At 42.1% G+C, this 113288-nt stretch overlaps 1 protein-coding gene across 5 annotated transcripts; it reads right to left on the bottom strand.

Annotated features, from left to right (window-relative positions):
- Positions 1-3419: 3419 nt before the first annotated feature.
- Positions 3420-112918, bottom strand: SETD7 (SET domain containing 7, histone lysine methyltransferase). Of its 5 annotated transcripts, XR_012332164.1 has the most exons (11): positions 112797-112911; positions 111976-112108; positions 103298-103427; positions 92147-92348; positions 88047-88236; positions 81659-81740; positions 79313-79430; positions 74486-74643; positions 42670-42848; positions 4077-4247; positions 3420-3730 (listed from the first exon to the last, which is right to left on the bottom strand). XR_012332164.1 is itself a non-coding variant. In XM_073805555.1 (9 exons), the coding sequence occupies exons 1-9, from the start codon at positions 112824-112826 to the stop codon at positions 60133-60135; spliced, it is 1074 nt and encodes a 357-aa protein (XP_073661656.1). In that variant the 5' UTR covers positions 112827-112909; the 3' UTR covers positions 59887-60132. The 5 variants fall into 5 exon arrangements, 4 of the variants coding, with proteins under 4 accessions (XP_073661656.1, XP_073661657.1, XP_073661654.1 ...); XM_073805555.1 differs by lacking the exons at positions 3420-3730; positions 4077-4247; positions 42670-42848 and adding an exon at positions 59887-60163 and having other exon boundaries at positions 112797-112909; XM_073805556.1 differs by lacking the exons at positions 3420-3730; positions 4077-4247; positions 42670-42848 and adding an exon at positions 63712-69404 and having other exon boundaries at positions 112898-112918.
- Positions 112919-113288: the final 370 nt, after the last annotated feature.

Here is a 113288-nt window from a genome sequence, read left to right as displayed (position 1 = left end):
TCACCAATAAAGTCATCTGGTCCTTGAGTTTTCTGTGTTGGGAATTTTTTGATTGCTGATTCAATCCCTTGTTATTGGTCTGTTCAGATTTTCTATTTCTTCCTGATTCAGTCTTTGTAGGTAGTGAATTTCTAGGAAGTATCAGTTTCTTCCTGAGTATCTAATTTGCTGGCATACAATCGTTCATAATAGTCTCTTGTGATCCTATGTATTTCTGTAGTATCAGTTGTAGTGTCTGCTCTTTCATTTCTAATTTTGTGTCTTCTATTTTCCTAGTCTAGCTAAAAGTTTGTGAATTTTATATTTTTGAAAATCCAGCTTTTAGTTTGTTGATCCTTTCTATTGATTTTCTTGTATATGTTTTATTTATTTCCACTCTAGTCTTTATGATATCCTTCCCTCTGCCAACTTGGGAATAAATTTCTTCTTTTTCTGCTTCCTTGAGGTGTAGAGTTAGATGTTTGAGAGCTTTCTAATTTCTTGTTGTATGCACTTATCACTATAAACTTTCCTCGATGAACTGCTTTTGCAGCATCTAATAGGTTTTGGTATGTTGTTTCCATTTTCGTTGGTTCTGAGATTTAAAAAAAATTTCCTTTGGCTTTCTTTTTTGACCTACTTAATTTTTTGGAAGTGTGCTGTTTAATTTTCACATATTTATAGATTTTCCAGATGTCGTCTTGTTGATTTCTAGTTTTCTATCACTGTGTTCAGATAGTTGGTATAATTTTGATCTTCTTAAATTTGCTAAGTCATGTTTGTGTCCTATCATATGATCTATCCTGGAGTATGTTCCATGTGCACTTGAGCATAAGTTTTTGGATGTAATGTTCTACATATGCCTGTGAAGTCCATTTGGTGTAGTATATAGACCAGGGTTTTCTTGTTGATTTACTATATGCATGATCTATCCATTGCTGAGAGTGGAGTATTGAAGTCCCCTACTATTAATATATTGTCTATTTTTCCCTTCAGATCTGTATTTGCTTAATATATTTAGTTACTCTGATGTTGGCTGTGTATATTTATAGCTTCTTGATTTATTGACCCTTGTATCATTATATAATGACCTTCTTTGTGTCTTGACGTTGCTTTTGGCTTAAAGTCTGTTTTGTCTGATATAAGTATGGCTACCTCCACATTATTTGGCTTCTACTTGCATGGAATATAATCATCCATCTCTTTACCCTGAGCCTATGTGTGTCTTTAAAGCTGAAATTAATGTCTTATATAAAGAACATAATTGGGTCTTATACATTTTTATCCAGCCAGCCACTCTATAGCTTTGATTTGTGAATTCAACCATTTACATTTAGAGTGATTTTTGATATGTAAGGACTTATTACTGCTTTATTAATTGCTTTCTGATTGTTTTATAACGCCATTGTTTCCTTTTCCCCTCTGTGTCTACCTTTGTAAGTTGGTGCTTTACCATGTTGCTGTGTTTCCTTTCTTTTTTTTTTCTTTTTTTTTTTTTTTGCGGTACACGGGCCTCTCACTGTTGTGGCCTCTCCCGTTGCGGAGCACAGGCTCCGGACGCGCAGGCTCAGCGGCCATGGCTCACGGGCCCAGCCGCTCCGCGGCATGTGGGATCCTCCCAGACCAGGGCACGAACCGGCGTCCCCTGCATCGGCAGGAGGACTCCCAACCACTGCGCCACCAGGGAAGCCCTCCAATGATTTTTAATAACCAAAATTTACAAGATAAAGACCATATTCTCCATTATGGTTTTAAGTAGGACTCTCCCTCATAGACAAAACTTCTAGTTTCAGGAAAGCCTCAGCTTAAAAAATGCAGACCTTTTCATCCCTACATAGGTGTCTATTTATCCAGTTTCCCAAATTCCAGTCACTTGCACACTGAAGACAAGTAAATGTTAATTAATTAATAGCTTCCTACTGACATTATAACTTAATATTTTCCTATGTGTTGACTCGGTTTCTTATTAATTTACCAATATTTTCCTTTATTTTTCTTTCAGTTCTATTGAGATATTATTGACTTACAGTACTGTAGAAATGGTGGGCGTACAGCATAATGACATATGTTGTAAAAGGATCAGCAAACAATTTAAATTTAAAAAAAATTACTAAATACTTCATATGACAGTTTGGTAGCCTCCATTTAAAACATAAGTTAAATTTACACAATTCATAACATTACATGAGATGGGCTGTGCATTTCTCAATATTATCTGGTGTTCTGAAATTTGTACGTAAACCACAGCTGGGGAAGTGCTAATTCATGAGACAAATTCTGCTCCTTTCTTCTTTCTTTTACTCCAGTAGTCGCCTCTGAGCCCTGTTAGCCTGGAGGCTGAATCTTCCGTGCCTTGGGGCAGGGCGGGTCACTCCCCTCAGAGGAGACCAGAAGGTCCTCCTGGAGAACATGGACTGGGATATGGGTCAGTATCACCCAGGTTCCCCTAAGAGGTGAAACATCTGACTTGTAGGAGAAGGCTTCTTAGGAGGATGAAATGAAAGGTGTTCTGAACCTGGAGCCCTCCCCGCATCCCTTGTCCCATCATGAAGACAATTCTGAGGGGTTGGTCTGGAACATGCGTAGATGGTGGAGGTTGGGGGACAGTGCAGGCCTGGATTGGGCTCAGGTGAGGTGAGTTGGGTAGAGGCTGGGAGTCAATGCTTAGCATTGGGGCAGGTGTCCTTATGGTCATTTGGTGTGCCTGTGTGAATCCAAGTCCAGTTGTACTGGGAAGAGGATAATTATCTGTGGATAATTCCACAGATCAGGTCTCTGAGTATCCTCAGAGGATAAAAGGAACCTGAGTCTTACATTTTTGTGAGGAGGGGTTAGGTAGGAGGGGAAGATCTAGCAAAACAGGATGGAGACCCAGGCAGATCTCTTGCCTGCTGCCTGAGTTTGGAGTCCTGATCACATTTATGTTTGACATTCTCTGGTCTGCATATTGAGTCTACACTTCAGTGCTCTGTGGTTGGTGACATGGTCCAGACCAGATGTCTTGGTGGCAAGCTGGGGAACGTCATAGGAGAAGCTCCCAGGCCTGTTGGCAATGATGTTTGAGGACTGACCAATGTGCTTCGCTGTAGGTTGTGAGGTTTAACGATATCCTCATCCTTTAACTGGTCCACAAGTTGAGAGCAAAGAGCTCAGTACAGAGCTCTTGATGTAAGGCTGTGCATGGCAGATGGCCCTCATATCAAGTGTCTTGAGTGATGGATGACCTGTGACAACAAGTTCCTTGACAAATTTTTTTAGTGACTGTGTGCACAGTAATTGGCTTGGAAGGATGTGGGAGAAGACACCACAAATATAAAGTATATTTGAATTGCCTCTCAATCAAGAGAAAAAATAGAAGCAACCAAATAAAAATATTTGGAACCTATGAAATTAAATTTCACAGTAAAAGAAAAATGATCATTTTATATATGAAGAGGTACGCAACCTCAGTGATGGTCAGGGGGAAATAAATTACAAAGCCAATGTAATCATTTTTCTTCTCTTATATAGAAAACGTAAAGTGCCTTTGTAGCGTCTCTTGTCAACATCAGTGGAAACAAGCCCTTTGATGTACTCTTGCAGGGAGTATACATGACTAATATCCCTTTTGAGGCAGTTTGTCCCCTCGTTTGCTTCTACACGTTCTGGACTTTTGGGGTTCTGTGGTGCTGATGTCTGTGTGATGATCTGGAAATTTGCTATGTCCTTCCACCTCTGGTCAATCTCCTTCAGGCATTGATAACTTGATTTCCTGAAGTAGAAGAAAAAAGGCAAAAAAAATCATATACACATTGAGACAAGACAGTGGAATAGAAGGACGTGGAGTTCAAAAAGAAAAAGAAAACCAAACCACCAAATAGTTCTGTCTCATTACTTCAACCTCACGTTTCGCCCCCAGATAAATCCCAACTCCTGGAAAACCACTCTGCAGAGGGAGCTGTCCTCTGGAGGTGGGGAGACTGTAAAGGAGGAGGCTAGAGGTGGGAAACTTACCAGCAGGAGACCTGGCGACCAGGTAACTTTTCAGAGCTCTTCCAGCCCAGAGAGTCCACCGTCCTTTGGGGGGATGGGGCTTCGTTAGGGGTAGGAGTGCCCACCTGGATCTGGAGACTGTGGTCCCACGCAGATGCGACCAGGCACTACAGGTCCGAGGAGGGCTCAGTTGCTGCACCATCCTTCCCAGGTCCCTCTGTCCCAGGTCAGTCCAGCCTTGGGACCCAAGCCGGCTCATATTCTAGGGGTGGCACGGCAGCCCGGGTCACTGAGGCCTGAGGGGAACACACGAGGCATTGTTTTAAATTTAATTTTTATTTTATATTGCAGTTTACTTGATTTATCATATTGTGTTGTTTTAGGTGTTCAGCAGGTTGATTCAGTTGCACATAGACATATATATGTTCTTTATTCCTATTCTTCTCAATATAGGTTATTAAAGAGTGTTGGGTAGAGTTCCCTGTGCTGAACAGTAGGTCCTTGTTGATGATCAATTTATACATATTCCGGCATATATGCTAATCCCACCTTCTCATTTGTCCCTTCCTGCTACCTTTCCCCTTTGGTGAACACATGTTTGTTTTCTAAGTCTATGAGCCGGATATTGTTTTATAAATTGATTCCTTTGTATCAGGGTTTGAATTAGACCTATAAGTGATATCATGTGAGATTTCTCTTTCCTTTCTGACTTACTTCACTTAGTATGATCACTTCTAAGTCCATCCGTGTTGCTGCAAGTGGCATTATTTCCATTTTTATGGCTGAGCAGTATTCCATTGTCTATATGTACTCCCTCTTCTTTGTCCATTCATTGGTCTGTGAACATTTTCTTTGCTTCCATGTCTTGGCCATTGAACATACGGATGCTACGGCCGTTGGGGTACGCAGGTGTTTTCGAATGCTGATTTTCTCTGGATATCTCCAAAGGAGTGGGACTGCTGGATCATCTGGTCTCTTTATTATTAATTTTTTAAGGAACCTCCATACTGTTGTTTATCGTGGCAGTTACCAGGTTCCATTTCCACCAGCAGCGTAGGCACGTTCCCTTTTCTCCACGCTCTCGCCGGCTCTTACTGTTTGTAGACATTTTGATGATGGCCATTGTGACTGGTCCGAGGTGATACCTCCTTGTAGTTTTTTTTTTGTTTTTTTTTGCGGTACGCGGGCCTCTCACTACTGCGGCCTCTCCCGTTGCGGAGCACAGGCTCCGGACGCGCAGGCTCAGCGGCCATGGCTCACGGGCCCAGCTGCTCCACGGCATGTGGGATCTTCCCGGACCGGGGCACGAACCCGTGTCCCCTGCATCGGCAGGCGGACTCTCAACCACTGCGCCACCAGGGAAGCCCCCTCCCTTGTAGTTTTGATATCCGTTTCTCTGATAGGTAGGGCTGCTGAGCACCTTGAGTTTTGCTTTTTTTTTTTTCTTTTATTCGTGTGTGTAGAAGTTACCTCTTTAAATTGGCTTCTTCACGGTCGTCAGAGTTTTAAATTCTTTTTTCCATTTCCTACCCAAGGACATTTCTTGAGGGCAGGTGTCATTTACAGCCCCCCAGGCTTTGTGAATATGAAGTGCTCATAAGCACTGGTTTTAAAGCTGTTGTTGCGGTATCGGCCACAAGGTGGCAGGATTTCTTCATCCCCAAAGCTGGTTATTCTTGCCACAAGAACCTGAGAGAAAGTTGTATTTCTGGGTGTAAATTCTAGTGGTATGGGGCTGAAAAATCAACCAAGGAGACTTCCCTGGCGGTCCAGTGGTTAACACTCTGATCTTCCAGTATAGGGGCTCGGGTTCAATTTCTGGTCTGGGAAATTGGATTGCCCATGCCACGTGGCCAAAAAAAAAAAAAAAAAAAAAAGAGGAAGAAAAAAAGAGAAAGAAAAACAACCTAAGGGGTTGCGTCTCATTAATTCTTTGCCCTTACACTTCACCCCCGGGCAAATTCCAACCCCTGGGACACCATACTGCAGAGAGAGCTGTTCTCTGGAGGTGGGGAGACTGTAAGGGAGGAGGCTAGAGGCGGGAAACTCACCAGCAGGAGACCTGGAGACCAGCTGACTTTTCAGAGCTCTTCCAGCCCAGAGAGTCCACCGTCCTCTGGGTGCACTGGGCTTGGTTCAGGGGTAGGAGTGCCCACCTGGATCTGGAGACTGTGGTCCCATGCAGTCGGGACCAGGCACTACAGGTCCAAGGAGGGCTAATTTGCTGCACCATCCTTCCCAGGTCCCTCTGTCCCAGGTCAGTCCATCCTTGGGACCCATGCCGGAGATGTGACACAAGCACAGGTCACCGAGGGCTGAGAGGGACGTAGGAGGCATTTCGTTTTTGAATTTGTTTTATTTTATATTGGAGTAGATTGTTTAACAATGTTGTATTGTTTTAGGTGTTCAGCAAGTTGATTCAGTTTTACGTAGAAATATATCTGGTTTTTTTCTGATTCTTTCCCCATATAGTTTATTAAAGAGTGTTGGGTAGAGTTCCCTGTGGCATACACAGGTCTTTGTTGATTATCGATTTCACATATATTATGGGGAACATGCTATACCTCATTTGTCCCTTTCCACCACCTTTCCACTTTGGTATCCATACTTTTGTTTTCTAGGTCTGTGAGGCTGTTTATGTTTTGTAAATTGGTTCCTTTGTATTAATGTCTGGTTTCCACCTTTAAGTCACATCATGTAATATTTCTCTTTCCTTTCTGACTTACTTCACTTAGTATGATCACCCCTAAGTCCGCCCGTGTTGCTTCAATGGGCATTATTTCATTTTTTTTTTAACGGCTGAGTAACATTCCATGGTCCTGGGTGTATAAACAGCAAAAAACAGAATTTGAAAAACTTTCACCCCAACATTCACTGTAGCACTATTTACAATAGCCAAGACATGGAATCAACCGAAATGTCCATCAACAGATGAATGGATAGAGAAGAACTGGTACATAGACACAACAGAATATTATTCAGCCATAAAAAGGAAGGAAATCATGCCATCTGCAGCAATACGGAGGGAATCTCAGACGATCATACTAAGTGAAGTAAGTCAGACAGAGCAAGACAAATATCATATGATAACCCTTATAGGTGGACTCTAGAAAGTGATACCAGTAAACTAATTTCAAGAGAGAAACAGACTCAAAGTTAGTTATTAGAGACGTGCAAATCAAAACTACAAAGAGGTATCACCTTGCACCAGTTAGAATGGCCATCACCAAAAAGTCTACAAACTGTAAATGCTAGCAAGGGAGTGGAGAAAAGGGAACCTTCCTACACTGTTGGTGAGAATGTAAACAGGTCACAGCCACTAGGGAGAACAGTAGGGCGGTTCCTTAACAAGCTAAAAATAGAGCTACCATATGATCCGGCAGTCCCACTCCTGGGCGTGTATCAGGAGAAAACCAGAATTTGAAAAACATGCACCCCAACATTCACTGCCACACTAGTTACAACAGCCAAGGCATGGAAGCAACCAAAATGTCCATCAACAGATGAATCAATAAAGAAGAAGTGGTACATCGAGACAAATGAATATTATTCGCCATAAAAAAAGACTGAAATAATGCCATTAGCAGCAACATGGATAGACCTAGAGATGATCACACTAAGTGAAGCAAGTCATATAGAGACAAAAAAATATCATATGATATCACTTAGTGGTGGAATCAAATAAGTGATACCAAGGAACTAATTTGTAAAAGAGACACAGATTTAGAAAAACAACTTATGGTTACCAAAGGAGAACGTTGGGGGGAAGGGATAAATTAGGAGGTTGAGATGTACGTAAACACACTAATACAAACGAAACAGCTAATCAACAGGGACCAACTGTATAGTTCAGGGAACTCTACTCGACACTCTTTAATAATCTATTGGGAACAGAGTCCGAAAAAGAATAGATAAATGTATATGTATAACTGAATCAACTTGCTGTACACCTACAAATCACAACATTGTAATTAAACTTTACTCCAGGAAAACAACAAAAATTAAATTAAAAAAAAACAAGAAGCGATTATCACAGGCATTTGGGTGTATGTTCTGGTTAATTCCCCTGTAATTTACAACACACAGAGGAGTGCAACTAAGGCTCTGGTTGCCCCAGTAACCAGTGTTGGGCATGAAGAAATCCTTCCACCACCCTGTGGTCATTTTCTTTAACAGCAAGTTACAAACCAGGTCATTTGGGCACTTCATATTCACAAGCACTCCTGGGCTATGAATGACACGTACCCTCAAGAAATGTCCTGGGGTAGGTAATTGAAAAAGAAGTCAAAGACGGCAGCCTTTCAAGATGCCAATTTCAATAGGTAAATTTTACTCTCACCATTTAAAAAAAAAAAAAAGCACGTGAAAATTTGTTCAACATAGCTAGCTAATTATTAGAGACACGCAAATCGAAATCTCAACGAGGTATCACCTCGCGCCAGCCAGAATTTACAGTCTACGAACTGTAAATGCTGGCAAGGGTGTGGAGAAAAGGCAAGCCTCCTACACTGTTGGTGGGACTGTAAACTGGTCACAGCCACTGGAGAACAGTATGAAGGTTCCTTAACAAGCTAAAAATAGAGCTAGCATATGATCCGGCAGTCCCACTCCTGGGCGTATACCTGGAGAAAACCAGAATTCGAAAAACATGCACCCCAACGTTCACTGCCACACTAGTTACAACAGCCAAGGCATGGAAGCAACCAAAACGTCCATCGACAGATGAATCAATAAAGAAGTGGTACATAGAGACTACTGAATATTACTCAACCATAAAATAGACTGAAATAATGCCATTTGCAGCAGCATAGTATAATCATCCCTAGGTCCATCTGTGTGAAGTAAGTCAGATAGAGAAAGACAAATATCATATGATATCACTTGTAGGTGGAATCTAAAAATTAATACCAATGAGCTGATTTACAAAAGACAGATCACAGACTTGGAAAACATATTTATGTTTACCAAAGAGGAAAGGTGGGGTAAAGGGATAAATTAGGCGGTTGGGATTAAATATACATACTAAGACATATAAAATAGGTGATCAAAAAGAACTACTGTAGCACAGGGAACTCTGCTCAACATTCTGTAATAATCTATGTGGGATAAGAATTCAAAAATGAATAGACATATGTATATGTAGAACTGAAGAAGTTGATGTTGACCTACAAAGGAACACAACACTGTAAATCAACATTACTCCAACAAAAAATAAAAATTAAATTAAAATTAAAATATAGGTAATGAGACGCAAGCTTTTGGGTGTTTGTTCTGGTATAGTTGACGCTAATTTACAGCCCAGGAACGTGAATCCCACTAAAGCTCTGGTTGCCTGAGTAACCAGAGTTGGTCATGAAGAAATGCTGCCGCCTTGTGGCCGTTTTCCATAACAGCAAGTTAAAAACCAGCGCTTCTGGGCATGTAACACTCACAGGTACTGTGGGGCTGTAAATGAACTTGCCCGGAAGAAATGTCTTGGGGTAGGCAATCAAAAATGAATTCAAAAGAGGACAGACTTTGAAAAAGCCAATTTCAACAGGTAAATATTACTCACACTGTTAAAAAAAAACACGTGCAAAGATGCTAAACATCACTAATTATGAGAGACATGTAAGTCAAAACTACAAGGAGGTATCACATTGCACCTGTCAGAATGGCCATCATCAAAAAGTTTGCAAACAATAAATGCTAGATAGGGAACCTCCTATGCTGTTGATGGGAATGTAAAGTGGTCACAGCCACTATGGAGGTTCCTTACCAAGCTAAAAATTGAGCTACCTATGATCCGGCAGTCCCACTCCTGGGCATATAGCCAGAGAAAACCAGAATTTGAAAAGACACTTGCTCCCCGACTTTCACTGCAACACTATTTACAATAGCCAAGACATGGAAGCAACCAAAATGTTCATCAACAGATGAATGGCTAAAGAAGAAGTGGCGCATGGGCACAATAGAATATTATTCAGCCATAAAAAAAATAATGAAATACTGCCATTTGCAGCAACACGGGTCAACCTAGAGATGATCATACTAAGTGAAGTAAGTCAGAGAAAGACAAATATCATATGATATCACTTATAGGTGGAATCTAGTAAGTGATAAAAAATGAACTAATTTGTAAAAGAGAAGCAGACTTAAAGACTTAGAAAACAAACTTACAGTTAACAAAGCTGACTGGTGGGGGGAAGGAATAAATTAGGAGGTTGGGATTAACATATACACACTAATACAAATCAAATAGATAATCACCAGGGACTAACTGTATAGACCAGGGAACTCTGCCCAACACTCTGTAATATCCTATATGGGTACACAATCTGAAAAAGAATGGATATATGTATATGTATAACTGAATCAACTTGCTGTACACCTACAAAACACAGCATTGTAAATAAACTTTACTCCAATAAAAATAAAAACTAAATACACTGTGGTTCTTGTGCCCCAGGAACCAGAGCTGGGTATGAAGAAATCCTTCCACCTTGTGGCCATTCACTGTAACAGCAAGTTTAAAACCAGTGCTTTTGGGTCCTTTAATAGTCACAAAGACTTCAGGGTTGTAAACGACAGGCGCCCCCAATAAATGTCCTGGGGTAGGTAATGGAAAAACAATTCAAAACAGGGCAGACTTTCAAGAGGCCAATTTCATGAGGTAAATTTTACTCACACTGTCTCTTTTCAAAAAAAGCACATGAAAAGATGCTTAATATCACTAATTATTAGAGACATACAAATCAAAACTACAATGAGTTATCACCTCCCACCCGTCAGAATGGCCATCATCAAAAAGTCTACAAACAATAAATGCTGCAGAGGACCTGGAGAAAAGGGTACCTTCCTATGCTGTTAGTGGAATGTAACCTGGTAACAGCCACTATCAAGAAGAATATGAAGGTTCCTTAAAAAACTAAAAATAGAGCTAGTATATGATCTGGTAGCCCACTCCTGGGCGTATATCGGGAGAAAACCAGAATTCGAAAAGACACATGGTCCCCAACGTTCACTGCAGCACTATTTACAATAGCCAAGACATGGAATCAACCAAAATGTCCATTGACAGATGAATGGCTAAAGAAGTGGTACATACAGACAGCTGAATATTACTCAGCCATAAAGAAAGAATGAAATAATGCCATTTGCAGTAACGTGGATGGAACTAGAGATGATAATACTAAGTAAGTCAGACAGAGAAAGACAAATATCATACGATATCACTTTTATGTGGCATCTAAAAAAATGATAGAAATGAACTAATTTACAAAACAGAAAGAGACTCACAGACTTCAAATATCCTTTAGGGAGAAAATTTTAAAAATCTATTACAGGTCATTAAATGTCAACCTGAAAAAAATAAGCAATAATTAACATTGTAAAGGTATTTATTCTCCTCCAATGAATCTGTACCAGGCATTAGCACACTAAACCTGCAGATCACATCCAGCCCACCATCTTCTTTTGTAAACAAAATTTTATTGAATGGCAAAAAAAGAAACCCACGAGACATCACGTCACACCTGTCAAAATGGCTATTATCCAAAAGTCTACAAATAACAAATGTTATTGAGGATATGGAGAAAAGGGAACCCTAGTACGCTGTTGGTAGGATTGTAAATTGGTACACCCACTATGAAAACAATACGGAGGTCCTGAAAAAACTAAAAGTAGAACTATCATATTTGCCAACAATTACACCGCTGGGTATTTGTCCAAAGAAAATGAAAACACCAATTTGACAGGATACATGCACCCCAATGTTCATAGTAGCATTATCTCCAATTGCCACAATATGGAAGCAAACTAAATGTCTATCAACAGATGAATGGGTAAAGAAGATGTATACACAATAGACTATTACTCAGCCATTAAATAGAATCAAATTCTGCCACTTGCAACAACATGGATGGGCCTAGAATGTATTATATCTAGTGAAATAAGTTAGAGACAAATGCTCTATGTTCTCCCTTGTATGTGGAATCTAAGAAATGCAAGAAAGGAATGTATACAACAAAATAGGAATAGACTCAGAGAATAAATTAGTGGTTACTGGTGGGGAGAGTGAAGGGGGGAGGGAATGATGGTAGTTTGTTTCTCTTAATCCAATACCCCTATGTAGAAAATAAACAAATTAGGATGTATTGTACAACCCAGGGAAACATAGCCGTTATTTTGTAATATCTTTAAATGGAGCATAATCTATACAAATATTAAGTCAATATGTTGTACCCCTGAGACTAATGTAATATTGTAAATCAACTATACTTCAATTTAAAAAATCCATACAGTGGCTGAGTGGATTAAAAAAAGATCAACTATATACTGGGTACAAGAGATTCGTGTGAACTTTAAGGCCATATGTAGGATAAAACTGAATGACTGGAAAAAAGATATTTCATGCAAATGATAATTACTTGACTAGTCTATTATCAGGCAAAAAAGACTTTAAGTCAAACCTCTCACAGAAACAAAGGCTATCATATAATGATAAAGTGATTAATTCATCAAGAAATTATGACAATTATAAATATGTATGTATCCAGCATTGGAGCCTCTAAACATATAAAGAAAATATTAACACATATAAAGGGGAAAACGTGCAGAAATGAAATAATGGTAAGAAATGTCAATACCCAACTTTCAACACGATAGATCATCCGGACAGATTATCAATCAGAAACTTGAACACACACTTGATATCAAGGGAGCCTAACAGACATATATAATACATGCCACTCAACAGCAGCAAAATTTCCATTCTTCTTAAGTACACACAGAACATTTCCTAGGATAGATCAAATGTTAAGCCACAAAAGAAGTCTTCAAAAATCCAAGAAGATTGAAATCGTGTCAAGTAACTCTTCCAGCCACAACGGTATGAAGCTGAAATTCAATATTAAGAAGAAGAATTGAAAATTCAAGAACACTTGGAAATTGCACATCAAGCTTCTGAAGAGCCAATGCATACAAGAATAAATGAAAAGGGGAATAAAAGACATAAAGCAAACAAAATTGGAAACAAGAATAAATCAAAAGGGAAATAAAAGACATAAAGCAAACAAAATTGGAAACACAAAGTACATAAACTTATGGAATACAGAAAAATCAATTCCGTTCAAAGAGTTGTATTTACAGTTATAAATGCATATATTTTAAAAAAAGTTCTTGACAGGGGATCAAGATGATAGAGTAGGAAGATACTGAGCTCCCCTCCTCCCACAGACACACCCAAATTACAACTTACACAGAAATTACCTCTGTCATGACCTGAAGACTAGCAGAGAAAATTTTCCACAACTAAAGATATAAAGAGGGAGAAACCACAAGGCGGGTAGGAGGATTGGCAACACAGTCTAGTTAGAGCCCACACCTGCAGCACAGTGACCCACAGTTGAAGATCTCACAACTGCATAGGTCCTCCACAAGGAGGGCAAGGTCTGAGCCCTCCACTAGGCTGCTCAGCCCAGGGTTCCTGCATTGGGAAGGAAAGAACACAGCGGGTCTGGCTTTGAAAACCTGCAGGGCTTACTTTCAGGACAGCTGGAGGCGAAAGGAAACCGAGACTTTGCTCTCATAGGGCACACACAAAATCTCACGTGTTCTCAGTCCCTGGGCAGTGCTGGTGGTTTGAAAGACTCCTGGGTCAGACCTACCTGCTCATCTCGGAGAGCTTCTTGGAAAGGCAAGAGGCAGCTGGGACTCTTGCTAGGGACTGAGACATTGGCAGGCAACATTTTAGAGTCTTCCCTCTAACTGATTAGTATCAAAGGCCTGCCCCATCAACCACCATGCCTACAGCACTTCTGCATCACCAGGCCTCACAACCAGACACACTGGGGGCCTACCCTATCTACCTGTGCACCTGGAGCGCCACACAGCCACCCATAATGCAGGTGTGCCTTTCCTACCAGCACCCACGGCAATCACATAATGCTGGGCCTCACGTCAGTTTAGGTCAGTGTCCAACACCGCCTCCCAGCTTGTCCACAGTAGTTGGCTCTGCCAGAAGAGAAAGGTGTATGAAGCCCAGAGAGGGGACACCCCTGGAACATCTGGCTCTGCTGGCCACAGGAGAATGTGCTGCTGGGCCCTATAGGCCATCTCCTGTATAAGGCCACTTCTCCAAGACCAGGAAAGGTAATGAACTGGAGCTAATGACTAGAAATGCACAGAGAATTGGGAAACATAAGGAAAGAGAGGAGTATGTGACAAATGAAGTAACAAGACACAACATCAGAAAAAGAACTAGATAAAACAGAGATAAGCATTCTACCCCCTCCTCACACACACCAAGAAAAGTGTTCAAGGTAGTGATTCTAAACATGCTCACTCAAGTCAGGAGAAGAATAGATGCACATGGTGAAAACTTCAACAAAGAGTAATAAAATATCAAAAAAACCCAAACACCTGAAAAATACAATAACTGAGATTAAAACACACACACACACACACACACACACACACACACACACACACACACTCACTGTAGAAGGAAGCAACACTATATAATACAGAAGAAAAGATCAGTGATCTGGAAGACAGAGTAGTGAAAATCACCCAAGCTGAGTAGCAAGAAGAAAAAAGAATTAAGACAATAGGTAATGGGACCTCTGAGGCAACATCAAGAATGTTAACATGAGCATTATAGGGGTCCCAGAAAGAAAAGAAGAGAGAAAGGGGCAGAGAACTTATTAGAGGATATAATAACTGATAACTTTCCTAACTGGGGGAAGGAAACAGACATCCAGGTCCAGGAAACACAGAGTCCCAAACACGATGAAGACAAACAAGTCCACATCAAGACACGTTATAGTTAAAGTATTAGAAATTAAAGATAAAGAGAGATCATAGAAGCAGTGAAATAAAAGCAACTAGTTATGTGCAAGGTATTCCTGTAAGACTATCTGCTGACTTTTCAGCACACTTTGCAGACCAGGAAGGAATGACAGGATATATTCAATGGGCTAAAAGGAAAAAAGCCTACAAAAAGAATACTCTACCAGCAAGATTACAATTCAGAATTGAAGGAGAGATCACGAGTTTCCTATACCTGGGACTTCCCTGGTGGCGCAGTGGTTAAGAATCCACCTGCCAATGCAGGGGACACAGGTTTGATCCCTGGTCCTGGAAGATTCCACATGCCACGGAGCAACTAAGCCAGTGCGCCACAACTACTGAGCCTGTACTCTAGAGCCCACGAGCCACAACTACTGAGGCTGTGCACCACAACTACTGATGCCTGCGTGCCACAACTACTGAAGCCCACGCGCCTAGGACCTGTGCTCCACAACAAAAGAAGCCAGCGCAATGAGAAGCTCGTGCACCGCAACGAAGAGTAACCACACTCGCTGCAACTAGAGAAAGCCCGCGCACAGCAGCGAAGAACCAAGGCAGCCATAACTAACTATTTTTTTAAAAAAAGGTTTCCCAGACTAGCAAAAGCTAAATGAGTTCATCACTAATAAAGCAGCCTTATAAGAAATGTTGAAGGAATTTACTTAGGCTTAAAAGAAGTGTCACTAATTAGTAACAAGAAAACACACAAAAGTAAAAATCTCACTGAAAACGTATACATATAGTAAGGGTAGTAGATCAAACACTTATTAAGCTTCTGTAAAGAATAAAAGACAAAAGTAGTATTTTTTTTTAAAGAGAGAGGGTCCAAATAAATCAGCAATGAAAGAGATGAAGTTACAAGAGACAACACAGAAATACAAAGTATCTGAGATTACTACAAACAATTATACACCAATGAATTGGACAACCTAGAAGAAGTGGATAAATTCCCAGAAACATCAATCTTCCAAGACTGAATCAGGAATAAATAAAAAATCTAAACATAGCAATTACTAGAAATGAAATTGAATCAGTAATCGAAAAACTCCCAATAAACAGAAGTGCAGGACCAGGTGGCTTCACTCATAAATTCTACCAAACATTCAAAGGAAAGTTGACATCTATCCTTCTCAAACTATCCCCCATAATTGAAGAAGTATTGTTTCCAAACTTATGGATGAAAACCAGATAAAGACACTACCAAAAAAAGTAAATTACAGGTGAAAAGCCCTGACGAACATAGATGCAAAAATCCTCAACAAAATATTAGTAAACTGAATTCAACAATATATTAAAAGAACCATACACCATGATCTAATGGGATTTATCTTGCCAATGCAGGAATGATTCAATATATGCAAATCATTTAAGTGACAGACCAGATTAGCAGAACAAAGGATAAAATCATATCACCATCTTCATACCTCCAGCAAAAGCAGATGGCAAAATTCAACAAAATTCAAATTTTGATTTATGATAAAAACTCTCAACAAAGTGGGTATAAAGGCAACATACATTTCTATAATAAAGGGCATGTATGACAAAATCAGAGCTAACATCATACTCAATGGTTAAAAGCTGAGAGAATTTCCTCTAAGAACAGGAGCGTGACAAGGATCCCTACTCTCATCACTTTTATTCAACACAGTATTAATAGTCCTAGCCACAGCAAAAAGACAAAATAAAAATAAAAACTGGGGGCTTCCCTGGTGGCACAGTGGTTGAGAGTCCGCCTGCCGATGCAGGGGACACGGGTTCATGCCCCGGTCCGGGAAGATCCCACATGCCATGGAGTGGCTGGGCCCGTGAGCCATGGCTGCTGAGCCTGCGCGTCCAGAGCCTGTGCTCTGCAACGGGAGAGGCCACAACAGTGAGAGGCCCCCGTACCGCAAAAAAAAAAAAAAGGGATCTAATTTGTAAAGGCCATAAAACTGTCACTGTTTGCAGATGACTTGATAATATGTAAAGAAAACCCTAAAGATTTCACCAACAAATTAGGATAAATTCAGTAAATTTGAAGTATATACAATTAATATACAGAAATCCGTTATTTTTCCCTGCACTGATAACAAACTATCAGAGAAATTAAGGCAAAAACATTTATGATTATATTAAAAATAATAAAATGCCTAGGCATAAATTTAACCATGGAGGTGAAAGATTTATATACTGAAAATTATAAGACATTGATGAAGGAAATTGAAGATGACATAAATAAATGAAAAGATAGCCCATGCTCTTGGATTGGAAGAATTAATCTTTTTAAAATAGCCATATTACTCAAAGCAACCTACAGAGTTTAAGCAATCCCTATCAAAATACCCATGACATTTTTCACAGAACTAGAACAGATAAGCCTAAAATAAATATAGAACCACAAAATACCCACATTGTCAAAGCAATCCTGAGAAAAAAGACCAAAGCTGGAGATAGCATGCTCCCTGACTACAAAGCTACAATAACCAGTCTTACAGACAGAGTTAAAAAATTGGTGGTTGCTAGAGGGGAGGTGAGTGGGTGTTGGACAAGACAGGTGAAGGGGCATAAGAAGTACAAAATTCCAGTTATAAAATAAAAATTGACAAGAATTTAATATACAGAATAAAGAATATGGTTCATGATATTGCAATAACTGTGGATGGGGACAGTTGGTTACTAAACTCATCATGGTGATTATTTTGTAATAAACTTAATTGCTGAATCATTATGTTGTACATCCGAAACTAACATACTACTGTATGTCAACTATTCTTCAATTAAAAAAAAAAAGAAAAGGAATGCATGCCTGACAGCATTTTAACTGAGCCATTTCTTGAGAGTGTGTTTGTAACAAACAGCCTTGAGGAGTGAGGTAATGTGTCTCCCTCAGACAAGCAGTAAGCTTGCTAAGCTCTCATTTTAAAAGCAATGGAGTCCTCAAACTCAGTGGAGTTCATCAATGTAACACAACTGAGTACACATAACACTCAACTGGATCTCTGTGTCATCCCTGTTGTAACTGGTGGGGGAGGGAGACCCAATACAATATTATGCTCATGTTTGCTGTGCCATAAGTAATAAAATCTTTTGTCTCTGAAAAAAAATCTCAAATAAAGAACCTAACTTTACAACAAAAGGAACTATAAAAAGAACAAACTAAGCCCAATATTGGCAGAATGAAATAAATAAGGATTAGCAGTTATAAAAGTAATAGAAGGACCTACTGCATAGCACAGGGAACTCTACTCATTATTCTGTAATGACCTATATGGGAAAAGAATATTAAAAAGAGTATATATATATATATATATATATGTGTGTGTGTGTATAACTGATTCACTTTACTGTACACATGGAACTAACACAACATTGTAAATCAACTAGACTCCAATAAATTTTTTTTAAAAAGTAATAAAGGGCTTCCCTGGTGGCGCAGTGGTTGAGAGTCCGCCTGCCGATGCAGGGGAGATGGGTTCGTGCCCCTGTCCGGGAAGATCCCACATGCCGCGGAGCGCCTGGGTCCGTGAGCCGTGGCCGCTGAGCCTGCGCATCCGGAGCCTGTGCTCCGCAACGGGAGAGGCCACAACAGTGAGAGGCCCGCGTACAGCAAAAAAAAAAAAAAAAAAAGAAAAAAAGAAAAAGAAAGTAATAGAGACCACATATATAGTAGAAAGATAATATTAAGGAGGTTTTTTGGAAAAAGATAAAATTGACAAACAGAATAACTAAGAAAAAGCGAGTATATATACATACATTTTATATTTTTATATATATATATATATATATATAAAGCCATTACACTGATGCCACAGAAATACAAAGGACAATAAAAGACTACTAAGTATTATGCAAACAACTTGAATTACATAGAAAAAAATGGACAAACTCCTAGAAACATACAACCTATCAAGACTAAGTAGTTAAGAAATAGAACATCTGAACAGACCAGTAATGAGTAAAGAGAATGAAACAGTACTGAAAAACCTCTCAATAAATAAAATCCCAGGACCAGGTGGTTTTACTGGTGAATTATGCCAAATATTTAAAGAGAAATTAAAGCTAAGACTTCTTAAATACTTCCAAAAATTTAAAGAGAAGGGAACACTTTCAAACCATCTTATGAGGCATTACTCCAATATCAAAACCAGATGAGGGCACTAGGAGAAAAGTACAGATCAATATCCCTGAAAAACATAGATGAAATATACTCAAAACACTGGCAAACTAAGTTCAACAGCACATTAAAAGGATCATTCACCATGATCAAGTGGGATTTATGCCTGGATGCAGGATGGTTCAATATATGCAAATCAATAAATGTGTCACATCACATTAAGAGAATAAAGGGAAAATATGGTCATATTAATAGATACAGAAAAATTATTTGACAAAATCCAACTTCATTTCATGAAAATTACTGTCAAGAAATTAGTTATAGAAGGAATATACCTCAACACATTAAAAGTCATATGACAAGCCAAAACTAACAGTATATTGAATTATGAATCATGAAAGCATTTCTTCTAACTTTTGGACCAAGACATGGTTACCTATTCTTGCCTCTTCTATTCAACATAGTACTGGAATTCCTAACCAGAACAAGTAGGCAAGAAAAGTAAATCTTAATCATAAAATTAAAGCTAAATTTTCTCTGTTTGCAGATGACATGATTTTATATCTACAAAACCCTAAACATGCCACCTCCAAAAACTGTTCAAACTAATAAATAAATAAAGCTGCAGGATACAAAATCAACATACAAAAATCATTTGTGGCTCTATACACTAACAACAGAAACTATCAGAAAAGGTTAAACAAGTCCCATTTACAGTAGCACCCAAAAGAATAAAATACTTATGAATAAAGTTAACCAAGAATGTGAAAGACCCATACACTGAAAACTATAAAATATTGATGAAAGAATTTGAAGACACAAAAAAATGGAAAGATCACCCATGTTAATGGATTGAATAAATTAATACTGTTAAAATGTCCATACTGTCCAAAGCAATCTACAGAGTTAATGCAATTCATGTCAAAATTCTGAAGACATTTTCCCCAGAAAATAGAAAAAGAAATCTTAAAATTCATATGGAACCTTAAAAGACCCAAAATATCCAAAGCAATCTTGAGCACAAAGAGCAAAGCTGAAGACATCATGTTTCATAATTTCAAACCATACTACAAAGCATAGTCATCAAAGCAGTATGGTAGTAGTATAGAAACAGACATATAGAACAACAGAACGAAATACAGACCTCAGAACTAAATCCACATATTTCCAATCCATTGATCTTTGACAAAAGTGCTGGGAATATACAATTAGGAAATGATCCTCTCTTCAGTAATTTAGTGGGAAACTGAATATTCACAAGCATAGGGAAGAAATTAGACCCATATCTCACACTATATACAAAAATTAATTCAAAGTGGTTTAGAGAATTAAATATAAGATCTGAAACTGTAAAATTAATAGAAGAAGATATAGGGAAAAAAAAAACTTCTTTACAGTGGTATGTATGGGCAATGTATTTTTGGATATGACCCCCAAAACACAGGAAACAAAAACAAAAACAAAAAAAATTGAAAAATAGATTGCTATAAAGGTTTGGACTTCCCTGGTTGCTCAGTGGTTAAGAATCCGCCTGCCACATAGAAGCAACCTAAGTGTCCACCGAGAGATGACTGGATGAAGAAGATGTGAACATATATACAATGGAATATTACTCAGCCATAAAAAGAAAGGAAATTGAGTTATTTGCAGTGAGGTGGATGGACCTAGAGTCTGTCATACAGAGTGAAGTAAGTCAGAAAGAGAAAAACAAATACCGTATGCTAACATATATATATGGAAACTAAAAAAACAAAAAAAAGGTTCTGAAGAACAATAGGGGCAGGACAGGAGTAAAGATGCAGACGTAGAGAATGGACTTGAGGACATGGGGAGGGGGAAGGGTAAGCTGGGACGAAGTGAGAGAGTGGCATGGACTTATATATACACTACCAAATATAAAATAGATAGCTAGTGGGAAGCAGCTCATAGCACAGGGAGATCAGCTCGGTGCTTTGTGTCCACCTAGAGGGGTGAGATAGGGTGGGTGGGAGGGAGACGCAAGAGGGAGGAGATATGGGGATATATATATATATATATATATATATATATATAGCTGATTCACTTTGTTATAAAGCAGAAACTAACACACCACTGTAAAGCAATTATACTCCAATAAAGATGTTAAAAAAAAAATCCACCTGCCAATGCAGAGGACACGGGTTCGAGCACTGGGCTGGGAAGATCCTACATGCTACAGAGCAACTAAGCCCGTGCGCCACAACTACTGAGCCTGTGCTCTAGAGCCCACGAGCCACAACTCCTGAGCCCACACACCGCAGCTACTGAAGCCCGTGTGCCTAGAGCCGGTGCTCTGCAACAAGAGAAGCCACCGCAGTGAGAAGCCCCTGCTCGCCGCAACTAGAGAAAGCCCATGCCCAGCAACGAAGACCCAATGCAGCCAAAAATAAATAAAATAAAATAAATTAATTAAAAAAAAAAGATTGCATAGTTTCCAGGGAAATTATTTTTAAAAAACTATAAAGGTTTGAACAGCAAAGGAAACAATTTACAGAGAGAAGAGTGTACCTACAAAATGGGAAGAAACATTTGAAAAACATATCTAATATATAAAATACATAATATGCTCAAACAACTGAGTAGGAAAAAAACAACAAATAACCTGATTTTATTTTCAATGACACTTTGCTTTGCTTTAATATTTGTCTTTTTCTGCCTTTGAAGTGAGCTCTTGATTACAAAGTATCAAATGACAGTCAAAAATGCCAGCCACTGGCACAGGATGGAGAAGCCCACAAGTAAGGACATATAGCAGCAGGTGGCAAGAGGTGGGAAGTGATTGAAGCAGTGGTTACAAATGTTCACAAGAAGCTAAAACTATCCAACAGATTGTGCCCTAATGTTAGTACAGGTTAGACTAGTCACTACCTTGGTGCGTGACCTCAGTATTTTTGGCTTCAGATGGTACATGGCAATACAATTTCTTCCAGTTAAGAGTTCCTGGCTTGCACCAATGACGGTAGCTGGAGGGCACCGGACCAGTCTATTAGTTTTTCAAAACGCTGTTGTAGACCTGAAAGATGTACTGGGAGACGTCAGGAGCTCTGCACTTAGTGACAGCATGGAACTGGGGTTTCCTGGCTGGTCTACAGAGCTTGGCCAAAATCCAAATGCCATTAGTGAGCTTCAGGGATTGATACAGAACGTCCTGCTCTTCCACATTCGTCTTGGCAATAGTATCAACATTGTTGTTTTGCAACTTGCTGAAAACAGTGTCAGCATTTAAATGACATCCCTTAATCTGAAACTGAAGTTCATTTTCATTGGGAATATCCTTCCATGTTGCAAGGAAGACCTGGTACTCCATTTTGCTGTCTTCTACAAAAAAGCACGTTGAGTGGGATGAGGCAGCTGAAGTAGAAGACATCAGTGTTGTTTTTCACAGCCACCTGCAGGTTGTTCAGAGGTTCTATCTTCATGAATGGGCCAAGATGCTGAGAGGCAGGGAGCCATCAACGCTCTGGTTTGGCATCAGTGGTGTAGGGATGGCTAGAGGAGTGCTGGGGATGACACCAAACCTATTATTGTTAAACTGAATTGCAAAGTCTGTCATGTGCTGCAGAGCTTTGTTGGTGAAGGTCATTTCCATACAGATGTGCCCTTGGCGGTGAGTAAATATTCCCGAAATCTCCTTTAGCCTTTACTGCAGGCAGCCAGACAGCCTTTGAAGCCACATATCCACCAGGTGCCATGCCTACCCTCATGGAGAGGTCAAATAGGTCATTCAGACCACTGCTGACCACAGCAAGAGTAGGTGAAGGAGCAGAGGTTGCAGGCACTGATGATGGGATGAAGGATTGTCCCACCAGACTATCAGCCCTTCACCCAGGACATCCATCTTTTCGAATTATAGTTTTCTCCAGATATATGCCCAGGAGAGGGATGGCTGGATCATATGGCAACTATACTTTTAGTTTTTTGAGGAACCTCTATACTGTTTTCCATAGTGGCTGCACCAATTTACATTCCCACCAACTGTAGAAGGGTTCCCTTTTCTCCACACCCTCTTCAGCATTTATTATTTGTAGACTTTTTTAATGATGGCCATTCTGACCCGTTTAAGGTGATACCTCATTGCAGTTTTGATTTGCATTTATCTAATAATTAGTGATGGTGAGCATCTTTCCATGTGCCTTTTGGCCATCTGTATGTCTTCTTTGGAGAAATGTTTATTTAGGTCTTCTGCCCATTTTTTAAATTATTTTTGTGTGTGTGTGATTGAGTTGTATGAGCTGTTTGTATATTTTGGAAATTAAGCCCTTGTTGGTTGCATCATCTGCAAATAGTTTCTCCCATTCAGTAGGTTGTCTTTTCATTTTTTTTTACGGTTTCCTTTGTTGTGCAAAAACTTGTAAGTTTGAATAGGCCCCATTTGTTTACTTTTGCTTTTATTTCTATTGCCTTAGGAGACTGACATAAGAAAATGTTAGTACGATTTATGTCAGAGAATGTTTTGCCTATGTTCTCTTCTACAAGTTTATGGTGTTATGTGTTATATTTAAGTCTTTAAGCCCTTTTGAGTTTATTTTTGTGCATGGTGTGAGGATGTGTTCTAACTTCAATGATTTACATGCAGCTGTTCAACATTCCCAACACCACTTACTGAAGAGACTGTCTTTTCTCCATTGTATATTCTTGCCTCCTTTGTCGAAGATTAATTGACCATTGGTGTGTGGGTTTATTTCTGGGCTCTGTTTCATTGATTCATATGTCTGTTTCTGTGCTAATGCCATGCTGTTTTGATTACTGTAGCTTTTGTAGTATTGTCTGAAGTCTGGAAGGGTTATGCCTCCTGGTTTGTTCTTTTTCCTCAGGATTGCTTTCGCAACTCTGGTTCATTTGTAGTTCCATATAAATTTTAAAATTATTCTAGTTCTGTGGAAAATGTCATGGGTGATTTGATAGGGTTGGCATTAAATCTGTAGATTGCTTTGGGTACTATGGCCATTTTATCAATATTAATAATTCCAGTCCAATGGGATATCTTTCCATTTCTTTGAGTCATCTTCACTTTCCTTTATTAATGTTTTATAGTTCTCAGCATACAAGTCTTTCACTATCTTTGTCAGGTTTATTCCTAAGTATTTTAGTTTTTTGGATGCAATTTTAAAAGGGATTTTTTTCCATTTCCTTTCTGATATTTCATTTTTAATGTAAACACATGCAACTGATTTCTGTACATTAATCTTGTATGCTGCTACCTTGCTGAATCTGTTTATCAGTTCTAGTAGCTCGTATGGAGTCTTTAGGGTTTTCTATATATAGTATCATGTCATCTGCATATAATGACAATTTTACCTCTTCCCTCCCAATTTGCATACATTTTCTTTCTCTTTCTTATCTGATTGGTATGGATATACTTCCAATATTATGTTGACTTAAAGTGGTGAGAGTGGGCATCCTTGTCTGTGTTCCAGAGGCTAAGTGCTTTTCACCATTATGTATCACATAGGCTGTAGGTTTGTCAGAAACGGCTTTTAGTATGTTGAGATATGTTCCCTCAATAGCCACTTTTGTAAGAGTTGCTTGTGAGCTCCCAGAGCTCATAGAGGTGGCACCAAGAAGGAGGCTGCTATGGCAGCTCTGCCCCTCCCTTCACCCACCCCTCAACAACGGTGTTTTGCTTCTATGGCCGGCCTGTGCTTCTTCTGCATACACCCAGATTGCGCCGGTACCACACTCCAGCCCCTTCAGCCTGTCTCCATGCAGCCAACCCCAGTCCTCTCCCCTGGTTTTTCCTCTGAAGCCCCAGTTTTAACACCCAGCCCCACCCCACATACCAGTAGGCACACTTCTTGGGCTGGGGACTGCACAAGGTAGCACAGATCCTCTGTGCAGGTCTCTGTTTTGTCTGCTGCAAACTTGCTGCTGGGCTCTCCTCCAACCCTCTGAAGCTCCTTTTCTGCCCCAGCTGATCTCCTCACTGGTGAAGGGGCTTCCCAGGGTGAGGTAACCTTTCCTCTTTCACAGCTTCCTCCCAGGGGTGCAGGTATTCTTCTTTTTTTCTTTCATCCTATCTCATTACATGGAGACCTTTCTTGCACTTCTGGGTGTCTGAGATCTTCTGCTAGCGTTCGGTAGGTATTCTGTGAGGACTGTTCCACATGTAGATTTTTTTCTGACATATTCATGGGAGGAGATGAACACCGTGTCCTTCTATTCTGCCATCTTGATCAATCTCTATATGATTTTTTTGCCTTTTTTCTTCTACTTCAGGAAATCAAGTGATCAATGCCTGAAGGAGACTACCAGAGGTCCAAGGACACAAGAAATATCAAGGTCATCACACAAACTTCAGCCCCACAGCACCCCTAAAACCAAGAACCTGAGGAAGCAAAAGAGGGGACAAACTGACTTAAAGAGGACATTAGTCATGTATACCACATGCAAGAGTATATCAAGGGGCTTGTTTCCACTGATGTTGACAAGAGACGCTACAAAGGCACTTTAAGTTTCCAATACAATGGGGAGGAAAAAATTATTACAACATTGGCATTGTAATGTATTTTTCCCTGACCATCATTGAGGTTGTGTCCTCTTCATATGTAAAATGATCGTTTTTATTTCTTTTACTGTGAAATTTAATTTCATAGGTTCCAAATATTTTTATTTGGTTGCTTCTATTTTTTCTCTTGATTGAGAGGCACTTCAAATATACCTTATAGTTGTGGTGTCTTCTCCCACATCCTTCCAAGCCAATTACTGTGCACACAGTCACTAAAAAATTTGTCAAGGAACTTGTTGTCACAGGTCATCCATCACTCAAGACACTTGATATAAGGGCCATCTGCCATGCACAGCCTTACATCAAGAGCTCTGTACTGAGCTCTTTGCTCTCAACTTGTGGACCAGTTAAAGGACAGGATGAGGATATCGTTAAACCTCACAACCTACAGCGAAGCACATTGGTCAATCCTCAAACATCATTGCCAAGCTGACAGACAACAGGCCTGGGAGCTTCTCCTATGATGTTCCCCAGCTTGCCACCAAGACATCTGGTCTGGACCATGTCACCAACCACAGAGCACTGAAGTGTAGACTCAATGTGCAGACCAGAGAATGTCAAACATAAATGTGATCAGGATCCAAACTCAGGCAGCAGGCAAGAGATCTGCCTGGGTCTCCATCCTGTTTTGCTAGATCTTCCCCTCCTACCTACCCCCTCCTCACAAAAATGTAAGACTCAGGTCCCTTTCATCCTCTGAGGATACTCAGAGACCTGATCCGTGGAATTATCCACAGCCTTTATCCTCTTCCCAGTACAACTGGACTTGGATTCACACAGGCACACCAAATGACCATAAGGACACCTGCCCCAATGCTAAGCATTGACTCCCAGCCTCTACCCAACTCACCTCACCTGAGCCCAATCCAGGCCTGCACTGTCCCCCAACCTCCACCATCTACGCATGTTCCAGACCAACCCCTCAGAATTGTCTTCATGATGGGACAAGGGATGCGGGGAGGGCTCCAGGTTCAGAACACCTTTCATTTCATCCTCCTAAGAAGCCTTCTCCTACAAGTCAGATGTTTCACCTCTTAGGGGAACCTGGGTGATACTGACCCATATCCCAGTCCATGTTCTCCAGGAGGACCTTCTGGTCTCCTCTGAGGGGAGTGACCCGCCCTGCCCCAAGGCACGGAAGATTCAGCCTCCAGGCTAACAGGGCTCAGAGGCGACTACTGGAGTAAAAGAAAGAAGAAAGGAGCAGAATTTGTCTCATGAATTAGCACTTCCCCAGCTGTGGTTTATGTACAAATTTCAGAACACCAGATAATATTGAGAATTGCACAACCCATTTCATGTAATGTTATGAATTGTGTAAATTTAACTTATGTTTTAAATGGAGGCTACCAAACTGTCATATGAAGTATTTAGTAATTTTTTTAAAATTTAAATTGTTTGCTGATCCTTTTACAACATATGTCATTATGCTGTACGCCCACCATTTCTACAGTACTGTAAGTCAATAATATCTCAATAGAACTGAAAGAAAAATAAAGGAAAATATTGGTAAATTAATAAGAAACCGAGTCAACTCATAGGAAAATATTAAGTTATAATGTCAGTAGGAAGCTATTAATTAATTAACATTTACTTGTCTTCAGTGTGCAAGTGACTGGAATTTGGGAAACAGGATAAAATAGACACCTATGGGGATGAAAATTTCTGTGTTTTTTAAGCTGAGCCTTTCCTGAACCTAGAATTTTTGTCTCTGAGAGAGAGTTCTACCGAAAACCATAATAGAGGATATTGTCTTCATCTTATAAATTTTGGTTATAAAAATTCACTAGAAATGGTATTTGGTTAGTTTCTTCATGATAATGAGATCCTCTCAATGTTACATCTTATACAGATACTTTCACTTCCAGCCATCTCTTGTATGGTTTTTTGGTTTTGTTTTGTCACCAAGTTTTATTTACTTGAGTGTAAAAGAGGATGTTAGTAGTCTCAGTCCCTAAATTGTGTCAGATTCAAACTCTCAGGCACAACTCACGTCTCCTGGAACAAAAACTGCATTTTAACAATATTTTCAGGTGACTCACATGCACAATTTTTACTAAGTAGGGAAAGTATACTTATTCGCACTTTGACAGCAAATTTGAATAACATGGTGATCTTTTAAAAATACTGATGCCCAGAAATACTATTTTACTGAATCATTTTCAGTCCTGGGCATGGGAATTTTTTAATGTTTTCCAAGTAATAATGATGTGAGGCAAAGTCTGAGAATTCCTGTAGGTGAAGAGCAAGGGAAACAGTTCCCTGACTTGTTCTGGTCTTTATCCAGCATGGGAAGAAACTCTGACCTGGGTCAAGAAAGTGTGGGTGGTTTTTTTAGAGAATGGGATTGTATTAGGAAGGGCAAAGAGCCTAATCATTTTTCCATGTGAGAATCTGTCTCAGGGAAGCTTCTCTCTCTCTCTCTCTCTCTAGCATTTCTTCCCTTAGTGAGGAAGACTCCAGACGGCCTCCTGATTGAGGTCTCAAGACCAAAGAAAAGATAAAAGCAAAGTAAAGGAAGCTCAGGTTGAGTTACTCAATTTGACTTGAATATATTTCAGGGAGTAGTTCCATCAGCATTAAGTTTGAAGAACATGTGCTTCATGTACCCCTTCAACAACAACAACAACTTGGCTTCATTCACAGACAAGTGTCTTTGTGGGAGGTGTAGTATACAGCACCATACATCAAAGGGACCAGGAGGAATCTCACCCATCTGTGCACAGGGTAATAGGCATAGAGACCTCAGTCCCAGCTCTGGACTTGGCAGTCATCTGTTAACTGGCTTCTCTTGGATAAAGCCCAGGGGCACCTGGAAAATACTATTTTAATCCATCACTCATGAATAAAAGAGGCTTTGAGGATATCCAGGTTTCTAGTAGAGAAGTGCTAGCACAATGTTGGAGGGGGAAAAAAAAAAAAAAATATATATATATATATATATATATATATATATGAGTTTGGATACATTGGACAAAGTAAAGGGAATAGTTTCACTTTACCAACATCACACCCCCACCAAGATTGCACAATTTAGGGCCAAGAGAGATCTTCCTGGCCCATGATTTCCCCTGCAGGGGCAAGTGAGCGCATGTGAGTGAGCATGAAGCCTCTCCAACTGTGTGGGATGCTGCCAAAAAGGCCTGTTATTTTCTGGCCCCTTCCAGAGTGCTGAATCATGAGCTGCATGACTGGGGGTGGGGAAGACGTAGCAGATAGGATTCTGGTAAGGCATTAATGTGCTGCAGAGTCTACTAGCTGTATTACAGACTCCATCAAGAAGCCCATCCATGAGCCAACAGGGAGGCCTCACCCATAGATCCTCCCAAATGGCCAATGGGCACCCTTGGTCCTCTGTAAATTGTACCAACACAAATCCTCACACTGTGGTCAGTTCAGCATGTGTGCTCCCAACCAAGCCACTGAGGGAGATTTGGCACACAGCTTGAGAACACACACAGGTAGACGGCTCACATCTGCAGGCCAGAGACAGACCATAAATTTCTGCATTAGCACCACCCTTAGGAGAAGAAAAGAGGGGCTGTCAGTACCCAGCCTATTGTGTTGCAAGATCAAAAGACAGCATATAAGCTCAAGAATTCTGCCAAAGATGTGATAGGAACCGTGAAACAGGTTTATCCATAAAGGTCTGAGAAAGCTTCAGAATCTCTAGAGGGCTGACAGAAGGTGTTTCTCTCCTGAAGACAATTAGTAAATGCTAGAGGAGGTGGCTACTACTTCAGAAGTGAAAACAGCAGCAGAAAACCCCAAGAATATTTTTTAAAAATCGAAGTAATCTAATGACATTAAAGGATTGCCAGTCTTTCATTTATCAATCCCAAAGACTTAGAAATCTACAATCTACCTAATAAATAATGAAAAAACACTGCTATAAGAAAGCTCAGTGAGCTACAAGGAAAGACAGAAAGACAATTCAATGGAATCAGAAAAAACATGAAGAAAAGAAAAATACAACAGACAAAAATTGTAAAAAAGAACCAAAAAAAAATTTGGAGCTGAAATGAATGAAATGAAAAAATTAATAGAAAAATTTATAGCTATGATAGTGTTTTAACAAATATGCAGATAAAATGAAGTACCTCATGACATAAAAATATGAAAGGAGAAGAATAAAAGAATGAAAAACTTATAGGCATACAAAGATAAGTTGCTATTAGCAGAAAATGTACTGTTTTAACTATGAGATGTTTTATGTGTGTCTCATGGTAACTACAGAGCAAAGATCTTTAGTAGAATCACAAACATTAAAAAATTAAACACAGCATATTGACACGGTAAACCACCAACTCACAAAGGTAGATAGACACGGAGGGGAAAAAGAAACAATGGAGTTACAAAACAATCAGGAAGTAATTAATAAGATGGCAGTAATAAGTCCTTACATATCAAAAATCACTTTAAATGTAAATGGATTGAATTCACAAATCAAAGCCATAGAGTGGCTGGCTGGATAAAAAAATATAAGGCCCAATTATATTTTGCATATAAGACACTCATTTCAACTTTTTTTAAAAAAATTATTTGTTTATTTTTTGGCTGCGTTGGGTCTTCGTTGCTGCGTGGCTTTCTCTAGTTGTGGTGAGTGGGGGCTACTCTTCATTGCAGTGTACAGGCTTCTCATTGCAGTGGCTTCTCTTGTTGCAGAGCACGGGCTCTAGGGCTTTAATAGTTGTGGCGTACGGGCTTAGTTGCTCTGCGGCATGTGGGATCTTCCTGGACCAGGGCTCAAACCCATGTCCCCTGCATTGGCAGACGGATTCTTAACCACTTCACCACCAGGGAAATCCCCTCATTTCCAGGGGAAGTCCCCTAAGCTTTAAAGACACGCTTAGGGTCAAGGTAAAGACATGGATGATTATATTCCATGCAAGTGGAAGCCAAATAATGTGGAGGTAGCCATACTTATATCAGACAAAACAGACTTTAAGCCAAAAACCATAATAAGACACAAGGCAGGTCATTATATAATGACACAAGGGTCGATACATCAAGAAGATATAACAATTGTAAATATATACACACCCAACATCAAAGCACCTAAATATATTAAGCAAACACAGATCTGAAGAAAGAAATAGACAATACAGTAATAGTAGGGGACTTCAATACTCCCTTCTCAGCAATGGATAGATCATCCGTAGAGTAAATCAACAAGAAAACACTGGTCTATACCTTACATCAAATGGACTTAACAGGCATATATAGAACATTCTATCCAACAACTTGTTCTCAGGTGCACATGAAACATACTCCAGGAAAGATCATATGATAGGACACAAACATGTCTTAGCAAATTTAAGAAGATCAAAATTATACCAAATATCTGAACACAATTATATAAAACTAGAAATCAACAAGAGCATAAATGGAAAATCTAAAAATATGTGGAAACTAAACAGTACACTTCAGTGGGTCAAAAAGGAAAGCCAAAGAGAATTTTTTTTAAAAAAAATCTCAAAACCAATGAAAATGGAAACACAACATACCAAAACTTATTGGATGCTGCAAAAGAAGTTCAAAGAGGAAAGTTTATAGTGATGAATGCATACGACAAGAAATTAGAAAGCTCTCAATCTAACTCTACACCTCAAGGAAGTAGAAAAAGAAATTTATTCCAAAGTTGGCAGAGGTTAGGATATCATAAAGACTAGAGTGGAAATAAATAAATAAAACATATACAAGAAAGGATCAATAAACTAAAGGCTGGATTTTCAAAAATATAAAATTTTCAAACTTTTAGCTAGACTAGGAAAATAGAAGACTCAAAATTAGGAATGAGAGAGGAGACATTACAACTCATACTACAGAAATACATAGGATAAGAGACTACTTTGAACAATTGTATGCCAACAAATTAGATACTCAGGAAGAAACTGATACTTCCTAGAAACTCACTACCTACAAAGACTGAATCAGGAAGAAATAGAAAATCTGAATAACAATGTAAAGCTATTATACTCCAGTAAAGATGTTAAAAAAAAAAAAAAGAAAATCTGAACAGACCAATGATAAGGGATCGAATCAGTAATCAAAAAAGCTCCCAACACAGAAAACTCAAGGACTAGATGAATTTATTGGTGAATTCTACCAAAGCTATGAAGAATTAACACCAGTAATTCTCAAACTCTTCCAAAAAATGAAAGACTAAGGAATACTTCCAAACTTGTTCTATGAGAGGAGGATTTCCGGGACACCAAAGCCAGATAAAGACTCTACAAGAAAAGAAAACTGGAGGCCAATAAAACTGATTAATATAGATGCAAAAGTTCTGAACAAAATATGAGCAAATCAAATTCAACAATATCTGAAAGGGATTATCCACTGGGACCAAATGGGATTTATCACTGGGATTTAAGAATAGTTCAATGGTACACAAACAAATATGTGGGATACACCATATTAATAGAGTAAAAATAAAAATCACATGATCATTTCAGTAGATGCTGAAAAAGCACTGGACAAAATGCAATTCTTTTATGATTAAAAACTCTGAACAGATTGAGTATAGGGGGAACATACCTCCACATAATTAAGTCCATACATAACAAGCCCACAGCTAACATCATACTTGATGGTAATAAGGTAAAAGCTATTCTGCCAAGAACAAGAACAAGACAGTGATGTCCACTGAATCACTCTTATTCAGTATAGTACTGGAAGTATTAGCTGGGGAAATCAGGAAACACAAAGAAAGGCACCCAAATCAGAAAGGAAGAAAATTCTCATTGAAGATGGTATGATTCTGTATACAAAAAATCCAAAAGAGTCCCAAAATGTTGTAACTAATCAACAAAGTAGGTAAAATTGCAGTATATAAAATCAACATACATCATCAGTTGTATTTCTACACACAAGTAGTAAAACATCTGAAAAAATAAACTATCTAATTTACAATAGCATCAAAAATAATATGATACTTAGGAATAAATTTAGTAAAGTTGGTGAAAAGTCTCTACATTGAACACTACTAACTAATTTTTGACAAGGTAACCAAGAACAACCATGGGGAAATAATAGTGTCTTCCATAGATGGTGTTGGAAAACCTGGATAAATGTAAGCAAAAATAAAATTGGACCCCTATATAAAACAACTCACAATAATTAACTCAGGATGGATCAAAGACTTGAACCTAAGACTTGATACCATAAAAGTCCTAAAAGAAAATGTAAGAAACTCCTCCACATTGGTTTTGATGATGTGACTTTTTTTTTTTTTTTTGGATATGACACTAAAAGCACAAACAAAAGCAGAAATCAACAACTGAGAATAAATCAAACTTAAAAGCGTCTGTGCAACAAAATAAACAATCAACAAAATGAAAAGTTAACCTACCAAATGGGAAAAAATGCAAATTATATATTCAATAAAGGGGCATACAATCAAAGTACATTAAAAAAAACCTCATAAAATGCCACAAGATACCAACTAATCCAATGTACAGATGGGTAAAGGAAATGGTTTTTGTTTTTCCAAAAAAGACATACAAATGGCCAATAGACATATGAAAATGTGCTCAACATGAGTAATCATCAGTACAATGCAAATCAAAACCACAATAAGACATTATCTCACACCCGTTAGAATGGCTATCATCAAAAAGACAAGAGATAAGCATTGGTGAGGATGTGGACAAAAGGGAACACGGGAACTGTTAGTGGGGATATAATTTTTGCAGCCACTATGAAAAACAATATGAAGGTTTCTCAAAAAAGTAAAAATAGATCTATTATATGATTCAGCAATTCCAATTTCTGGTATTTATTCAAAGAAAATAAAAGCACTAACTTAAAAAGATATATGCACTCCCATATTTACAGCAACATTACCCACAATAGCCAAGATATGGAATCAACCTAGGTTCTTATCAACAGATGAATGGATAAGAAAGATGTGATATTTATATCTATATATTTATCTACATATACATACACACAATGAATATTATTAAGCCATTAGAAAGAAGAAAATTCTACCATTTTCCACCATTGATGGCCTTGGGTACATTATGCTGAGATAAATCAAAAAGAGAAAGACAAATACTACCTGATATCACTTATATGTAAAATCCAAAAAAAAAAAAAAAAGCCAAACTCACAAGAATGTTGGTTATCAGGGGGGCTGAGATGTGGGGAATAAGAGAGATGTTTAAGGGTACAAACTTTTAACTAATAGTAAATAATTCCTAAAGATCGATGCACAGTATAGTGAATATAAACAATGGTATTGTATTATAATCAAACTTACTAATAGACTAGATCTTAATTTTTCCAACCACAATAATGAAACAATGATTAGAAAATTGAAATAGTATCAAGCATCTTTTGTGCCCACAACACTATGAGATTAGAAATCTATTTCAGGAAAAAAAAAAAACTATAATAAACAAAACAGGTGGAGGCTAAACAATATGCTACTAAATAACCAAGAGATCACTGAAGAAATCAAAGAGGAAATCAGAAAATACCTAGAAACAAATGACAATGAAAACATGATGACCCAAAATCTATGGGATGCAGCAAAAGCAGTTCTAAGAAGGAAGTGTATAGCAATACAATCCTACCTCAAGAAACAAGATAAATCTCAAATAAACAGCCTAACCTTACACCAAAAGCAACTAGAGAAAGAAGAACAAACAAAAACCCAAAGCTAGTAGAAGGAAAGAAATCATAAAAATCAGAACAGAAATAAATGAAACAGAAACAAAGAAAGCAGTAGCAAAGATCAATGAAACTAAAAGCTGGTTCTTGAGAAGATAAATAAAATTGATAAACCTGTAGCCAGACTCATCAAGAAAAAATGGGAGAGGACTCAAATCAATAAAATTAGAAATGAAAAATAAGTTACAACTGACACTGCAGAAATACAAAGGATCACAAGAGACTACTATAAGCAACTATATGCCAATAAAATGGACAACCTGGAAGAAATGAACAAATTCTTAGAAAGGTACAAACTTCCAAGACTGAACCAGGAAGAATAGAAAATATGAACAGACCAATCACAAGTAATGAAATTCAAACTGTAATTTAAAATCTTCCAGCAAACAAAAGTCCAGGACCAGATGGCTTCACAGGCGAATTCTATCAAACACTTAGAGAAGAGCTAACACGCATCTTTCTCAAACTCATACAAAAAATTGCAGAGGGAGGAACACTACCAAGCTCATTCTACTAGGCCACCATCACCCTGATACCAAAACCAGACAAAGATACTACAAAAAAAGAAAATTACAGAGCGATGTCACTGATGAACACAAATGCAAAAATCCTCAACAAAATACTAGCAAACAGAATCCAACAACACATTAAAAGGATCATATACCACAATCAAGTGGTATTTATCCCAGGGATGCAAGGATTCTTCAATATATGCAAATCAATCAATCTATGTGATACACCATATTAACAAACTGAAGAATAAAAACCATATGATCATCTCAATAGATGCAGAAAAAGCTTTTGACAAAATTCAACACCCATTTATGATAAAAACTCTCCAGAAAGTGGGCACAGAGGGAAGCTACCTCAACATAATAAAGGCCATATATGACAAACCCACAGCAAACATCATTCTCAATGGTGAAACACTGAAAGCATTTCCTCTAAGACCAGGAATAAGACAAGGATGTGTATTCTCTGCTATTATTCAACATAGTTTTGGGAGTCCTAGCAATCAGAGAAGAAAAAGAAATAAAAGGAATCCAAATTGGAAAGGAAGAAGTAAAACTGTCACTGTTTGCAGATGACATACTATACATAGAAAATCCTAAAGATGCCACCAGAAAACTAGTAGAGCTCATCAATGAATTTGGTAAAGTTGCAGGATACAAAATCAATACACAGAAATCTCTTGCATTCCTATACACTAACAATGAAAGATCAGAAACAGAAATTAAGGAAACAATCCCATTTACCATTGCAACAAAAAGAATAAAATACCTAGGAATAAACCTACCTGAGGAGGCAAAAGACCTGTACTAAGAAAACTATAATATACTGATGAAAGAAATCAAAGATGACAAAAATAGATGGAGATATATACCATGTTCTTGGATTGGAAGAATCAATATTGTGAAAATGACTATACCACCCAAAGCAATCTACAGATTCAATGTAATCCTTATCAAATTACCAATGGCATTTTCCACAGAATCAGAACAAAAAATTTTACAATTTGTATGGAAACACAAAAGACCCCAAATAGCCAAAGCAATCTTTTCTTTTAATTAATTAATTTATTTATTTTTGGCTGTGTCGGGTCTTCATTGCTGCGTGTGGGCTTTTTCTAGTTGTGGCAAGCGGGGGCTACTCTTCATTGTGGTGTGCAGGCTTCTCATTGCGGTGGCTTCTCCTGTTGTGGAGCACAGGTTCTATGCACTCAGGCTTCAGCAGTTGCGGCTCAGGGGCTCTAGAGAGCAGGCTCAGTAGTTGTGGCACATGGGCTTAGTTGCTCCTCAGCATGTGGGATCTTCCCAGACCAGGGCTCGAACCCGTATCCCCTGCACTGGCAGGTGGATTCTTTTTTTGTTTTTTTGCAGTACGTGGGCCTCTCACTGTTGTGGCCTCTCCTGTTGCGGAGCACAGGCTCTGGACATGCAGGCTCAGAGGCCATAGCTCACGGGCCTAGCCGCTCCATGGCATGTGGGATCTTCCCGGACTGGGGCATGAACCCGTGTCCTGTGCATCGGCAGGTGGACTCTCAACCACTGCGCCACCAGGGAAGCCCTGGCAGGTGGATTCTTAACCACTGTGCCACCAGGGAAGTCCCCACCGAAGCAATCTTGAGAAAGAAAAATGGAGCTGAAGGAATCAGGCTCCCTGACTTCAGATTATACTACAAAGCTACAGTAATCAAGACAGTATGGTACAGGCACAAAAACAGAAATATAGATCAATGGAACAGGATAGACAGCCCAGAGGTAAACCCACACACCTATGGTCACCTAATCTATGATAAAGCAGGCAAGAATATACAATGGAGATGATAGCCTCTTCAATAAGGAGTGCTGGAAAAACTGGACAGCTACATGTAAAATAATGAAATTAGAACGCTCCCTAACACCATACACAAAAATAAACTCAAAACGGATTAAAGACCTAAATGTAGGGGACTTCCCTGGTGGTCCAGTGGTTAAGACCCTGCATTTCCAATACAGGGGCCCTGGGTTCGATTACTGGTCAAGGAACTAGATCCTGCATGCCGCAACTAAGAGACCGAATGTCGCAACTAAAGATCCCACATGCTGCAACTAAATATCCCGCATGTCGCAACTAAAGATCCCATATGCCGCAATGAAGATCCCTCATGCCGTAATGAAGATCCCGCATGCAGCAATTAAGACCCAGTGCAGCCAAATTAAAAAAAAAAAAAAAAAAAGTAAAGTCCTAAATGTAAGGTCAGACACTATAAAACTCTCAGAGGAAAACATTGGCAGAACACTCTTTGACATAAATTGCAGCAAGATCTTTTTTGACCCACCTCATAGAGTAATGAAAATAAAAACAAAAATTAAAAAAATGGGACCTAATGAAAATTAAAAGCTTTTGCACAGCAAAGGAAACCATAAACAAGACCAAAAGACAACCCTCAGAATGGGAGAAAATATTTGCAAACGAAGCAACTGACAAGGGATTAATCTCCAAAATATACAAACAGCTCATGCAGCTCAATAGCAAAAAAACTAACAATTCAATTAAAAAATAAAAAATGGACGGAAGACCTAAATAGATATTTCTCCAAAGACATACAGATGGCCAAGAGGCACATGAAAAGATGCTCAACATCACTAATTATTAGAGAAATGAAAATCAAAACTACAATGAGGTATTACCTCACACCGGTCAGAACGGCCATCATCAAAAAATCTACAAACAGGGACTTCCCTGGTGGTTCGGTGGTTAAGACTCCATGCTCCCAATGCAGGGGGCCGGCTTCAATCCCTGGTCGAGGAACTAAGATCCCACATACCACAGCTAAGCCCACACAGCACAACTACTGAGCGCTCCTGCTCTAGAGCAGCAGTCCCCAACCTTTTTGGCACAAGGGAGTGGTTTTGTGGAAGACAATTTTTTCATGGATGGGGGAGGGGGGAATGGTTCCGGTGGGAATGCGAGTGATGGGGAACAATGGGGAGTGGCAGATGAAGCTTTGCTTGCTTGCCCACTGCTCACCTCCTGCTGTGCAGCCTGGTTCCTAATAGATCAGTGCAGCCTGGGGGTTGGGGACCCCTGCTCTAGAGCCCGCATGCTACAACTAGAGAGCCCATTCGCCGCAAAGAAGAGCCCACATGCCGCAAGGAAGACCCAGCACAGCCAAAACAAACAAACAAAATCTACAAACAATAAACGCTGGAGAGGGTGTGGAGAAAAGAGAACCCTCTCACACTGTTGGTGGAAATGTAAATTGATACAGCCACTATGGAGAAGAGTATGGAGGTTCCTTAAAAAACTAAAAATAGAACTACCGTATGACATAGTAATCCCACTCCTGGGCATATACCCAGAGAAAACTATAATTAAAAAAGATACATGCACTCCAATGTTCATTGCAGCACTATTTAAAGTAGCCAGGACATGGAAGCAACCTAAATGTCCATCAACAGAGGAATAGATAAAGAAGGCCTGGTACATATATACAATGGAATATTACTCAGCCATAAGACGGAATGAAATTGTGCCATTTGCAGAGACGTGAATGGACCCAGAGACAGTCATACAGAGTGAAGTAAGTCAGAAAGAGAAAAACAAATATGGTATATTAACACATATATGTGGAACCTAGAAAAATGGTACAGATGAACGAATTTGCAAAGCAGAAATGGAGACACACACTTGGAGAACAAATGTATGGACACTACGGGGGAAAAAGGGGGGGTGGGATGAATTGGGAGATTGGGATTGACATATCTACAGTACTGTGTATAAAATAGATAACTAATGAGAACCTACTGTATAGCACAGGGAACTCTACTCAATGCTCTGTGGTGACCTAAATGGGAAAGAAACCCAAAAAGGAGGGGATATACGTATACGTATAGCTGATTCATTTTGCTGTACAGCAGAAACTAACACAACATTGTAAAGCAACTATACTCCAATAAAAATTTTAAGAAAGGAAATAATGATTATGTGACATGATAGAGGTGATAAATATTGCTACAATGGCAATCATAGTATAATATGTAAATGTATCAAATCACCATGCTGTATGCCTTAAATTCAAATAATATTATGTGTTCAATATATTACAAGAAAAAAATGCAATAAGCATCATCAATATCAAAACAGATCAAGCAGAAGAAATTTTCCATGAGTTAGCAGACAGTAAGTTGAAAGTATACACTCAGAGGAGAGCAAAGATAAAGAGTGAAGAATGACTATGTGATCTATAGATACCATCAAAAGAAACATCCTATAAATTATGGAGTCTTAGAAGGAAAAGATATAGACAGAAGGCTTATTTAAATAAATAGTGGCTGAGAACTTTCCACGTCAGGGAATAGATCTGGATATCCAAGTTCATGAAGTTCATAGGGTACCAGACAAACTTAACTCAAAATAAAAAAAATTCTTCTCCAAAACACATTATAGTAAAATTGTCAACTATCAAAAACAAAGAATCTTAAAAGCATCAGGAGGAGAGAGGCTTATAACTTACAAGAGAACCTTCATAAGATTAAAATTTGATTTCTCAGCAGAAACCTCACAGACCAGGAGAGAGTGGGACGATATTTTCAAATTGCTCAATTAAAAAAACAAACAACAAAAAAACCCCTGCCAACCAAGAATATTCTATCCATCATAACTATCCTTCTTAAATGAAGAGATTAAAAACTCTTTTCAAAAAACAAAAGCTGAGGGAGTTCATCATCACTAGATCTGTCTTAGAAGAAATTGTAACAGTTCCTCAAGCTAAAATAGAAGGACACTAAATAGGACCATGAAAACATATGAGGATACACAATAGACTTGTAAGTATATAGTTAGGTAAGAATACTTTAATAGTGTGATATGGTGGCGGGTTAAACAGTTAAATTTAGTATATAAAGATTAAAGAATTAGATTATTAAAAATAACTGCAGCTATAATAATTTTAACGTGTAAACAGTATACAAAGAGGTAAATTGTAACACCATATACAAAAATTCACGGATGGGAGTAAAAGAGTAGATTTTTTGTATCTGATGGAAGTTAAATTGTTATCAACATAAAATAGACTGTTGTATCTACAAGACATTTTCCATGAGCCTCATGGAACCACAAAGCAAAAACCTACAGTAGATTCAGAAAATATAAAGAGAAGGAAGTCATCACATACCACTACAGAGTATCACTAATTCACAAAGAAAGGCAGCAAAAGAGGAAAAAAGGAACAAGAAACAACAAAACATCCAGGAAACAATAAGATGGCCTTGGTAAGTCCTTACCTATCAATAATTACTATAAACATAGATATATTAAATTCTCTAGTCAAAAGTCATAGAGTGGCTAGATAGTTAAAACTACAAGATCAAACTGTATGCTGCCTACCAGAGATTCACTTCAGGGTTAAAAACACAAATTGGCTCAAAGTGAAGTTTAGAAGAAGGTATTCCATACATGTGGAAACCAAAAGAAAGCAGTGGTAGCTAGAGTTACACCAGACAAAATACCAGACAAAATAGACTTTAAGGCAAAAGCTGCAAGAAGAAAAAATTTAAGGTCATTATATAATGATTATGTTGTCAATTCGTCAAGAAGACAACACTCAAATAAATATGCACCCAACAGTGGAGGACCTTAATGTATTAAACAAATACTAACAGATTGAAGAGAGAACTAGACAATACAAAAAAAGTGTAGGGGTCCTTAATACCCACCATTCAACAATGAATAGATCATCCAGAAAGAAAATCAATACGGAAGTATTGAATTTGAATAATACATTAAGACCAAATGGACTTAACAGACAAAAACAGAACAGTCCATCCAACAGCAGCAGAATACATGTTCTTCTCTACTGCACATTGAACATTCTCTAGGACAGATCATGTGATGGGTCACTAAACAAGTCTTAGCAAATTTAAGAAGACTAATATCATACGAAGTATTTTTTTAGTGATTCAGTTACATATATATATATATATATATATATATACACACACACACACATACACATTCTTAATATTTTTAATATTCTTTTCCATTATGGTTTACCATATAATATTGAATATAGTTCTCTGTGCTATACAGTTGGACCTTGTTGTTTTATCTATTCTATATATAAAATCTTACATCTGCTAAATCCAACTCCCACTCCACTGTCCCATAAACCCCTCCCCCTTGGCAACCACCAGTCAGTTCTCTATGCCCGTGCTTCTGTTTCTGTTTCATAGGTAGGTTCATTTGTGTCATATTTTAGATTCCACATAAGAGATAACATATGATATGTCTTTCTCTTTCTGATTTACTTCATTTACTAAGTATTTTTTCAACCACAATGGTAAGAAACCAGAAATGAACAACAGGACAGAGTCTGGAAAATATACAAATATGTGGAAATTAAACAACACGATCCTAAGGAATCAATGGGCCAAAGAAAGAGTTAAAAAATACAAAATAGGGCTTCCCTGGTGGCGCAGTGGTTGAGAGTCCGCCTGCCGATGCAGGGGACACGGGTTCGTGCCCCGGTCTGGGAAGATCCCGCATGCCGCGGAGCGGCTGGGCCCGTGAGCCATGGCCGCTGAGCCTGCGCGTCCGGAGCCTGTGCTCCGCAACGGGAGAGGCCACAACAGTGAGAGGCCCGCGTACCGCAAAAAAAATAAATAAATAAAATAAAAAATAAAAAGACTGAATCATGAAAAAATAAAACAATCGCAAACTGACAAAATTACTATTAAGGACATTGAATCAGTTCTCAAAAACCTCCCAACAAAAAAATACCAGGACTAGATGGCTTCACTGGTGAATCCTACCAGACTTTTAAAGAAGAATTAATACTAATTATTTTTAACTGGATAAATCTTACGAAGCTATTTGTGGATGATACACTTTGCATTTTATAAATTCACTTGGGGAGACACACACTCAACGATATACAATAAGTTAGAGCTATTGGTTCTGAATCTTTGATGTCTGAAAATATTTATCATTTGAGTTGGGCTATATTTCAGAAATTTAACACAATTGAGCATACATTAATAAAATGATTCTTGTAAACTTTTTTCAAAATACAAAGAAGTGAAAAAGAACCATATGTCTGTTGCATGAGTGTGGAGTATAATGGAAACTTACAAGAGCAAGGCTTGACTGACTACAGACTCCACTTGAAAAGCCAATGTCTTTAATAAACAAAGGTGACAATGTTTATTTTTCAAAGCAAACTACAAGCAAAGGAAAACTAAGAAGAAATTCGAGTTTCCAGATCTACCGTGATGGCTTATGCACATTTCTCAGCGAATCACACCAAATCCTTACTAAAGATACAAGAAATATATGAGCTCATAGCAAAGGAATCTTGCAGAAAGCACCTGAACCAGTGAACAGCAGGAGTAATGGGACAAATGATTATCAGGTGACTGAAGCACACAAGACACATTATCACTGCTGTGGGATTCTAGGTGAAACACATAAGAAAAACATAATCTGAAACTAACATGAGAAAATGTCAATTTTATACAAATTTCAGTCCACATATATCTCCCATGTTCTCTGACTCTAATGCTGTATTTAAATAGTTTTTCTTTTCAATATACAGAGCAAGTCTCTCCTAATTACTTTTTTTTTCAGAACTTTGAGTTATCTGGACCACTAATGCCATCCCATTTAAAAGTGCATTTTCTTAATCCTGTTGTGATAAGTTGATGTTGCATTCAGATGTACATTAATCATTCCATTTCCCCTTCTTCACTAATATCTCAACACCTGAAAGTATCCCATAGGGAAGTTTGGATACTAATGCCTTCCCGTGTTGATCTTTCACAAAAGGAATAGGAATTTCGATAGTTGAAGGTCATTAATTCATGGTGAGAATTCTCCGTGCTCTATAGGGAGCCTGGATGCAGACAATGGGGAAAAGGCTCTGGAACACAGGGGAGAAATATTCTGAAGAGCTGACTATGACTATCATAAGAAGGAAAAAAACAAGTAGTTGAAAACAACCTTGCTAGGGAGGAACGTCAGAATTAGAAAATGAAAGGTTTGCAGGTTCTCAATCCATGACGTTTCAGGAGGAAAAGCAGACACAGCCTCTGACCCAGGACAGGACGTTTACCTGAGAAACTGCCATTTCGTCCTCTTCTACCTCCTGCTCTTGATCATTTTCTCATTGACATCATGTTGAGGAATCACATCAGCATCTTGAGAATATGCCTTCAACGGCAACAGCACAGCTCCTTCACCTGTTCCCACCATACCCACAGGCAAAAGGCCTTGAAACGCTGAAATGCCAACCTTCAGAAAAAGAGAAATTCAGGATCAATGAGCTCCTGCGTGGAGACCAACCTGTGAGCTTTTTCTTTCCTGTCTACACGTGCTCTGCCCTCACACAGATGTCCAGAAACTCTGCTACAGCATAGAGCAAGTGGGCTGCACCGCCCTGCCCCTTCCAATCCCACGTAGAGCAGACACCGATACCTCCCCAGAGGCAAAAGGACCAAAGACTGGAAGCAACTCTCATCAAGGTACCCAAGCAGCCCTCGTGCTTAAACCGGGCCTAACCTTTGAATCACCTGGAGTTAAAACAACGCAGATGCTCCCACCCAGATCAAGAGACTCTGTGGGGAGGGCACAGGTGATGTTATTGCTAAATACTCATCGTGTAATACTAATGAGAAACTGCATGGGAGCCACGTAGCAAACATTTCTTCCAAAGCTTTAAAGTGCTTACAAATCTGGGGGGAACCCAGGCCCCACTCTTAATTATGATTCTCCTGTGAGGCTCATGAAATGACATCTTTAACAAGCTTTTTGTTGGTGCCGATGTTACTCTGTCAGGCCCGTATTCAGTAGCACTGAGCTAGAGCTATATGGCAGAGGGCACCTGAGACCACTGAGTAGCGTGAAGGTTTGGGGTAAGAACTTCCAGAAGTGCAGGTTCCCTGGGCCTGATTCGTAGGGGCTGAGCTCCTTCCGGAATAGGTATGGCCTTGCTGTTGCCTAGGGGACATGCTGCTGGGTTGGTGGGAATCACATGCTGGGTTTAGGGTTGTGTGAGGGTGGCCCTTAGAAATCTACCCAAAGATACCCTTAGTCCTCAGGTCCTTCAGCCCCCTCTCCTCTCAGGGCCCACTTGACTAGCAGGAGTACTCGGGAGGAGGGCATGACCACCCGTCCTCAGGGGAGCTGAGACCCCATACCCCAAAAGATTCAGAGCACGGAGTTGTTTGCATCACAGATTTGTCTGAAAGTAAATCAAAGGCAGCAGTGGAGGGTGGATTAACACTTGTGTTGGGAATGGACAGAAGCCTTTGAAAAGGATGCCATGACTGCACATTTGATGATTCACAAAGGAAGTCATGATCTATATTAATAAAGCACATTATAACTGAATCAACAAATCAGAATTTTTTGTTGATTGCGTGTGTGTCTATGTGTGTGTGTTATAAATTGTGTTGCCACAGTTTGTTCTCCCCCCACCGTCACGTATTTATACTTTCTCACATCTTTAAAGTGCATTCATTACGGTAAAAATTAGAGAAATGCATATCTACTTTTCGAATATTCTTTGAGAATATTGAATCTTTTGAAAATTTTATTTAAAAAATGTTTTCAATTTTTAAGATAATTTTTAAAGGTTAGTTTCCATTTACATTCATTATAAAATATTGGCTATTTTCCCCATGCTGTACAATATATCCTTGAGCCTGTCCTACACCCAAGAGTTTCTACCTCCCTCTCCCCAACCTCTACAGTGCCCCTCCCACCTCCCCACTGGTCTGTTTGTTCTCCATACCTGTGAACTTACTTCTTTTTTGTTATATTCACTAGTTTGTTGTATTTTTTAGATTCCACATATAAATGATATCATACAGTATTTTCCTTTCTCTGACTTATTTCACTTAGCATAATGTCCTCCAAGTCCATCCATGTTGCTGCAAATGGCAAAATTTTATTTTTTCATAGCTGAGTAGCATGGTGTTGTATATATAGTTAAGCCCCTACATACAAACGAATTCTGTTCCGAGAGCACGTTCGTAAGTCCAATTTGTAAGTCCAGCAAAGTTAGCCTAGGTACACAACTAACACAAGAGCTATATAGTACTGTACTGTGATAGGTTTATAATACTTTTCACACAAACACATAAAATAAAACATTTTTAATCTTACAGTACAGTATCTTGGAAAGTACAGCAGTACAGTAAAACAGCTGGCATACAGGGGTTGGCATCGAGTGAACAGGCAAGAAGAGTTACTGACTGGAGGAGGGAGAGGAGGTGGGAGATGGTAGAGCTGAAGGATCGTCAGCAATAGGAGATGGAGGGCAAGTTGCAATTTCACTCGCTCCTGACGTTGATGGCACAGGTTCTGGTTCCTTTCTGAAACCAGATGCACGTTCGCATCTTTGAAACTTGATGGTTTGTATGTAGGGGACTTACTGTGTGTACGTATGTGTATATATACATATATATATATATATATATACATGTATATATATACATACATACATACACACACCACATCTTCTTTATCCATTCATCTGTTCATGGACACTGAGGTTGCTCTTATATTATGGCAATTGTAAATAGTGCTGCTATGAACATTGGGGTACATCTTTTTGAAACAGTGTTTTGCAGGTATTTTTGGATATACACCCAGGAGTGGAATCACTGGGTAATATGGTAGTTCCATTTTTCGTTTTTCAAATCTTTTAGTATACCCCAATAAGTGTTTCAGGCTCCACATACCAATGTCTTCAAGATTTTAGTGGTTTTTAAAAGAGCCTTTTTTCTTTTTTCTTTTTTTTTTTTTGGCTGCAAAGCTTCTGGGATCTTAGTTCCCCGACCAGGGATTGAACCCAGGCTTCGGCAGTGAAAGCCAAGTCCTAACCACTGGGCCACTAGGGAACTCCCAGACAAATTAGATTTAAAATAAGGACTGTTACAAGAGATAAAGAAGGACACTACATAATGATCAAGTGATCAATCCAAGAAGAAGATATAAAAACTAAGTATTTATGCACCCAATATAGGAGCACATGAACACATAAAGCAAATATTAACTGACATAAAGAGAGAAATTGACAGTAACAAAATAAAAATAGGGAACTTTAAAACCCCACTTATAACAATGAACAGGTCATCCAGACAGAAAATCAATAAGGAAACTCTGGCTTTAAATGACACATTAGACCAGATGGATGGATATATACATATATGGCATATTTCCTCCAAAAGCAGCAGAATACAGTTCCTTTTCAAGTGTACATGGAACTTTCTCCAGGACAGATCACATGCTAGGCCTCAAAACAACCCTCAGTAAATTTAAGAAAACTGAAATCATATCAAGTATATTTTCCAAACACAGTGCTATGAAACTACAAACTGACTATAAGAAAATAACTGAAAAAAAACCCAAAACACATGGAGGCTAAACAATATGCTACTAAACAACCAATGGATCACTGAAGAAATCAAAGAGAAAAAAAAAATACCTAGAGACAAATGAAAGTGAAAACACAACAGTCCAAATCTACAGGATGCAAAAAAAGCAGTTCTAAAGGAGAAGTTTACAGTGATACAAACTTATCATAGGAAACAAGAAAAATCTGAAATGTACAACTTAACCTTCCACCCGGAGGAGCTAGAAAAAGAAGAACAAAGCTCAGTTAGTAAAAATTCTTTTAAAAATCATAAAGATTAGAACAGAAATAAGTAAAATAGAGAGTAAAAATCAATAGAGGGCTTCCCTGGTGGTGCAGTGGTTAAAAATCCGCCTGCCAGTGCAGGAGACACAGATTCGAGCCCTGGTCTGGGAAGATCCCACATGCCACAGAGCAACTAAGCCCGTGCACCACAACTATCGAGCCTGCGCTCTAGAGCCCACGAGCCACAACTACTGAAGCCCGCGCACTCTAGGACCCGCGTGCCACAACTACTGAGCCTACACACCTAGAGCCCACACTATGCAACAAGAGAAGTCACCGCGATGAGAAGCCCATGCACTGCAATGAAGAGTAGCCCCTGCTCGCCGCAACTAGAGAAAGCCCACACGCAGCAACAAAGACCCACGGCAGCCAAAAAAAAAAAAAAAAAGAAGAAAAAAGGACAATAGATTTAAAAGATCCTCTTTCACAAAAGAGGGTATCAAAATGGTCAATAAGTGTATAATATGCTTATTTAAGAGTCATAAGATGTTATTACTCATGAAGGGAATTTAAATTTTAAAAAAAAGAATTGAGGATTCTAATTTAAACACGTAATTAAAGCTAATAGGAATAAAAGAGAAACATTTCAGTACACAGTAGGAAAGCAGGATGTGTGTTTTTAGTTATAAGGAATGGAATTACATTTTATTGAGGAAAAAAAATTCTGTGCATGGTCAGGATTAACTAAATTTAGATTGGAGTTAATTAAGTAAATGGATTTGTACTAGTAAGCTAGTACAAGACTGGAAGCTGAACAAAGTTTCTTACAGTTTTCCTTTTTGATAACAGATTGCGTGAGGTTCTGTGGCCTTAAGTGATCTGTATTTTTTTTTAATCTTTTTGTGACTTCCGTTAAATAAGTATTGTTTCATAGAGACCTATGATCCTGTTGTGTTTTAAAACCTTTTTGATATTTTTAACAAACTTCCCAAATATCAAAATCTAACTAAGTCTCTTTTAGCTTCCAACTGACTCTGGGGTGCTTTAAGGAGCATCCTGAGACAGCTCAGAGATGAATGTTACACTAACTAAGTTTATTTGGTATGTTAACTTACTTCAAAACATTGTCAAGTGATGGGAGGTGAACCTTAGGTTATAGTGTATGGATAGATGTTATTAATATAGCTATTCCAAAATTTATATGAAATTCCTAACATCTAATATAATGTTATCAGCCAAATCCTAGTTATTCTAAAATGTTATATGTCACAGAAGTATCCAGTTTCCTGATAATTGCACTGTACTCAAATCTTTAACCATGCTCTTTTAAGTTTTGTCCTTTATAGACAATCATTATTTTACACTGATGCGTTTACAAAATGAAGATTTTCAAGAAGACTCATAAAAAGAACTTTTAAACAAATGTAAGTTTCAGATAGCCTTTAGATAATACCACTGAACTGGGTAACAAATGACAAAACTCTAATGGAAAACCTGATTACTTCATCCAGATCAACAGGAATTAATTACATGGGACTGAACGAACTTTTGTTTTCCAGAAACACCTTTTCTCTTATGCTATGACCTACAACAAGTTGATAAAGCATACCTTTGTAAACAAAGATGAAACATTTATCTTTTTCTCTCTACTTGATCCTTCCAGAATTTGGCTTCTCCAGCTGGCTCTCCTGTGGACTTGATGGTTTATTATTGGGTTGGCCAAAAAGTTCATTCGGCTAGTGAATACATCGTTCAGTAAAGTTCTTTGTGAAAATGAAAAACGTGTCTTGGGACTTCCCTGGTTGTCCAGTGGGTAAGACTCTGAGCTCCCAAAGCAGGGGGCCCGGGGTTTGATCCCTGGTCGGGGAACTAGATCTCGCATGCATGCTGCAACTAAGAAGTCCACATGCTGCAACTAAAGATCCCACATGCCTCAACGAAGATCCCGTGTGCCACAACTAAGACATGGTGCAGCCAAAATAAATAAATTAATTAATAAATTTAAAAAAAAAGAGCCTGGCACAAAGTAAGAGCTCAATGTTAAAAAAAAAAAAAGAAAAAAGTCTTTTAACTTAAAACCGAACGAACTTTTTGGCCAGCCCAATACAACTGGATTACAACTAGTTATACTAATCATTGTTTTAATTTGTTCTTTGTTTCCAAATTGTTTATGATTTGTCTCCCTGCTGCACTATGACCTTGTCAGTGTTACTACCTACATTACTTATACCCTGCCTATTTCGCTGTCTCTTACAGTACTCAACGTGTAACCAGGCCTCCAACAAAATTGATGGCTAAACATCTTGAGGAAATAAATCACATTTGTAACTCTACATAGAATAATTGTAATAGTGTGATCCGAGGTATGGGGACAAGCAACAAGGGAAAATATCTCCTGGATCATAATAGACTAGTAAGACAGAGGATCCAGAGAATCTTTATCAACGGGGCCTAACCCAGAAATTAGCACCTGGAGTGGCGTATCAAAACGAATTTTCGCCTGATCTGGGATGAGCCTCCTAGCGCCATGGGACAAAAATTGGTCATGAAATGTCTTCCAAATATTGGTCGAATTTCAGACCAAGAGGAGGAACTGATAAATGGAATATTGCCTGCCATATCAATAAACAAAAGATGTCACAGTCATCAGCCACCTCATGGTGAGCTGGTGAACCCTGAGGGAACTCAGGAAGGAAAAGAATACCTGACATCTAGCAGCCATCAGACTGCAGCCACTCACAAAGGTGAGCCCTGAGGAATCTCAGGATGTGAAAACACAGGATACTGGCCCAGATAGCTGAGGTGCACATCAAAGGAATGATTTCAGTGAGCCGCCCAGACTCTTGCACCTTCCCATACATACAAAAGCGCTAAATTCCTTAACTTGACATATCTGTCTTTCTTTAACTAACAACAATCTTTTGACACTCAGACTACCTGCCCTTTGTCGCAAAACTCCTGTATATGCTGGCTCACGGAGCAGTTCTCTCAGGGTTACTTGACGTGCTGCCTCCCAGCTTGAAGTCCTAAAAATTCCTGCCAAATAAAACTTTCAACATTGAGGCTGTAAAAATATTTTTGAGTCGACAGGTGTGACTTCCAGGGCAGAGATGCTCTCCTAACCCCGCTGTCTGTAGTGGCCGGCAGCCGAGGGGACCAAAAGGACCACAGGGTGTGAGGCGGCCCTGGCGCCCCCAGCCCTGCTCCACCCTGGAGCCCAGCAGCCCCGCAGCGCCGCTCCTCCACCCAGTCCCACCAGCCGGCCGCCACAGCCGTGCTCCAACTCCACGTCACTGCCCAAGGCCAGCTTGGCGGAGGCGGCAGCCAAGGCCCCAAACGCACCGTCGCCGGCGCACGGGCAGCTGAACATGCCCCAGAAGCGGCGCCGCATCGCGCCGGCCTGCAGGCGCAGGAGGAATCGGGGGGAGGCGTCGGGGAGGGCAGCGCACACATACAAGCCGCCAGCAGCCTGCGACCTCGCCGCCACGGTGCGCTCCGCCACACCTCCGTGGGTCCCCTGCGCCAGCCACCGGCCCGGCGGAGTGCGCTCCGCCATTGGACGGCGGCCTCACGTGACGCGAGGCTTACGTCAGCGGGTTGGCCAATGGAGGGTCCGCGAGGGCCTCGAGGGGCGGGGCCGCCAGCTGCGGTCCTGTTGCCCTTGTCCCCAAGGTGAGCCGCCGCCGGGTTAGGTTTAGGCTTTCCGGGGAGCCCTCCCGGACCGTTGTCCGAGGCTGACAGTGGTACTGTGCTAGCTGTTGTAGAATAACTCTTCGTGGTCTAGCAGTTTCAGTCCTTGCCACTGGGGGAGGTCAAGCATCAGCTCCCCCAGGGATTTCTTAAAACGCCGAATCCCGGTCCTGCCCCACACCCATTGAATCAGAATCTGCCTTTTAACAAGACTCCCAGGAGACTGACCTACACCTTCTCGTTCCGGAAAGGACAAAACGTAGAGATGCTTCGGCAGAGGGCGCTAGAGACCTGCAGACTCAGCAAGAAAGCGGGCTGCGGGGGTGGGGTGGGGCGGGGGTGGAGGTTAGGGCGTCTCACAAATCAAATGGCCCAGAAGGATACAAGTTCATTGTAGGAAATTTAGAAAGCATAATTAGGAGAAAATGTCATCCGTAATCACGCCACTCAGATAATCAGGATTAACATTACTTCCAATTTCCAATGCACTTAAATACTTTTAAAATGTTTTCGTTTAAGAAGTAGTACATTTCTTTGAAAATAAACTGCTATTGAGGTGCATAAAGGCCTACTTCCGCCCTCCAGGAAAGTCATTGTTATTACAGAACTTTTTCTCTATGTATAGGTTTATATATAGCACACGTTAAAAAATAGTATATGTGTGGGACTTTTTTTCTAAACATGATTTCACAGTGTGCATACTGTCCAGCAGCATTCTTTTTTTCCATTCAGTAAATTTTCATGTTAGTCCTTACTTGCCCTTCTCTCTCACAAGGTGGCTTTGTGGCTCTAATAAAAGCCAGGAAGGTTAGGGACTTCCCTGGCCAGTCCAGTGGTTAAGACTCCATGCTTCCAGTACAGGGGGCACTGGTTCAATCCCTAGTTGGGGAACTAAGATCGCACATGCCTGCAGTGCAGTGTGGCCAAAAAAAAAAAAAAAAAAAAAAATGTTACAAATTGTCTCGTTTTGCAGCTGAGAAAATGGAGGCTCAGAGAGGCACGGTGCCACTGAACAAAGAGCTATGTGAGATGATCCCCTTGGAAAGCTCTTATGTTACTTGGACCCTACAGGAAATTGAGTGGTGTTGCACTGGATAAACTCTTCATGCTTTATAAGGAGTTTTCTTAAAACAAATGATGCCTCCACCTAGCACGAGAGCATCTCAGAGCTACCTCCTCTGTAGGACGAGGTTGTGTGGTTATGTGTCTGTTTCCCTGTTAGCCTGCAAGCTCCTTGAGGGCAAGGACACATTTATTTCTTCTCTAGGTCCCCAGTGCCCAGCACAGGGCCTTGTTCTGGTGATGATGGTTGAGTTGATACCATTTTTGGACACCCTGCTGGGAAGTGATTTCTGTCTCCTGGACAAAAGCTCCTGTGTGCATACCTATCACCTGCTAGCAATCTTGTTAAAATGAAGATTCTGATTTAGGTCTGGAGGTGGATTGAAGTTCTGCATTTCTACCAGGCTCCCAGATGGTGCTATGCAGGCGTGGTGGGGTGGCGAGACCACGCTGATTAGCAAGACTGTAATTGACCGTTGCCCTCAGCATACTCACACAACTTGCAGCATACTTGCCTCTCTAACTGGTCTCCATCAGGCAGATGCCATGCATGTTTTCTCTTTGTTTCTGCCACAGTGCCCAATACTGTGACCAGCTCCTGTCCTTGCTACAAGTGTCTGAGTGAACAGACTATGATTTGATTATAAAAGATAAATACAATTTAAAACTTACTAACAGCATTGTAACCGAAAGTGGGGTCCGGCTGCTTGCCACTCAAAAGCCAATAAAGCGGCAAGATTGGCGGAAAGGAAAGTTTGCTTTATTGCAGATGCTGGCAACAGTGGGTTGGGGGCGGACTCCTCTCCAAAGGCTGACTCACCCCCACCCCAACCAGTGGGCAAGAGCTTTTATAGGCGGAGGGAGGGGGCTACGTGCAGAAACAGCACCGTCAGCTCTGACATTCGTCTTGAAATTGGTCATGCGGTGGTCTGACCAGCGTCATCTTGATTGTTTTAAGTACGGTTAATCTTCAGCTCCAGGGTCGATTTGTTTCCATTTCTTTGAGCCCAATTCTCAAATTGTGGCAGCTTATGTCATGCTTACCTTCTGGTTGTCATGTAGTTACCTTCTTCCACCTGATGGGGGTTTCAGTATCTCTAAGACAGCTCAAAGGATGCGGCTCAGAATGTTATCTGTAGCCCTTGAGAAGGAACTAAGGGTCCTTGACTATGCTTAATGACTAAACTATTATTATTTGGTCTCCTTCGACTGTTTTCCTTTGTTTCTGCATTTTCTCACTTCTCTGATTAAACTTATTCTTTGGCTAAAACTTTTCCACAGACAAAAGGCAGGCTGAAGACATGGGGGCCAAGGACTATAGGGTCCTGATTCATTTCAGCATCATGGTGCAAACTGGAGCACCCTGAACTGGGAGTATGGAGGGGAGGGAATACCTCATCCCACATTTATTTAAAAAGTAATGAAAACAAACCTCAAAGATGGCTTATGGACAAAAGATGACATGTTGAGTTCTGGGAGACCCATTCAAACTCTCCCTCAGCTTTAGGGGCTAAAGTCACACATTTAAGAGGCCTTAGGGACCAAGGAGGGAATCTAAATATGAGAACCATACCACCCACCCCCGTGTGAGACAGGAGGGATGGGTGTGGCCTGTGACAACCTAGGGAGTGAATGTCTTCTCTCTCTCTTAAGCCTCCTCTCCAAACTTACCTCAGTCTCTTCCTCTCTCTCTTCTCTTTTCACTGTGTCCATTTATTTCTCTGCCCAATTAAACAAATGAGCACACAGGTACCCTGGGCCAGGCCTGTTCCAGGCAGTGGAGTTGCCAGGATGACTAAGATCCCTGCACTGCTTGGGTTCTGGGGTTTTGCAAAACATTCAGTTCTAACTCCCTGTCCTGAACTGGCTTAAGGCTTTATCTCCTTTTCCTCGCTATGAGTGATGTTATGGGATGAATTGTGCCCTCTCAAAAGATATATTGGGAAGTCCCTGGTAGGCCAGGGGTTAGGACTCCGCACTTTCACTGCCAGGGGTGCAGGCTCAATCCCTGGTCCAGGAGCTAGGATAACACAAGCTGTGAAGTAAGGCCAGTAGATAGATAGACAGATAGATAAATAGACAGATAGATAGATGATAGAAGTCTTAATCCCTGGCACCTGTGAATGTGAACTTATTTGGAAATGGGGTCGATTGCAGATGTAATCAAATTAAGATGAGGTCATTAGGGTGGGCCCTAATGTGACTAGTGTCCTTAGAAGAGACAGAGACCCAGGGGAGGATGCCATGTGACCACAGAGGCAGAGATTGGCGCGATGCATCTACAGGCCAAGGAACACCAAGGGTTGCCTGCAACACCACAAGGTGAGAAAAGCATGGAACAGTTTGTCCTCTGGAGGCCTGAGCCTTGCCAACACCTTGATTGTGGACTTATACTATCCAGAATTGTTAGAGAATAAGGTTCTGTTGTGTGAAGCCACCGAGATTTGTCCATTTGTCATGGCAGACCTAGGGAACTCAAACAGGTGACCAGACCCAAGCCTCTTTATTACCAGCTTCACTACTCCACCTTCTCCCACCTCCAGAGCAGTCAGAGCCAGACCTGTAAGGGATGCCTTTGATTCAAACAGTCCCCTTAAATCATGGGACTACCGATGATTCAGTCAGGACTCTCGTATCAAGAGGTTCCCGTTGATTCAACCAGCCTCCCAAAATACACAACTCCCATCGATTGAATCAGATCCTTAAATAGCCTCACTCCCATTGATTAAGTCAATTCCTTTAACTATTGGGACCCCTGTTAACTCAATCGTCCTCCGAAAATCTCTTAAGGTTCATTAAACTAATCAAATGCCTTAGATTTCCTGACTCCCATTAAATCAACCTGCCTTCTTAATTCTCCCTACACTCATTAAAAAGGATGATTGATTTAATTAGGGTCACCAATTTAAGAAGGCATATTGAATCAATGGGAGTGCAGTGATTGAATCAATGGGAGTTCCCCCTGGGGGACAGCCAGGGAGGGGTGCTGTTCCCCATGCGGGATGCTCGGGAGCCCCGTGTAAATTAGTTCATTTGTACCAATTTTTGGATTCCACCTATAAGTGATATTATATGATATTTGTCTTTCCCTTCCTGACTTCACTGAGTCTGATCACCTCTGGGTTCAACTGTGTTGCCGTTAAGTGGCATTATTTCATTCTTTTTTATGGCTGAGCAATATTCCATTGTCTATACGTACCACATCTTCTTTATCTTTTCATCTGTCTGTGAACATTTTGGTTGCTTCCACATCTTGACTGTTGTAAATACTGCTGCAATGGACATTGGGGTGTGTGGGTCTTTTCGAATACTGGTTTTCTCTGGATATATATACCCCCAGGAGTGGGATTGCCAGATCATCTGATAGCTTTATTTTAATTTTCTAAGGAACCTCCATGCTGTTCTTTATAATAGCTCTTACCAGTTTCTATTCCCACCAGCAGCATAAGTAGGTTCCCTTTTCTCCATCTCTGATGATGGCCGTTGTGACTGGTATGAGGTGATACCTTGTTTTGATTTGCGTTTCTCTGATAATTAGGAATGTTGAGCACCTTGTCATGTGCTTTTTTTTTAAAACAGTGTGAGTAAAAATCACCTCTTGAAATTGGCTTCTTGACAGTCTGCCCTGTTTGGAATTCTTTTTCCATTCCCTATGGCAGGACATTTCTAGAGGGTAGGTGTCAATTACAGCCCCCCAGGCCTTGTGAATATGAAGTGCCCATAAGCATGTTATGAGAGGCCCCAAGTTAACAGGATTTCTTCATACTCATCTCTGGTTATTCTGGCAACAAGAGCCTTAGAGAAAGTTGTGCTCATGGGTTGTAAACTCGACTGGTATGTGCCAGTCCAAGGCGACTTCCCTGGTGGTCCAGTGGTTAAGACTCTGCGCTTCCAATGCAAGGGGCGCTGGTTAGATCCCTGGTAGGGAACTAGGATCCCATGTGCTGCCTGGCCAAAAACAAACAAACAATCCAAGTGTTGTATCTCATTACTTCTTCCCCCTTACTCTTTACCCCTGAGGCAAAATCCCAACCTCTGGAAAACCACTCTGCTGAAGGAGCTGTCCTCTGGAGGTGGGGAGACTGTAAGGGAGGAGGCTAGAGGTGGGAAACTCACCAGCAGGGGACCTGGAGACCAGCTGACTTTTCAGAGCTCTTCCAGCCCAAAGAGTCTGCCTGGACCTGGAGACTGTGGTCCCATGAAGAGGGCACCAGGCACTACAGTCCAAGGAGGGCTCATTTGCTGGTACATCTCTCCCCGTACCCTCAGTCCCAGGACCGTCCAGCCTTGGAACCCAAGCCTGCTCAGGCTCCAGGGGTGTGACTCCAGCCCAGGTCACCGAGGTCTGTCGGGAACATAGTAGGCATTTCTTTTTTTTTTTTTTAATTTAATTAATTGTTATTTTATATTGGAGTATAGTTGATTTACAACGTTGTGTTGTTTTAGGTGTTCAGCAACTTGATTCAGTTCTACATAGACGTATATCTGTTCTTTTTTGGATTCTTTTCCCATATATGTTATTACGAGTTTTGAGTAGAGTTCCCTGTGCTAGACAGTAGATCCTTATTGATTATCTACTTTATATATATGTTTGGGTGTATGTGCTAATCCCAGCCAAACATGGCCAAAAATAATAAATAAAATAAATAAATTTATTAAAAAAAAATAGTGACTCAGATCATGCCATTGCTCTATGGAATCTCTTTCCATTGCAGTTAGAATAAAATCCAAACTATGTACACTGGCCTGTCCATCCTGATCGCTATTAAAGATATTTTATTGAATCAAGTCCTGCTGGTTTGAGCGCCATTTTTCTTCTTTTTCTGGTGACTTTAGGTAGCTCTGCTCTGATCTTAAAACAGCTCCCAGGGGGCTTCCCTGGTGGCACAGTGGTTACGAATCTGCCTGCCAATGCAGGGGACACAGGTTCGAGCCCTGGTCCGGGAAGATCCTACATGCCGTGGAGCAACTAAGCCCATGCGCCACAACTACTGAGCCTGTGTTCTAAAGCCCATGCTCTAGAGCCCTCATGCTACAACTACTGAAGCCTGCGCACCTAGGGCCCATGCTCCGCAACAAGAGAAGCCACCTTAATGAGAAGCCCGCACATCGCAATGAAGAGTAGCCCCCGCTCAGGCAACTAGGGAAAGCCCGCGCACAGCAACGAAGACCCAACGCAGTCAAAAATAAATTAAAAAAAAAAAAAAAACGGCTCCCAGAGAGTGATTTTTAAGTTCTTGAGGGAAGCCTATGGTTCTGAGAACAGTTACCATTATCATTAGGCAGGGTACATTCCACTTACTTTTACCTTTTCTTAATTACTCAGGAATATCACTCTGAGCATCGCTTACTGGACTACACTGCAAAGCCAAAATGTCAGGCTTCTGTGCTCTGCCCAGGCGACGTGATCCATATGCAGGGTCTCTGGGAGTGGGGTCCAAGAATCTGCATAGGTAACAATTTCCCAGGTGATTCTGCCCCTGAGGTTGGAGGAGGACTGGCTGAGAACACTGTCAGAGATTGCTAAGGTACGGAGCTTTCAAGCCATGGTGCTAAAAACCTGGAAGAGATTTTTAGAAACCAGCTGCATTTCTCTGATACTTCCCCCTTCCCTGTGTCGCTGGCTGTCACACCTCATGGTTCAGAGGCCCTGAGGCTGGAATCTCGTGCTCCTCACTGGCTGTGTCAAGGCAGTTCTGCAGGGCAGAGTGCATGAACTTTGAAATAGCTACTGGCTGCTCAGAAGTCCCTTACTTTCAAGTTTCTGCCTGTGTCCCACATAGCTGTGGGTGCTATAGGTCTTACCTAGGTAAGTGGTGTTGAACTCATAACCCATGTTTTGCAGAAAACTGTGCTTTTAAAGAGCTACATGACCTAAAAATGCTTTTTTTTTTTTATTTGTTTTAAAAGAAAACCAAGCTTTGTTCAACTTAGTTTTATTGCAAGCTCCAAAAGTGCTATTAGACCTTTTGAAATTTGGGCTTATTTAAAAAATAAAAAAAGCCCTGGAAATTGTGTCTTCATTTGTCTATACAAAGTTCAACCTGATAATGGGAATAAATAGACATCAGCCCAGTTTTCATGTTTGTTTTCAAAATGTATCAAATCCTTTTGCTAAAGTTCTTTCGGATTCCTGTCAGAAACAGTATGAGAATAAATGCTCACCACAAGGGGGAGCTGGACCACGAAGAAATTAATGGGTTGTTTTGGAAATAGAAACAAAAACTGGGAGAGTGCAGGTGATTCAGGGTAAAACCATCAGGATTGGCGGGAGTGATATTCACAAGTGATGATTCCATTCTTTTAGTTGTTCAGACCAAAGATCAGAGTCGTGCTTGATTCCTTACTTCCCAATGAATTAAGCCTGTCTTTCTCTTCTGATGCTTTGCCATCTGGGGCCTTGCTGACCCTGGGCCACCAATTCCTTGAGACAGCAAACAACTCGTCCTTTCATATGCAAACCAACCAATCCAGAGCCCATCTTGCAACCAGCTTCTTTCAGGACTCTTAAAAGAAGAGCCCAGGCCTCTATCACCCCAAGGCCAGGTACCAGGTGACTAAAAGCAGCCCCTATACCGCAGAGCCCATTGAAATTATTCAACCTAATTCTAAACCTTCCTGCCTGTTTCTTCCCCGGAAACCACAATCAAGCCTCTTGTCCCTGTTTTCACCTGTTCCCTCTGCCTCCTGACCGACCCTGGCGCTTCCCTGCGTGGCCCCTGTGGCTTGGTGTCCCCTCCCCTTGGGAACTGTGAGTAATGAGCTCTCTTTTCCTTCCACGGCACTGATCTGTTGGCCTCCCTGTACCTGAGAAATAATAAGACCAACACCTTAAAATCGCTACCCCACATCTCAGCAAATCCTACTGTCTCTGCCTTTATGGTGTAGCCCCCAGTTCAAGCATTCATCACCATCGCCCCTGTGTCCCACCCACCATCATCTTGTTCTTCCTGTTTCCACCTGCACACCACCGCACTCCTTGCCCCCTCATTCCAGGCTATTCTGCACCCTGTGAACAGTCAAGGTGAGCCTGTCACACAAGTAACGCAGGTCTTATCACTCTTCCCTTCAGAGCCCTCCAATTGAAGCCCTAACGGCAATTACGGTTTCAACAGCGTTTTTGGAACCTTCAGGAAACTAAGTTGGATAAAGCTGGTTTGTTTTTAAAAACACACAAAAGTGGTTCATGTCATCGGTTGACTTTCCATCCACTCTGAGTTAAAAACCCAGTCCTTAAAATGGCTTTGGGGGCCCCTATAGAATTGGGTTCCTGCTTGCCCTCTGAGCACAGGACCCAGCCGGCCCTTTCTCCTTACAGCCCTGGCCTCCACCCTACCAGACCCCCCGATTTGCATCCCTCCCTCAGTGCGGTCCCCCATCTAACCGCCACACCCCTTGCCTTGTTCCATAGCACTTACAGCCATTGCTGGCTCGTGATCAGGGTCGCCATGAAAACGTAAGCTCCACGAGGCAGGGACTTTGTTTTTGTTCACTGCCAATTTGTTAATGGCTTAGAATAGTGACTGCTACATGGTAAGAAATACGTGTTGATTGAATGAGCAAGCGGAGAAAATGATTTTTTTTAAAACGACACTCCAGCTCAGTCATGCTTACATCAAGTACTTGGAGAATGCTTTGTATGCATCCAGAAAGACACACTTGCTGGCCCCGAAGCCTGTCATCTAAGGGGGAGGCCAGCAAGGTGTTTCACTCATTAAACAATCAAGAATACAGTGTGGCCCGTGATGTCCATGGGTGCAGAAAAGCGGGGGGGGGGGGGGCGGCAGTGAGGGCAGGTCATGAAGAGTGAGGCCAGCTTCTCCTGCCCCCTCCACCCCCCACCCCCCAAAGGTGGCATTCCAAAGCAGAAAGGACACAGTTAGTGAGTCTGCTCCATGGGTCAAGCACTCAATCTTTTTTTTTTTTTAGGTATCATTATTAATGTAAATTTACAAGTAAGGAAACTGAAACATAAAGAAGTTTTATCATACAGTTGGGAAATGGCAGCGCTGGGATTTCAATCTAAGATGATTACCAAAGCTCTCTTAAACATTACAATCTGTGGACTTCCGTTCAGTTTATTGAGTGCTTCCCATGTGCCTCACGTTAAGGATCCATCAGTGAATGAAACAGACTAGATCCATGCCCACCTGGAGCTGACAGTCTAGAGAGAGGAGAAAGACAGTGAACAAACATAATGGATAATGATATCATATAGTAAGTTAGAAGGTGAAAGTGGTCTGGAGAAAAAGAAAGGAGGGTAAAGGGGTTCGGAGATGCTGCGGAGAGGAGGATGCTGCAATTTAAGTGGATGGTCAAGGAAGGCATTTCAGCAAAGACTTGTAGGAGGCGAGGGAGGGAGCCATGTGGATCTGGGAGAAAGACACGCACAGGTGAGAGGGGAGCTGGAGCAAGCCTGGCATTTCTAAAGACAAGAAGGCAGTGAGAGTGACTGGAGGGGAAGGAAGAAGCTCAGGGAGGGAGGAGGGCTTGCAAAAGCTCAATCTTTACAATCCCCAAGCAACCCTGTGCAGCAGGTGTTATCCACGTTTGCTAGAGAGCAGTCTAAAGCCCGCTGTCCTTTGGACAGTGGCAGAGCTGATGCAAACCAGTCTGACTCCAGAGCCCAGGTCCCGTCCATCACATGACCCTCGCCGGTGCCACCACAGAGAGGCAGTGAAACCTCATCACTGAGGGAGCTGCACGTGGTGGGGGTGAGGAATGAGAAATAAGATGGGATGGAGAAGCTATGACTGGAATCAAGGCAGAGGGGGTGAAAGTTCCGGATCAGGGCAGAAGGTGATGAGAGCAAAACCGTAGGAAGGTGGTCTGGATACTGACGCCGAAAGCTCAGCTTCTCTGTATACCGGTGCCGAATCAAACCTCAGAAACAGAGTTTGGGGTGAAGCAGAAAAGGATAGCTTTATTGCTTTGCCAGGCAAAGGGGGACACAGCAGGCTACTGCCTCAGAAAACCGTATGTCCCAACCTGGGAGGATGTGATGAGTTTTATGGTGGTAGTTCAGGGGTGGGGTTGCTGACAAGATGAGGGTGTGTGCAGGGTCTCAGGTGTCCGTCTCCTAATCTTGATGGGCTTCTCTGGTCCCTGTAATCTGGCCTCAGGTGGTTTCTTAGCTGCTCCTCCCTTGATTAGCAACTGTTCGAATCTGCCCTTTGGAACTCAGGGAAGGTCATGGAGGCTGGCGCCTTGCCTACAAGAAACAGGGGACAAAAAGGCCTCCAGGCCCGGGAGCCCCACAGGGCCCCGCTCGGTTTCAGTATCGCATGGATTGGACCGAGGAGGGATGGGGCCTGGGAGATCAGTCGATTAGCTGGCTAAGCAAATGATCAAGGGAAAGAAGACTTAGACTAAGGATATTAATAGTTTGTTTTACCCTGTGGAGAGCATGAAGAAGTGAAGGGCAGGAGGAGAGAGGAGCTCCCATAAGTGTGGTTAGGAGAGCAGCCTGGAGCCCAGCTGCCCGGCTTCATGCTTTGCCTCTGCCACTTCCTTGTGAGTTCTGCGACCGGGTTACCTAACTGCAAGTCAAGTTACTTAACATCGGTATGCCTCAGTTCTTCCCTCTCTAAAATGGGGTGATAGCAGTACCTGCATCACGTGGCTGTTTGTGAGATAAATGAATAACCTAAACATTTAAAACTGCCTTTAAACTTGACCTAAATGTATCTTTGTAGAACTCTCTCCCACACCAGCCACTGGAGAATTCTCGGAGTTGATTTGATTAATTAGAAAATCCATTTATGTATCTGAAGAAACTATTTCCTTTCTTCTCTGAAGAAAATAAGACAAAACCTGTGGCGTAGAAGAGGCAGACACTGTGAGTGGTCAACCCAACTGTCTTTTCTCCTTTTTTCCTTGCTGGGAGAATCCCAGCTTCGTTCGGGCCCTCCGCCCTTCTCCACACAGCAGTAAGCTTCCCTCAGGTAATCATGGTGCCCCCATGGCCCTGCAAGGGATTGGTCTAGGTTTCCTCCATGGTAGAGACCATACAAGAGATTTTCCCACTAGATGTTGCCAAATCTGGCTGTGATGTCTGCAACTGTGACACCCATGCTGTGACTGTAGGGTGAACTGGGCCCTCAGGGCAAACCGGACCTGCTAAGAATTGCAAAGCAGAAAGATAGAAAGTTGGTTAGAATTAACCAACTCCAGGGTCACTCAACACTTCTTGTTATGTGAGATAGTAAATCTTTATTGCTTCAGCTATATTGAGGCAGGTTTTTAGGCTTCTTGAAGCTGGAAGCATTCTGATACTTGCAACATCAGAATGATACCTCAAAATCTGATACTTGGCAATAAAAATTTGGTAGCAATCTAGATGGAGCCATTCATCTTTTTCTATGTACATTATAAGAAGTGAAGCTCTGAGGGCTTCCCTGGTGGCGCAGTGGTTGAGAATCTGCCTGCTAATGCAGGAGACACAGGTTCGAGCCCTGGTCTGGGAGGATCCCACATGCCGCGGAGCAACTCAGGCCCGTGAGCCACAACGACTGAGCCTGCGCGTCTGGAGCCTGTGCTCCGCAATAGGAGAGGCCGCGATGGTGAGAGGCCCGCGCACCGCGATGAAGAGTGGCCCCCGCTTGCCCCAACTAGAGAAAGCCCTCGTACAGAAACGAAGACCCAACACAGCTAAAATAAATAAAAAAAAAAAAAAAAAAAAAAGAAGTGAAGCTCTAAATTCAAAACCATGGCTTTTGGTTTTCACAAAGAAACAAAACTTTAAGAGAAACACATACCAGTGTGTTGCAGGGGACTTTGCATCATCCTTTTATATAAAAGGCAACAGCTGTTTTCTAAAATACTTTTGGGGCAAAACTTTCTAGTTGAACAACCCCAAACCAGTCAGATGCATAAAATCCTTCTGAATGATTGTTATCTAATTCTAATTCTAGAAACGAATAATTTCTGAAATAATTTTAAGTCTAGTGTGAATTAGCAGGCTAAATGGTCTGGAACATTAAAACCCAAAAGCAGATATTTAGTAAGAAGTATATGTGGGACGAGTATTGAGACTAAAACAATTTGGTTTCAATCTTCCTCACAATCCCTTATGCTACAACACTTGAGCCTACATCCATCTTAATCCACAAGAAGTTGCCTGTTCGAGAACAAACGTATGGACACCAAGAGGGGAAAGGTGGGGTAGGATGAACTGGGAGACTGGGATTGACATATATACGCTAATACGTATAGAATCGACAACTAATGAGAACCTGCTGTATGGCGCATGGAACTCTACTTAATGCTCTGTGGTGACCTAAATGGGAAGGAAACCCAAAAAAGAGGGGATATATGTACACATAGAGCTGATTCACTTCTCTGTACAGCAGAAACTAACACAACATTGTAAAGCAACTGTACTCCAGTAAAAACAAACCAAAACTGTTGCCTGATCGTTCACTTTTGAGAGTTGAGCTTCTTAGACTTGCCCCAGTTTTATTCAGCTTTTAATTTCACACCCCTCTCCCACACAAGGAGGAAGAATATTAATATTGTGTGTTAGTGGGCGAAACTCTGCCTTAAATTTCCAGTGTATGGACGTGTCTTCATCCAAGTGGGGAAACTGATCTAGCCCGGTTTGGACTGAGTCATCTCACTTGCTTCAATGGAAGGAAGTGTGATAAGATCAAAGAATGGGCAACCGAGGGAGGTAAGATAAAGCAGGCGGGCTCATGGGCTGCTTCAGTTTGACACCCAGCTTACTGGAATTCACTTCTTTGGGACCATGGGTAGATGGCCCAGCGGATAGCAAAGTACTATTTTTATCTCCTTTGTCACTGGCCTTTGTGCTTTGGGAATGTTGTAGGGGAGAGTTTGGGAACGTTGGCAGTGATTGGGCAGAAATAAGGGGTTTCTGGCTTCCTTGGCTCAAAGCTGTCCTAAGATCACGAAGATCTACCACAACATCTAACAACGTTCCTGTATCTTCAACCACAAGTGGAAGTTTCCCGTTCTTCAGATATTTTCGCTGATCTTCTGATTTACGTTCAATATCCTTAACATTTATGGAGCCCATCAGATACGTCTGGCTGATGTGGCTAATTTTTCTGGATTCATGGGTGTATGGGGTGCCATGCCAAATACACAGCAGGCTCCTCACCTTTCATACCCCTCCCTCAGGTCTTACTATGATGCTTTGAAAAAGGTAAAAGGTTAATACAGTAAGTCCCCCACATACGAACCTTCAAGTTGCAAACTTTCAAAGATACGAACGTGCGTTTCATCAGCGTCAGGCATGAGTGAAATTGCAGCTTGCCTTGCATCTCCTGTTGCTGACGATCCTTCAGCTCTACCATCTCCCACCTCCCCTCCCTTCTCCAGTCCATAACTCTTCTTGCCTGTTCACTCGATGCCAGCCCCTGTATGCCAGCTGTTGTACTGTACTACTGTACTTTTCAAGGTACTGTACTGTAAGATTAAAAATGTTTTCTTTGTTGTTTGCGTTTGTTTTTTATGTATTATTTGTGTGAAAGTATTATAAACCTATTACAGTACAGTACTATGTAGCCGATTGTGTTAGCTGGGTACCTAGGCTAACTTTGTTGGACGTACAAACAAAGCGGACCTACGAACGCACTCTCAGAATGGAACTCGTTCGTATGTAGGGGACTTACTGTAACATTTTTAAACAACTTCAAATGTAAAGTTTGCTTAGTAATTTAAATATACAAGAAGACATGGCAGAGAAATATGTTACTGCCTTCCTGCCCCAGGCAACCAAAGGAAGACAACGACAGGTGATTGTATATTTTGTTTAATACTTGCATTGTTTCTATAGCGCAATTATAGCAATCTTTAAATTTACTTTTCATTACAAATATTTGTCAAGTTTTGTTTCAGAAACATTTTTCCTACTCTTGCACATGCACCCAGACACACTACAAAAAACTCATTCATAACACAGTAAGGGCAAACATTATTCATGTAAACATCTTTCATTAATTTCCCATAATTTAAAAAAATCATAGAATTATAGATATTGAATAAGGCTCATAGATTTAGTTCAAATTCCACAAAAGACCAATCAAAGATGCTCGTTAACTGTGATGAGGTTAACTTTTGGTTGCAATAAATGCCGAAAGCATTCCCCTGGCTTCCAATCCTTAAACATACCTCACAACCTAATCAATGCATTTCAGGATAAAAAGAGAACACAGAAAACCCAGGAGGAAAAACTTTTGAAGTAGGGAGCTCAGAACCATGAACCCAACTTTCCTCTATGATAAGCAGACATCATGTAGTCCCTGTAGTTTCCCAGTACATGACTTGAGATGAATGACAGTCACCCAAAATGTAACCAAGTTGTATGTTAAGATACATTGGTATGTGTGTACATATTGCTAGTATACACAGTGAAAATTTGTCATCATATTTATCATTTCATTATATCCAGGACTAAAGCGGAAAAAAAAAAAAACCAAACCACTCAAGTTGAATATCATTATAAAGGAGTGTTCTAGTAAGAGTCAGGGGAGTTGGGAGGTATGTCCTATAGGGAGGTGATTGGTCTTGATGTTAAAACGACTTCTAACAACGGTGTGTAAAGTCACAGACAGAGGAAGCAAGGATCTGCGTTATCCGAGGATGTCTCTCTCTGGTTGGAAGTTTGGTGCTTGGGTGCATAGTTTCCCAGAGCTGAGACCGGAAGTGTACTGTGCTGAGAAATGGGCCCCTTGCCAGCAGGACCCTCCTCCGTCCTCTCTCGAGGTGGAGGCCCAGAGGCAGGGACTGCTGGCAAAACCGTGAGGTCCCACCCGGGGGTCTGAACCCCAGCTCCACTGAGGGCAGCCTCCCTGACGTGTGTGACTAGGCAGTAAGGAAAGCGGTGGATGGCGGCCAGAAAACCCGGTTCCAAGGTTCCCGTGGCCACGTCTGGCTTCTGATTCTGCTGCCCTGCAAAGAAATTGTGCTCCGGATAACTGCACCGGTGTCTCTAATGCCTCTGAGTCACTCACGGGCCCCCAAAGGCCCGGAGTGATGTCACTAAGGGTGGACATACCTCCACGAGCACCTAACTTCCACCAGGAAGCGGCTGAGGCACTGGGGAAGCCTACGAGCTCTCTCCACGTCAGGTGCAACAACGCGGGGAAGTTGCCACGAGTCAGAGTTTTCTGTAGGCTTTTTGATTTTGTAAAAATCAAAACTGATCTGCATTATATCTCAATAGACTCAGAGAATTCTCACCAAAAATGTTTGCAATTTGTTTAAATAGCACTGGAATAATTCAACTTCACTTAAATATATTCATTCTACCATGAAAATAGTTCATACAAACATCTATTTACATACAAACACGTTAAAATTTGTGAAAAGGGTTTCCATCCCTGTGGTTGTATGGCTTGAAATAGTTTTCATTGCTTTGAGTATGTCTGCACCCATTTGGCAAAATAAAACGATTACAATTTAGGATTTTAAAAATCAAAATGGACACTGAGGCTCCACATTCCTGAAGGGAAAGATCAAAGACAAAAAAAAACCAGTCTATCAAGGTACCTCAAGTAGATGTAAATTCAATATATTTTGTGAACCTTTGATCTGCGGCAAATAAACATTACGACTATCAGTCTTGCAACATGGTTTTGCTTGTTTTTCTAAAATGAAAGATGTCTGGACTCTAAATCACTACTCTTAAGACAGAAACTTGAGGCAACTGTGTTAAAACAAAGCACAACAGAAAACAATAACCTTCCTGGAAGATCTTAAATGCATTTTGCAGTGAGTGATTTAAAATTCCATATAGTAAAGGAAATTTACTGAAGTGCCACATACCACTCACTGAGAAGACAACCCTCGAACTCACTGTTCACAGTTACTGCAATTTTACCCTTACAATTAAATGTTGTCAATGGTTACACCTGGCCTTCACTTGGGCCTTTTCAGGTTGTTGGTGGTAAGGAAATTGTTTTTCAATGTGAAGAACCCCCAGAAGGCAAATAAGTTTAATGACAGCCCCAGACAGGTTCAAAGGGGTCTTGAACAACGAATTTCCTTCTCAGTTTCTCAGGCAGACCAGGGATGAAGCAGGTTAAAATAAGAATAGGTAATGCAAAACTCAAGTCTTCCTTGCCTGTAGCTTTTAAATCTCATCATTCCTCTGTGTCAGAAATTCAGTCCTTACGGTTGTTTTTTGTGAGTCCTTTCAAATGCCCATTTGGGGACATACTCCTACAGATTAGTTCCTATTCCTAACTCTAACACAAGATAATATTTTGTCATAGAAAAGCTGCTAAGGAAAGATCTAGTCATGCAGGAGTTGGACTGAGACGGCTCTGAGTGAATCTGATGGGGACCATGGCATCAGGCACCCTCCTCGGCACCGGCCCTTTTGCAGGAGAGCAGAAAGTTACTCCTTTATCCCCACCACCTGGACTCTTCCACATTTGTTACGATGCTGATGAAACTACCTGCTTCCTGACATATTTCCTTCCACAGCGGACATCAAGATTCAGTAGAAAAATACATCCCAAGGCTTCCCCCTCAGCTTTGGCTCAAACAGGGAACAAACCCTATTCCCTCACCAGTTAATTCCTCATGGGACCCCAACCCCCTTGACTGTTTTATCTACCTACAGAACACAGTGAATCTCAAGGCCCCCTACGACCCCACCCTGTGACAAAGCCTTACATTTGGTTGGGGGGGGGTGTCAGGGGGACAACAGAAGCAGCAGAACCAGACATGGACACAGAGTGATGGAGAGAGGTACTCGCAGAGGGACAGACAGACAGAGAGGGTCCAATGGGCCAGAGAGACTGGGAGGAGAGGAGGGAGAGAGGGAGCGGCCGGAGGGATCAGCTGGCACGCTGTTATGTACAAACACCAGCCAGACAACAGAGAGAGAGAGAGAGGAGCGGGTAGGGCAGGAGAAAGAAGAGCCAGAGAACAAGGGAGACAGGAGAGAGGACGTGGAGAGGCTCAGCTTGGATGTACTGCTTCCTCTGATTTGTCTGAACGTCACAGACAGACACACTGCCAGGCTTTAAACTCAGAGGGTTATTCACTATCTTATTTGAAAAATGGATTCGCTGGTTAATCACTATTTCCAACTCTTCAGCCACTTTTGTCAAAAGAAAAGAAAAATTCCATTTGAATGGGGAAGCCCATTGGGACAGAAATTACACCCCATGGCAGCCGGCAGCCTGAAGTCCTTGCTTTGCAGTCCTGCGCCATCCTCCCCCGACCGACCGCACTCCCTGATCTGGCTCCACAACCCAACTCACTGGGGCTGATTAAAGCCATCTTTCTCCTGAAGACAGTCACTTTGGGACGCGTTTGAATGAAAGCACCTATCAGAATACAAGTCCCAAGACTCTGCCCATCGGCCAGTTTATGGAACGGTCTCTTTCTACAGAATAGAAGCGATCCTATCCTGGTGCCTTTTAATCTAAAAACTCTATTCAGTTCACTTCGTGGAAGATCTTCCTGGCAGCCTCAGAATTTCTCACGAGTGAACCAGCAGCTTAGCTCCCTGAAACCATGGCCACCCAGCTGCACTGCTGGGGACAGGGGAGCTCTGGGAAGCCTGGATTTACCAAGGGAAAGGGCCACTTCTGTCACTGTCTTGAAGGCTGAATCCTGTGCCCAGGAGCTGCCAGAACTGAAAGTTGTGAGCAGCTCTGGATGAAGCACTTTTGTTAAATTCTTCCCAAGAGCAATGTGTCACTGACATGAAATAGCAAACTTCCTCCTGCCTGTTTCTTTTCTCTTTTCCTGCTCCCAGCAAGCCTTCCCTACTAGCCAGAGCTACAGTGTGGAAGGCTTCAGCTTTCAAGACCAAACTGACTCGGTGACAGGTGCCCCAGCTGACAGTTGCAACTTGTAGCAACTGCTGCTTTCCAGACCTCCCAGCTCCTCAGCTGGGCATCTGAAGAGGACACAGCTATGGCGTGTGGTGAGGGCACTTACAAAAACCCCAAACTCCCAGAATTCCCCCAGAGTAATCCCAGTCAGGTTACATACCTAATTAGCTAAACTAAAAAACAGGGGCTTTTCTCCTTATTTCTGCAGTTGTGATTACACACGGCTAGCAAAAATGGCTGAAATGCTATTGATACCGTTGCTTCTAAACTATACAGGTGTTAGTCTTAATTCACAAGGCTGTGAAGCAGATAAGTGCTTTGAAATTACAATGATGAAGAGTTTTACCATTAAGGTTTGATTTGTACCTAGTGATCAGTACGTCTCTCTTAACAGTAGCGATTTAAAAAAAAAAAGAACGAAAAACGAAGAAAACCTTTTGAATTCTGTGTCATAATTCAAGTTTGCTATTTGACTTTTGAATTCAATGCACTGTGCCACAAGCCAGACTGCTCTGTTATGTACATTTAATGTGTACCCAAGGAGAAAAAAAATTACTAGCACTATTGAAGATATTGCAAAATTGCCACGTCTACTGCTTAGAAATACTAATTTCCCTCTCTTCTTTCTTAAAGTATATGTTACAACTCTTCCATAACTTAATGCAAACAAAGTAAATTCATTTCTTCTCACATCTTAAAGCAAAGATACCTTTGTTTACATGCGAGAATAATAATTCTATAATAATAGCCCGGCCCTAGGAGCCAGGTCTTTATATTAGGACATAATAATGAAACAGTGATATAGAGAGAGCCAGAGAGACCTACACACTGGCACTGAAACGAAATCCATTTGGAAGTTTTCTCTTGTGAAAGATACCTAAGATAGAGAAGAGGACTAAGGGGTGAAGTGACTCAAAAAGTGGGGTTCTGTTCGCTAGGGAAAAAACAAAGCCATTCTATTGCAAGAACAGATCAAAGGTTAAAAGGCAAATGATACTACATTTAGAGAATAAAAATGTAGTAATTCTCTGTCCTCCATATGGCGCATATGCAAGTGTGATAACGCAATTTGCACTGGCCACAGAAATAAACCTCATGGAAAAGCCACTGACTAAAAATGACTGAAAAACCCCCTTTTTCCCTTTTTTCAGTCTAATCGTTTGGCATCTCTGAATGTGGTACAGATTTAGTCTTGAACCACCCAAGAACATCACGCTGTCTTCTGTCAAGTGCTCAACAGTACCTCTCAGGAGGGCGTTGTTGCTAGCTAATTTTAAATCTGGTATGAGTAATACAGTCAGACCTAGTTAGTATTCGAGAAAGTTGTAGCGAACGCAGAGTGAGAGGATGTGATGTCACAGCATGAGCAGTCCCTGGTTGTCCCGTTGTCGGATAAACGTAGTGCATAGATCCAAGTTTCTATTCCAGGTCTCTGAAGCCCAGAGCCAGGCCTTTCACTTCTGCTGGGTGGCCTGGAAGGCCTTCAGCTCCACCTGGTACCACTCGGGGGCTTCAGGCCCACTCTTTCCCGGGGGGCTGTGGTCGTAGCCATAGGCAACAGTGAGTTCCTCGTCGGCCTCCACGGCTCGGAGCGTGCGAATGCATTTGATGGGTCCAAAACGGGGGTGGACAAACCTAGACATCAAGATGCACATGGTCATTCCCGGGCCGGACCGGGAGGTCAGATGCAAAGGCTAGAAGGGCTGAGGCGGGAATCACCCGTGTGCTTGCTGCGCCCTGGACACCACCGGCAGGTCCTCAGTGTGCGGGCCACCGAGGAGCCGGCATCAGCTTCCCCTGGGAGCCTGGTGCTCACGGGGCTACTCCGGGCTTCCCCACCCAGACCTGGTAGTGGAATCTGCATTCTAACACCCCGCCACCCTCCCCCTCCCCGGTGATTCCTATGTACATTAAGGTTTAAAAAGCACGGCCCTATCTTCCTTTCTGAGCCTATTTGCCACTCTGTATTTGTAAATCAACAATCAGGATCTTCAACAAAAATCTGTCTTTAATGAGAAATCAGATCCAGTGCAGCCTGTCAGCATTTCAGCTGTACCTCGGGGAAAGGCTTTGCCAGGGCACTTCTGGAGTTGTAAGAAAGAGCCCTGTGGATTTTCAAAAGCGAAAACCTCTGTTTTCCATCCTGTACCTATAGAGGAAGAGTTATTTTCTAGCATAAAAGTAAACGAAGGGCTTCCCTAGTGGCGCAGTGGTTGAGAGTCCGCCTGCCGATGCAGGGGACACGGGTTCGTGCCCCGGTCCGGGAAGATCCCACATGCCGCGGAGTGGCTGGGCCCGTGAGCCATGGCCGCTGAGCCTGCGCGTCCGGAGCCTGTGCTCCGCAACGGGAGAGGCCACAACAGTGAGAGGCCTGCGTACCGCAAAAAAAAAAAAAAGTAAATGAAGATCTTTTTCCCAAGAGGGAAGCTCAGACCGCTCTGCCATCCTGCTTCTTTCAGATTTCCCTCCGATGCACCCTGTGATGGGAGAGGCCGGGCTAAAGCTAGGATTATGCTCCTCTGCCAGAGGCTCCCAGCCTGGCTCACCTGCACAGCTCCCTGCAGGGGAACGGGAGCTAAATAAGTATTAAGAGACTCATCTCCTCTAACAGCTGCTGAAACCCAACACGGATACCTGGAAGGCAGGCCAGGAAGAAATTAACTTTGTTTTCCTATGCATCTGGTCAAATCCATTCATTTATAGTTACATTTTGAACAAAGGGCATTGAAACACCAAAGGAGGAGGTTCCAGGCCGGAAGTCAGAGGTACATGGGGTTTGATGGCAAGCGCTTGGTGGGAGAGGAGTGTGTCTGCAGTGTATGGACATATTTTGTGGGGAGTAAAAAGGAACAACCACACCCTCACTCCAAGGGGGCTTCTATGTCCACCCCCTTTGGCTGTCCTGTTTCTTGGAAAGCACACTTGATTTGGGCCCGAAGACTTTGGTGTGAGTCCTGGTGCCACACATTATTACTGCGTCCTTGTGGAAAGCTCGCCTCTGTGTCTCTGAATCTCACTTTCCTCACCTGCCAAATCATGATAACATCAGTAATCCTTATCCTCCAAGAATCATTGTGGTGACAAGATAGGGTCACATAAATAAAGCACCACACGCAGTGCCTGGCACAACTGAAGACTCGTATCAGTTGTGACATGTGTAAGCAGGCACGTGGGTATATGAGAGCACGCACGTGCACAGAAGTCTCAGACTGTGCTCCAGCACAGAGGACATCCCTGGATCAGGGATTTGGGAATTCCTTATTAAAATCACAACTCTTTGTCTCTAAATTAAAATATTTCATTAAAAAAAATATTTACTCCTTACAATGGAATATTACTCGGCCATAAAAAAGAATGAAATAATGCCATTTGCAGCAACATGGATGGACCTAGAGATTGTCATACTAAGAGAAGTCAGTCAGACAAAGAAAAATATATGATATCACTTACATGTGGAATCTTAAAAAAAAAAGATACAAATGAATTTATTTACAAAACAGAAACAGACTCGCAGACATAGAAAACAAACTTATGGTTACCAAAGGGGAAAGGTGGGGAGAGGGGGAGGGATAAATTAGGAGTATGGGATTAACAGATACACACTACTATATATGAAATAGATAAACAACAAGGACCTACTGTATAGCACAGGGAACTATATTCAATATCTTGTAATAACCTATAATGGAAAAGCATCTGAAAATGAATATATGTATATCCAAATCACTTTGCTGTATACCTGAAACTAACACAGTATTGTAAATCAGTGATACTTCAATAAAAAAAATACTCCTGAAATGGAGCTCTAGGTAACCTTCTGGTACACTGGAAAAAAATCACACAAGAAGCCTAAGATTTCTTTTAGCGTCCTCTTGTACTTTAATTTTCTTGCTCATTATCGGTATTCTCAGGGAGTAGAAAATGGACACACTGAAAAGACAGAACTCAATCTCAGGTGCTGATTCTTCAAAGCAGCCCTAAGGCACAATGGTTAAGAGCACTTCTCCACTTTGACAAGAGCCCTGCGTTTCGTTTCTTTTTTTTTTTTTTTTTTTTTTTGCAGTACGCGGGCCTCTCACTGCCGTGGCCTCTCCCGTTGCGGAGCACAGGCTCCGGACGCGCAGGCCCAGCGGCCATGGCTCACGGGCCCAGCCGCTCCGCGGCACGTGGGATCTTCCCAGACCAGGGCACGAACCCGCGTCCCCTGCATCGGCAGGCGGACTCTCAACCACTGCGCCACCAGGGAAGCCCGAGCCCTGCGTTTCTTGTCACTGATCTGGGACCAGCAGTAATACCAGGAGCCCCACGAAGTTACTGGGAGGATTGACTGACAATGTGCACAGAAGGCTTTAGCACAGCACCGACCTAGAGGAAGTGCTCAGGAAACACTGGCTGCACGATTAGCACTCAGACCAAACCTCTGGGCCACCCTCTTCGGTCCCTTGTCGACAAGTAACCTATATTTACAGCGAGAAAAGTAGTTCCTGCCTATCTGTCCATGTGGCACGCTGTACCAGAGTGCAGTTCAAACAGCTTATAGAACTGCTGTTCTGTTTAAGTTACAGTGTGCATAACAGTACCAATGATTTTAGAAACAAATGAATGCCATGGATTGGTATCTGAATGTTACATTTGATTATTATTCAGCTAGTCTCCCCATGACCCCAAATAACTAATCGTTCACATTGGGCTTGGAAAAAAAAAAAAACCTCTGAGGAGGGACTTGATTTTGCACAAATGGTTCTTTCTCTTGTCTCCTGTGCTCTCTTCTTTTTGATGAGAAAAATCATGTTCTTGCCATGAAATCACAGGACTCATTTGTTTTAAGGGGCAGCCTAAGTAGCATTTGTTATCCTTAGTTACCACTGCTTTAAAGGGTTGTTGTTCAGCTGTGTGCAGCCTGCAAAGATGCTTTGGCCTAATTCACACTGGCCGTGAAAGCCTTGGAGTTAATAACAGTGTCAGTTTCATTTCACATGACACATGTCCTTTGCCATTTCTACCCGCCCTTTAAACAGAAGTTGTAGCTTCAGTACTTGGTACTGGCTGACAAGGAGAGCAAGTCAGTGCCAGAACAATTTTAAAGCCATCTCAGGGATGCAAGAAGGGATATTCAAATCCTGGCAATTTTCCTACAGATTAAATGCACATGATCAGATCCTGCTTCTGTTAACGAGCTAGAGGACTAAGTGACAGCAAACTACAGCTGAGCAGAAAAGGTTGCACACAGCTGCCTAACTCCTAGACTCCTAGCCTGTCCTCAGGCTGAGTTAAGGGCAGCAACAACATGGAATCTCAGCTGTATCCTTTAAGGCATAGTCGGAGATGCTTGCCTTTTGGAAGAGAGGGTTCGGAGGGCACATGAAAACTACTAAGATATTTGCAGGACTACTATGTGGAAGAGAGACTGACACTGTACACAAGAAAAAAAGGGAGGTAATTAGGGCCAAGGGCTGGATAGTACAGGGAAACCCATAAGGGCTCAACAGAAGGAACTTTCTAATCATCAGAGCCCAACAGCTAATTCCATGATATGTATTTGTTTGTCCAGACAGCCGCCTTTGTGGATAATGGTAAGGTTCTCATCAATGGAGGTTTCCAAGAGGTTCAATGCACCATTGGAAGGGGAAGTAGGATTATTTGATTTTTTAAAATAATGATTTTGTTGAGATATAATTCATGTCTCATAAAATTCATCCATTTAAAGTGTACAATTCAGTGGTTTTCAGTTGTGCAACCATCACCACTAATTTTGGAAGCTTTCATCAGCCTCAAAAGGAACCTCCACGCTCATTAGCCATCAACTTCTACTCCGCCCACCCCCGCCCCCAGCTCTAGGCAACCACTGATCTGCATTCTGTCTCTGCGGCTATAGTGGACTGTTCATATACATGGAAATCATACACTACATGCTCTTGTGACTGGCTTCTTTTTTAATATTTATTTATTTATTCTGGCTACACTGGGTCTTCATTGCGAGCACGTGGGATCTTCGTGGCAGCCTGTGGGATCTTTAGTTGCGGCATGTGGGATCTTTAGTTGCGGCACGTGGGATCTTTAGTTGCGGCATGCGGGATCTTTAGTTGTGGCATGCAGGCTCTTAGTAGCAGCATGCATGCGGGATCTAGTTCCCCCACCAGGGATCGAACCCAGGCCCCCTGCATTGGGAGCGTGGAGTCTTAACCACTGGACCACCAGGGAAGTCCCCATGACTGGCTTCTTGCATTTAGCATGTCTTCAACTCCTCCATGTTGTAGCATGTGTTCAGTATTTCATTCCTCTTGATTGTTAAATGATAGGGACTCTGATTTTACACGTTTTTTTCCCAATACTGAGAGCTCACACCCTAGGCTCAGGATCTTTGGGTTCTCCTTCCTTGCACATAATAAAAGGATTCCCTAATCTCCACTGTGCAGAGTCATTTCAATTTGTACTATTACTTCAAAGGACACTACCCTTAATTTTCCAGAATGAGACAACTAAAGGACAAAAAAGCCACACTAAAACAGCAACCACTAAGTACAGCATTTCCACAGCATTACTACTCTTCGAAGCATTTTTCCATTTCTGAGTTTCAAGTTATAACCATGAGGCCCCTGGCCAGAGGACCCTCGAATATTCTGAGGAAGCCACCTTCCTCGAGGCAGGATGACACCTTTGAGGTACCCTCCTCATTCTCGGGGCCCCAGCCACTGGCCGCTTGGTATCCTACTCACATGTCATAGATGCAGTTCGGAGTGAAGGAGTGATTTGCCTTGTGTCCTAAGGAGGCACAGTACTTGGATACACGGTTGTAGGGCTCAGGCACATCAATGACTGTTTCTTCATCGAGGGAGAGGGTGTTCCCATTAAGAGTCCAGTCCCTGCTATCAACCTGCAGAAAACAAGAAAGCAAACATTAGAAAGGCCCTTCCTCCCAGGAGCTCAAAGGACACCGGAGATATTAACTCATTTATCCTTAAACTTCACGGTTTGAGTGCCATATACATGGAAAGAGCCTAAGGCATCCCTTGCACCTCGATGGTGCAAACCCTGCACACTGATGGTGCAAAAGGCGTATGTGGGCAGCGCCGGGCAGCTCAACTTAGCATTTATTGATTTTACCCTATCTTATATGAAAAAAAGGATTTAAAGTCCCTTTACAAAGACACAAAAAAGTAACCAGATGTCTACTTTTTTTAACATCTTTATTGGAGTATAATTGCTTTACAATGGTGTGTTAGTTTCTGCTTTATAACAAAGTGAATCAGCTATACATATGCATATATCCCCATATCTCCTCCCTCTTGCATCTCCCTCCCACCTTCCCCATCCCACCCCTCTAGGTGGTCCCAAAGCACCGAGCTGATCTCCCTGTGCTATGCTGCTGCTTCCCGCTAGCTGTCTGTTTTACATTTGGTAGTGTATATATGTCCATGCTACTCTCTCACTTCGTCCCAGCTTACCCTTCCCCCTCCCCGTGTCCTCAAGTCCATTCTCTACGTCTGCATCTTTACTCCTGTCCTGCCCCTAGGTTGTTCAGAACTTTTTTTTTTTTTTTTGGATTCCATATGTATGTGTTAGCATATGGTATTTGTTTTTCCCTTTCCGACTTACTTCACTCTGTATGACAGACTCTAGGTCCATCCACCTCACTACAAATAACTCAATTTCGTTTCCTTTCATGGCTGAGTTATATCCCATTGTATATATGTGCCACATCTTCTTTATCCATTCATCTGTCAATGGACACTTAGGTTGCCTCCATGTCCTGGCTATTGTAAATAGAGCTGCAATGAATGTTGTGATACATGTCTCTTTTTGAATTATGGTTTTCTCAGGGTATACAGTGGTATATAGTGGCCCAGTACTGGGATTGCTGGGTCATATGGTAGTTCTATTTTTAGTTTTTTAAGGAACCTCTATACTATTCTCCACAGTGGCTGTATCAATTTACATTCGCACCAAGAGTGCAAGAGGGTTGGTTCCCTTTTCTCCACACCCTCTCTAGCATTTATTGTTTGCAGATTTTTTGATGATGGCCATTCTGACCCGTGTGAAGTGATACCTCATTGTACTTTTGGTTTGCATTTCTCTAATGATTAGTGATGTTTCATCCTTTCATATGTTTGTTGGTGATCTGTATATCTTCTTTGGAGAAATGTCTATTTAGGTCTTCTGCCCATTTTTGGATTGGGTTTTTTGTTTTGTTTTTAATAAATTTATTCATTTATTTATTTTTGGCTGTGTTGGGTCTTCGTTGCTGCGCACGGGCTTTCTCTAGTTGCGGCGTGAGTGGGGGCTACTCCTCATTGCGATGGGCGGGCTTTTCATTGCAGTGGCTTCTCGGGCTCTAGGCCCGGAGGCTTCAGTAGCTGTGGCGCATGGGCTTAGTTGCTCTGCGGCATGTGGGACCCTCCCGGACCAGGACTCAAATCCATATCCCCTGCATTGGCAGGCAGATTCTTAACCACTGTGCCACCAGGTAAGTCCCAGGTTGTTTGTTGTTTTGATATTGAGTTGCATGAGCTGCTTGTAAACTTTGGAGATTAATCCTTTGTCAGTTGCTTCATTTGCAAATATTATCTCCCATTCTGAGGGTTGTTTTTTCGTCTTGTTTATGGTTTCCTTTGCTGTGCAAAAGCTTTTAAGTTTCATTAGGTCCCATTTGTTTATTTTTGTTTTTATTTCCATTCCTCTAGGAGGTGGGTCAAAAAGGATCTTGCTGTGATTGATGTCATAAGGTGTTCTGCCTGTTTTCCTCTAAGAGTTTCATAGTGTCGGGCCTTACATTTATCACCAGATGTCTTGAATTAAAAGCAGGTGAATGTTATGTCAACGAGTCAAAGATGGCGTCTGTGTATGGGCCCCTAGGTTGTTTATTTCTTCACTACGGGCTGAGACCTGTTACCTTAAAAGCCCATCACCACCAACCTTAAATTTTTACATACCCCACTGTTATTTTAAATAGCCCAAACAGAGCAGAGTTTTAGCCATTCAGAGTTTGCTTCATCCACAAAACCTCACCCCACATCTGCTAGGAGCAGATAGATAAACCCAGGACCATAAAGACGCCAGACTGTAGCTGTCCTTTGGAGTTCTTTGGCCCAGAGACCCCTCCCAGGCTACACATCACCTAGACATGTCAAGCCCCTCTCCGGTCCTTCTTTTTCCCAGGAGTTCCGTTGCCCTGCTCCCCTCTGGACCTTGGCCCCTGTGCCATAAACCTCTGAACGGCCTCATGCTGGGAGGACACCCCCTCCCATGCAGCCCTGCCCAATCACCACCCCATATCTATAAAGCTTGTTGTGTGCTGCTGCCTCTTGTGGTCTTTTTCTTTAATCAGCCCTCAAATCCCTTGAACCTCTACAGAGAGAAGGATGAAGCCAAAGAAAAATGAAAGTAAGAACATCAAACAGAACCGGAAACCTAAGGAATGCAAAACTGAGCCCCAGAAAAGTCCTACACCTTTGCTGCAGATGGGCAATCGGTGTGACCAGCAGAGTCACGGACAAGCAGTGTGCTTTCTCACCCACAGCAGGACTCACTATCCGCTGTGCAAGCAGCAGGCATCCCTTCCCCCAACCAGTCCTGACCAACAGGCCCCAGCATCTGTGCATGCCAGCAAGGACAGCGTTTCGGAACTAACAGGATCCCACTTTCATTCAAAAACTGTTGACACTCAGAGGTATACCATCTCTCCTGTCTGTAAGCTACAATTATGCTTTTATTTGTATCTGATATTCATTCAACAGATACTGACTGAGCACCTACCATATGCTAGGCACTGTTCTAGGTGCAGGGGATACAGCAGTGATGAAAGTGAAAAAATCTTCATGGATCTTAATATTCCAGACCTGTTATGTGATTTGATATATGACACTCAGGACCATCTTCCTTATGTTGCCACTAGTTGTGTATTTTTCTCATCGAAACTTCATGAAGGCAAGGAGGCACCCTCATTCATTTATATAGTGAGTTTCAGCACAGAGCCAGATTCTGCTGTTAGAAACCTTGCCTGAATTCTGCCAGTTACTATATTTGTGACCTTAGGCAAATTGCTTAACCCCTCTTGGCTTCAGTTTCCTTAGATGTAAAACGTTTGAATAAATTATGTGTCAGTATCCCGTGCCACCGTCCACAGGCTGAATTCCTTGGACTTTCTGGATTGACCATCACAAAGGGACACTGCGAGGCAGATCACAGCTCGGTTTCTGCACTGACATCTTTGTCTGGGCGGCTGCTTTGAATGTACCGTGACTTGATTATTTCTCGGCCTTTTGCTTTTTATCATTCCATAGGAACAAACGAAAAATGAAGACGTGAAGGTGGGATGTGAGTGACCGGCTTAAGTCCCACCCAACTTCACACAAGTGAGACCAGGATGGACAGAGCCCTAGCTGTGCTCAAAGCATCAAGCTTTCACCCTTAAGCAGACACTTAAGAAAGCTAGTTGTGAAGTAAAGAAACAAAAACAAAAAAACATATGAAATCTGAGAAGTGTATCAAAGATGGTGTCTTAAAGGCAAGAGGTGATTCAACTCTTCAACTTTTAATTTTTTTTGGAAATAGAACCCTTCCAGGTAAGATGGAGGCTACTGTATGGCTTTTGCACAGACAGAAGTAGGGGCCCTTCCTGTAAAGCACCGCACCCGAGGTCGTAAATTAATTATTGACAGAGTCCGGTTGGATCTCAATTTTTCAGATACTGGGTGCAGTCAAATACAAAGCAATTACTGTCTCCCTGATGGTACCAGCCCACTCTCTATAAAATAGCTGTGGAATGTAAAAAAAAAAAAAAAAAAAAAAAAATCATACTAAGGCTCAAAATAAAGAGGAAAATTGGGACGTCCCGGCGGTCCAGTGGTTAAGACTCTGCATTTCCACTGCAGGGGGTGCGGATTCAATCCCTGGTCGGGGAACTAAGATCCCACATGCTGTGCAGTGTGGCCAAATAAATAAATAAAAATAAATTAAAAAAAAAAGATGAATAGACTTGATTTCACAACAATTAAAAAAAAAATAAGAGGAAAATATCTGCTATAGACTGAATGTTGATGTCCCCCCTCCAAGCATATGTTGAAATCTCATCCCCAATGTCAGGGTATCCGGAGGTGGGGTCTTTGGGAGGTGTTTAGGTCATGACAGCAGGCAGAGCCCTCATGAATGGGATTAGTGTCTTATAAAAGAGGCCCCAGAGAGCTCCCTCATCCCTCCAGCCATATGAAGTTACAGCAAAAAGAGGGACATCTATGAACCAGGAAGCAGGCTCTCACCAGACACTGAATCTGTTGGCACCTTGATCTTGGACTTCCCAGCCTCCAGAACTGTGAGAAATCAATTTCTGTTGTTCATAAGCTACATAATCTATGGTGTCTTTGCTAAAGCAGTCTGAGGCTGGCTATAAGACAATATCCAAGCATTTTACAAAAAACCCTAGCTTTTTGCTCCTTTATATTCCTAGTGAATATTAAAGTAAAAGGACTAATGAGAAAATTAATAAGGGTGCTTGAAACAAAACCCTTTAACCAATCACGCTGATTTTCCACTTCTACCCCGCTCACCTCTTGGTGTGTAATTCGGACTCCATTATAAAAAGACATAACAGTATTGGGTCCCACTGCTACCTTTGAAAACAGTCCTTCTCCAGCACTGGAAATGAGAGATTCCGCAACATAAACCCTAAACAGAAAAAAGGGGCAAATAATGATTTTTTTTAGTTTGATATGTCATCCCTTACATCAACCACCAAAATAGTCTTATAGCTACGGGATACAAAATGTCAGTTCATAATAATCCAATGAGGAAGTAAGAAACAGTGAAACCACATATTTTGGCATTAGAAACTGGAGAACTGTTACTTATTTCTCTCACTGCTCTCTAATAAAGGGATTATTAGTATATATTCACAAGGTAACTCAGTGCTTGATAGAAGGTTTTTAAAAATTTGTCTGTTTTAATTAATGACAATTTCCACTGTCTTCCTAGACAAGGCAAACATTTCCCAAAGCTAATTAAAGCTATACCTAAGTTTCTCAGTGCCAAATAGGAGGGAAAGACTGTTTTAATGGAGCCCCAAGATGAATCTTTTACATAATAAAATATATCCAATAAGCACTTCCCAACAAAGGAGTTTATAGCAGATCAGCTCAAGGACCAAATCTGGCTGTGTCCATTTTTGTAAATAAAGTTTTATTGGGACACAGCCACACCTATCTGTTCAATATTATCTATGACTGCTTTAGCATTACAAAGGTAGACTTAAGTAGTTGCAGTAGAGACCCACAAAGCCTAAAATACTGACCACATGGCCCTTTATAGGGCAAGTTTGCCCACCACTGGTTTATAAGAAAACAGCACTCATGATTACGGAACTGGATTTAGTAAGTAAGTACATGCCCCGTCCACAGGATTTCAGTTCTTCTGGCCCCTGTGATGTAATGACTCTGGTGGAACTGGTCATCTGGGATTTTTGTTATGTAGATCTTCTGCTTATTTGATGGGCTGGAAGGCTGAATTATTGCTTTTACCTCTTGACTCTCTCCCTGGGACAGAATTATACGTCCTGCTGCTTGGCCGCATGACTGCCCTTCAGCTTGGGCTGAGGATACATCCCTGCCTGACTGACTTTGGTCTTGGCCATATGATCTGCTTTGCAACTAGGCAGAAGTGACTACAAAGCTAGGTCTTGGATATTAAGAAGCATGGCAAGTTTCTGCCAGCTTCCTTGAGTTTCCATTCATCTCCACAAGAAGAAGATGCCCCGGGGGGCTGTTGCTCCCTTAGCCTGAGTCTTGGAATGAAGGCATGTGAGACAGACTGGAACCCAACTTGAAACCTGGAGTGTAGCCTAGTCCAGCTGAGCCGAGTTGAGCCCAGTCAAAAGTGGCTGAACGTCAGCCAATCTACAGAAGCATGAGCGTAAAAGAAAATGTTTGCTTTCATAAATCACTGATAGTCTGAGGGTATTGTTATGTGGCATCATCACAATGACAGTAACAAAAAATGACTGATGCATACGGTTATGGTACTGTTGTGTTTTGGGGGCTAACAAGAGACCAAACCTTTCTCCCTGCCAACAGTCCAGAGCCTCGTGTCAAGAAAGAGGCCATTCATTCATTGTGACATTGTGGTGTCAGCCCTGTCAGTTAAACCAGGGAAGAGGCCTTTTCTCCGATGGGGACGGGACAGAAACTGAATAGAAGCCACGCTTACAGAGTGAGGCCAAGAGAAAGCCAACTGCAGATGGCACTCTTACCCACAAACAGGCCAGTCGCTGGGGAATAAGAACCCCAGGCAGGGGACCAGAGAAAACCATACCAGGAGCTTAGAGTTTAGCTAGGGTATGAAATGGAACAGGGCTTGACACTCTGGGAGGGATCTTAGAGAATCAGAAACTTGTAATTTATAAGCTGGAATGTTTTTATGCTTCTTGTATTTTCTTTGTTTCACTCCTGTCTTCCCTTAGTGAATAAAGAAATTATCTCACATTCCAGACCCCCTCAGCTGGGCTAAGTAGAAAAGGAGGCATTTGGTCCCTGCCTCGGCTAGAGCTTTCAAGAGTGTGAAATGCTCCCTAGGGGCCAGCAGGGGCTAAGGCACAAACTGTGGCACCAGAGCCCCAAGAAAGGGGACACTTGAGCAGGGCATAGCTGGCTGCCTGGCCCAACTGCTGTCTTTGTAGAAGCTTCATTCTGGGACTGACACACAAGCTGTTCTGTGCTTTATGGGTGGAAAAACTTCCTTACAGGGACAGATTCTATATGACAATAAAAACACTCTTCCTCGGAATATATGACTATTTTTTTCTGCTCAAGAACTCGGCCTTAGCAGAGGGCCAATAATTCCTACCACAAGGGTTATTTAATCTCACATAAATGGTGCTGTTTAAACCACATGGAAAAAATTACCTCTCTGATTCATACGGATCTGGAAGAAGGGCATTGGTAGAAATGCAAGATGAAGTTGACTTATCAAAGTGGTACACCGAACCTAAAAAGCAAACAAAAATCTCAGTACAAGGCCCAGAGTTAGGGAAGAGCGTTCTCTCTATCCACAGGACCAGAAAGAGTTAAATAATGAAAAGTGTTTTTCAAGTCAGGCCAACTAGAATGAAATTCTTCAATATAAATGGATAGTTTTCTAAAATCATAATAGGTTTTTATGATAAGAAAGTTTAGTGGCGCGGGTTAGGGGAAAAGAAAAGTTTACTTATGCTGAGTAAATGTGCAAACATAATAAATTTCTTAGTTTCATTCTCCATCATATTCACATGAATCTCTTGGTGATTAAAATAACATCCATTATATTTAAGAGAATTTACGATTGTGAATAGATAAATCCCAACTCCTCATTTTGTTACGCAGTAAAAGATACACATATGGGTTTTATTTCTTTTCCTGAATATCTAAGTGGAAAAAATACATACAGATAATCAGGAAAAGGTTAATCTAAAGAAATACTTTTTTAATATTACTCCTGAAATGCTTTCACTTTATTCAAGAATAGAATAATGAAGATGGATACCATGTTATACAGCATAATTTACTTTCTCTCTTTCATTCTACAAATATCTGGAATTACCTGGGTGCTCTACATGTAAGCATCACCCACACCATTTGGTACAACTGATGTTACACCTCTAAGATCACTTATGATTGGAGAATCATAAGTATAACAAATATTGCCATAACGTCAAATATTTTCATACGAGGGGATTAAAATCTGCTGTTTTGTTTGTTGAACTTTGTGATGTCGAATTGAGTCGCTAAAAGATATTTTTAGGTTATTACTGAATACAGCGATTGGATGCTTAGTAGATGGGAACGGTAACATGTGGTAATATTAGTTCTAATTAAAATATGTGATAGAGGGACTTCCTTGGTGGCGCAGTGGTTAAGAACCCGCCTGCCAATGCAGGGGACATGGGTTTGATCCCTGGTCCGGGAAGATTCCACATGGCATGAAGCAACGAAGCCCATGCACCACAACTGCTGAGACTGCGTGCTGCAACTAGTGAAGCCCGTGTGCCTAGAGCCCATGCTCTGCAACAAGAGAAGCCACTGCAATGAGAAGCCTGAGCACTGCAACGAAGAGTAGCCCCCGCTCGCCGCAACTAGAGAAAGCTCACGCACAGCAACGAAGACCCAAAGCAGACAAAAATTAAAAAATAAAATTAAATTAAATTAAAAAAAGTTCAATGCCAAGGGAATATTGTGTAAAAAAAAATATGTGATAGAATGAGATAGTAGCTGACTGGCTAGGTAACATGCTTCCTATAGGCAGGTTTACACCAGTCATTACAGATTGCTGTGCAAGACATAAATGGATAGTTTTTAGGTTTGTTCTGGAGCTTCGTTCTCAGGTCTTAATAAACAGCCATCAGAAGTATCTTTTAAAATCCCATTTTTGCTTTTGAATTTTCTTTATTCATATGGTTTAAAAGCTGCTTGTGTAATTACAATTTTTAATCAAGAAAAAGCTTTGTCATGAAAATTGGAGATCTCTCTGGTCAGATCAGATTGGATAATAGTTTTAAATTTTTCTTGTGGTTTTCTTGATACTAGACACGGTCTATAGACTCCAACCACCCACCCTTGGCAATTGTTTCCTTCACTAAAAATAAATTCAGCCTCAGCAGAATTAAGGAGAACAGACTGCTTTTGATAAAGCATTAACAAAGTCATCTTATTTCTATTAAAGTGGTTCAGAAGCCAATTAGTAATTTATTCCAGAAACGAAGGTACACAACCGTCCTAGAATTAATGTTCATTCTCTGCAAAGAATTAGCTTCAGAGCATCCTCCCAGAGCACAAGGAAGACATACGGTGTTCCAAAGGCTAATAAGTAAAGAAACAAGTTTTGGAACTGGAGGGCTTACTCCAGCAAAGTCAATTATTTTAGGTACTAAGGCATCACAAATTATTCCACTAAGCAATTCCTAAGTGGTCACCAATGGCTACCAGGTCCTCTTTCTGTTTCCTTTTTTTATACAATCAAAACCCAAATTAATGGGCTTCCCTGGTGGCACAGTGGTTAAGAATCCGCCTGCCAATGCAGGGGACAGGGGTTCGAGCCCTGGTCCGGGAAGATCCCACATGATGCGGAGCAACTAAGTCCGTGCGCCACAACTACTGAGCCTGCGCTCTAGGGCCCACGAGCCACAACTACTGAGCCTGCATGCAACAACTACTGAAGTCCACGCTCCTGGAGCCCGTTCTCCGCAACAGAGAAGCCACTGCAATGAGAAGCCCGCGCAGCGCAACAAAGAGTGGCCCCCGCTCACTGCAACTAGAGAAAGCCCATGCACAGCAACGAAGACCCAACGCAGCCAAAACTACAATAAATAAATAAATAAAACCCAAATTAATGTCTCAAAGTAAAAGTCAGAAAACAATCCAGATCACTCGGTGTCTAACCAGGAAACAGACCATTTGAGTATTTCAGAGAGAGAGAATTTAATACAGGGAATTGGTTACACAGAGGCTGGAAGAGCTGGGAAGCCAAACAGGGCAGTGAAGAGCCCAGAAACTGGCAAGAGCAGGAGGCCAAAACCCTGAGCCACAGGGACAGAGGCAGAGGCATTCCTGGAGCTCTAGAGCTGGGGGAGTCCAGGGAAGCTGGACCCGTGGGGGACCGTCCTGCTGGGAGATGGAATCAGGAGACAGGCCACTGCTGGGGACTCTGCTGGACACAGAGAGGGCTTCTCCCTGCTCCTGTCCCTCTCCGTGTCCCCAGCCTGTGGCCAAAGCCAGACAGAAGCCCCAGGCACAAGAGCCTGGGGAATGCAGCCTGCAAGGGGCAGAAGCCCCATGCAGTAAAGCAGGGCAGGGAAAGGCTGAGGAATGCACCCGGACCAGCACACAGCCCATTAAAGGAAGTTAGTTCAAAAAAGAAGAAAAAACCACTTTCAAACCAAACATTTCTGTGGAATACACATTCTGTTGTGCAGAAATTCTCCTGTGAATTCCCATCTCCCTTCCTTAGACTAATACTTTCCTCACGAATGTACTAAGTGCCAACCACACGTAAAGCACTGTGTTAGGGGCTGTGCAGATACCAGTGGGAGTCGCATCTCTTCCTACCCTCAAGGATGCATCTTCTTCAACGCATACCGTCCCTCCCTCTACTCCCTTAGACAGGCCTGTGCTCCAGGAAAACAGAAGGCACCCTTTCCTTTTCCTCCTTTCCCCTATCGTTGGTACTATGACCTGTGACTAGAATTCATCCATTCCCTTGACAAACGTTACTTCTAAGAGGTGAGCCAAGCTGTAAAGATGGAATAGGCAGGGACTTCCCTGGCGGTCCAGTGGTTGGGACTCCTCACTTTCACTGCTAGGGCCCAGGTTCAATCCCTGGTCGGGGAACTGAGATCCCACAAGCTACGCAGCCAAAAAAATAAAAACTAATAAGGGCCTACTGTACAGCACAGGGAACTCTACTCAGTCCTCTGTAATGGCCTATATGGGAAAAGAATCTAAAAAAGAGTAGATATATGTTTATGTATAACTGATTCACTTTGCTGTTCACCTGAAACTAACACAACGTTGTAAATCAACTATCCTCCAACAAAAAAAAATTTTTTAATCAAATTTAAAAAAATGGGAATTCTGATTTAATAGTCCCAAAGTGGGCCTGACAGCCTGCATTTCTAAGAAACATCCAGGTGATGCTGATAACTGTGTTTAAGAAGAAAAAAAAAAAGATGGAAAAGACATTAGCCAGGGAATGGAATTCCTATGGAAAGAGGCAAAGAGATGAGGAGAAAAGAAATTCCAGGCAGAGGCACAAGGAGAAACTCAGCAAGAAGTAAGTGGAGACGGAGAAGCAGTTTGTGGATCCAAAAGCACAGAGGAAAAGGAGAAGGCGGTTGTAGGAGGATTTTAGGTGAGATACTCGATTTCTGTTTCCCTCTTCCCCTCCCTCAACCACTGGACCAGAGGCCACATGACCCGAAAGCCCTCATCTGTCAGCCAGTCAGTCAATCACTGTAACTGGAAGAGGAAGGAGAGAGAAACAAAAGGAGCAGAACACAGAGTAAAGACCGCGCCCGGTGTCTCCCAGTCACCCAGAGCAACTATGGTTCCTGACCCTTTTGAGACCCAAATTGTTCAACCTATCCTTAAAAGAACTGTGCCTGCTAGAATCTTGCCAATAAATCCACCCCCCCTCCTTTTTTTGGCCTTAAGTTAGTTTGAAGAGGGTGTTTGTTATTTGCAACCAGGAGTTCTAAGAAAAATCATCATTCCCCTCTCACTTCCCAAAATGTGTTTCGTACTTATACTAAGAAGAGTGTAATAACCACAGTAACTTTCCTGATGGGGGCTTTATGGTAGGTGCCACTATCTGTATTTTATGATGAAAAAACGGGTTCTGAAAGGATAACTAACCTGCCCCAAACCATAATACAGTAAATGTTGGCACTGAGACTCAAACGAGGTGACTCTTAAGTCCAGGACTCTTGCCACTAAAAATGCTGCCACTTCCAAATGCTGCCACTTTTAAAATCTGCATCACCAAGTGGGATCCTCCCCTAGCTGGAGTCTCCTCATTTCTAAACCTTATAACACTGTCTCCTTTTGGAATGGATGTGAAAAGTGCAGATATTAGAGTTTGAAGTTCAAAGATTACTGTTACACTTAAAAAACCCTTCATTTTGGAATGATTTTAAATTTACAGAAAAGTTGCAAACATAGTAGAGTTCCCAATGCCCCTCACTGCTTCTCCTAATGTTAATTTCTTGTGTTACATGGTACATTTGTCCAAATTAAGAAACCAACATAGCTGCGTTAGTATTGACTGAACTCCAGACTTTATTCAGATTTCACCAGTTTTTCCACGAATGTCCTTTTTCTGTTCCAGGATCCAATCCAGAATCCCATATTGCATTTAAAATGCCTCAATTTTTAACTTAAAAAAACAAAACCAGAGACATTTATAACAACCCAAGTTGGACCTAAATGTAAGTGCTAGGCTTCCTATTTTTGGACTACCACCCTTTGGAGAATCTCCTTCCAATCCAAACAGCTAAATATTATTTAGGCCTATCAATGCCTATATATATTATCTTTTCTTTTTTTAAAAAAATATTTGTTTATATATTTGGCTGCACCAGGTCTTAGTTGCGGCATGCAGGATCTTTAGTTGAGGCACTCAGGATCTTTAGTTGCGGCGCTCGGGATCTCTAGTTGCGGCATGTGGGATCTAGTTCCCGGACCGGAGATTGACCAGGCCCCCTGCATTGACAGTGTGGAGTCTTAACCACTAGACCACCAGGGAAATCCCTGTATTATCTTTTCTACTTTATTCTCCTTATACCTTAACTTGGATTGGAAATACATATATGCATATTTCAAGGAATCAGACCAATTTAGCTTTCTTAATATTGTGCCACTGCAAATACAAAATCTTGATGTTTTTCTTTGTATATCTTCCAGATTTTCTACAAGAAATAATTTTATACTCAGAAAAAAAGTTTGGTGTGCCATCCTGTACTTCTAAAAAGAAATAGGATTTTTTCTAACATTGATTCCAGTAGGATCATTCATGTATGGAATATGTCCTCCAAGAAGATGCTAGACTTTGAAGAGGGCCCGGGTGCCAATGTGCATTTATCCTTCCCAGTCAAAGCTCAGGCTGAATCAGCATTACAATCTGTCCCAACTTGGAGATCTACCTAATTTGATTCTTTATCAGTTAAATCATTAAACTGTTTTTTTCCCTGAGATATAATATTTAAAACTGATTAACTTACTGCTGTCATTTCTTCACTCCTTCTGTGCGTCAGAATTATACAGCTATGCCCTTGTCAGATGAGTTTTTAGCATGTGCCACTAAAGTGCATGGTGTATATTACCCTGTCTCACTGATGTCCGCCTTGGCCATGTGACTTGCTTTGACCAATGAGAAGTGGGTGAAAGGGACTTTGTATCAGTTCCAAGCTGAGGCTTTAAGAGGCATCATAGGTGTCTGCTCATGCTCTGGCTTCCTGTGACCACCTGAGAAAACTGACCCAGGCCACCACTGTCCCTTTAGATTGGGCCCAGAATTAAGACATAGAACAGACTCAGAGCTGACTAGAAGCCTCAGGTCCAGCCTGGCCTGGCCACGCCCCACCTGGACCAGTCGAGTACAGTTGCTTAGCAGACCTGTGTTTGCTGTTGTAAACCACTGAGATGCTGAGGTATCTGTTATGCAGCCAAGCTAATACACCAGACTAGACAAAGAAATTAACTTCTCTTAAACCTCAACAACCCGTTTTGGAATTAGAGCAACCCGTCTGAAGCAGATTCAACTTACTTCCAGGCATCAGTTCAAAGTGAGGCCTTCCTTCTTCAGTGGACAGAAGAGTAGCCAGTTTCCCTTCTATCATCTCTCCATCAATGAATTTTCCATACAGGGCAGTCCTCTCATCAGGGTACACGTATGCTATCTTTTCTCCAGTCATCTCTCCATCTTCATTTACTTCTCCTACAAGGCTGCCTCCATCCTGATGGGAGAAACCCAAAACCAGAACATATTATATATAGTATTTATCTATATGACATGAGTTCAAGACATTTCTCTTGTGCACTGCCATTGTTAACAGCACTAATATGGATCATAACAGTTTCAGAACGCAGAGCTTTTCACATGAGCGTGAAAAGCATGAGGCAGCTCTCTCCTCCCCATCCAGTCCCCTATAAGTTATATGCACGGGGGGCATATAGCCTGATTTAGAGAGTCAAAGACGGAGCTGTGCTTTATGATCCTTGGACAAGCTCCTGATACTCTAACTTGGTTTGTTATCTAAGAAACAAACATGTTGTATTTGTGATATAAGTTACAATCATCGAAAGGAAATGTAACTAAGGGTTACTTTGGGGCAATATCAAATGTGATGAGGTAGCAGGACAGTCTTACTATTCCTATGATTTCACTTCTCAAATATTGAATTCTGGATTTCTGGTCTAGTAAGAAAATCTTTAGTTCAAAGGTACTTAAGAATTAGCTCAGTATACATGAGTAACGGGAGTCATCCGCACTTTCTAAGGGATAAACAAAAGGACTTGTGGACACTGCCTTTCTGAGAATTCTATTCCATCACTTTTTTTGGAGTTAGAAGGAAAAGTGAAAAACGACCAACTAAATTCTACGCCCTTCCCCATCACTTCTTTCTTCCCACTCGTCTTTATTTACTTCTCCCTTCTCCCTCCTTCCAGGAGAGAAGTCAGCTGTGCTTCCTCTTTAACTGTCATTTGCTTCATTCCAAAGGGTCATTAAATGCTTTAGGGCAGAGGCTATCAGAGAATTCTGCATCCTGGAACCAGTGCTAGGGATACAGTAGATGATATAAATATTTTTAAAACTGAATTGGGATACTAAAACCAATAAATAATTTTTAAAAATCTAATCTAGGATGCAAGAGATGTTTCCCTTTTTTTTTTTTTTTCCCATCCAGAAGGTCCTTATGGTATAACTGAAAATCTAAGACCTTCATGGGTCTGACACAAGACTAGTAAGCCCATGACATCTTCTAAAAGCTTGGATATTCCCCCAACTGAAAGGTTCTAGAAGCAGCTACTCAAAGTCAGTGACGTGGGATGACTTTTAAGTGATTCCAAATGCTGTTTACAGAGAGACAGCAGGAAGAAATACCACCAGGTACAGGATTTCTACAGTTCATCGTAGTCCAATTGCTCTTTGGAGAAAAAAGGTTATCAATTAAAAAATGAATCACAGCACTTCCATAGAAACAAAAATACTTGGAAGCATTTTTCATGGATAGAAAGTGCATTAGCGACGTATTATTGCTCTTTCTCCTTCCCGAGTTAATTCTTAATAACCCAGCCCGTACGGGGATGATACTTTTTGCAAGATCTGCCTTCAGGCTTTCAGTGACTGAGCTGAATGGTGTATTTATGCTTCTTATATGCCATAACTAATATAAGCCATCAACATGATTATTTCTTCAGAACAGGATTCTGTCTTTCTAGGGTCTCATGTTTTTCTTCCCCCTTATGTGCTTTAAACTTCCAGTTTGGGGGCCAAATGATTTTATTTGTCTAGAACGATAAAGCAGAGATTCTTCTTTTTTTTCCAAAAGGAGTTATGAGTTGTTTTCCTTTTTTTGCGGTACGCGGGCCTCTCACTGTTGTGGCCTCTCCCGTTGCGGAGCACAGGCTCCGGACGCGCAGGCTCAGCCGCCATGGCTCACGGGCCCAGCCGCTCCACGGCATGTGGGATCTTCCCACACCGGGGCACGAACCCGTGTCCCCTGCGTCGGCAGGCGGACTCCCAACCACTGCGCCACCAGGGAAGGCCGGAGTTATGAGTTTTTAATTAAAAACTTTCCATCACTGTTTTAAGGTCAAATTTTGAAAGAAATAAACTGTCCTTAGAGAGCTTACAAATCCTATAGGGAGGATCATTATTTTTGCCTCCCCTTGTTCCTGCTTTGACTTCGTGTCACAAACACTTCTTTGTTGGCTGTGTCAGGGGTGCTGGGGAAGAAACTGCTCCTTTTTCTCCTCTGCTCAGTGGCTCCCCCTCATGGGAGGAGAAATCGTTCACTTGGTTAGTGAGAAGGCAGGATCTGACACCCACTGACACCCAACTCTACTGGGTAGGGGTTAACGGCATAAGGCTGCTGCTCTCATGTGTTCTGCACTTTCGTTCACCTGTCCTGGGAACTGACAGTGCCCACAGGCTGCACCTGCTCCCCTCTCGGTCCTCTCCTCTCCCTGGGGAAGCTCCCCCAAGCAGCCCTACTCCTCAAGGGAAACCTGCAGCTTTCTGGCTGCTCTGTGGGCAGCTGGCCCATCCGTTTAGTTCAGAGGGGCAGGAGTAGAAGCCCAGGCCACATCTCCAGTCCAACTCCGCCATAATGAAGCCAACATCCTGATCCCTGATACCTACGTCTATTTCTTAATTGATTCCCAGTCCAGAGAGCAGAGCAGTGGGGTGTGATTACCAGCCTCCCCCAGCCCCGACCCCAAATGCCAACAGATACTATATACAAAGTGTTATCAACCAAGTTGATTTTTAAAGCTTGTAAGTCCCTAGTGCTTCTTCCTTCCTAAGGCAGAGTCTTCTCTCGGTGCTTTAAAAGACAGTGATTAAGGCTGAAGGCTAAAATGCAGCTGCACATTCTAGGTTTCAAAATGCAACTACATTGAGCCAATCGGATCCATTCACCTCAGTTCATCGTTGATCTCCTCTAGGGACTTAAATTGATCATAGTCACAAGTAAAATGACAGGTAGTGGGAGAATCTGGTAATCCGTTACCTCTTTCCTAGACCCACCCTCATGAGGAATTCCACGTTCCCAGGCTTCAAGATTCACTGTCATATCGGCAGCTCCCCAGCACTGGGCAGCAGGAAGCTTATCCTGCCTACTGATGAAGCAACGAAAGTTTCAGGCTTCCTAACTGGTAAGTACCTCCATCTCTTCTCCCTCTGTAACTGAAAGGACTTGTGAGCTATTGCAGATCCTACCAAGAGAATGTGTAAATGCTTTCCTAATTATTTTAAAGAATGTTTTACAATATTTTTTCTTATGCCTAGAGTATAACTTACTTTTTAGGAACAATAACGTGTAAATAGATTTAGCTGGGACTACTCTTCTTGTTATACATGTTTTTATTAATACTTTTAAATCAAAAGAGGATACGGTTAAGACTAAGGGAAAAAAACGTATTTTGACTTAAGCTCTGGACAAAATAAAATATTTCCTCAGGTTTATTTTCTGAAACATTTTCTGGAAATTCACTACAAACAGATGATGTATTTGAAATGCAAACAAAAATTACAGCATTAATTCCCAGCCATGGGTTTTGCCACATTTTTTTGCTCTAGTCAGCTCCAGAAAGATCATAAAATGTTATCAAATACTCAGAGGCAAGTTAATTTTAATCACCTTGATTTAAGCAAGATAAACCAGAAAGCAGGGAGTAGGATTGTAAAATCAAGTAACAATAGTGTAGTAAGTCCAAAAAGATGGGAAGTTGCTGGATTAGTTCTTACATATGAGAAAGAATAACATTAATTGCAACAACGAGACATTCCACCATCTCTTTCTATATCCCAAAGGAATATTTTTAAAAAGCAATATATTTTTGTCTTTATTAGTGGTACAATCAAACCAGTTTGTCCCAGTTTGTTTTCATCATGACTAATCATTCCTTTCCAAAGCCACCCTGAGGAGAAATTCATAGTAGATCGGAGCACAACAATCGAAGTCAATAGTGAAACTGTGAGAGGATATCCCCCTAAGCTGTTGGCTTCAGCTACCGACTCTCAAGTTTCACAGCCTCACATTTCCTAAGATAGAGAATACATTTTGTTATTCATTGGGAAGACTCGAAGCATTGTCTTAAAACTCGTTACTTTCCAGCAAAATGAACAGTCGTGAGGCTTACTGGGTAATATATCCAGCACACTCCATGCCGAATGTTATCTTTATATTGTCCCTTGAAGATCAGTCTTCCATCTGTGTCGTACTCCTGGGCAGGTCCATTCAGCTCTCCGTCTACATATGTGCCCTGGAGAACTCCTCCATCCTCATAAGTGTAAACTCCCTGGCCCTGCAGGGCATCATCCACATAATATCCCTCCAGGGTGCTGTGAGAGAAGGGAGAACAAAAGAGAACAGTCAGACAGTGACTCAACTCTCTTAAAAGAAAGGATCACACCACGCCCAGCTCTGTTCCAATGCTGGCCTGTATTCAGTACATCCTCCTGAATTCTCCGAGATTGCTAGGAAAAATACTCCCAAGATATGGGTAGGATTAGATACTGAAAGGGAGATTTAATTCCTAATCTCCTGGTTCCTATTAATCCAATTTCTCTACTGGAGGAAATACAGAAGAAAGAAGCCACAGGTGGAAAAGAACAAGCCTCATCTAAGTATGTTTCCAAGGCTAGATGCCAACCAATACCGGGCAATAGAAATTCTGGTGTTACCCTTTCCACACATAAACCACCCTTTCCACACATAAACCACTCATGCTTAATTTCCCTCAAGAGTTCCAGAATTCACTGGGAGTTCTCAAGGGTCTTTCAGATGGCTTGTATATAGTGGTCTCTAGTAATACAAATGTGGTTTAGAACGTGTAGATGTCTGCTTCTCTGTCTTAAGCCATTAATGCATTATTTATCGGTGACAACCATAACTGGTATCCAATCAAAAGTATCCCCATCCATCTCTTTGGAAGATATATGGGGATTTACTCGTGTGTGCGTGCGATCATGGGAAATAGGGGCAAGTAAGGAAGATGGCCCGCTCAACCTTGCTACTATCATTAGCAGCCTGATAAAGTTTGAGACCCGTCGTCCTAGAACAGAAGAAAGCTCACAAGGGTGCTCGTGGTGATTTTACAAGAACCTTTTTCTCTCCTCATAAAACACGTCTGGAATTTCAATACGTGTTTTCAGTGTCAGCCTCGCAAAGGCCATTATGCAATGAAACTAACTTTATCCAAAAATTCCCTTCATGAACTGGAATCTGGAATGAGGGGAAAGACCAGCTCAAATTATTTTTTACAATTAAAAAGTAAGATGTTTAGCAACAAAGACAGTTTGATTATTTTAACATGTGCAGATAACACTCATTCATTAATTCAACTAACAGACATTTACAGGGTGCCTTCAAGTAGGGAGCGTCGTGTGAGGATCTAGAAAGCATGATGAACAAGACAAACACAGAACCAGGAGACAGGTACTGGGGACAGGTGGGACCTGGGACCCAAAGGGGGCCATGGGGACCGAGGTGGCTGCACCTGAGTCTGCCTGGAAAAGTGCTGTCTTGCTCTAATGAATGACAGAATGATCTGTAATTATTAAATGAAAAGCACAGTCTAAATAACGATAGCCTCTGATTACATTGTAATTATACTATTTGTAGTCTCCCAAGGAGATAAATCGTTCTCTTTCAGTTTTGTTTGTACTATCAATGATAAACAGGCCTAGTAAATTCATGAAGAGAAAAAGGTGCACTTTAGCACAGCCCTTGCATCAATAATCAAAATTCTATGTCAGTGAGGTCGGAATTAAGGAGATTCGGCTGTCATTAGACTCCTGCCATGAAAAAAAAGAACCTTGGTGAAGGATTACTAATCAACTGACATAATGATGCAATAGACAGGGCAAAAAACTATTTAATCATCTATCTTCAGTTTGGGGATTGCCAGATAAAACAGAATATGCTCAGTTAAGTTTGAATTTCAGATAAACAACAAATAATTTTTTAGCATAAGTATGTCCCAAATATCGAACTGGATATAGTTTTACTAAAATATTTTTCGTTGCTTACCTGAACCATTTTAACTGGGTGCCCTGGATTTTTATTTGCTAAACCTGGTGACCCTATTGACTTTGAATTCTCAGCAGCATTCAAAATGTTACTGTGTATGTTTGGGCAGAATTATCCCCTGACAGACTAGTCTGCCAATGTTTCTTAGGTTTATGATGAAATCTACAAGGCATGGGTCTCACGAATCAGTTAACCAGTCATGTGGGTTTGCACATATTTCCCCCAGGTCATGTCCCGTAGTTTGTCCCGCCCTCCCTCAGAGCAGAACCTTCCCTTATTAGTATCATAATCCTAAGAACAAACTGCTCTTTCCCGTAGCTCAACGAACGTTAAGATTCCCAAATGCAAATTCTTAGGTATTGGAGAGCAAAACTTACTGCATTGTTTTCCAGCCCCTGCCTGAGGAAACAGCTTAGCTTCCTTAGTACATTTTTTTGGTAGCTTGGATGGAATCTGATAACAAAAAGGGGGCATGTTATCACATGAACTGGGGTCTCCAGGGCAATAAAAAATGATAAGGCTTTGAAATCCTTTTATTTCAAAGGAAATAAAAGCTTCTTAGTCTGGTGTTAAAGGCACCACCTTTCTTTCTAACTTTTTCCTCCAGAGGAGGCTGGCAAACCATGGCCGGCTGCCTGTTTTTGTAAATACAGTTTTACTGGAACACAGCCATGAACATTCCTTTCCGAATCCTCTGTGGCTGCTTTCATATGACAACAGCAGAGTTGAATAGTTGCAACAGAGGCCGAATGTGGCCCAAGAAGCCTAAAATATTTACTATCTCACCCCAGGCAGAAAAAGTTTGCCGACTCCCGCTCTAGAATCCTCTGCTCACATTAGTTTATTCACTGGCCCCAAGCACACATCTATGTATCTTAGCTCCTATACTATGTTTTCCCTGCCTCTTCCCTTAAAACATATGTAACCAAACTTTTAAAATCCCTGAGGACACATTCAGGAAAAAAAAGTTACGGGTCACATTTTCCTTTTTTTAAATTCAAAACAAAAATGACTTTGGGAAAAGAATGAATATTCTCCAACCTCTGGTCTTTTTCTATTTCAGAAAGAAATCGACTATGAGAAAATGGCACTATTTTGTAGCAACTCAATCATTAATATCTGGTTATATCTGAGAAGTAGCTATGGAGGAATAACTTTCTAATCTTCCTTGCTGAAACTGGATTGGGAGCTGTGTTGTGGAGGAAGGTGTTCTCATCACTGGCCTCCCGAGAGCCTACCCATCCTCCATATGGAGCCGTACTTCCCACAGAGTCTACCTTGACCTCTGCAACCACAGTCACTGAAGCCTAGTCATGGACTAGTACAGGATGTGCCACGTCTTTATCCATGATCAGCTTACGGGTCCTATTTCTCTAAATAGATTGTAAGCCCTTTAGAGGAACAAATTAGGCATTATGTATTCCTCCCTAACATATAAACACAGCATATCTTCAAGTGATATTTCCTAAATGAAAGAGTGGAACTGGGATAATCTTGCTTTGAGAAGAGAAAATTGAGAGGGAACATAAGGATGTTAAGAGTATTTCTCAAGTGCAGGGAGGATTCTTTATATGAAGTGTATGTGCATACAGTCTGCAAGTTAGGAAAGTTTCTTAAACGCTCTGCTTTATTTCTCCATTTGTAAACTGCAGCTGCTAATAGGGTTATTAAAAAGTACATGGGTTAATACATATTAAGTGCTTAGAAGATGATCTGGGACATAATGATTGCTCGAATAAATAACAGCTATTGTTATTAAGCATGCACTTTCATGTACATGATGGTGAGCTTTCTACTGAGAAACTTGGCCTAAAACAGCAGCAGCAGGGAAATAGTTATGAGACACTGGAATAGATCGTCAAAGAAACTGACAACACTGCTCTAAATCTACTTAAAAAAAAAAACAAGTAAGGCCTTCCGTGGTGGCGCAGTGGTTAAGAATCCGCCTGCCAATGCAGGGGACACGGGTTCGAGCCCTGGCCCGGGAAGATCCTACATGCCGCAGAGCAACTAAGCCCGTGCGCCACAACTACTGAGCCTGCGCTCTAGAGCCCGTGAGCCACAACTACTGAGCCCACATGCCACAAACTACTGAAGCCCATGCGCTTAGAGCCCGTGCTCCGCAACAAGAGAAGCTACCCCAATGAGAAGCCCACGCACCGCAATGAAGAGTAGCCCCTGCTCACGGCAACTAGAGAAAGCCTGCGCGCAGCAACAAAGACCCAACGTAGCCAAAAATAAATAAATTATATATATTACTTAAAAAAAAACCCACACAAGTAAGAAAGATCCCTCTCTGTCTGAGGGAAGGATGGAATAAATGCTTCTTTAAGTGAAAAAAGTAATATGTATTCATTGTAAAGTGAACAAATAAATCAAATACTATAAAGATGTAGAAACTCCCAGTACTCTTACCCAATTTGGCAATTTACCATTTAAGACTTTTTTCCATTTATATATTAAGCATTTTCCCACCTGTGTGGTTTTTTTTTTTTTTAACAAAAAAGGGGATCATATCATACACAATGTTCTTGACTTGTATTTTCTTAAAATTTCTTTCAACATCTTGGCAGATTTTTTAGTATGTTAAGAAGCTGCAAAACTGGTTTGATTTTTCTGGTACCAGCATCTGAATCAAATAACTCGAAAACATGGAGAAAATTTAAAAATCAATTTTAATTAGATTTCTTTCTTTCCATATACACAGACCATTTTCATCTGTTTTATCAAAGCTCTTGTACTTAAATTTACAGTATTAAATTAAATGAGAAAATCTAACTTACGAAGAAATGAAAATTTTTTATAATTGTTTACCTAGACTGATACAGCTGCAATCTATTCAACTATTTTCATTTTAAAATTCTCTTTAATATCTGAATACACAAAAGTGTTCTTAGGAGACTAAACAGCTTTGGCTTTTCCTTCATATTTTGGCCTCTAGAAGGTTTGGGGCTTTCCAGCTCCTGAGGCATAAACTCTGTTCCCTCCCCCACTGTGTTGCCTTTCTTTTGTCTGGTATAGAATCAAGAGGGAAATTTTAAATGAATGATAATTTTACTTTAAATTCCTGCCTCTAACCAAATTAAATTGTGACTCTTAGTATTAAAACATTGTCTTAAGAACTAGTTATATGACAATATATATTATCTCTTTTTTTTAATTGAGATAGTACTGACATATAACATTATACTACATATTATCTCTTAAAATCTTGAAAACTAAGTAAAGAAGAACATCAATAACAAACCCAAATCATCTGCTGGGGCTATACGCAACGGGAAACTTCAGCTTCTTCCAAGATGTGACAAGCAAACTGAATGGAGCTCTGTAATGCTTCCATGTAATCCAGTGCACTATCTTCAAAGTTTCTTATCCTTTAATAGAAGATCTATGAGTCCGTAGTTTCTGATTGTTATAAAGTCTCAAGATAACAGTAAAATATTTGAAGAGCAATTAGTGAAATTTAGTTTTGTTCTCTAAAAATAAACCCTGAGAAAACCCTGCTGGCCATTGTTATCAACGGATAATAATTAACAGCAGTAATAAAATATAATAGTAATAATGATAACAATAATAGTCCATCCTTGATCTTGAGGACCTTATGCTAAGTGAAATGTCAGGCAAAGACAAATACTGTTATGTGGAATCTAAAAGAGCCTAACTCATAGAAAGAGAGTAGAGCAGTGGCTGCCAGGGGCTGGAGGATGGGGAAATGGGGAGATGCTGGTCAAAGGGTACAAACTTCCAGTTCAACTTGGCTTGAATCTCAGCTCCAGCTCTTACCAACGAGGTCACCTGGGGCAAGTTAATTCATCTCTCTATGCCTTAGTTTCTTCATAAGTACAACAAAAAAGGATTATAAAATCTACTTCACAGATTGTTGTGAAGGCTACGTGTCCAGCGTTTGAGCAGATGGTAGGTATTCAAAGTTATCCACCTCATTCCCTCTCCCTTTCTTATACATCACAAAAATCTTTGCCTCAACCAGAACTGTTCCTCAGAATACAGATGAATGTATTTGTTGAGCCTGGTTCCAACAAAAGCGATACAGAAGGGACTTTTGCCTTGTGTGGGAGGTTGGGATACATGAGTTCCAGCTCCAATTTCTCTAAAATGTGACCAAGCACTTTCTAAAAACCAGACAAAAGAACTCCTGCATGGATCTGACACCTGGAAAACATCAGCCTTCTCAGTGGCTCATCAGATGGGCAGCTTCTCTTAGGCTACCTGGTCAATGATCAACTACAAGGAGCCCGCTTAGTCGGATTCGTTAGTGGAGCAAATCAACATCAGAAGATGACTTGGGCAGAGGAGGATAAGTCATGGAGTAGCAAATAATATCTTGAAATCTAATTGGCATGTCCGGAGGAAGCATCAATAATGTAAAAAAAAAAAAAAAAACCTGAATGAATTCACTTATCTCTCTGTCATAATCAGGCTAAAAACCACATGATGCCCTAATATCTCACAGCCCAAAGCCAAACTGCATTGAAATATCTCTTTCTTGTTACCATTCTAAGATTTAGAGAAGTCCTGCTAAATTGTCTTTACATCCACCAATCTTGTTTGAGATGAGAACAATTCAGGAAAAAAAATACATTAACATGAACATCCAGAATCTGGGATTAGTATAAAAAGTAGAGATGTGTAGGGCTTCCCTGGTGGCGCAGTGGTTAAGAATCCACCTGTCAACGCATGGGACATGGGTTCGAGCCGTGGTCCAGGAAGATCCCACGTGCCGCGGAGCAACTAAGCCCGTGAGCCACAACTACTGAAGCCCATGCTCCGCAGCAAGAGAGGCCACCGCCATGAGAAGCCCACGCACCGCAACCAAGAGCAGCCCCCGCTCGCCGCAACTAGAGAAAGCCCGCGCGCAGCAACGAAGACCCAACACAGCCACAAATAGATAAATAAGTAAATTTAAAAAAGACAAACAAAAAAATATCTCAAAACTAGCGAACATTCTGAAGCTTCTGAAGCTGACACAGTAGTAAAAAGGTAAAAATGTACATTTTGGCTATTTAAACTGGTTTAGAAATAGATAGCTAGTTCCTTATTTTACCTCGAGTATTCTCTGCCAACAGTGGTGGCAGAGAATAAGATGCTTAAATTCTCTGCCAACAGTGGTTTACCTCTGTGACCTGAGGACGGGGGTAAAAAAAAGGGGGGGAGCATGTTCACTTTATACATTTCTGTATTTCTTGAAGTTCTTTTTTCTACCAAGTATTTGCTACCTATGTAATTAAAAAAAAATAAAATATTCTGCTTCTGTTTTTCCAGGCCATCTTTCCTGGTGATCTGAATATTTAAAATTCTTATTCAGGTTTATCATATTCTATGTAAAGGGGAAGACTGATTCCAGAACTTTCTTGATATAAATTTTTGTTTGAAACGTTCTCACAAACCACACACCCAGTCTATGACATAGATTGTGGTGACAGTTTCATGAACGTATACTTAACTCCAAATTCATGAAGTTGTATATGTTAAATAGGTACAGCCTTTTGTATATGAATCATGTCTCTAGTTCAAAAAAAAAAAATCGCAATCAGGTTTTATATAAGATTAGAATGCATCAGGCCAAATCTTCTGTCACTACACTAGAATTTTCCAAACACAGCCTCCTGTAACTGCAAATAAAGCCTCTGATGGGAACATAAGCGAGTACTACAGGTCTGAACAACTTTTAAAAACTCTACCATAAACCTTTTGTTTCCTCAACTGTTATTTCAAAACCTTGATGTCACCCTTTTGGGAGGAATTTTTCCAGACTAAAGCCTCCTGACTGGCAGTAAAAGCACTGAGTGCCCACTTTGTTGTTTTTTGTTTTTTTTTTTTCCCGGTACACGGGCCTCTCACTGTTGTGGCCTCTCCCGTTGCGGAGCACAGGCTCCGGACGCGCAGGTTCAGCGGCCATGGCTCACGGGCCCAACCACTCCGCGGCACGAACCCGTGTCCCCTGCATCGGCAGGCGGACTCCCAACCACTGCGCCACCAGGGAAGCCCCTACTTTGTTTTACCCGATACATCAGACCCTAAAAATGGGGTGCAGTAATAGGGAGAAAAATTAATAGAGCAGTGTAAACTAAGCTGCTGCTTCATTAGAGGTGACTGACTTCTCCACGACCACTTCCTGCATCCCCCTTAGAAAGATCTAATAGATTCCACAGCCTTTATTTCAGTCATAAGACTCACTAACTTTTCCGCCAATGCTTTAAGCAGATGTCTCATAACATGATCATCACTGGGCTTACGAATGAAGGTGACGAGGACGTTTTGAGAAACTGTCACCACACTGCTTCATCCCATGTCATAAAAGCAGTGATACTGACCTTCTCCCCTCAAGGTATTAACAAGGGTAAACTTTTCAGGTCCTTGCTAATACCACCACTCTTTGAGTCTACCATTGGACCCAAGTCTCTCCAGGTGTTTGAGTGGTAGGTATAAAAACCAGTGAATTCGTGCCTCTAAAAGAAAAAAGAAAGGCAATGAATTTCTTTCTATTCCATAGATAGTTACTGGCCTAGTGCTTCAGCCTCAGCCCCTGCTCCAGCTTTCCCTGGTCATGACTCCCATGCAGATCACTGCATTTGTACAGCACACTGGGGGAACTGGATGAAGCTGGTCAGAGCCAGACGTGACTGGCTTGACACAGGGAGGGAGGGAGGCGCTTGGGAAGTCTCAGGCCCCACTCAGCCCCGCAGGGCTCATTCCTGACACACTGGTTGGGAAGCTCAGCCTAGCCCTTCGGCTCGCTGAGTCTCCGGTCCGTGAAGCGAGCCAGTAACCAATACTAAACTCAACGAAGCCTGCTGGACTGTTTCCCCAGAGTCAGTCAGTTACTGGGTATGACCTTCAAACTATGAGATTTAAAACAGCAGCGTGTGCACGTGTGTGTGCGTGTGTGTATGTGTGTGTGTGTGAGTGCTACCCTCTTTTTCGTCTCCCATCCTCATTCAGCAAGAATTTTTTTTTTTAATACCAAATTAACAGAAAGTGCTATGAAGCATAGAAGATGGAACAGATACAGACTGTGCCCTCAAGGAAACCTCTCTCCTGTAGGGGAAGGAAGACATGTATATAAATATATATTTGCTGAATGAATAAAAGAATAATTGCATGAGGTAAACAGTGACACTTTCCAGAAAAGAGTTATAAATAAACTTCTATGGAAGTGAGGCAGGAAAAGTTTCCTTCTGGACAGGTTAAAGGAATCGTGAGAGAAGAAAGCACTGATATACCACATCGAGTAAGAGGCTGCTACGGGACTCAGTTATCCACCAGGGCAGAAGAAAGGAAGCAGAGTATTCGACCATTTAACATGAATAGTTTGGAAACCAATTTCTGCTAAAAAGAGGTAGGGTGTGGGGTTGAGGACAGTGGGAAAGAGAAGGCTGGAATTAAAATAAAAATTTACAAAAGTTCTCTGATAGGTTTTTATTGCTTTCCTCACCCCTCCTTATATCAGATAATTGAGAGCCTGAGGACCTGTTAATATTTTTTAAAAGCGACTCATTCCACCTACAGAAAAGGGATTGTGGGTTACAAGCCAGTCCCTGCGATCACCCTTCAACTATCAGCTTAGACGTTTTCTTTCCTGAAGGAATTCCAAGGAATAAGGAAGCTTCAGCTTATCACCAATGTCAAGAGTTTACAGTAAGCGGTGCTGTGTCCCACAGAATCCTATAACCTGCTTTAGCTAAATCCATTTCTGAATTACCCAGTCAAGTGGTATGAACAGAGCTAGTCCCTCCATGGCTCTGAATTCCTCTAAATGCTGGAGAAATTCACACGACCACTTTTCATTTCTGAAGCGGACACGGCTTAAAAGTCACTGTTGGCCCATGCAACCCCATCTCTTCTTGGAAGAGAAAAGTCCTAGTTATTTCCACCTATCTCAAGAGGGTGAGAAGCTTCTGCCTCACAGCGTTCTCATACGGGGGGGGGGGTGAAAACAAGGTAAAAGAACCCTGCTGTGAAAAGTATTTTCACTAGTGGTAGAACACAGGAAATACTAGTTACGACATCAGCATTAAGGTATCGCACACAATGTCCAGTCATCCCAAAGACAAGCATTTAGAACACTGTGAGTCTGCAGCTGTACCCCTCCTATATCTACCCATCTTACTGCTTGGACCGCGATGACGTGGCTTTGAAGAACTTTGCTAAACAGTCTCTTGACTAATCTCAGGAGGAAAGAGAATATGCTGAGAGAATTATGAAGTTGCAGAACCAATAAGGTGGCTGAATCTTCTTTCAAAAGGAGATCAAGAAACTGGACCATGATGTCTGAGAGTGTGCTGAACACAGAGTGAGCGTGCATAACGCTTGGAAAAGAGTGTCAATCAGCCACTACTGGAACTACACACAGTGGTCCCTGACAAAAACAATCCCCACCTGTGTGACTTTATGGAGACTCATTACCTGAACGAGGAGGTGAAATCCATCAAAGACCTGCGTGACCACCTAACCAACCTGTGCAAGAGGGGGGGTCCCTGAATCTGGCACGGCAGAGGCTCTCTCTGACAAGCACAGCCTTAGAGGCAATGATGGCAGAGCTGAGTCTTAGGCCATAGCCACGGGGGTGTAACTAAGCAGGACGCTATGGGACCTTCCCGGGACAGACCCCTCGCCCATATCCTCCGCTGGAGCTCCTCTCTGAAGTACCCAGATAACAGGCGCTGATGCACATTTCCGGAGTTGTTCTGCAGATGCTAAAACCACCACCAAATGGAAGAAATGAACTACCTGAGGTCATACAGGGTCATGACTATGTAGCCCACAGACCTACTGGCAATGTTAACCCCTGTGACACCGCCCTGTTCCCTCACCATCAACCAAGCAGAGATATGTGTGCAAGTTGATCACATGCTCTGGGACTCCCCTCCCTCACCTGGTGTTTAAAATGCTTTCCCGAAACCCACCTGGGAGTCCGGGTGTTTTGAGCACTAATTACCCTGGGTTCATTGCTTGGCGCCTGCACTGAACGCTGCACTTGCCTTCACCACAGCCAGATGTCAGACTGGCTTCACTGCACACGGCTGAGCAGACCCAAGTTTGGTTCAGTCACAGGGGGTGGCTGACATCCCCGGTCCCCCAAGCAGTACATGCACGTTGGGGTTACTTTGACTTTTTCTATAAATTGTACTAAAATATTCACTTAAATTCTCTCATTCATATCATTCCTCCAAATAAAGTAATTTGGTACCTACTCCCCACCCCCCCAAAAAACAAAATAAAACAAAACCGTGAGTGCTACCTGCCATCAAAGAAGAAGAACTTCCCCCGTCCGTTCTTTTCTCCGTGAATGAAGTTGCCCTCAAATCTGTCTGTGGAGGAGTAGGTGACTGTGCAGAAGCCGTGCGGTAATCCGTCATCATCCAGGTGCCCTGGAGAAAGGGAACCACAAGGCAAACCTTAACATCGTCCACGCTCACCCACCATCATCTGTGCTCAGATGCTGCCAGCAAGTGCCCCGTGCAGCTCAAGGGTCCCTTCCCTGCCTGAGGGGAGAGCGAACACCAAGGTTTCCCTGCCCGCATCAGCACCGTCAACTCCGCTCTTAGGTACACTTTAGAAAGGACGGGTCCACGACAGAGGGCCTTAGACACGTGTAAGGTTATGAACCAAAGCCACGCTCGTATTTCACCGGGGACTGAGAGTTATTCTCAATAATAACACCTGCAGTGTGAGTTTCAGCTGACCCAGTACTTCCCCCCAGGGTACTGCTCACGTTTGGAATTAGCGCCCCCGAGCTCTCATGCTTAACGGAAACACAGCTGAGATGGCACACTGTCTTGGCAATAAGTTATCTGGTTCTAGAACTAAGTATACAATACGACTTCATACATCCTTATGTAGTATGTGGAGCCCTGCTAGCCAGGCGCCCTCTGAAAAGGATAGAACCACGTCTTCAAGACTGCCCGAATATCTACACCTCATGGTACGAACACACGAACTCAGAGTCCCTCGAAGCTTAAACTTAAGCTTAACATTGAACTTACTGCTTTACTTCACAAAATCTTTCAGCTTTGAATGTTCGGTAATCACCTTGTCATACACCCTCTACCCACTGTGTTCAGAGGGTTTGTGCTTTAAATGTAGTTAGAAGTGTCCACATGACCATTTAAGCCGTGATTTTGAACATCAACAGCGATGATTACACTGTGATCTTTAAACTGCTGGTTCTTCTTGGGTCACCGATTGGTGTACTCTTATATTTACATTTACAGTCAATGTTTAGGTTTTTTATTATTATCTACATATTTCACAAAACCCAAGAGTCACCTCACTGGTGCCTCCCCAGTCATTCTGGTGAACTAATTTTGCAGAGGCAGGTGAAAATGAAGGCAGCAGTTAAATCTACTGGCTTTCTCCTGGGTTAATGACCTGAGTCATGGATGAAAAAGGTATAAAAGCATTAAATACTGTGTGCAGTGCAGGGACATTAAACACTTAAATGTGGCTTCCAGATGGCTCACAAACATAAAAGAAAACACAAACCATTTCACCACAACGAATGCTTTACTCTCCTAAAAGAATTTCTTCAAAAGTGATAAACGAATGTCATCCCTTAGAAGAGATAGGAAGTAAGCTCTCTTATAAAGAACGAAAAAGCTCTTTATTTGTATTATTACATAAACATAAAATAAAAATGAACAAATGCACTGTTTTATTGCTACATCTGATTCTGCATAGAATGAACTACCTGGAATATATTACATTAAAACATGGCTACTTAAATAAATCACAATCAATAAGGTTCCTTTCCTCTTAACCCAAATTGTTTTCTAACAAGGGCCAGGAAATTAATGGTTAGGAGGGAAGTAGGCCACAATTGCTTCCTTCTTGCTTAAAAACCAAAAACTGTACCTGACATAATTCAATGACACTTGAGTCATATGAAGTGATTTGGACAATTATTTTCTAAATATCTACTGATGGCGTTTCTCTCATTGAAATAAATTATATCTACTTTTTCTCCTTTCATTAAAAAAAACCACTCAGTGTATAGTTAAAAGCTTCCTTTTATGAAATGTTGCTCAGATCAAATTAAATTTAGCTACTTGCATTCCTACAAATTTAGTATTCCACTTCTGGTTTAGGTACACCTATCAGAATAATCATTTTCACCTTATATCGAGGTACTTACTAATTTATTGAAAACGCTTTCCCCATAGAAAACAGTTCACATATTTCAGACTTTATAAAGTTAATGTTTGATAAAATTAGTTATTCTACTTTAGATCAAGAGAAATATTATGATAAACATGAACACTAAGAAGAAAAAAAAAATCCAATGTTAATTAATTTCCACCTTTGCTCAGTTGCAATAGTCCTATCCTATTTCTGAACAAACACTGCAGGTGCACCCTCAGCAATGGCATTTAGATATCAGAGAAACTGGGAAGCATCACAGAACACACTAAAAGCACTTGAAGGACAGTACTGAACCCCACTGAGATGAAAGCAAAAAAATCACCCCTGCTCCATGAAGGATGCTTATGCCCATGCCTCCTTCCACAGGCCAGTGAACAGAAGTCCCATCACCCTGTCAGGCTCTAGGGAGGGAGAACAGAGAAGCTGCTGAACGATGGCTGTTTCTCTGGGGACACTGTGTGTTTAGAAAGAAGGCTCAGACTTGTGACGATTCCCTGCCTTTCTAAAGGTGTTTAGGCTGCTTGTTGTGAGAAATCTCCCTCTATCAGATCACAGCAGAATCCTCTGGTTGGCTCATTTGTTTTGTTTTCTTCTCATCCTTCCAAAAGGAGGATGATGTGATCAATGACCAGGATGTGATCAATGACCGGGATCAATGAAAAGGAGCTAAAAGTTAAGGCTTGCGATAATTCAAGACTTCCACCCTGAATATGTAACAGCCGGGGGTGGTGTTCCTAGCAGTAGAACTTTATGTTTAAAACAACAGCCACAACCAAAACAATAACAACAACTAAGGGACCTTCCGAGGAAAGAAACGTCAGGAAGAAAAGACATTAGGCTGGGACTTCCCTGGTGGAGCAGTGGTTAAGAATCTGCCTGCCAATAAAGGGGATACGGGTTTGAGCCCTGGTCCGGGAAGATCCCACATGCCGCGGAGCAACTAAGCCCGTGAGCCACTACTGAACCTGTGCTCTAGAGCCTGCGAGCCACAACTACTGAGCCTGTGTGCCACAACTACTGAAGCCTGCATGCCTAGAACCCGTGCTCCGCAACAAGAGAAGCCACCACAATGAGAAGCCCGCGCACCGCAACAAAAAGTAGCCCCTGCTCGCTACAGCTAGAGAAAGCCCCCGCGCAGCAACGAAGAACCAATGCAGCCAAAAATAAATAAATTAATTTTAAAAAGAAAAATAAAGAAAAAAAAAGAGAAGAGATTAGGTTGCTGAGACCTCATATCTCCTATCAATGTTAGTGCGAGAGGAGCTTCTGGTACAACTCTTGTTCCGCTGCCATTTGGACAATAAGATCATGTAATATCTGTCTTGCCAGCAACAGTCAATTTAATGGAGAGGGAGACTGATACACAGAGAAGAAAAAACTCTGTATACCTACTATGCATCAGGCACTGGGTTATGTAATTTCCTGTTATCTAAATTAAACCTTACAACCATCCCTCAAATTCCACTCTTATAGATGAGGAAGCCACTGCTATGTGCCCAAGAAATACATTAACTGCTACCCTGAACGCGTTCATGGATGCTGAAGGCCCCTTCCCCCAATCCTCCAATCCCTCTTCTCTCTGGTCAAGGGCAAACTGGCCGAACACCCTTTCTTCCCTGCCGATGGTGGAAGAAGCAACCTCTAAAGAGGGAGGTGTTCTCAAGTCCCAGGCAGAGAAGTGGAAGACGCCTTTGTAGTTAAGATAGTTCTCACAGAACCACCAGGATCTTCACCAGCACATCCTGGTGGCAAATGCCTGTCTCTTCCAAGTGTTACTCAATGCAAAGAGAAATGCTAGTCCAGCTTGCTCTGATTGAGATCAATCTGTGCAATGCGCCAAGTCAGCCAACAGCCTTCCGGGCCAATTCCCACTCAACAGAGATTGAACGCCAACCCAAACAACAGGGAAAACCCACTTGAATGACTGCTCTGTGTTGGGAATGCGGTCCCAGCTCGTGTGCCGTATATCTGTCTGCAGCATGGTTTTAATATTGACTGAAGTCAGAGGAAGAGGGAATAAAACATAATCGTCTCACAAGTCTAGTTTTTCACTCTGTTCTAAAGATCATTATCTACTGAACAGAGAGAAAGTTCAATTTTTTCCCCACGGGTTCCCTCGGAGCTTTCTCCTGAACCTGATGAGAGCCAGGCCTGTATTCTATGCAGTGACGGTACCTCTCAGCACAGGAAATTCCCTCTGGATCGGACATCTGGCTGCTTACTGCCTCAGACTCATTCACAGGACATCTGGGTGTGTGTGTGTATATGTGTGTGTTTCCCTCAGAACCAGAGGCCCTTACATGCATTGTTGGTTTTGTATAATAGAACTACTTTAAAAAAAAAAGTAATAATAATAAAAAGGCAAACTTATTCTGTTTAGTGCAAAGAATGTGCCCTCATGATGATACACTTACGCTGGTGGTTAAAGACATAATCTGAGGGCTTCCCTGGTGGCGCAGTGGTTGAGAGTCTGCCTGCCGATACAGGGGACACGGGTTTGTGCCCCGGTCCGGGAGGATCCCGCATGCCGCGGAGCGGCTGGGCCCGTGAGCCATGGCCGCTGAGCCTGTGTGTCCGGAGCCTGTGCTCCGCAACGGGAGAGGCCACAGCAGTGAGAGGCCCGCGTACCGCAAAAAAAAAAAAAAAAAACAAAAACAAAACATGATTTGAGTTTTGAGAGTAATCCCTTGCAAGAACTCAATTATTAGTTGTGAGGGTCTTAATTTTAATGTGAGGCCTCCACGTAGAGGGTGCTACCAGGACACCTAGCCTGTATTTTTCCTAAGTACATTGCATGAGCAGTCTTATTAGACACAGGCAGGTTGAGGTATTAGGGGAACTGTTAGAAATGCTCTTAGTATTTGAGGGGTTGGGACAGTGAAACATGGAGATGCTCGTTTTCATTCTGGCCCCTTAGTTCTGGAGACTCTGCTATTTCCCATTTTTGAGGATTCTTCCTCGATGTCTCCTTTATGTTTCGAGGCCTTTCTGTTTTTTCCTACCCTCGTGACCGCTACTGCAAAGAGCCTTTTAGGTGATCGCCTCACCCGCTCCCCACTGCCTGTTCATCCCATGCTCCCGCCCTCCCAGAGCAGAGCCTTCATCCTCCATTCCCAGCTCTAAAGAGCCCCACATGGCCCACGGCCTCCAGGACAGAGTCCACAATCTCGGCCTGTGACGAGCCGCCTTTCCCTGTCTCACCTTCCACTTTTCTCCTCCTAGGCCCTCTGTTACAGCCGAACCCAGGGATTCATCTCTGAATGTGCCTGCATAATTCCACTCCTCTCTCTCTCTTTTTTTTCCCCTTTCTTTTTAATGTCTTTGTGCTCCTGGGTTAGTACTCAATTAGCTGAAATTCCTTGATGATATTAATGAATCACACGTGAGGGTGTCCCTTTCCTTGTAGGATGATATCCGTCTCATTGAATTTTGTCAATGTAATTAGAGAAAACTTTTATCTCTACATTTTCATTTGTATTTATTTAATGAAATTGTGTCTTTTCAAATGCTTATTGGTCACCTGCCTTTTTCTTGTGAATTATTGTTTCATTCCACACCTCTCTTTACTCCCAAAGTTCCCCTCTGGACTGGACTCATCTCCACGCCACCTCTTCCGGGAAATCCTCCCCCATCTATTTCCCCAAGCTAGATGCAATTTTTACTTCCTCTTAACCACCATCATTCATCGGTTTAGATGTGATATATTTATTTCAAATTATATTAGGGACCACATTGTATTCATCTCTGTGTCTACGGGTAGACGAAGAAATAGACGTAATGACGATTTCTAGTCCCAAAGCTAAACATCACTCCCTGAAGAACCAATGAGCCTCAAAGAGTTTTTTAAAAACCACAGCAGGAGTTCAGGTGGTGTCTGCAGGCCTGCTGAGGCCCGGGGCTACCTTCCCAAGGGAGCACAGCCAGCACTGTACACAGACACTCCCTCCACCCACCTGCCCTCGGGGATTCATCCACCCTGAGCTTAGAACTCCACCCAAGCTACAGTTCCACCCGACAGAGAATCAAAATGTACGTGAGGTGACAAAAGACTCAAGTCCTGAAGAGACCAATTTCTTCCCCAGAGTATGTTTCTAAGGAGGAAGAAAAAGAAGAAAAAGTCTATCTGTTGCAGAGACTGTAAGTTAAATTCTTTCCCCAAATACACTTTTCTGAAAGTCACCAAACTCTTTCAGAACCAACCTCTAAAGAGTGACATTAATAAAGAACGACACTGATGCAACATTTAACTGTGGCTTCCAAACTCAGTTACCAACTACTTCATATACTTGACTGACTCATTAAAAAAAAAGAAAGATGTAGAGAGACAGTCTGGTATGGCGCAGTGGGGTTCTGGAGGTCCAAGCCTGTCTCCCACCTGGCTGAATGTCCTCAGATTAGTTCTTAACTTCTCTAAGCCTCAGTTCCCTCCTTTGTAAAATTAGGATAATATTACTAGTCATGTGATAAGACTGAATGGATAATGTGTGTGTGAAACACTTAGCACAGAGCCTGCACACGTAAGGACTAAACAATTACAGCAATGATAATTTCAGCTAAGACAAACTACCGAGAGCACAGGCTCTGTAAGTGGAGAGAGGTAGGTTAGTTGGTACTTCAACACCAAGATATTCAGACTGGCCTTTTATCAGTCCCCCATGCATGTGTTAGATGTTAAGTAAAGACTATTACAGACAGCACTTAAAAGTCCAAGAATGGCTAAAGAAAAGCCTACTTTTACACATGCTCTAGACACTGAGTCTGAGCCTTCGGTACATCTAAGGACTTTTTAAATTTCTGTGTTACTCTAGTTGTTTACTGTTAGGTACAACTGAGTCACCATGTGTCCCAGATTGCCCCAGACATTCAAGGTTTAAGCCAGTTGTCCCAGCATAAGTATTAAACAGTGACCCTTCTCAAGTATGTTTTGATTTTGGACAATAATGCATACGGTCACCCTATATAACAGAACCTTCCTTGCTCACATGAAGAAATTTCTCTGCTTTCACCCACTGAGCAATCTCAAAAACAACATCGGTGCATTTCTAAAGCTGCTTGTTCACATTCTGCAAGGAGCCTGGGACCGTGGACAACTGGGCCTTGTGTTTCCAAACAGCTTCAAAGGGGAAGATGGGTTAACCTCGGGAGCACTGCCTGTGATCAAGGGTTTGCATTAAATTTTTATGAGTAAAAGTAAACTTTGAAGAATGAGAGCCAGTCCTAACAATTTGAGAAGAGCATTTTTCAATTATCTTTCGTAATATGAAGGCACACGTAGTCAATAATTTACATTTAAAGAAGGCTTCCAACTAACATCTTTGGGCCCCAGTAAGTCCCAGCATTGGCTTTACTCATTGGAGATAAACAGTTCAGGACACTATGAAATTAAAACACCACCATCAACACTCCTTGAAGATGGATAAAGAAATAAGAAGTTTCAATAGTTACATTAAGACAGTTAGCTTTTATAGAATTCAGAAATATTATTCTACTTAATCTCTCCTTAAGACCTTGGGACTACAAAAGGAGTCAATTATGTTGACATAAAAACTGATTTTTTTTTCTCCCAAAGTAGCAATAAGTATTCATACTCTTTCTTTACCGTTTCTGAGAGCTTGTTTATACAAATTAGATAGATATTCAACCAAAAGCTTAAAAAATATTTACCTAGATATCTGGTTAAAATATTCCGGAATAATATCACGCAACACTGCAAAACATGACGACGTACTGTGTACGGCAGAATCAAATAAATAAATACGCTAAAGAGTATTTTCCAGTATTCACTGTTACAAAATCATAACATCTCCTGATACAAACAACTAGATTGTATAACGTCCCCACCTCGCTTTTTAGAACCAGCAAAAAAAAAAAAAAAAAAGGTGGAGAAACTCAGCAAAACAAAGTGGCGAGAAAAGTCGGGGGAGGGGCGCTGGAAGCGAAGGGGCGGAGAAACACGACACCAAGGCGGTGATATCACCCACAGCCAACTGCATGGAATTCAGAAAGTTAAGTGTCACCCAGCAATTTCAGTCCGGGCTTGCGGCGCGCCTGCACAGCGTGGCGGCGGCGGCACCCGCCTGGGAAGCAGGAAGGGGGAAGGGCGGTTTGACTGAGTTCGCTCGGGGGCAGCAGAGGCCAGGGCCACCCGCCTCCCCGCCGGCGTGCGTTCAAGCCCCGGGTCGGGAGCGTTGTCCATGGCTCTGCAATGATTTCATCGTTTCGGAGAAGCGACCGCCCGGACCGCGGCTGCCACGTGCCTGGTCCGGCCCCGTGCGCTGCGCCGGGGGACGGACCCGGACGCGGCCGCGGTCACCGCGGGTCGCAGCGGCGAGCGGAAGGAAAGGGCTGGCGCCCGGAGAGGGGCTCGGGCTTGCCAAAAACGGGCGGAGGGATTGCTCCACGGAGACGGCCGGCCGCGGGGGGCTGAACTCCTGCGCACCTCCACCTCCCATCCCCGAAAGGGGGAAGGCCGGAGTGCCCGGCAGGTTTCGCAACTCCGAAGGCGGATGCAGGCGGTGACCGGGCGGGATGGAGCAGCAGCGCTCGCCCGGAGACCCCGGCCCAGCCGAGACCCGTTCCCGGCCTGCGCCCCGCCGCGCAGTGCGCGCTCCCAGTGGCGTGGCCGTGGCGGTCCGGCCCCTGCCCAAGCAGCGGGCCACCCGCGTAGGGGACAGTGGCGGCCGCGGGGCCCGGCGCCGCGCAGGTCGCAGCCCGCCACTCCTTCCGCGTTCCGTGCCCTCGGCGCCTCCTCCCCGGGCCCCAGAGAAATGCCTGTACCTTCCACAGCCTCCTCCACCATCTCGTCGTCGCTATCCATGGCGGCTGGGGACCCTGCCCAGCTCGGAGCCGCGCGGCTGCCTCCCGTCCCTCCGGGTGCTCCCGGCGGCTGAGCGAGCGCTGGGGCTGAACCCTGCGAGTTTGGAGGAGGAGGAAGAGGAGGAGCAGTCGGGGCTGGCTCGCACTGCCTCCCCCTAGAGCCCTTTCAATTCCTTGGCCTTAAGCCGCTCCCGCAGCAGCCGTCCCTCCTCCTTCGCCCACTTGCCCCTCGCTTCCGAGGCTCCGGGGTGCCGCCGTGGCCGCCGCCGCCGCTGCAACTTTCTCCTGTAATACCCCCTCTTTGTTATCGAGCAGCTGATCCGCTGACATCACCCAGCGCCGGTGCGCTCCCTCCCTCGCTGATTGACAGTTCCCCGTCCCTTCCCAGAAGTGAGGCTCCTTAAAACGAAAGACGCTCGGGGTCCGCGCTGACGCTACGCCCCAGCCCACCAGCCCCCGGGCCCATCAGGGTTTATCTTCTGCTTCTGCGAGGCTTGGTGCGCTCCGAGCGCCAAGCCTGGTCCTGGGCGCCGCGGGCTCCTCGCGGGCACTTGGGACCTCTGGGTATCCGCCCTCTGGGGCTCAGAACTCCGACCTCCAACTGTGCCGGGGACCACTTGGAAGTCCGCGTGCAGTGCCCGCCAGTCCCCCCTCGGGACAGCCTCCAAAGAGCAAGGCAAGCTAAGGCAGCGTTCCTAAAGCTCCAGCGCCTCAACTTCCTCTCGCCCTCGCCCCCACTTCACCCCGTTTGCCACCCGGAGCTGCACGAGTGCGGCACGCACTGGAGAGCAGGTGTCTCCGCGTTGCCGCATCACATCCGCGAGCAGGTTTCCCAAACTCAAGGGGGTGACATCCAGCCCAGATGCGGGCCTGCGGCTCCCACCCGTGCGCGCTGCGTCCCCACCCTCCTCGGGACCGTCAGGCGTCTCGGGTGATTCAGAAATTCAGCAGATCCAAATGGCAGCGGGCTCTTTATCAGGCAGGAAACAAGCGGCGCGGAAGGCCTGGCAGTTCCCTCCTCGCGCTTGTGGTAAAAGAAAAGGAGCCACCGAGCGGAGCTACTGAGGAGGGACCCTCCGTCTGGCACGCCTCCCCCCCCTGTACGTGTGATGTCCCCAGCCGTCTCCCTGTTTCTCCAAGTGCCAACCTTCCACAGATTCGGGCTCTTTAAGCGGAGAACATCACGGGGCACCCGCTTTGCAGCCCCGCCACTTAGCGTCATTATGGCGTTGCCTCTTACAGGTGGCGGCAAAGGGCGGCTGTAAATAGCTGGT

Source organism: Tursiops truncatus, chromosome 5 (genome assembly GCF_011762595.2).
Source record: "Tursiops truncatus isolate mTurTru1 chromosome 5, mTurTru1.mat.Y, whole genome shotgun sequence".
Lineage (NCBI taxonomy): Eukaryota > Metazoa > Chordata > Mammalia > Artiodactyla > Delphinidae > Tursiops > Tursiops truncatus.
The sequence above is the reverse complement of the archived record's forward strand: the minus strand, read 5'-3'. Positions and strand labels throughout refer to the sequence as shown.

What these genes read in the sequence shown, in the direction of transcription:
- SETD7 (XM_073805553.1), bottom strand. Translation starts at nt 112,826, where the DNA reads ATGCGGCAACGCGGAGACACCTGCTCTCCA. An exon ending in GGTGGAGGAGGCTGTGGAAG is followed by an intron (nt 103,428 to 111,975) that starts GTACAGGCATTT and finishes CCCTTTCTCCAG; the next exon opens with GGCACCTGGATGATGACGGA. An exon ending in TCCGAATTACACACCAAGAG is followed by an intron (nt 74,644 to 79,312) that starts GTGAGCGGGGTA and finishes TGTTTTCTGCAG; the next exon opens with GTTGATAGCAGGGACTGGAC.